Source organism: Macaca nemestrina, chromosome 10 (assembly GCF_043159975.1).
Source record: "Macaca nemestrina isolate mMacNem1 chromosome 10, mMacNem.hap1, whole genome shotgun sequence".
NCBI lineage: Eukaryota > Metazoa > Chordata > Mammalia > Primates > Cercopithecidae > Macaca > Macaca nemestrina.
This window is the reverse complement of record NC_092134.1, coordinates 84,225,919-84,368,037: the sequence shown is the minus strand read 5'-3', so window position 1 is coordinate 84,368,037 and position 142,119 is coordinate 84,225,919. Positions and strand designations below refer to the sequence as shown.

General features: G+C 46.6%; 4 protein-coding genes and 1 long non-coding RNA gene across 9 annotated transcripts; 1 reads left to right on the top strand and 4 right to left on the bottom strand.

Moving 5' to 3' along the window:
• Positions 1-10,899: 10,899 nt before the first annotated feature.
• On the bottom strand, positions 10,900-18,292 carry LOC105492885 (desert hedgehog signaling molecule). Its single transcript, XM_011760225.3, has 3 exons — positions 17,688-18,292; positions 14,587-14,848; positions 10,900-13,958 (listed from the first exon to the last, which is right to left on the bottom strand). The coding sequence occupies exons 1-3, from the start codon at positions 17,988-17,990 to the stop codon at positions 13,333-13,335; spliced, it is 1,191 nt and encodes a 396-aa protein (XP_011758527.1). The 5' UTR covers positions 17,991-18,292; the 3' UTR covers positions 10,900-13,332.
• Positions 18,293-20,559: 2,267 nt separating this feature from the next.
• LOC105492884 (limb development membrane protein 1 like) lies at positions 20,560-34,237 on the bottom strand. 4 transcript variants are annotated; one of them, XR_011609174.1, is made up of 18 exons: positions 33,333-33,813; positions 30,360-30,444; positions 29,326-29,359; positions 28,187-28,326; positions 27,889-27,992; positions 27,121-27,247; positions 26,528-26,596; positions 26,323-26,387; positions 25,904-25,976; positions 25,729-25,812; positions 25,556-25,632; positions 24,919-24,996; positions 24,697-24,770; positions 23,993-24,083; positions 23,824-23,890; positions 21,372-21,533; positions 20,983-21,156; positions 20,560-20,678 (listed from the first exon to the last, which is right to left on the bottom strand). XR_011609174.1 is itself a non-coding variant. In XM_011760222.2 (17 exons), exons 1-17 carry the CDS (start codon positions 33,937-33,939, stop codon positions 21,089-21,091), a joined length of 1,470 nt encoding a protein of 489 aa, XP_011758524.1. In that variant the 5' UTR covers positions 33,940-34,237; the 3' UTR covers positions 20,560-21,088. The 4 variants fall into 4 exon arrangements, 3 of the variants coding, with proteins under 3 accessions (XP_011758524.1, XP_011758523.1, XP_011758525.1); XM_011760222.2 differs by lacking the exon at positions 33,333-33,813 and adding an exon at positions 33,868-34,237 and having other exon boundaries at positions 20,560-21,156; XM_011760221.3 differs by having other exon boundaries at positions 20,560-21,156.
• Positions 34,238-51,268: 17,031 nt separating this feature from the next.
• Positions 51,269-54,934, bottom strand: LOC105492883 (tubulin alpha-1B chain). Its single transcript, XM_011760220.2, has 4 exons — positions 54,785-54,934; positions 52,993-53,215; positions 52,727-52,875; positions 51,269-52,425 (listed from the first exon to the last, which is right to left on the bottom strand). Exons 1-4 carry the CDS (start codon positions 54,785-54,787, stop codon positions 51,445-51,447), a joined length of 1,356 nt encoding a protein of 451 aa, XP_011758522.2. The 5' UTR covers positions 54,788-54,934; the 3' UTR covers positions 51,269-51,444.
• A 142-nt stretch (positions 54,935-55,076) lies between these two features.
• LOC139356769 (uncharacterized) lies at positions 55,077-89,851 on the top strand. Of its 2 annotated transcripts, none has more exons than XR_011609173.1 (3): positions 55,077-55,311; positions 61,435-61,532; positions 80,334-89,851. It is a non-coding gene; the product is annotated as an uncharacterized lncRNA (long non-coding RNA). The 2 variants fall into 2 exon arrangements; XR_011609172.1 differs by having other exon boundaries at positions 61,415-61,532.
• A 16,696-nt stretch (positions 89,852-106,547) lies between these two features.
• LOC105492882 (tubulin alpha-1A chain) lies at positions 106,548-110,983 on the bottom strand. The gene is made up of 4 exons (XM_011760218.2): positions 110,824-110,983; positions 108,331-108,553; positions 108,060-108,208; positions 106,548-107,743 (listed from the first exon to the last, which is right to left on the bottom strand). Exons 1-4 carry the CDS (start codon positions 110,824-110,826, stop codon positions 106,763-106,765), a joined length of 1,356 nt encoding a protein of 451 aa, XP_011758520.2. The 5' UTR covers positions 110,827-110,983; the 3' UTR covers positions 106,548-106,762.
• Positions 110,984-142,119: the final 31,136 nt, after the last annotated feature.

The window sequence follows — 142,119 nt, the reverse complement described above, 5'->3', positions numbered from 1 at the left end:
AATGCATGGTCTCTTGAGGCCTTAGGCTTTGAAACTCATTTAACACAAGTTCTGCCACATGTTAGTAGCCTAAGCAAATCACAATGCCATCCCAGATTCAAGGCATGGGGAAATAGACTCCATTTCTCCATGAGAGAAACTGCAAAATATTGTAGCTCTGTTTTTCAGTCTGCTACAGAGTAGATTGATTATGGCAAGAAGTCCAAGCTGGAGTTCTTCATTTACCAAGCCCCCAGGTTTCCACAGCTGTAGTTGAGACTTACAACTCCATCCTCACTACAAACATCACCCTGGAGCACTCAGATTGCACCTGCATGGGAGACAATGAGGCCATCTGTGACATCTGTCGTAGAAACCTTGATTTTGGGTACCTGACCTACAGTAACCTGAACTATCTGATATTGAATCTGTTGTTGTAGTCAGTTGAATATTAAGAACACATTTGGCTTTAGTAACAGAAAAACCAAGTTGCAATAGCTTAAACAAATAAGGATTTATTTTTCTGAAGTAACAAAGCTGGAGGTAAGCAGCATCAGTCCAGTTGCTCCATAATGCCAGGGCTGGTACCTGCAGTCCTCTTAACTCTTCCCTTATGCTTGTCACCTCATGACCACAAGATGAGTTCACCTTTAGGTATCATATCTAAGTTCCAAAAGAGGATCTAGTAATCATAAAGGCACTTATATTGAAAATGAGTATTTTAGCCAGGTGCGGAGGCTCACGTCTCTAATCCGAGCACTTTGGGAGGCCAAGGCAGGCGGATCATCTGAGGTCAGGAGTTCGAGACCAATCTGACCAACATGGTAAAACCCTGTCTCTACTAAAAAATTAGCCGGGCATGGTGGCGCACATCTGTAATCCCAGCTACTCGGGAGGCTGAGGCAGGAGAATTGCTTGAACCTAGGAGGCAGAGGTTGCAGTGAGCTGAGATCACGCCACTGGACTCCAGCCTGGACAACAAGAGCAAAACTCCATCTCAAAAAAAAAAAAAAAAAGAGAAGAGAAAAGAAAAGAAAATGGATATTTTCATATCAATATACAAGTTTGGGGCCAGAAGCAGTGGCTCACACCTGTAATCCCAGCACTTTGAGAGGCCAAAGTGAGCAGATCACTTCAGATCAGGAGTTCTAGACCAGCCTAGGCAAAACCCCGTCTCTACAAAAAATACAAAAATTAGCTGGGCGCGGTGGCTCACAACTGTAATCCCAGCACTTTGGGAGGCCGAGGCAGGCGGTTCACAAGGTCAGGAGATCGAGACCATCCTGGTTAACATGGTGAAACCCTGCCACTACTAAAAATACAAAAAAAAAAAAAAAAAATAGCCGGGTGTGGTGACGGGCGCCTATAGTCCCAGCTACTTGGGAGGCTGAGGCAGGAGAATGGTGTGAACCCAGGAGGCGGAGCTTGCAGTGAGCCATGATTTTGCCACTGCACTCCAGCCTGGGCAAACAGAGCAAGACTCCATCTCAAAAAAAAAAAAATACAAATTTGGCCGGTGCGGTGGCTCACGCCTGTAATCCCAGCACTTTGGGAGGCCAAGGTGGGTGGATCCCAAGGTCAGGAGATCGAGACCATCCTGGCCAACATGGTGAAACCCCGTCTCTACTAAAAATACAAAAAACTAGCTGGGTGTGGTGGCACATGCCTGAGAATCGCTTGAACCCAGGAGGTGGAGCTTGCAGTAAGCAGAGATTGCTCCACTGCACTCCAGCCTGGTGACAGAGTGAGACTCCATCTATAAATAAAATAAAATCCAAATTTGATTAGACGACTCCTCCAAGCTAAAACCTAATTAAATTAATTTATTCGACTAAAATGACTGCCTATGTCTCTAGAAAAATATCAAAATCCTTAACATAGTACAATGCCTAATAGTATTTGCAGAGGCTTAATAAATATTTGTGGAAGGGAGAGAGTCAGGTTTGGATCTGGGAGGAGTTGCCTTGTGCCTTCCTGTGTTGATTTGCCTTGTTTAAATCTCAGAGCATCTCTTCATTTCCAACTTCATGGAAGTACCTAATGGTAGCCTTTGTTAACTCAAGACCACACAGCTGGTGAATAGGAACCAAGTAGAATATATAGCCCTATTGTTTTTAACTGTAGAATCACAGTTAAGTGAGAAACAATCAGTTTAAAAGTGATAACCACTGGCATGATGTTTGATCCTCCCCAGACACCCCGCCAATAGTTTCTAGGCCTTGGTACAGTCTTTCAGAGATAAAGGAAATTCTCCTTCCATCTCAACAAAGAAGTCCCTTCATCTTTGGACAATTCTGAGTTATTGAAAATCAGGCAATTTAAAGACTACTCTATCCTAGTCAATTTATTGAAATATATAGAGAGTCAAAGAGGGCTGAGAGAGAGCGAGAAACCTATATTCTCCTTTCTGTGGTGGTCCCAAGGTGCTTTGGGCCAGCTGCTTCCAAGAGGAGAAGGTGGGTGACCTTGTCTTCAGCCTATTTAAGGAAGAGATCTGCAATATCTGTTCTCAAAGATTCTGCAAGATACTATAGACTAGCCAGGGACTAGAACAAGGATGGGATGTGTGTGGAGGAAATGGGATTAATCCCAGATCAAATGTTGGGTGGAATCCCAGCTGCTGCAGCTGCTGGGGGCTTAACCAGCTGTTCCCTGGGCAGCTGTAATGTTCACCCCAGGCCTGGTTCTTAGGATGACAGCTCTATCTCAGCTTGTGGCAGTCAGCTCCAAGCTAAGCCAAGGCTCTGCTAGATGGATGGCTGGAAAGCAAAAGAGAATAACAGAGAAGAAGTACCCAGTTCAAAGGACTTCTGTTTGGACATCATATGGTTTGAAATCAGACAACTGTGTTCTTAGGTTTTGCAGTCCCAAAGAGAGAAGTTAAGACACAGTTCAAGTTTCTGAGAGAAGCAAAGCCAGGGCTGGTGGTATCACCTTCAATTCTGTTCCATTGCTATCCTATCCTATCCTATCCTATCCTATCCTATCCTATCCTATCCTATCCTATCCTGCTCCAATTTCTCTACATGGCTCCCACCATCTGCTCCCACAACACACTCCGTGTGGGAGTGGGAGCATTTCCTTCTTGTAATTGAAACTAGAGCAAGGACATTCAAATGCTCAACCGAGGACCAATCTACATAGGGATAAGGGCTATCTAAAAAGTCCTATCCGTCCAGGTGTGGTGGCTCACGCCTGTAATCCCAACACTTTGGGAGGCTGAGGCGGGTGGATCACCTGAGGTCAGGAGTTCGAGACCAGTCTAACTAACATGGTGAAACTCTGTCTCTACTAAAAATACATAATTAGCCGGGCGTGATGATGCGTGCCTGTAATCCCAGCTACTTGGGAAGCTGAGGCAGGAGAATCGCTTGAACCCAGGAGGTAGAGGTTGCAGTGAGCCGAGATCACGCCATTGCACTCCAGCCTGGGCAACAAGGGCAAAAAAACTCCATTGAAAATAATAATAAATAAATAAATAAGTCCTATCCAATTGCTAGTCTCCCCTAATAGCCTAATAGCTGGGATTATAGGCACACACCACCACGCTCAGCTAATTTTTGTATTTTTTCAGTAGAGACAGGGTTTCACTATGTTGGCCAGGCTGGTCTCAAACTCCTGACCTCGTGACTCGTCTGCCTCAGCTTCCCAAAGTGTTGGGATTACAGGAATGAGCCATGGCACCCAGTCGTGTTTTTTTGTCTTTGTTTTTGTTGTTGTTGTTGTTGTTTTGTTTGTTTGTTTTGATACAGAGTTTCGCTCTTATTGCTCAGGTTGGAGTGCAATGGCATGATCTCGGCTCACTGCAAACTTTACCTCTGAGTTCAAGCAATTCTCCGCCTCAGCCTCCCGAATAGCTGGGATTACAGGCATGTGCCACCACGCCTGGCGAATTTTATACTTTTAGTACAGTCGGGGTTTCTCCATGTTGGTCAGGCTGGTCTTGTACTCCCTACCTCAGGTGATCCGCCCACCTCGGCCTCACAAAGTGCTGGGATTACAGGCGTGAGCCACCATGCCCAGCCTCAGTTTCCATTTTAAAATGCAAGTTTGATTATTCCTCTCAGCAGGATTTTTCCCTTGCTTCAAATATTACCATTACTTTTCATCTTTAGGACAATATTCAAAATCCTTAAAGCAAGCTGGGTGCACTAGATCACACCTGTAATCCCAGTGCTTTGGGAGGCCAAGGTGGGAGGATTGCTTGAGACCAATAATTCAAGACCAGCCTAGGCAACATAGTGAGACCCCATCTCTACAAAAAGAAAACAAAGTTAGTTCATGCCTGTAGTCCTAGCTACAAGTTACTCAGCAGGCTGAAGCAGGAGGATGGCTTGAGCTCAGGCATTCCAGGCTTCAGTGACCCATGGTGGCACCACTGCACTCCAGCCTGGGAAATACAAGACCCAGATCACATCACCCTCTAGCTATACTGAACTTGCTGATGCTCCTTTGATCTCCTCAGATTCATCTTACTCTTGCTCCCCAAATCCAACCTTTTGCACATGCCGTTCCCTCTTGGACAACTCACACTCATCTTTCAGGTCTCAGTCTAAGTGTCACTTGTTACCACATTCAACAACCTCTAACCATTTATGCCTGTCTTGCCAGATGAACTATAAGAGCCATGGGGAGAAGGGATTGTGTCCCTGTCTGCCTCTATTGTCCTATCTCCATCACACAGCACAATACTTGACACATAGTAAGTACTCATGAAATTTTAATGAACTGAAAATAACCTCCTCTCAGGGAGATGCTTATTTGTATACATCCACCAAGTCATATACAGAGACAACAACAATGACAATATGCTGATTGGCCACAAAATTCCTTGCAGGGAAATAGACCCTGACCACCTTCTTTCCCATGATAGCTGCCTCAGTCTTCCAACCAAAGAGGAAAGCTCCCTCCAATATTACAGAGACCACAAAAGCACAGTCAAAAATAAACATGTGGGCAAAGCCTGGTGGCTCACGCCTATAACCCCAACACTTTGGGAGGCCAAGGTGGGAGGATCACTTGAGCTCAGGAGTTTGAGACCAGCCTGGGCAACATAACAAGACCCCATCCCTTTTTTTTTTTTTTGAAATGGAGTTTCGCTCTTGTTGTCCAGGTTGGAGTGCATGACGCCATCTTGGCTCACTGCAACCTCCACCTCCCTGGTTCAAGCGATTCTCCTGCCTCAGCCTCCCGAGTAGCTGGGATTACAGGCATGCATCACCATGCCTGCTAATTTTGTATCTTTTTTTTTTTTTTTTTTGAGATGGAGTCTCGCTCTGTCGCCCAGGCTGGAGTGCCGTGGCGCGATCTCGGCTCACTGCAAGCTCCGCCTCCTGGGTTTACGCCATTCTCCTGCCTCAGCCTCCTGAGTAGCTGGGACTACAGGCGCCCGCCACCGCGCCCGGCTAATTTTTTGTATTTTTAGTAGAGACGGGGTTTCACCGTGGTCTTGATCTCCTGACCTTGTGATCCGCCCGCCTCGGCCTCCCAAAGTGCTGGGATTACAGGCGTGAGCCACCGCGCCCGGCCTGTATCTTTTTTTTTTTTTTTTTGAGACGGAGTCTCGCTCTGTCACCCAGGCTGGAGTGCAGTGGTGTGATCTCAGCTCACTGCAAGCTCCGCCTCCCGGGTTCACACCATTCTCCTGCCTCAGTCTCCAGAGTAGCTGGGACTACAGGCGCCCGCCACTACGCCCAGCTAATTTTTTTGTGTTTTTAGTATAGACGGGGTTTCTCCATGTTGGTAAGTCTGGTCTCAAACTCCCAGCTTCAGGTGATCTGCCTGCCTCGGCCTCCCAAAGTGTGGGGATTACAGGTGTGAGCCACCATGCCCAGGCCTTTTAAAAAAAATTAGAATAAAATAAACATGTAGGCTAGGTGCAGTGGCTCATGCCTGTAACCCCAGCACTTTGGGTGGCCAAGGTGGGAGAATTGCTTGAGGCCAGGAGTTTGAGACCAACCATAAACAACATAGTGAGACCCTGTCTCTACAACAAATACAAAAATTAGCCAGGTGCGGTGGCATGCACCTTTAGTCTTAGCTACTCAGACGGCTCAGGTGGAAGGATCATCTGAGCCTGGGAGGTCGAGGCTGCAGTGATCCATGATTGCGCCCCTGAACATAGTGAGACTCTTTCTCAACAAATAAATAGCTGGGTGCAGTGGCTCACAACTGTAATCCCAGCACTTTGGGAGTCTTAGGCAGGGTGACTGCTTGAGTCCAGGAATTCCAGACCAGCCTGGGTAACATAGTGAGACCTCATCTTTACCAAAAAATAAAAAAATAAGGCGGGAGGATCTCTTGAGCCTGAGAGGTTGAGGCTGCAATGAGCCGTGATCATGCCACCGCATTCCCACCTGGGTGAGAACCTGTCTCAAAATAAATACATAAATAAATAAATAATTTTTTCTTTCTTTATTTTATTTTATTTTATTTTATTTTATTTTATTTATTTTATTTTTTTTTTGAGACGGAGTCTTGCTCTGTAGCCCGGGCTGGAGTGCAGTGGCCGGATCTCAGCTCACTGCAAGCTCCGCCTCCCGGGTTTACGCCATTCTCCTGCCTCAGCCTCCGGAGTAGCTGGGACTACAGGCGCCCGCCACCTCGCCCGGCTAGTTTTTTGTATTTTTAGTAGAGACGGGGTTTCACGGTGTTAGCCAGGATGGTCTCGATCTCCTGACCTCGTGATCCGCCCGTCTCGGCCTCCCAAAGTGCTGGGATTACAGGCTTGAGCCACCGCGCCCGGCCTCTTTCTTTTTTTTTTAAAAAGGCTCGGCGAGGTGGCTCACACCTGTAATTCCAGCAGGTTGGGAGGCTGAGGCAGGCGGATTATTTGAAGTCAGGAGTTCCAAGACCAGCCTGGCCAACATGGTGAAATGCAGTCTCTACTAAAAATACAAAAAAAAATTAGCCGGGTGTGATGGCAGGAGCCTGTAATCCCATCTACTTAAGAGGTTGAGGTAGGAGAATCACTTGAACCCAGAAGGCTGAGGTTGCAGTGAGACTAGACCTTGCCACTGCACTCCAGCCTGGGTGACAGAGTGAGACTCCATCTCAAAAATAAATTAATAAATAATTAATTAAATTAAATAACCATGTGGAGTTTCTAGGTCAGAAATGCTCACTTTTCAGCCGGGTGCACGCCTGTAATCCCAGCACTTTGGGAGGCTGAGGCGGGCAGATGACGTGAGGTCAAGAGTTAGAGACCAGCCTGGCCAACATGGTAAAACCCCATCTCTACTAAAAGTACACAAATTAGCTGGACATGGTGGCAGATGCCTGTAGTCCCAGCTACTTGGGAGGCTGAGGTAGGAGAATCACTTGAACCTGGGAGGCGGAGGTTGCAGTGAGCTGAGATCATGCCATTGCACTCCAGCCTGGGTAACAAGAACGAAACTCCGTCCCAAAGGAAAAAAAAAGAAAGAAGGAAAGTAATGCTCATTTTCAAGGACAGCTGATTACTTCCACTAAGTAGAGACCCTGTCTCAGCACTAGCCTCTTTCTACCTCAAATATTTCTGGAAGCTTGAACTAGTTTGCTAGAGCTACCATAACAAAATACCACAGACTGGGTGGCTTAAATAACAGAAATTTATTTTCTCACCGTTCCAGAGGCTGGAAGTCCAAGATCAAGGTTCTAGCTGATGTGCCTTCTGGAGAGGGCTCTCTTCCTGTCTTGTAGACAGCCACCTTCTGTCTATGTCCTCACATAGTCTTTCCTCAGTGCATGTGGTAGAGCTAGTACCTGAGCACTCTGGTGTCTCTTCTTATAAGGGCACTGATCCTGTAGGATCAAGACCCTACCCTTATGACCTCATTTAACCTTAATTACTTCCTTAGAGTCCCCTTCTCCAAATACAGACACAGTAGGGGTTAAGGCTTCAATATATGAATTTGAGCTGGGGGGAGGATACACAAACATTCAGTCATAACAAAGTTCAATCTTCCCTCTCCTTCTCTAGTCCAAAAAGAGCTAAGGGTCTTCTTATGCTTTCTGTGTTGGCGTACCAGCCTGCCATAGATTCCTGCCAGAAACCTGTATCAGTATATGTATTTCCTTAACTGGATGGCTAGATAGCTTTAGGGAGCTATCTAGCTATTTAGTTAGGGAGCCAATGAAAATGAGAGAGAAATAACTGTCAGAAAGCTGGGAGGACTTTATAGTGACTCAGTGAAGGGAAGGAGAAAAGGTGAAAAACAGCTAAGGTCCAACAAGATGCGGCCCCATTCATCAAGGTGGTCTTATTTCTTTTTTTTAAAAAAAATTATTTATTTGTTTATTTATTTTGAGCTCTTGCTCTGACACCCAGGCTGTAGTGCAGTGGTGTGATCATAGCTCACTGCAACCTTGAACTCCTGGGCTCATGCGATCCTCCCATCTCAGCCCCCCAAATAGCTGGGACTACAGGCATGCATCACCACACCTGGCTAATTTTAAAAATTATTTTTTGTAGAGACAGGGTCTCACTATGTTGTCCAGCCTGATTTTTTTATTTTTATTTTTATTTATTATTTTTTGTTTAGATGGAATCTCACTCTGTCACCCAGGCTGGAGTATAGTGGTGCAATCTCAGCTCACTGCAACCTCTGCCTCCCAGGTTCAAGCAATTCTCCTGCCTCAGCCTCCCGTGTAGCTGGGATTACAGGCTCCCGCCACCATGCCTAGCTAATTTTGTACTTTTAGTAGAGACAGGTTTTGCCATGTTGGCCAGGCTTGTCTCAAACTTCTGACCTCAAGTGATCCGCCCACGTTGGCCTCCCAAAGTGCTGGGATTACACGCATGAGCCACCTGCACCTGGCCCAAGTCTTATTTCTTGTTACTCCCGCTTCATTTTGCCACTTACTGGCTGTGGTAACTTAGCCACATGACTTAAGCCTCTCTTTGTCTCAGTTTCCTCTTCTGCAACACCATCTCAGATTGTGATTGTGAGGATTAAATGAAAATGCAGGTAAAGTCCGGGTGTGGTGGCTCACGCCTTAATCCCAGTACTTTGGGAGGCCAGGCGGGTGGATCACCTGAGATCAGGAGTTTGAGACCAGCCTGGCCAACACAGCGAAATCCCGTCTCTACTAAAAATACAAAAAATTAGCCGGACATGGTGGCGGGCACCTGTAATCCCAGCTACTCAGGAGGCTGAGGCAGGAAAATCACTTGAACCCTGGAGGCAGAGGCTGCAGTGAGCCGAGATCATGCCACTGCACTCCAGCCTGGGCAATAAGAATGAAACTAGAAAGAAGGGAAGGGGAGGGGAGGGGAGGGGGAAAAGAAAATGCAGGTAAAATATCAGGGCAGGGCCTGGCATATCTTAAATTCTCAGTAACCATTAGCTACATATTGTTACACTTCCAGTCTTCTGCTCTAAATAAGTTGCACAGCTTCATCTCAGATTCTGAGTCCTTGCTCATGATGTTCCTTCTGCCTGGAATGCCCTTTCCAGTCTCCTCCGCCTACACATGCTTCAACATCTTAGTCAGGCCCTCCTTTCTCCTCAAGGCCTTCTCTGTACTAATATGGCATTTACCACCGGTTCAACTCATCCAAATTAAGTAACAATGTTAAATATTTTCTGTGTTTATGTCTACTTCCCCAGGGAAGAAGCTGTTTGTTAACCTTTTGTGTTTTTCAGTGGGGAATACAGGGCTACACTGCAGATGTTCAGTAAATCCTGCTTGAAGGAAGGAAAGAAGGAATAAAAGACTGGATTCTGGGCAGATAAACAAGTCACCTGAAACCTTTAGGCAGTGGTTCTCAACTCTGATTTCTCAATACGCAGACAGGTATTGCCAGGGTGATAACAAAATGCTTCATAAATTCTTAAAACAATATTACTTTTAATTATACTTCTTCAGAAAAGTAGTCTCAGGCACTACCTGGGACCCCATTATGTTTTCACCTCCTTGACTACTGAGCTCAAGGGTCACAAAGGTGAGGGACATGAAGAGTCAACTTCAATATGTAAAGAAATCTGGACTACTACAGAAATGCTGCTAGTATACCTCCAGCTTCTGAAAGTGCTGTGACACAACCCCAGAAAGTTTGCACGACTGATGCTTTTAGTGGAATGGTGAGGAAAGAAGCAATCGGAAGGCAGCAAAGTCAGTGAGAAGTGGCCAAAGAATAGAAAATATTTACTGAGTGCCTATTCCACATCCAGCACAATCCTTGTCAACCATCCTGTCACAGAGGTATCATTATCCCCAGATCTGGCTGACTTATAAGCTGAATCATCATTGACTATTTTGTTGATGGTAAAATGTGCTGCAATTGGGAGGTATTGCATGGCCAAGTGAATATGCCCACCTGCTACACCGAGATGCTGCTTGAAGGCAAGTCATGCATTTTTTTTTTTTTTTTGAGAGCTAGGAGGGGACTCAAAGGAATAAAGATAATGAAGGGAGGAAGTGCGGGTTGAGAGGTAAACCTCAAGCCTAGAAAATTACTTACAGAATGTAGTTTAAGGGAAACCAATGAGTTCTCCTTGTCCTGAAACATCTCCCTAGCTAACTTATTACAGTGCTAGGAATCATCACCATTATGATTTTATGGTTAAAGGTTAAAAGTGTAAGATATATGTATTACTGCTGGGCACAGGGGCTCACACCAGTAATTCCAGCACTTTGTGGGGCGAAGGCAGGAGCCTAGGAGTTCAAGACCAGCCTGGTCAATGTAACAAGACTCTGTCTCTACAAAAAATACAAACGTTAGCCAAGCATAGTAGCATGCACCTGTAGTCCAAGCTATTTGAGAGGCTGGGATGGGAGGATTGCTTGAGCCCAGGAGGTTGAAGCTGCAGGGAGCCAAGGTCGCACCACTGCACTCCAGCATGGGCGACAGAGCGAGATCCTGTCTGTTTAAAAATACATGTATATATATGCATTACCTGATTACCTGGGAAGGGCAGTAAAACCAAGGAGCCCATCAACATAGGAAAACTAATTCGTTTATCAGATTTGTCATCACCTGTGGTGACATGACAGGAAGGCATCAGATCTGATAAAAAGAGACAAGGGTAGGTTTAGAAAGTAGGAAAGGTCCACAGCTTGGGATGTGTTTCTGAGACACGGAAAAACAAAGGTGCAACAGACCCCCAGTGTGGGTTGAGGGCAGCAGTAGGTGGAAGGACACCAAAGGTAAACTTGGCCGGCTTCCAAATATTGCCTTTATCAAGCACTACCTGGAACACTATTATGCTTTCACTTCCTTGACAACTGAACTCAAGGGTCATGAGGGTGAGGGACATGAGGCAGCAACTTTGATATGTAAGGAAGTCTGGGCTATTACAGGTATACTAGTAGGGCATCTGCAGCTTCCACGAACCACAGAGCTAAACTAGGCAGGAGGGATATAAAAGTGCCATGGTTTGGAAGGACTTTCCCAAGGAGAAGCAGGTGGACTCCTTGATAGCTCCTGATATGCGTGGCTCAGCACTGGCAGCTTAACAAGGCCCACCCATCATCCCTCCCCTCCTGGGAGCAGGCTCCTTTGCGCAGGTCCAGTACACCCTTCCATGTCTGAGGCCTCTTTCCTTCCGTTTCAGAGAACCACATGCGTAGGCCTAGAATTATCTTGAAGGCCACCAGAGGGCGGTGTATAGCAGGGACCCTGTGCGGTGGGCGCGCACTTCTGCTGCTGACAAGGGCGAGCTCCAGGTGGTACCAACAATCCCCTATTGAGGTGAGGCAGGGAGGGGGACTATTTCCTCCTCCCTGCCTCACCTCCACCCAAGACACTTCCCTTCTGGAGCAGCCCAGCTTCCTCCTGAGCTTCCATTCCTAACTCAGGGACACCCGCCTGCCTGGATTCCAGGTGTCTACTACGTTGGAACCTAAAGGTTCCAAAAACACCCAGGCTAGGGAAGCACGGCTGGTGATAATGGGAGAGGGAAGAGGAGGCGCAGAAGACCAAGCCAGTAGAAACAACAATCAGGGCCAGCGATCAGGAGGGGAGCTCGGGTTGTAATGCTGATATGCCTTTGTTTAGGGAATCTACTTCCCCCACATACACCCAGGCCTAACCCATTCTCTCTCTCTGAGCAGCCCTTCCTAAGGAAATATTCCATCCCCTTACCGTGCTCCCCTTCCTTTTACAGGCCACGAGTATGTGAGGATTGCCAAGTTATTAGCCAGGTTTCCCATGGATCATCAGTTGGCCCAGTGGCATATCAGAAAAAACATCCACCCCATCCAGGCCCTGCCACCAGGGTAGGATGGGGACCAGGACTACTGGCTAATAATAGGGGACTAGATGTTTTGAGTATCAGTACTCATAAGGGCCTGAGCCCCTGCTGGAGCCCCTATAAACAGAGAAGGGGTGTGCACAGTCTTTCCCACCCCAGACAACCCTGGCCCCTTCAGCCGCAGAAGCAAAATGCTGATCCTCTCTGGGTGGGAGATGGAAACAGCAGCCTGGAAAAGGGTACGACTCTTGTGGGCTCTGTTGCTTATGGGTTGGGATGCCCCTTCTGAAGGGAGGAAAGGGGTCCCAAAGACCCTGCTGAGGAAGGAGGGGAAGCCGGAAGTAAGGTGTTAACTCAGGTTGGCCACCTTTCTCCCCCTCTCTGGAGGTGAATCACCCTCTGAATGGAGGTGTTTTCCAGTAAGCTCCTGGAAGCCCGCCTTGTAGGAAAATGTCAGATGTCAGACTGGCTGGCGGTGTCAGACAGTGTTAATGCCATGCCCCAGCCCCTCACCTTGGCAAGCTGGGCAAGGGAATCATTATATTACAATTTATAAATAAGAAATAAAATAAAATTATTGGGTGGGGCTGAGGCACTGGGGGAGAGGCTAAATAGTCCTCTTTTTTTTTTTTTTGAGACAGAGTCTTGCTCTGTCACCCAGGCTGTAGTGCAGTGGCGGGATCTCGACTCACTGCAAGCTCCGCCTCCCGGGTTCACGCCATTCTCCTGCCTCAGTCTCCCGAGTAGCTGGGACTACAGGCGCCCGCCACCACGCCTGGCTAACATTTTTTTCTTTTTTCTTTTTTTTTCTTTTCTTTTTTTTGTATTTTTAGTAGAGACGGGGTTTCATCGTGTTAGCCAGGATGGTCTGGATCTCCTGACCTCGTGATCTACCCGCCTCGGCCTCCCAAAGTGCTTAGAATTACAGGCGTGAGCCACTGCGCCCAGCCTAAATAGTCCTCTTTAAGGAGTGCGCACCATCAGCCCCACCTACCTAGGACCCGGGATCACCTCCTTTAAGTTCAAGGTTGCCCCTAAGCCAGGCATAGCCCCATTTTCTCCCTCCCCCTCCCTCTCCCTCCCTTCCAGTCGGCATCGTCTGCTGCCCACACCCCCACATCTCAGCCAGCAGGCCCTCGTTTGCTCGGGCGCTTCGAGGTTTCTATGCCTGGGACGCTCAGCCCAGCAGCTCCTCTGCCAACCGGTAGAGGAGCCGAGAGTACCAATGCATGCCAGTCGGCTGGACGGCCCCGCCAGGGAGCAGCGCCCCTAGGGCGTGCAGCAGTCGCAAGGGGGCAAAAGCGCGGTGCGCCCACTGGTGACTCTCCAGAACCGCGTAGCACGAGGCCAGGACATCGTTCACCAGCAGCGTCCCGTGCGCTGTGAGCGGCGCGAACACCCCCACGGCTTCCTCCCGCGCCACACGGGCCACGCGCGTTGGCCGAAGCGCGTCCCCTCCGGGCGCCAGCACCGAATCCCCAGCGCGTAGCCGGCGCGCGAACACCGGTGCAAAGTCGCCTGGCGAGGGCGCCGGCCCTCGAGCCGCAAACACCAGGTGCCAGGGTGTGAGCAACAGTTTGCGTGGGGGCCGCTCGGTCTCCACAGCCACAAATGAAGCCCGGCGCTGCAAGTCCCGGTCCAGGAAGAGCAGCACCGGCGTGGGCACCACCCGGCCTGACGCATCGGCAGCCAAAACCCAGTCTCCGCGGTGCAGTTCCCGTAGCCCCTTCCGCTCGCCGCTCCACAGGCGCACAGTTGCATTTCCCGGAAAGCAGCCGCCCGCCCGGACCGCCAGTGAGTTATCTGCAGGGAACAACCACAGGGAGGATTGAATCAAGACCAGTGGTTCCAGAATGATGGCACCGAGTCTCAAGGCCAGCGCAGACATCGCCAGTCCTGGACAACACAATTTCCCATTAACCTGACTGGCCCCAACCTGGGCAGAAAAGGAAGGGTGGTTTTCTTTCTTTTCTTTTCCTTTTTCTTCTCTTATTTTTTATTTATTTATTTATTTATTTTGAGATAGGGTCTCCCTCTGTCGCCCAGTAGATGGAGTGCAGTGGCAGCATCTCGGCTCACCGCAACTTCTACCTCCTGGGTTCAAGCGATTCTCCTGCCTCAGTCTCATGAGTAGCTGGGATTACAGGCATGCGCCACCACGCCCGACTAATTTTTGTATTTATAATACAGATGGGATTTCACCATGTTGGCCAGGCTGATCTCGAACTCCTGACCTCAAGTGATCCTCCCGCCTTGGCCTCCCAAAGTGCTGGGATTAGAGGCGTGAGGCACCGCCTCGGCCCCTGGACGGGTATTTTTCAACACTAAAGCCCGCTTGGTCTCCCCTAGGGTGGCAACAGGACTACTGCAGACTCAGTTTAACGGAGGGAGCCCCCTTTGGGCGGATTTTACCACCCTCCTCCTACTGTACCAGCTTTGACCGACACGTGGACGTGGTTGCGGGACTCGTAGTAGACCCAGTCGAAGCCGGCTTCCACTGCGAGGCGCGCCAGCAACCCATACTTGTTGCGGTCGCGGTCAGACGTGGTGATGTCCAAAGCACGGCCTTCGTAGTGGAGTGAATCCTGAGCGTGGTGGCCGTCCTCGTCCCAGCCCTCAGTCACTCTTAGGCGCACTCCTGGCCACATGTTCATCACCGCAATGGCCAACGCGTTCACCCGTTCCTTACAACGCTGGCGGGGAATAAAGGAGTCAGTCTCCCACCACCACCCTGGGGGCAAAAGGGACCTGGATAGGAGGGCTGATTCTTTGTTATTCCGGCCCCACTCCTCCCCCTCCCAGCTTTTGAGTGTCCTGGAGAAATGAGAATCTGAATAGATGGTAGTCGCCAATCTGCACTCCGTTCCCAGGGTGTCGTTGGAGAACTGTGGGGTCACCTCTGAGGTTGAGAGTGGATGCCCATACCTACCTCCTTCCCCATTTTTAATGCCCGTCCCTCACCCCTATTGGTTCTGGGACAGCGGCTTAACCTGGGAGAAGGCCAGAGTTGGGAGGGCGAATGGAAGCGTGGTCAGGGAGGGCCTGGTTGCTCCCGGGGAGCCCCTGTTTGAGCCTGGCCCCCGCCCCAGGCACCGGCTCTCCTCCCTCCGCCTGATTCATCTTTTGTTTCATTGCCTTCCCTGGCACCGGGCATCGCTTCCTTCCTTCCTTCCTCCTCCTCCTTTCGGCCCCTAGCATTAACCCCTTCGTGCTCCGGGTGACCCCCACAGAGGTGCCCAAGAGGAGCTGTGCGGGATCAAGTCTGCTGGAAAAAGGATTGGGGTGGCGGGGGTTGCGCGAAGTACAATGGCCATTCTCCGGGATGACTTAACCGAGCGAGAATCCTGAGCCCAGGCCGGGGACGCGCAGGGAGAAGCGGACTCAGCAGCTCCGGCCACAAAGGCGCTTTTCAGCCGCCCCGGCTCAGGGAGAGGAAAGGGCAGAAAGCCGCGCCCCCCATCCCTGCTCCGTCCGGCTAGGTCCCCTCCCCCCGCATGGCCAGTCTTCCCAGTTCCAGCTAAGGCTCTGCCAGTCCGGAGAGCCCCCATCTCTCCCATCTCTGCTCTAAATGCAGCCCAGAAGGGCGTGAGAATAGCACCTGACAATAACGGGATCTTTGCGCGGATCTGGGGAGCCCCCTGCAGGGTGAGAGTGGAGAAGAGGAAAAGAAGCTGCGGCTGTAAGCCTGCACCTGGGGGAGTGAGACCACAGTTATCTTGGCCGCTCCAGCCTGGGAGCGGGAGACCTTGGCGCGCACCATAGCAGGAACACCGCGGGAGGAGGCGCAGAGGGACAGCTTCCTTTTTTTCTTTCCCCTCCGACTTCTCACCTCGGACTTGGTTTCCTCCTAACAGAAGGACACTTTTCCCCCTCTCCTTCTCTAGTCGCCTCCACCTCCGCAGAGTTGGGGGGTGGGGGAAAAACAGGAAAAGTGGTAGCTCCTTCCAACTTTGTCGTTTCGTCCCCTAAGGAGGCCCCGAGGCCCTGACCTGCGGGGGCAGCAGCCCAGTGCAGAGCCAACTCAATGGAGGCCTTTTGCAGCCAGGGTGTGGGAGATAAGTAAGGCTGAGGGGGCTCCCAAGCCTGTCGGAGCCCCTCCTGAGCCTGTCCCTTGTTCTGCCCACTCTGCTGCAGGTGGCAACCAGAGAAAAGGGTCACAATGTTCCATGGCCAAGGAGGAAAGAAGAAATGCCCCTTTTCCAATCTCTGGGTAGGAGGAAGGCTTCAGGGCAGAAGCAAAAGGAATTCTTTCTCCCCTGGACAGGTTTTCCTAACAAAGTAACCTGGAAAACTATGGCAATTAATCAGAGGAAATCCGTACCCCTCCCTCTCCCCTCACCTCCCCACTCCATACACAATTAGGTGGTGTAATGGAAAGTATATAGGGCTCAGAATCAGGAGTCCTGAATTCTAGTCCCAGCCATGCCACTTTAAATTGTGAGAGTTTAAATTGCTTTTCCTCCTGGGGGAAGTCCAGCTCTCAGATGTAAAATGAGGGTGGCAGTCAGGGTGGGGAGGGTTGGAGGAATGTGATCTCCCAAGTTTTCTTTCAGTTCTAACATTCAAGATCACTGGCCAGGCTGGATGAAGTGGCTCACACCTGTAATCCCAGCACTTTGGGAGGCCGAGTCGAGAGGATCCCTTGAGCTCAGGAGTTCAAGACTAGCCTAGGCAACATGGCAAGACCTCATCTCTACAAAAAATAAAAAATAAATCACTGGCCAGAGGTGGTCCTTCTCTTCCAAGGCATTGCCCACCTCACTCTAGGCTGATTCAGTTCCAGTGCTCCAAAATGGTAGTTGAATTTATCTTAATTGTGTAATTCCAAGGAAAGCCCCTGAGATAGGCAGAGCTTGGAAGACTTAGGAGCCCTCTGATTCTCAGGTGGGCCCATCTGTTATTCTCACTGAGGATGACTTTTTACCCCAAAATTGTCATTTAGACCCTAGGATAGCCCTAGAATAGACCCTAGAATAGATGTGTCCTGGTTCTAGGACATGTTTCCCATGCCAAAAGCAATTTCTGCCCAGCCCCTCCTCAGGTACATCGTCTGGTGACCTGACCCTTGGCCACCCTGTCCCAGCCCTTTTCAGTCTCTTCTTTTCGGCCCACAGAGCTTTTCTACAATCAGGTCAGGAGCCAGGCTTCTGTCTGCTGCCTAGCCAGCTCCTGGCCCCCAGCTCACCCCAGCCCTTCCTGCCTAGCTGGGTGGCTGACCCCCGGTCCACGCCTCAGCCATTTCCCGTCTCGCCTGCCGCCATCCTCCTTTCCCCGCCCTCGCTGCCTCTCCCAGCTTCACTCTCACTAGTCAGTCCCTCCTCCCCTCCCCATCCCAGACTCTTCTAGTCAGGATCCCTCCTAACCACTCTGTCCAGTCAGTAAGGATCCCCCCCACCACCCGGGGCTGGTGACAAGGAAGATCTTTAAGGCTAAAGTCTCTGTAGGTGAAGCTGGACTCACCCTCCTGGGCTGCCACAGGAAAACGGAGGAGCTGGCAGTGCCCTGGCTCAGGTAGGGAGAGGCCCTCCTTACCTCGGTCATCAGACGGTCCGCACCACTGTTCTCCTCATCCTTGAAGATGATGTCGGGGTTGTAGTTGGGCACGAGGTCCCGGAAGCGCTCGGAGCCCCTTGCCACCTTCCCCTCGGCAGGCCCACTGGCGCCCAGGGTCCGCTCGGGCACGCCGGGCACAAATTGCTTGTAGAGTAGCGGCACGAGCTGCTTGCGCGCATAGCGGCGCCGGCCAACCGGCCCCCGGCCCGGCCCGCAGCTCTGGGCTGGCAGCGCCAGAAGTGCCAAGCAGCACAGGGGCAGCAGATTGGTCAGGAGAGCCATGGATACAGCGGACCTGGGCCAAGAGCGAGCGTTCCTGTCTTCACTAACTCTCCTGTCAGTTAGGCATCTCCACAGGCACCAGAGAGGGCAGCAGGCAGAGCTGCCCCCAGAGTGCCCTAGAGTTCTTGTGGCTTAGTGCACCTGGCTGCTGCTAGCTCTGCCCACGTGCCCCCGGGGGGGGGGGTCGTCTAGGACCTGCTACTGACGAACCATCATAGCAGGGAAGGGGGGTCGTGGGTGAGTGCCAGCCCAGCCCGTCTCTGCTGCAGGACTCTGGTGCTGCCAGAACGCCCGGACTCCGGACTCCGCCTTAAGTGGCCCCTGGCCCCGCCCTCCGCCCTTCTCCCAAGATCGTCCCACCCCCTCTCACCCGGGCGGGGGATCTAGCCGGTCACTGCTGGTCCATTTTGCGACTGAAGTGTGTCCCATCCTGGAAACCAGGCAAACACCTGCCTAGGAAATCCTTGTAGCTTTACAGTCCTTGGCTGCCTAAACATCCTTCTACCTCCAAGCCTAAACTTGGAACCATACCACCGTCCTCTGATACTCGAATTGGAATTTTTGCTCTCTCAAAGCCTACCCTGGCAGGCCATGCCCTCCGCTGTCATCCAGGAAGTATGGGTTCCAATTTCTGCCCAAGACCAGCCAAGCCCTTTGGGCAGACAACCAGAGCCTCCCTTCTCTGTGGTCCTCCCCAGATCTCCCCAACTTCCATCTCTCCTCACACTCAGCATTAAGCAGGACTGGGAGGTGAGGATACCAGGGGCCCATTTCTCTACTAACTTTACAATCTCCTTTGGAACTTCCCCAGAACCAGGGACAGAGCTTGGTACTTATTGTCTGGTTTAGGACTTCCAACTTTTTTCCCCTTCTCTTCTTTGCCAGGCATCTAATAGCTGCTGCTTTTCAAATGAATAACTTGTCGGTTGGAAGCTGCTGAAGGGCAGTGGACATTCAGAAGTCTTTGTAAGAGGTGAGGATCGCTTCCCTTAACCGTCCATCTAGGCACTTCTCCAGCTTTCTCCCTCTCTGGACTCCCCGGGCTCCATTTTCAGCCACTCAGATCTCATCTCAGAGGCACCACATCCAATTTCTTTTGTTCAGAAGTCATTTCTTCAAGAAGCCTTCCTTGATGTCCCAACACTGCCCACCTGTGTTCCCTCAAGAACCAGTACTTAACTGCAGTGGTAGAACAGTATTAGAATTATTTGGCACCTTACTAGACAAAGCAATCTTAAGCACACACATATTTATCATGTATCTCCAAGGTTAAGTGCCTACTCTACAGAAGGGTGCTCTGCAAGTATTTGTGGAATCTACACTTTGTGTTTCATACTCACTCTCCCCTAACCCCACTCTATGGCTAGTACTCATAGCAACTTAGCGTACATTAGAAAAAAACCAGGCCAGGCACAGTGGCTCACTCCTGTAATCCCAACACTTTGGGAGGCTGAGGCAAAGACTGCTTGAGGCCATGAGTTGAAGACCAACCTGGTCAACATAGTGAGACCCCATTTCAAAAAAAAAATTAATTAGTGGGGGATGGTGGTACATGCCTGTAGTCTTAGGTACTCAGGAGGCTGAGGAAGGAGGATCACTTGGGTCCAAGAGTTCAAGGTTGTAGTGATCTAAGATCATGCCACTGCACACTAATCTGGGTGACACAGTGAGCCCCCCCCCGCCAAAAAGATGGCTGGGTGTCGTGGCTCACCCCTGTAATCTCATCATTTTGGGAGGCCAAGGCAGGTGGATCGCTTGAGCTCAGGAGTTCAAGACCAGCCTAGGCAACATGGCAAAACCCCATCTCTACTAAAAATACAAAAATTAGCCAGGCATGGTAGCATGTGTTTGTTGTCCTAGCTATTCTGGAGGCCGAGCTGGAAGAATGGCTTGAGCCCAGAATGCGGAGGGTGCAGTGAGCTGAGACTATACCACTGCACTCCAGCCTGGGTGATAGAGCCAGATCTTGTCTCACAAGAGAAAAAAGAAAAGAAAAAAGCACCCCTTCCTCAAGATGCCTGACTTTTATGAGAAAACTATCATAGTAACTATCCATACAATGACTATGAGGTGAATGGTGTCCCTGGAACTTGTGCAATACACAATCTGTATAACTCTAAGTTTTGTGCTCTTACAACCAGCATAGCACATGGGCTCTTCAAGAAACTGATGGCCTCTAGTAAAAAGCTAGGTTCTTCTCTCAGGTAGGAAATGAAAATCCTTGTCAGCCAGCCACTTATTTTACTCTATATCCAATAGTTAAGCCAGGGAGGATAGGGCTGAAGGTGTGAGTGTACCCGGGGAGGTTATCCTACTCCTATGCCCATGTCCTAAGGCCATGGATATAAGGAGTCAGGGGACAAGCCAGCTTTAAGCAAGGCTGAGGATGGAGGAGTTTTCCACTGCCCAACTGCATGGCCTAACACCAGATCCAAGTCCCCAAAGGATGCTAGTAATATAGATGAAGGGGAAGGAAAAGGATGGTGGGCAGGACCCCTCTGCTTCTCTTACTGGGCAGACTCAGGACTGGTGGGAGCAAGGCTGTTCAAATACACACAGAGACAGGCGCTTTAAAAAAACAAAGCAAATCCTGGGATCAACTTTATTGCTGATGGGTGAAGCCTCCTCCTATCCCCTTAGTCTTTCAGGTGGTCCAAAGCCCCTCCAGGATAGCACAGTGCTTAGGCTCTGCTGGGCCAGAAGCAAGGGAAACAATCTATCTCCCAAGCCTGGCCTGGCCCAGTCCTTTCCCTGCCCCCACCCCACCCTATTGCACATCAAATCATGTAAACATGGCTATGGGCATGGCCCAGAACAGCAGTGAGGCAGATTGATGTGTAAACAGATTTGGGACCAGGGGCTAGACCCAGTCACCCAGCTCTACCCCATGCTGAGGCCACAGTTAAGTATGGAAAAGCAGGAGGTCCTGGTCCCAAACTCTGGCTCAGATTATGCAACAGTGCAGATGGCTCTGCTCCCCTCTGCCACCCACCCTCTCAGATTCCAGGTCCTGAGGTCCAGCTAGCCTTGGGCTTCCCTCCAGGCCTAGGCAGCAGATGGCAGTGTCCAGTTTTCTCCCTCCCACCCCCAGCTGGAGGTCACTGGTGCTGGGTCTTCCTAGATGCCCGGGGGAAACCAGAGACGGGCAGTGGCAGTCTGTCCAACCCTGGAGAAGAGGAGGAGATGGGCAGTCAAAAGCAGGTCAAAGGTCCAGTCCGTTAGGGACCAGACAACTAAGCCACAGAATGTGTGGATGAGGTATGTTACCCACAAAGCAGGAAGCACACCCTCTCCCCTGCTGGGGTGACAGGGTGACCCGTGATCCAGAGTGTCCTAGATAACTACCACCCCCCAACAGCCTGCACCCTCACTCCCTCTCACCGAAGGCCCGGATCAGCTCTGCCCGCACAGCTGCAGTGAAGGTCTTCACCAGACAGAGTGTAGTGAGGCCTGCAAAGGCTGCGTTGTAGAGGAACACAATGTAGAAATTGCCCAGCCAGTTGAAGCGTCCAAAGTCACCCAGCAGGTCAAAGCGAGTGAGCCCTGAAGTACAAAGGCCAGGATGAGAGGTGGGCTCTCCAGGCCCTTTTCTGCTACCAGTCCAACTTTGTGCTGCCTCCTGGTGGCCACATTTCAACACTGCAACTGATAGGTTGGCCTCTCCCAATTCTACTTGGCAAGCTGACTAGCAGTTCGGGACTGTTCAAAGTGTCAGCAGCTAGGCTTGCTTTAGCTTCGCTTCCAGAGTCTGGTATCTTCTCCTCCAGTGAGGGCATCCTCTGGCTACTGGTGTTCCCAGGAACTCCCAGGGCCTACTACTTGTTCCTGGGTCTGGAACAAGCAGTTCACCAAGTTTTTTTAGTAGACAGAACAGTGTGGTTGCTGAGCGCTCAGACTGATCAGGCTGCTTTGGTTCATATCCCAACTCCACCCCTAACTAGCTGTGTGATCTGGGGCAATTTCCTTAAATTTTCTGTGCCTCAGTTTCCTAAGAATTAAATGAGACAACACACATAAAGCACTGTCTCTGCCAGGCACTATTCTAACATTTACTGGGCTCCTCATAATACTATCATAAATCAAAAAACTCTGCTCCCCACCTGTAAATATTCTTACCTGCATCCAACCTAAAGGAACTAACTGGAAGACCCACAAGCCTACTGTCTTACAAATTCTCCTGGCATAAATACAAATGGTAGAGTGGAAATAATATAACGTTAAGAATTAAACAGAGCTGTTTTTTGTTTCGTTTAATTTGGTTTTGTCTTAAGACAGGGTCTTGCTCTGTTGCCCAGGTTGGAGTGCAGTTGCACAATCTTAGTTCACTGCAGCTTCAAACTCCTGGGCCCAAGCAATCCTCCTGCCTCCGTCTCACACATAGCTAGGACTATAGGTGTGCTAATTTAAAAAAAAAAAAAAAAACTTTTTTTTTGGGGGTAGAGATGGGGTCTCACTATGTTGCTCAAGCTGGTCTAGGACTCCTGGCCTCAAGTGCTCCTCCCACCTTGGCCTCCCAAAGTGCTGGGATTACAGGCGTGAACCACTGTGCCTGGATCACAGCTGATTTCTTTTTTTTTTGTTCTGAGACAGACTCTTGCTCTGTCACCCAGGCTGGAGTGCAGTGGTACCATCTTGGCTCGCTGCAACCTCCACCTCCCAAGCTCAAGCAATTCTCATTCATGCCTCAGCCACCTCCCAAGCTCAGCAATTCTCACGCCCCAGCTGGGATTACGGGCATGTGCCACCATACCTGGCTAATTTTTAAATTTTTCATAAAGATGGGGTTTCACCATGTTGGCTAGGCTGGTCTTAAACTCCTGGCCTCAAGCCGATCCGTCCACCTTGGCCTCCCAAAGTGTGGGATTACAGACGTGAGCCACCAGGCCTGGCCCCAGAACCGATTTAAATATGAAATCACATATAAAACACAGAGGGTGATGTGGTATTTAGGGGGAGGTAGGAGGGCGGTTGTTACCTCTGCAGCTCACATACTACCTTGGGGTCAACTAGTTACATTCTCAAACTTTTTTTTTTTTTTTTTGAGATGAAGATTCGCTCTTGTTGCCCAGGCTGGAGTGCATGGCACGAGCTCAGCTCACTGCAACCTTTGCCTCCTGGGTTCAAGTGATTCTCCTGCCTCAGCTTCCTGAGTAGCTGGGACTACAGGCATGCGCCACCACGCCTGGCTAATTTTGTATTTTTAGTAGAGACGGGGTTTCTCCATGTTGGTCAGGCTGGTCTCGAAATCCCAACCTCAGGTGATCCGTCCGCCTCGGCCTCCCAAAGTGCTGGGATTACAGGCATGAGTCACTGCGCCCAGCCACTCTTGAACTTTTTAACCAGTTAATTATAGATATAGCTCTTAAGGCAGGAGAAGGAATGAGTATATTATCTGACACCCCAGTGTAGAGAAAGCACTAGCCTGGGGTTCAGGAGACAAGGGTCCTAGACTGACTTGACCTTGCCTCAAACTAGCTGTATAATCTGGGTCAATCAGGTAGCTTCTCTGTTTATCATCTTTCAAACAGGAACATTTACTAGATTACTCACCCAGGAGAAAGATTTAGAAAAAAGTGTGCTCCCCAACCAAAAGTAGAAGTAAATGAGAGAGGCAGTAGCAAATGTAAAAAGTATGTACTTTGCAGCAACAGTACCCTGAAGCTCAGTGTAGGCACTTTACAGAGCCTCGCTTTCCTCATCTGTATAATGCGGATAATACCTACTCACGGGTTTGTTGTGGGAATTAGAGGAAGCATGTATATAAAGTGCCTGCTTTACATCAGTAAGTACTCAAAAAAATCCAATTCCTTTATTTCCTCCTTTCAATACTTACCTAGGGTTCGAGAGAAGACAGGAAGTGCTGAGCTTAGGACCAGGAGACAGACACAGTTCCCAATTATCTGGGTGGAAACAGGGAAAGGAGTGGTGAGGGTGGAAGAGCTGCAGGCACCTAGTGCCCATCCACACCCCACAGGAGGCTTCCCTTACTCCCTCCCAGCTACCTGCGTCATGGCGGTGTCATGCCATCTGGGCCGCAGGCTCCGGAAGAGTGGAGAGCTATAGAAGCCCACAACTGAGGACACCATTAGGTAACTGCCACTGCATTAAGGAAGAACTGGCTGGCTCCTAAGAATTAATAACTCATCTCAAAGGGAACAGAGCTCTCTCTCAGCCCACTTCTTATTTATTTATTTATTTATTTTTATTTATTTATTTTTGAGACAGGATCTCACTTTGTCACCCAGGCTGGAGTGCAGTGGTGCGATTTCAGCTCACTGCAGCCTTGACCTTCTGGGCTCAAGCGATCTTCCCACATCAGCCTCCCACATAACTGGGAATGCAAGCACGCACCACCACGCCCGGCTAAGTTTTTGTATTTTTTGTAGAGACCGGGTTTCACCATGTTGCTCAGGCTGGTCTTGAAATCCTAAGCTCAAGAAATCCACCCGCCTCAGCCTCCCAAAGTGCTAGGATTAGCACTGTGTGAGCCACTGCATCCGGCCTCTTTTTTATTTTCTTCTGATCAGATTCTACTGAACCACCAGCTCTCCTTTCAAAATTAAGTATTTTCCTTCTTTCTGAACCCGAGGTTGATGAAAACTTGTCCCATTTCCCATCAGTGTTGCTCAGAGTCCCAAAGGAGACAAAGTCCAAGAAGTGCTGTCTAGAGTCCCAGGAGACAGGTTTTTGTATTCCAGAAGGATACAAGATGAGTACAACCTGAACGATGGCACCAAAGGAGCCCAGCTTGGAGAAGGAGACCTGGCCTAAGGAGGCACCCTGAGGAGTGGGGCAGTGTCACTGTGAGCATTCCCCACCATCAGCACTACCCGGCACCCAGCCTTCCCACTGTCCTCAGCTTCTGCCTCCTCTCCCCAGCTGTTCTTAGGCCCTCCCCAAAGGATATGGTGGGAGGGCAGCCTGGTACCTGCATGCCTCGGGGCATGGCAGCCTCATCGATGAGCAGCTCCAGGATGTGGATGGCCACAATGAGCACAGACAGGCCCTGTGTGAGGCAAGCTCAGACTCCCATCCTACCCCAGACCACAGCTCGACCCAGAGCTAAAGGAATGGGCAGAGACTCTGGTCCAACATTTCCAGTTTCCAAGACTAGCTCCGCTTCCAATGAGCTGTATGGGACCTCATCAAAGCTGTTATTAGCAACAGAGTGCCTTTGAGGACATTATAAGATACATCTCCTCTAGGTGGATGGATTGCAAAAAGGATAAATAGGAAAAGGCATCTCTCTTCCTCCAACTGATAAGATGTATTCTTGAGTCCATAGGGGAATCGACTGCTTATTCTCATGCCAGGGCAAACCTGCACAACTACTCACTGGCCCTGTGTGACCCTGGGCAAGTCACTCAACTCTGTCTCTTCATCTACAAAATGAGGGTTGATGTGCTCAACATTTGTGTTCAGCACAGGCAGGACATAAAAGCAGGCACTCAGTGAGAAGCAACCACTATTACTGATGATAACCAGGTCCCCTCATCGCCTCCCCTCCCTGAGAAGGCCTCGAGTACTGAGGGTCTACTCCCCACCTCTAGGGCTGGTATACCCACCGTCAGCACCAGCAAGCACAGCATAGCCAGGGGGTAGCCCAGGTTCCGTTGCCAGGCTGAAGCCTTCCGCCGCTTCTCTGTGCAGGGATGGGAGGCTGTCAGCAAGCACCTGGAACCAGGGGCTAGTCTCCTTGGGGAAACCCAGGTATACCAAGCCCTACCAACCCACATACCCAGCAGGACCCTCTGTGTCTGCAGAGCCAGGAGCTGTCTGTGTAGCAGCTCCATGTCTAAAGGCAGCCAGCAGGAAGTAGGATCTGAGGGCAGAGAAGATGGTGTTGCTCCCAAGTTGGGCAGTCTCTGCCCAGGCCAAGCCCACCACCCCATCAGGGAAGAACTGCAACTCACTACAGATCCTGCGGGTCAGGGCTGCCTCCTCAAAGGCTGAGCAGTACAGCTGCTCCTCCAGGTCTTCCAGCAACTTGGGGCAGGGGAAAGGAAGAGACTAACTTTCAGAGGCTCCCTGACCCAAAGGCCCCAGGAGAACCCTGTTCTTCCCAGGGCTCCGTAGTCTCAGGCCTCCCCCAAACCCTCATTCGCCACCCTGTGGCCCGCAGCTTTGCTCAGTCCCTCCCAATTGCCCTGTATTCTGCCCTGCATGTCTGGTGACCAGCTCTGCATGATAGGGGTACAGGATACAGGAACCAACAAAGGCTGCAGCCCTCTGCAAGTTGTGCACTACACAACCATAGGGTTGTTTCATTGTTTGGTTCCAACTCTGCAGGAAGCTCACCCTGCAGGATCAAAGAGCAAGGAATACCACATACCCGGGGCTTGACCAGCAGCTTCCCAGTGACGGAGAACATGCGGGCGAGACCCAGTGGAGTACACACTGTGAGAACAAGAGCCAGTCACCTGCCAGACCCTGCTCTCCACCCCTTGCCTAACATGCCCCTCCATTCCCCCTCCTTCCAGCCTGGTTACTCTGGTCCAAGGACCCTACCCATTCCCTCCTAGACCCTGTACACTCACCCAGGAGTAGCAGAACCCCAAGGAAGGAGATGCATGAGTAGAGGTAGGGGAGATAGTACTCCCAGAAGTCTAAGGATAAAAAAAAAAGAGGATGTCAGCTCATCTCTTCTTGCTTACTGGAGGCTGACAGGCCTCAGAGTCTAGACAAGGGCACAGTCCCCACAGCTGTTAGGCAAGTAATACAAATGAAGAAAGCTGGCCAGCATCAGCAGAAGAGGGAATGGCAGGGCCTATAACAAACTGGAGATCCTAACCCCTAACTAAAGGGTATAACTGCTATTTGGCCTCCATCACCAGGGACTAATGTAGCCAGATCTTCTCCTTGTCAAGCAAAGTTAGATATCTAGATGTTAATATGAAACCTCCCAATTTAAAATGTTAGCAACTGAATAATACATATTTTAAAAACCATTGCATAGGCCAATGAAACATTTCTGCAGATTGGATTTGGCCAGATGTCTATCAGTTTGAAACTTCAGTCAAAGGGAGAAGGTGCCAACCTTTTCCACTTTAGTAGGTTATAGTCTTTCCAGGCAGGTGGACATGGGCCAAAAGCCATGTCCACACAGCCTGGAGGAAGCTGGGCCACTCACCATAGAGTGACTCTCTGCTGGCCTTGTTGTTATCCACAATGGCTGACGCCACCCACACCATACCTAGCACCAGCAGAGTGAGGAGCATCAACATCACCACTGTCTCATAGACCCGGCCCAGGACACCCTACGGAAGGAGGCAACAGGTGAAGGAGGTTAACATCGGGCAGTGTGGGGATGGAAAGACATCAGAGATGGTGGCCAGCCTGCGGGAACCAGAGAGGTCTGGATTCAGGAGATAAGAGAGAGGGTTTTCCTCTTATTCTGCTAAGTTGCTCTGTCTTCCCACTCCCCAGTCTAAGGTCACCCCACATACCAGGTGTTCTTCATTTGCATCTCCTTTTCCCAGACCCATTCCTTGTCGTTGTCTGCTCTGGGAGGCTGACCTCTGAGGTCTGCATCCCACAAGCTCTTTGCCCTCTAGTTTTGCATCCAACAGGAGAATGGAAGGTAGAAAAGAGGTGAGGGTATGTTTCCTGTGAGTCCTCCCACGTCTGCCACCATGGTTTTGGCAGTAATTATGACACAAAGACAACAGCTCCTCTCTGGGCAGCTTCACATCCCTGGTTTCAGCTATTAGTGGGTTCTAGAAACTATTTCCTCCCTTTGTCTCTACAGGCCTAAGGGTGGTAATGACTTCCTACTGTCACTAGAGCCTCAAACTTCCTTTAACTAAACCTCTGCAAATAGCCTCTTTATTAAAATCTCTTCAGTTGAACCATGTGTGTGGAATTCCGTTTCCTGCCTGCATACATATCCCCTACTTACCTTTCTGGAGCCAGCAAAGCCCTCGGACTCAGTGAAGAAATATGCAAAGGGCATGAGGAAGATGAGGGACAGGTTGGAGAAGAGAAAAACAAGGTTCCAGAGGCCTAGAGCAAAAAAGGAAAAGCAGAGATGGTCAGTAAAGGGAGGGGCAACCGACAGGAGACTGACCATTTGCAGGAGAAGCGGAGAGGGAAGGTGCGACACATGACTGATTGGCCCACGGCTGCCTGAGTCTGCCCGACTCTATCTGCTCTCTGCTCCCTATCCCCACCCCAAGCCACCTCTAGGAGCCACAAACCATGGATGAGGGAGCCGTTGAGCCACTGGATGTAGTAGTTCCGAGGCAAGGAGAGTAGCACCTCATTGCTGATGATGGAGAAGGGCAGGAGCAGGACAGCACCCAGGGCAATTGCCAGGGTAAAGGTGCACAGCTCGAGCCTGGGCAGAGAAGGGGAGAGTGTCCTTGCTTAGCTCAGCACTCACTACACTGTGCTGGAGAAGTTCCATTTGTCCTGAGGGCACCTGTGGCTTCCAGAACCAGCTGTAGCAATGACAGAGCTAAGGAAGGAGCCGTCCAGCTGGGGTTCTACCCACTGCCGGCTCGCTCTAGCCCTTTACCTCCAGGGAAGCCCCAGCTCATGGGATGGGCACAGCTTCGGGCATTCATGGGAAGCCCGTCACCTGCCATGTCACATACCCAGGCTGTCCCCAGGAATGTGGTCCTCCCATACATGCCTATAAGTTATGCCAGGTATGATGCCAAAGCTAGGGGGCCTGGCTTCTCTTCTTTGCTCAGGGATATGGATTTCTGAGCTTACCTCTTTTTGCCCAGATAAGCACAGGGTCATCCTATGTGGCTATGCCCTGCACAAAGGCATGAGGGCAAAGGAGGACAAGGGGAAACTGAAACCTAGCTTCATAGCCAAGGTCTATGCCCTGGGCTGCATACACTGAAGAGGGGCACTTCTATCTCGTTGGTCCATCAAGGGTGGAGGGCTACCTTCTGATCTACTAACTCAGAGGAGTCATCTCTCTCTCTTTCTCTGTATGTGCTAGTGAACATTGGCAGCCTGGAATATGCCCCTTCCTCAGGGGTTCCCATCTTCCCCACACCCTGCTCTTTTTCTATCAATCTGCATCCCCACTCTGGTCACTGGGAGGTGAAGCCAAGCTGGAGCCATTTCCGGTGACTCAGGCCCCAGTGGATGTTCCTGGCCATGAGGCTCCCACAAGCTCCTGGCCTAACCAGGAAGACAGGAACAGCAGCTTTTCTGAGCGTCCCCAGGGTGAGGTAAAGCCGGAAACCAGAAATGGGGTGGAAACAGAAACTCTCTCTTTACCGTGTGAGACTTCCCCCTTCTCCCTCCAGCTCTAGGCCTCCCTAGATCCCAGTTCCTAAAGACCACTGGTGTTAGGTGCTGAGGCAGGGACACTTACGCAATCTTGTTGACTGTGGCATCTGCATCATCCACTGTAAGAGACAGAGGCACGGGGAAGAGGCAGGACATCAGGGGGCAGCTCTGAGGCCGTAAGTATTACAATGTGCTCCCCGCCCCATCCCTGCCCCCTCAAAGAAGGCAGAGCTGAACAGAAGGCTCCAGGAGACCACACATTATGAACTCCATAGCCTATTCTCCAGCCATGGTGGCAGCTTAAAAATCAGTGGTCCCAGGTGAAGAGAATACGGGCCAGACTTTCCTATACTTCTTTCCTCCTCCCTAGATCTCTCCCATCGCAGGTTCCTCTTTATATGCTCAAAATATTAATATAATAAACAACTAGTCTGTGAGGTTGGTTACATCAGTGGCTGGGTCTAGGAAAGGGAAAAGAGAGGAGGGGGAAGGGAGATTCACAGAGAAGGTCCCCAAGGGAATTACTCTAGGGTAGCTGCCTTGTTGGGTGGGGACTCATCCTGAGCCATCCTGAGAGGAGGAAAGGCTGGGGCTAGAAACTGGGGCAAGTGTGCCCCCACCTCCAATTACACAATGTCTAGGGAAGGAAAGTTGCAATCTGAGCATACTCAGGCTCCCCATAAAGAGAAAGGCCACCATCACCAGGTGCCCCAGTCATCAGGGAGGTCTCTGGTCCTGGCTGTGGGAGCACTAGGAGAGGAGATGACACAGAGACTGTGCCCGTAATGACATTCACCCGGCAGTTGCTCACTTCAGGTTCACAAAGGACTTTCACATTAACCATCTCCTTTGGTCCACACAATGGAGTAGGTAGACATCACTATGCCCATTTTGTAGGATGAAACTGAAGATCAGAAATGTTATATGACTTGCCCAGAAGACACTTCCATCTAGCTGCCCTTGCCCCTGTCTGTGCAGAAAGGGAGGCTGAAGAGGCAAAGGCTCCAGAACAGCCCCACACAGCCACTGCTCCTTTCCCAGTGGGCGCCATAGGCCCATTCCCCTGAGGCTGGTCCATGGCAACTGGAACTCTGGCAGGAGGGAGGGAAATCACAGTACCTGTGGTGAACTCAGCAGGCTTCTTAAAGCGGGTCAGGAAGATGTGGCAGAGGATGTACAGTGTTGCAAACAGAAGTGTTGAGATCTGTAGCAGAATGTGAGCTGGGATGAGAAGCTCTAACCTTTAGCACATTCCACAGCCAAGGGCCTCTCTGTTAATTCCATGGCCATTACTTCCTTAAGATAAGGCTCCATACTTCCAGGGGTTCCATCTGGAAGTATGTTCTGTTCTGATCCCCCAGGTACTTCCTTCTAGTCAGAGCCCCAGGGACCTCGAAGAAGGGCCAGACAGGGGCTGCCCCATGCACCTGGGGAAACAGCACCATGCCCAGCCCTACAAGGACTTCACTGGGAGAAAATAGCTTCAGCCCAACTCTGGTTGGTAAATGGGCAAAGAAAACTCCTAGAAATGCACAAGCACACATATTTCAAACCAGTTACAGAACCAGAGGGAATTTACTTGGAGCACATTATTGGGAAGGGAAGCAGGTTTGAGGGGAGGAAGACGTCTGCATTGTCCTGGCACCCAATCACTACCCTACCCTCCTACCTCCACCCACACTGGTGCCTTGACCCAAAGTAGGTGTCATGTTTCTAGACGAAGTCACAACTTCTATTCCATGCTTATTCAGGGGCCTGAAAGATCAGGTCTGCTGGGCCAAACCAGAGCCTCATTTAATCCTCTACCCCTAACAGTGGGCTTTAGCTAGGGCCCAATATCTAGTGTTTCTAGAGCTGGCTAGACTGTCAAGTGACAGTGATGGCGGAACTCGGCCACGTTAATCTGCATATTCATTCCTACTCTATTCCAAGTGAGCTTCTACTGCCCAGAGGAGGAGCCATTGGCCAGCTTGGCTCTATAATCAAGAACAGAGAGTCTTGGCCAGGCACAGTGGCTCACGCCTGTAATCCCAGCACTTTGGGAGGCCAAGGCAGGTGAATCAATTGACATCAGGAGTTCGAGACCAGCCTGGCCAACATGGTGAAACCCTGTCTTTACTAAAAATACAAAAATTGGGCTGAGCGCGGTGGCTCACGCCTGTAATCCCAGTACTTTGGCAGGCCGAGGTAGGAGGATCATGAGGTCAGGAGTTCGAGACCAGCCTGACCAACACGGTGGAACCCCCCCGTCTCTACTAAAAATACAAAAATTAGCTGGGTGTGGCGGTACGTGCCTATAATCCCAGCTACTTAGGAGGCTGAGGCAGGAGAATCACTTGAATTCAGTGGAGGTTGCAGTGAGCCGTGATTGCACCACTGCACTCTAGCCTGGGTGACAGAGCAAGACTCCGTCTCAAAAACAAACAAACAAAAAAATTACAAAAATTGGCTGGGCGCAGTGGCTAATGCCTATAATCCCAGCACTTTTGGAGGCCAATGCGGGAGGATCACGTGGTCAAGAGATCGAGGCCATCCTGGCCAACATGGCGAAACCCCATCTCTACTAAAAATACAAAAATTAGCCAGGCGTGGTGGTATGCACCTGTAGTCTCAGCTACTCGAGAGGCTGAGGCAGGAGAATTGCTTGAACCCAGGAGGCAGAGGTTGCAGTGAGCCGAAATTGTGCCACTTTACTCCAGCCTGGTGACAGAGACTCAGTCTCAAAAAAAAAAAAAAAAAAAAAAAAAAAGCTGTGTGTGGTGGCAGGTGCCTGTAATCCCACCTACTCGGGAGGCTGAGGCACAAGAATCACTAGAACCTGGGAGGCGGAGGTTGCAGTGAGCAAAGATCACGTCACTGCACTCCAGCCTGGGCAACAGAGTGAGACTAGGTCTCACAAAAAAAAAAAAAAAAAAAAGGCCAGAGAGTATCAAGAAAAGAAGTTATTGTGTTTGAGATATGCCAAGAAGACAGGATCAGTCTCATGGGTCTTCCAGTCTCCAGAAAGGGCTGACCCCACAGGGAATACACATACAGCTACCTATACAAGGAGGGAAGAATCCACAGAGACGCAGGAGAGCCATCGATCCAGAACAAAGTCATAGCTTTTGACATTAGGGAAGCAGAATAGAAGGAGCCACTCAGATTGCAGCTGCAAGATTTTTATAGCCTGTGTTCTGCCCTGGGCTTGCATAATAGCCAGGAAGGTGGGAGGGCTCAAAAGGTCAGGCTGGAGTTCCACGCAGTTCCAAGAGGCTAGGTTGCGCTCCAGCCCCTGGATGAGAGCCAGGTGGGGGAGGCACCATAAATCTTCAGGCTACCCTTAGCCAGCACTGATGTTCTCAGCTCATGGGACTAAAGGATGGGGGAGACATCCAGGAGGCTGCTTCTGTCCAAGGTCTCATTCCTCCCTGTTCTCTAGGAATGTGAGCCTCCTGCCTGACACTGTCTCAAGACCTGGCTGTGCCTCTGCAATATGCCCAACCCACCATGTGGACTGTCCACCAAGAAACACACAAGGAACGCTTGCCGAAAGCAAACTTCTACTGGAGTTGCACACTCAGACTAATATACTTTCCTGTCCTCACAGATAAGAGCAGAGCTAATTATGTCCTGGCTCAATTTACCCTACCTCCAATAGGCTGCCCAGGGCTGGCTAGAGCCCAGCCTGAGAAAAATGAAGGGAATGACCCCCACACTGGGTTCCCCCACTTACTAACATTTCTTTCTGTTTTCCCAAACCATTCCCTTTCCATTTACTATTTGGAGATGAGGGTTGCTCTGGGGAGCTCTGGGGAAGGAAACAGAGGAGAAAGGAGAGAGGTGAGAATTCAAAGCAAGGCTGAAGAAGATATGACTCCCTAAGCTCCACTGCGTACCCCTACCCCAGAATTGAGGAGTCCACTTCTCTGCGGCAGATTCAGCTGTCGCTCTAAGTGGCAGGGATGGCCTAAGGAACAGCAGCCAGGTACCCTCTGAAGCCCTGGGAGGACGACTTACTGGGGAAACCCCGGAATGGCTGAGAGGCTGCGAACCCAGCCTTGCAGGGTTTCAAACAAACACTAATGAGAAAGAAGAAAGACGGGGGAATACCTGGATACTTGGTTGTTCCTCATCTCTACATATTAGGATCCACCCTAGTAAGACTCCTTTCTTCCAAAGCAGGAGATGACCCACCAAGTCCCCAGGTTCCTCCCGTCTGCCATCCCTACACCTCCCCTCTTTTCTGGAATCAAGCTCAGAGTGACGATTTCTCCCCTTCATCCAACGTCAGCTGGGTTTGCCCTCAATCCAGTTTGAGAAGCAAACCCATCCTTCCCCGATTATCAGACTAAGGCGGACTCCGCAGGCTCTCAGACGCGCTGGGTGAGGGGTGGGAGGGAGGGGCAGGGAGGGGCGTGTTGGGGAGGAACGGAAACGACGGCCTTTGTTTACCGCTCAGGGACCCAGCTGATCCCATCTAGGGGATCGCTAGCCGGGCACCCGCCCTTCTGCTAGGACGGAGGCCTCCGTCGCCCGCCGCTGGCCCAGGCATGGTTTGACGGCGCTCTGAGACCAGGTGGGCTCGGACGCCAACCTACCCTTCTCCCGCAACCCCCGCTTCTCCCTGCCGGGGCCCCGCACTCACAATGCACTCGCGGATCCTCTCGTGGAATAGCTGTTCTCGCACGGATAGCACTTCGCAGTCAGGTGCTTCCATACTCTGCTCAGCATGACTGGAGCTGGGGTGCCTCCGGGCCCGGGGAGGACAAGCGGGGAGGAAGCCGCCGCCGCCGAGCACCCGGACCCAGTCTAGGAGCCTTTCCTCGCAGCCTGCAACAGAAACTCGGGGCAGTCTGGGGCTCAGATACAGTCGTCCGGACGCCCCACCCTTAAAGGGGCAGGCACCACCCGCCTCGTTTTAAAGGGCTCTGTCCTTCCTTTGCTCCCTCCCCTTTAAGGTCGGGTCGCGCTCACGTTTCAACGCAAACACCCGCCACTAGGCTCGCTACGAGGAAGGGCCGCTGAGGTTCCATCTTTTTAAGAGATCTGGTGACGACACAAGGGGTGGGCGGGTTCCTTCCATGGGGAGGAACTCATTGGCTCCTAGAGAGCTGCCGCTCATCGCTGGAGGAGCGGTGATAGGTTCGCCCTGTGGAGGAGGTGAGATCTTTTGGGCCTACCGCTGCTGATTCTAATTGAGCAACTGTCTCTCTCATCTGGGAAAAGTGACGGTTCCTGGATTTTAGTGGCAGCTAAGATTTTAATTTGACCTTGGTTAAATGAACCATTTGAATCAGGCCAGCCAGGCAGGATGTGAGGGCACCCTAGGGGTTCTGAAAGGTACCTCTGCCCAGTAACCGATGTTCTGCAGTAGCATTTTCTGTGTGTTTGTGTTGGGGTGCCCCTCCCCACACCCCCACCCCGGTTTCCCGCCGCCAGGGGTTTTCACTCAATCATTTTTGTGGAAGGCCTAGTGTGTGCTGGAACAAATACTGAAAAATACTGGAGAGAGGACTACAGAAATACCCTGCAACTTTGTGAAGAAATGCCCACAAGGATCATTGAAGAGTGGGGCTGAGTTAAACATTAGCTAACCACTTACTATGTGCCATTCACTGTATAGTCGTTATCTCAGCCATGTTACCCAGGCTGATCTCGAACTCCTACCCTCAAAGTGCTGGGACTCCCAAAGTGCTCGGATTACAAGACGTGACCCACCCAGCCTATTATCTCATTTTAAACATCACTACAACCTTTCAGAGGAAGATGTTGTGATTCAACTTTATTTATTTATTTATTTATTTATTTATTTATTTATTTTTGAGATGGAGTTTCCCTCTTATTGCCCAGGCTGCAGTGCAATGGTGTGATTTCGGCTCACTGCAACCTCTGCCTCCCGGGTTCAAGCGATTCTCCTTCCTCAACCTCCCAAATAACTGGATTACAGGCATGCGCCACCACGCCGGCTAATTTTGTATTTTTAGTAGAGACGTGGTTTCTCCATGTTGGTCAGGCTGGTCTTGAACTCCCAACCTCAGTTGATGCGCCTGCCTTGGCATCCCAAAGTGTTGGGATTACAGGCGTGAGCCATCGCCTCCGGCCAAGATTTTGTGTGTGTGTGTGTGTGTGTGTATGTGTGTGTAGTTGAGTCTTGGAAGTAGACAGGATTTAGATGAAGGGAGTTTTTTTTTTAAAGTTATTTATTTTTGACACAGGGTCTCACTCTGTCGCCCAGACTGGTGTGCAGTGGTGCGATTACGGCTCACTGCAGCCTCCAACTCTCAGGCTCAAGTATTCTTCCCATCTCAGCCTCTTGAGCAGCTGGGATCACAGGCGGGCACCAGCACACTTAGCTGATTCTGCCATGTTGCTCAGACTGGTCTTGAACTCTGGACTCAAGCTGTCGGCCTGCCTTGACCTCCCAACATACAGGGATTATAGGCGTGAGCCAACAGCCCTGACCTCCTCTAAATTCTTAAAGCAACATCCAGCTGCATAGTTCAGTGGGCAGTTAAAAATTGGCCATGAGGCTGGGCGCGGTGGCTCACGCCTGTAAGCCCAGCACTTTGGGAGGCCGAGACAGGTGGATTACCTGAAGTCAGGTGGCAAGACCAGCTCGATCAGGGAGACCCTAATCCAGCGGCACTACAGGAAATAAAGACACACACACACAGAGAAACATAGAGGTGTGAAGTGGGAAATCAGGGGTCTCACAGCCTGGAGAGCTGAGAGCCCCCAAAAGAGATTTACCCATGTATTTATTAACAGCAAGTCAGTCATTAGCATTGTTTCTATAGATATTAGATTAACTAGAAGTATCCCTTATGGGAAACAAAGGGATGGGCCAAAATAAAGGGATGAGTTGGGCTAGTTATCTGCAGCAGGACCATGTTCTTAAGGCACAGATCACTCATGCTATTGTTTGTAATTTAAGAACGCCTTTAAGCGGTTTTCTGCCCTGGGTGGGCCAGATGTTCCTTGCCCTCATTCCACTTAACCCATAACCTTCCAGGGTGGGCGTTATGGCCATCATGAACGTGTCACAGTGCTGCAGAGATTTTGTTTATGGCCAGTTTTGGGGCCAGTTTATGGCCAGATTTTGGGGGGCCTGTTCCCAACAGTCAGGAGTTCAGGACCACCCTGGCCAACATGTGTGAAACCCCCTCTCTACTAAAAAATACAAAAATTAGCTGGGCATGGTGGTGGGCACCTGTAATCCCAGCTACTCAGGAGGCTGAGACAGGAGAATTGTTTGAACACGGGAGGAGGCTGCAGCGAGCTGAGATCTGCCATTGCACTCCCGCCTGGGCGACAAGATGGAAACTCCGTCTCAAAAAAGACTGGGTGTGGTGGCTCACGCCTGTGATCAAAGCACTTTGGGAGGCCGAGACTGGCGAATCACCTGAGGTCGGGAGTTCGAGACTAGCCTGACCAACATGGAGAAACTCGTCTCTACTAAAAATACAAAATTAGCTAGGCATGGTGGTGCATGACTGTAATCCCAGCTACTTGGGAGGCTGAAGCAGGAGAATCACTGGAACCCACGAATTGGAGGTTGCAGTGAGCTGAGATCATACCATTGCACTATAGCCTGGGCAACAAGAATGAAACTCTGTCTCTACAAAACAAAAAATTGGGCCGGGCGCGGTGGCTCAAGCCTGTAATCCCAGCACTTTGGGAGGCCGAGGCGGGCGGATCACAAGGTCAGGAGATCGAGACCACAGTGAAACCCCGTCTCTACTAAAAATACAAAAAAAAAAATTAGCCAGGCGCGGTGGCGGGCGCCTGTAGTCCCAGCTACTCAGGAGGCTGAGGCAGGAGAATGGCGGGAACCCGGGAGGCAGAGCTTGCAGTGAGCAGAGATCGCGCCACTGCACTCCAGCCTGGGCAACAGCGTGAGACTCCGTCTCAAAAAAAAAAAAAAAAAAAAAAATTGTCCATATATGCATTGTTTCATAATATTTGTCCTCTTGAGTTGTTGTTATTTAAATATTTTGTATTGTTTAACTTTACCTTCATTTATGTCTTTCCTCTTTTCCTCCTGTCTTCTCCTCTTCGAGAATTAGAAACACATATTTGGCCTTTTTTTTTTTTTGAGATGGAGTTTCGCTCTTGTTGCCCAGGCAGGAGTGCAATGGCGTGATCTTGGCTCACGGCAACCTCCGCCTCCCGGGTTCAAGCGATTCTCTTGCCTCAGCCTCCCAGAGTAGCTAGGATTACAGGCGAGCCACCACGACTGGCTAATTTTGTATTTTTAGTAGAGATGGGGTTTCTCCATGTTGGTCTGGCTGGTCTCCAACTCCTGACCTCAGGTGATCTGCCCGTCTCCGCCTCCCAAAGTGCTGTCATTACAGGCATGAGCCACCGCGCCAGGCCCATATTTGCCTTTTTTTTTTTTTTTTTTTGAGACACGGACTCTCGCTCTGTCGCCCAGGCTGGAGTGCAGTGGCGCGATCTCGGTTCACTGCAAACTCCGCCTCCCGGGTTTACGCCATTCTCCTGCCTCAGCCTCCCGAGTAGCTGGGACTACAGGTGCCCGCCACCAAGCCTGGCTAATTTTTTGTGTTTTTAGTACAGACGGGGTTTCACGGTGTTAGCCAGGATGGTCTCAATCTCCTGACCTTGTGATCTGCGCGCCTCGGCCTCCCAAAGTGTTGGGATTACAGGCGTGAGCAACCACGCCCGGCCATATTTGGCTTCTGATTGACCCCATTCTTTTCTTCCCCAAAACTTAACCCAGTGCAGTTCTTGTAGTAAACACTTAAACAGGGCCGGGCGCGGTGGTTCACATAGGTAATCCCAGTACTTCGGGAGGCTGAGGCAAGTGGATCGCCTGAGGTCGGCAGTTTGAGATCAGCCTGACCAACGTGGAGGAACCCCGTCTCTACTAAAAATACGTTATTAGACGGTCGTGGTGGTGCATGCCTGTAATCCCAGCTACTCGGGAGGCTGAGGCAGGAGAATCGCTTCAACCCAGGAGGCAAAGCTTGCCGTGAGCCAAGATCGTGCCGTTGCACTCCAACCTGGGAGCTAAACTCCCTCTCAAAAAAAAAAAAAAAAGACCAGCCTGGGTAACACATGACGACCCTATCTCTACAAAAAATTTATGAAATTAGCAAGACGTGGTGGCATGTCCCGGTAGTTCTAAGATACTCAGGAGGCTGAAGCAGGAGAATCACTTGAACGCAGGAAATCGAGGCTACAGTGAACTATCATGGCACCACTGCATTTCAGCCTGGGCGACAGAGTGAAACCCTGTTTTTATTTTGTAAAAAAAATGGCCGGGCGCGGTGGCTCAAGCCTGTAATCCCAGCACTTTGGGAGGCCGAGACGGGCGGATCACGAGGTCAGGAAATCGAGACCATCCTGGCTAACACGGTGAAACCCCGTCTCTACTAAAAATACAAAAAAAAATAAGCCGGGCAAGGTGGCGGGCGCCTGTAGTCCCAGCTGCTCGGGAGGCTGAGGCAGGAGAATTGCGCGAACCCGGGAGGCGGAGCTTGCAGTGAGCAGAGATCTGGCCACTGCACTCCAGCCTGGGCGACAGAGCCAGACTCCGTCTCAAAAAAAAAAATAAAAATAAAAAAATAAAAAAAAATTAGGCCGGGCGCGGTGGCTCAAGCCTGTAATCCCAGCACTTTGGGAGGCCGAGACGGGCGGATCACGAGGTCAGGAGTTCGAGACCATCCTGGCTAACACGGTGAAACCCCGTCTCTACTAAAAAATACAAAAAACTAGCCGGGCGAGGTGGCGGGCGCCTGTAGTCCCGGCTACTCGGGAGGCTGAGGCAGGAGAATGGAGTAAAAACCCGGGAGGCAGAGCTTGCAGTGAGCTGAGATCCGGCCACTGCACTCCAGCCTGGGCGACACAGCGAGACTCCGTCTCAAAAAAAAAAAAAAAAAAAAAAAAAAAATTAAAAAAAAATAAAAAAAAAAAAGGAAAGAAAAGAAAAGAAAGAAGAAAGAAAACTTCCTGCCTAATGTAAGACTACTTTCAGGGTGATAGGGTGATTTTGTTCCCAGGACTTTCTGGGTCTTTGGAAAGAGCTTATTTAGCTATTTAGCTAACTCTTTTTTTTTTTTTTTTCCTCTCTGTCACCTAGGCTAGAGTGCAGTGGCTCGATCTCTTGTAACCTCCACCACCCGGGTTCAAGCAATTCTCCTGCCTCAGCCTCCCGAGTAACTGGGATTACAGGTGCCCACCACCAGGCCCAGCTAATTTTTTTTTTTTTTTTTTTTTTTTTTTTTTTTTTGAGACGGAGTCTTGCTCTCTCTCCCAGGCTGGAGTGCAGTGGCGCGATCTCAGCTCACTGCAAGCTCCACCCCGCAGGTTCATGCCATTCTCCTGCCTCAGCCTCCCAAATAGCTGGGACTACAGGCGCCCACCACCACGCCCAGCTAATTTTTTGTATTTTCAGTAGAGATGGGGTTTCACCATGTTAGCCAGGATGGCCTCCATCTCCTGACCTTGTGATCCGCCCACCTCGACCTCCCAAAGTGCTGGGATTATAGGCATGAGCCACCACGCCCAGCCATGCCCAGCTAATTTTTGTATTTTTGGTACAGTCGGGGTTTCACCATGTTGGTCAGGCTGGTCTCCAACTCCTGACCTCAGGTAATCCACCTGCCTCAGCCTCCCAAGGTGCTGGGATTACAGGCATGAGCCACTGCACCCTGCCAGAGCTCATCTGACTCTGAACCATAACTTTTTTCTTTTCTCTGGTCAAAATAGGACAAATTTCTAGAAATTTTGGAATTTCCCTCTTGTCTAGAGTGCCAGGAAACCAGAAAACCAGGAATTTCCTAAGCAAGTCCTTCTTGCATCTGAGAACTTTTTGATGTTGTCGTTAGGAGTTAGGAGGAAGAATTTTAGAAACATGCTGGCCGGGTGCGGTGGCTCACACCTGTAATCCCAGCGCTTTGGAAGGCCCAGGTGGGTGGATCACCTGAGGTCGGGAGTTCAAGACCAGCCTCACCAAAATGGAGAAACCCTGTCTCCACTAAAAATACAAAATTCACCAGGTGTGGTGGCACATGCCTGTAATCCCAGTTACTTAGGAGGCTGAGGCAGGAGAATCACTTTAACCCTGCGGAGGAGGCGGAGGTTGCAGTGAGCCGAGATCATGCCATCGCACTCCTGCCTGGGCAACAAGAGTGAAACTCCATCTCAAAGAAAGAAAGAAAGAAAAGAAAAGAAACATGCTTTGAGGGATTCAGTTCTAATTCTTCCTCCGTACCTATCTGACCTCTCTAAAAATATTTGAGAGAAGAATTATAATGAAAGATTGGCTTGAGACAGCAGGAAAAAATTTGTGAAATTATAGACTCTGGGAATGGAGAGTTATATTAGAAGTTATCTGGCCGGGTGCGGTGGCTCACGCCTGTAATCCTAGCACTTTGGGAGGCCGAGGCAGGTGGATCACAAGGTCAGGAGATCGAGACCATCCTGGCTAACACGGTGAAACTCCATCTCTACTAAAAATACAAAAAAAAAAAAAAAAAATTAGCTGGTCGTGGTGGCGGGTGCCTATAGTCCCAGCTACTCAGGAGGCTGAGGCAGGAGAATGGCGTGAACCCAGGAGGCGGAGCTTGCAGTGAACCGAGATCACGCCACTGCACTCCAGCCTGGGCAACAGAGCGAGACTCCATCTCAAAAAAAAAAAAAAAAAGAAGTTATCAGGTCTACCTGTATGTGCTACATGACATAGACCAGGGGTCCTCAACTGCTGGGTGCAGACCATGGCCTGTTAGGAATCGGCCCACACTGCAGGAGGTGAGTGGTGGGCAAGCAAGCATTACCGCCTGAGCTCCACCTCCTGTGAGATCAGCAGCGGCATTAGATTCTCATAGTAGCTGTGAACTGTGGATATAGGTTGGGTGCTTCTTATGAGAATCTAATGCCAGATGATCTTAGGTGAAACAGTTTCATCCTGAAAGCACCCCTCACCACACACACCATTAATGGAAAAATTGTCTTCCACAAAACTGGCCCCTGGTACCAAAAAGATTGGGGACCACTGACTGCTGAATAGATGGCATACTGGTTCATTGTTGGTGCTGGCTAATTTTTAGAAAGTGAACTGCAGTCTTCTTGCCCATCATTTGCTGTGCCCTCTGGGGTTTTGAGGAATGAATCTACTGCCATTTCTAGACCACAGCCCTTCATTGGGTTTCTCTTTTCTAAGCTAACCATCCTCAGTTGTTGTGGGAAGTCAGGGACCCCAAACAGAGGGACCTGCTGAAGCTGTGACAGAAGAACATAAATTGTGAAGATTTCATGGACATTTATCACTTCCCCAATCAATACTCTTATAATTTCCTATGCCTGTCTTTAATCTCTTAATCCCGTCATCTTTGTAAACTGAAGATGTACTATGCCTAATACTCCTTACCACTCTCCTCACCCCTTGGAGAAAACTCCATTGTCTATGTTCCTCTTGAAGCCTAGACTGGATAAGAGATTACACAGGCCACATGCAGTGGCTCACACCCGTAATCTCAGCACTTTGGGAAGCCAAAGTGGGTGGATTGCCTCAGCTCAGGAGTTGGAGACCAGCCTGGCAACATGGCAAAACTCTGTCTCTACAAAAAATACAAAAATTAACTGGACATTGTAGCATGCCTGTAGTCCCAGCTACTTGGGAGACTGATTTGGGAGACTGAAGTGGGAGAATTGATTGAACCCAGGGGGCGGAGGCTGCAGTGAGCCCAGATTGTGCTACTGCATTCCAGCCTGGGAGCCTGGGCAACAGTGCAAGACTCTGTCTCAAAACAAAACAAAACAAAAGACAATAACAAAAAAATCAACAACAACAAAAAGATTACACCGGGTGAGCAGTGAAGAGGATGATGGGAATATTCACCTGCCTAGCTTTGAGCACTGTTATATAGAAGGAATATTAGGGTGACAACCTATCCTGTCAGCTGGGTCACAACCCAGCTCGTGGTACACATTGATTTGGTCATAGTGAGGCAGCAGAAGTTTCTACATGCCAGTATCATGAGATGCTAGGGCCAGAGAGGCTGAGGGATCTTTTTTTGGTTTGTTTTGAGACATCTTCTTGATGAAGAAGCTTTATTATTTTATTTTATTTTATTTTATTGAAATGGAGTCTCACTCCACACACAGGCTGGAGGGCAGTGACACGATCTCAGCTCACTACAGCCTCAACCTCCTGGGTTTAAGCAATTCTTCTGCTTCAGCCTCCTGAGGAGTTAGGACTGCAGGGTTATGCCACCGCTCCTGACTAATTTTTGTATTTTCAGTAGAAACAGGGTTTCACCATATTGACCAGGTTGGTCTCGAACTCCTGACCTCAAGTGATCCTCCCACCTCAACGTCCCAAAGTGCTGGGATTACAGAAGTGAGCCACTACGATGAAGAATCTTTAGAACACAGAAGAAACCTTCCTATCCACCTCCATTTTATGTCTCTATCCACCTTTTACTCTCTGCCTGAGGCCCCTTAGAGCTTTGGTCCTGGGCTTGGTCTGAAAGTGGGGAGGAAGTAGATGGATAGTCATCTCTAGCTTTCAGAGTTAAAAATGTTTTTTTGTTTGTTTTTTGTTCAGATTTTTTTTTTTTTTTTTTTTTTTTTTTGAGACAGGGTCTTGGGGTCTTGGTCTAGCATCTAGGCTGGAGTGCAAAGAAGCAATCTCAGCTCACTGCATCCTCAACCTCTCGGGCACAATTGATCCTCCCACCTCAGCCTCCCAGGCAGCTGGGACCAAAGGCATGCACCATCACACCAGGCTAATTTTTAATTTTTTTAAATATACTTTAAGTTCTAGGGTACATGTGCACAACGTGCAGGTTTGTTACATATGTATACATGTGCCATGTTGGTGTGTTGCACCCATTAACTCGTCATTTACATTAGGAATATCTCCTAATACTATCCCTCACCCCTTCCCCCACTCCTCAACAGGTCCCAGTGTGTGATGTTCCCCTTCCCGTGTCCAGATGTTCTCATTGCTCAATTCCCACCTACGAGTGAGAGCATGCCGTGTCTGATTTTCTTTTCTTGCGATAGTTTGCTAATTTTTAAATTTTTTTTAGAGACAGGATTTCACTAGTTGCCCAGGTTGGTCTCGAACTCCTGGTCTCAAGTGATCTTCCTTCCTTGGCCTCCCAAAGTGCTGGTACTACAAGTCTAAGCCATTATGCCTGGCCCATTTGACTAATCTTAAAAAACAAAGACAAACAAAACTGTGGAGCATTTACCTAATGTATTTATTTATTTATTTATTTATTTATTTAAATCTGGTAGAGGCTGGGCACAGTGACTCACACCTGTAATCCCAGCACTTTGGGAGGCCAAGGTGGGCAGATCACCTGAGGTCGGGGGTTCGAGACCAGCCTGACCAACATGGAGAAACCCCATCTCTACTAAAAATACAAAATTAGCTGGGCGTCGTGGCGCATGCCTGTAATGCTAGCTACTCGGAAGGCTGAGGCAGGAGAATTGCTTGAACCCGGGAGGCGGAGGTTGTGGTGAGCCAAGATCACGCCATTGCATTCTAGTCTGGGCAACAAGAGCAAAATTCCGTCTCAAAAAAAAAAAACAAAAAAAAGAGTCCGAAGCAGAAAAGGATTGCTTGAGCTCAGAATTTTGAGACCAGCTTGGACAACATGGTGAGACTCAATCTCTACAAAAAAATTTAAAAATTAGCCGGGGGTGATGGTGGGTGCCTGTAGTCCCAGCTACCCAAGAAGCTGAGCTGGGAGGATCCCTTGAGTCCAGGAGGTTAAGGCAGCAGTGAGCCGAGATCGAATCACTGCACTCCAGTCTGGACACAAGAGCTAGGCCCTGTCTCCAAAAAAACAAAAAACAAAAAAAAACTCTGGTAGGGAAGAAATATATGAATTAATCACACAAATATATATTTATAAAATATTACAAATGTGAGAAAGGTAGAGGTTCTATGAAAATATATACTAGAAAATATGGCCTATTCTGACCTAGTCTCCAAGTCCTTGAAGAAATGACTTCAGGGCCGGGCGCGGTGGCTCAAGCCTGTAATCCCAGCACTTTGGGAGGCCGAGACGGGCGGATCACAAGGTCAGGAGATGGAGACCATCCTGGCTAACACGGTGAAACCCCGTCTCTACTAAAAAATACAAAAATCTAGCCAGGCGAGGTGGCGGGCGCCTGTAGTCCCAGCTGCTCGGGAGGCTGAGGCAGGAGAATGGCGTAAACCCGGGAGGTGGAGCTTGCAGTGAGCTGAGATCCGGCCACTGCAGTCCAGCCTGGGCAACAGAGCAAGACTCCGTCTCAAAAAAAAAAAAAAAAAAAAAAAAAGAAAGAAATGACTTCATTGAAAGGAGAATATGCATTAACTGGACAAAAGTGTTGGGGGCTCTCGTGGCAATAGAAGGTACCACAGGCAGAGGAAAGTGTATGTTTAAAGGCTCAGGCATGAATGAGGTGATGAGCTTGATTCTGTCTAGTTGGGCATGATAACATACAGCAGGCTGTCAGTTGGGAGTGGGTGGGGTAAAGCATTTGGGCATTGGTTTTGGCTTATGAACCAGATAGCAGAGAGGTGGAAGCTAGCCTTAGCAACACAATGACATCAGTGTCTACATGATGATGCCCACATTGTCAGGTGGTTATTGACTTTGTATCAATATTGAGTTTAGATTAATGTGACAACATGCTCCTCTCTTACTGCATGTTGATCCTAAGGCGTTCTTTTTTTTTTTTTGAGACGGAGTCTCACTCTGTTGCCTAGGCTGGACTGTAGGAACACTAACTCAGCTCACTGCAACCCCCACCTCCCAGGTTCAAGCAATTCTCCGGCCTCAGCCTCCTGAGTAGCTGTGATTACAGGCACCTGCTACCATGCCTGGCTAATTTTTGTATTTTTAGTAGAGACGGGGTTTCACCATGTTGGCCAGGCTGGTCTCGAACTTCTGACTTCAAGTGATCCACCCTCCTTGGTCTCCCAAAGTGCTGAGATTATAGGCATTAGCCACCACGCCTGGCCCAAGGCCATGTTTTGTTTTGTTTTGTTTTGTTTTTTGAGATGGAGTTTCGCTCTTATTGCCCAGGCTGGAGTGCAATGGCGTGATCTGGGTTCACCGCAACTTCTGCCTCCCGGTTTCAAGCGATTCTCCTGTCTCAGCCTCCCAAGTAGCTGGGATTATAGGCACATGCCACCATGCCTGGCTAATTTTCGTATTTTTAGTAAAGGCAGGGTTTTACCATATTGGCCAGGCTGGTATTGAATTCCTGACCTCAGGTGATCCGCCCACCTCAGCCTCCTGAAGTGCTGGGATTACAGGCGTGAGCCACCATGCCTGGCCAAGGCCATGTTTTTATACGCATCCTACCTCAGGGAAGCACCCTAGGGGAAGGGGCTGAGGTCCAGAAACTCCTTGGGTGTGGTGTTTTCTGTAGCCTCCTGATTCACAGCGGCCTAGCATGAGGCCCAGCTGTCTCCAGTCATGGACAGAAGAAAAAGCGACAAGTGTGTGAATGCTAGGGATGGCAGGTCAGTCACTTCCGGCTTGTCATCTTTTTGGCACAGGTCCAAGATGACAAGGGCAGAGTTCACAAATCTGAGCTTGGCTCTCCTGGATGGAGAACTCCTTGTCAGTGGTGCCATCTGCAGGGCATTAAGGAATTTGCCAGGAGTTTGATGGGATTGGGAGGGGAATATGGCATCTCCAGATAAAATGCTCTTCCCTCCTCCCTTGCTCAAGCCTGTTAGTCTAAGCACATCCCTAAATCACAGCCCGGGTCCTTTGTAGGGCTGAAAGACTCATGTCCTAATGATCTTGTGGCAGGCAATATTTAAGGCTTCTAGTCCTACAAGGCAGGACACAAGGCTGTGGTATCTCTCCCCTTCTTCCCTACCAATTAAATCTGTCATCTCTAAAATGAGGCACTGGGCTTTTTTCATTTTATACAGTGAACTCATGGAGGGGATGAACAGTAGGTTGTGAAGGCATTTAAGCATTCTGGTGTTAAAAAAAGAAGGTGTCTATGTAGTTAAGATTAGTTATCGTTGTTATTGTCATCATCCTTTTCATCTCTAAGTAAACCCTTCTTGGGCTTTTAAAAATTTATATTCATTGACTGGGCATGGTGGCTCATCCCTGTAATCCCAGCACTTTGGGAGGCCGAGGCAGGCAGATCACCTGAGGTCAGGGATTCGAGACCAGTCTGGCCAACATGGTGAAACCCTGTCTGTACTAAAAATACAAAAAAATTAGCTGAGGCGTGGTGGTGGGCACCTATAATCCCAGCTACTTGGGAGGCTGAGGCAGGAGAATCACTTGAACCTGGGAGTTGGAGGATGCAGTGAGCCAAGATCTCACCACTGTACTCCAGACTGAATGTCAGAGTTAGACTTCATCTCTAAAAAAAGAAGAAGAAGAAAAAAGTTATACTTATTTTCTGAATAAATGGCCTATGCTTCTGTAGTAGCTCTGGAGAATGGCTGAGCAGACATGTCAAGACCTGGTATACACTGCCCCTCATCTCCCAACTTGGATGCACATCTCTAAGTTTACAGGTCCTTCCAAACTCCAAAGCCCTACTTGCTACCCCTTCTGAGAAAGGCAGAATGGAAATCTATAGTGTGAAAGGAAAAATAGTCCCAGAAGATTAAGGGGTCCTGATTAGTGACAGAACAAGAGGCTAACCAAATGTCTCTGTTCCCTAGGCTCCTCCCTGAGAGTTGATAAAGAAGCCTGGGTCCTGAAAGAGAGTGAGTGTTACAAAACCTTAGGGCTTAAAGTTTACATTGAGTAGAACAATAAAGAATCTGGCTGGCTGGGCACGGTGGCTCATGCCTGTAATCCCAGCACTTTGGGAGGCCGAGGAGGGTGGATCACGAGGTCAGGAGATCGAGACTATCCTAACTAACACAGTGAAACCCCATCTCTACTAAAAATACCAAGAATTAGCCGGGCGTGGTGGCGGGTACCTATAGTCCCAGCTACTTGGGAGGCTGAGGCAGGAGAATGGCGTGAACCCAGGAGGTGGAGGTTGCAGTGAGCCAAGATCGCATCACTGCACTCCAGCCCGGGCTACAGGGCACGACTGTCTAAAAACAAACAAACAAACAAACAAACAAACAAACAAAAACCAAAAAAAGAATCCGGCTTAAGAGAGAAATTACCATTATTTTTGGTTCCTATGGGCATTACCAGGTGCTGTACTTGCTGCCTGGTCAGAGGTATAGATAAGACGACTCCAGTGTCCCTTAAAGGGGCACTTTAAAGGAGGGCTTGATGACATGTCCTGTCTGCCTGAGCATTTCATTCTAGCCACCTCCTCCCCCATGGCCCACACATAATATATCATTTAATCCAAGGCCTTAACTTATAATTAATAGTATTCATCTTGGCCTGGTGTGGTGGCTCACCCTTGTAATCCCAGCAGTTTGGGAGGCCAAGGAGGGAGGATCATTTGAGGTCAGGAGTTTGAGACCAGCTTGGCCAACATGGTGAAACCCCGTCTGTACTAAAAATACAAAAATTAGCTGGGCATGGTAGTGCACGCCTGTAATCCCAGCTACTCGGGAGGCTGAGGCATGAGAATCCCTTGAACCCAGGAGGCGGAGGTTGCCAGTGAGCCAAGACTGAGCCACTGCACTTCAGCTTGGGCAATAGAACGAGACTCCATCTCAAGAAAAAAAAAAAAAAATAGTAGTCATCTTCATGTATAAAACAATTTTTTAATTTTTTTTTTCCTTTGAGATGGAGTTTCACTTTTGTCACCCAGGCTGCAGTGCAATGGCATGATCTTGGCTCACGCAACCTCTACCTCCCGGGTTCAAGCAATTCTCCTGTCTCAGCCTCCCAAGTAGCTGGGATTAGAGGTGCCCACCACCACGCCCAGATAATTTTTGTATTTTTAGTAGAGATGGGGTTTCACCATGTTGACCTGGTTGGTCTCAAACTGCTGACCTCAGGTGATCCGCCTGCTTCAGCCTCCCAAAGTGCTGGGATTACAGGAGTGAACCACCGTGCCCAGCTTAAAATTTTTTATTGTATATTTTTGAGAGTTTCACTCTGTCACCCAGGCTGGAGTGCAGTGGCATAATATCGGCTCACTGTCACCTCCACCTCCCATGTTCAAGTGATTCTCCTGCCTCAGCCCCTGGTGTAGCTGGGACTACAGGCACAGGCTACCATGCCCAGCTAATTTTGTATTTTTAGTAGAGTTGGGATTATGTTGGCCTCACTGGTCTCAATCTCCTGACCTCAGGTGATCCACTTACTTTGGGCTCCCAAAGTGATAGGATTACAGGCGTGAGCTGCCGTGCCCAGGCCTCTCAGTTCTTTTTTTTTTTTTTTTTTTTTTGAGACGGAGTCTTGCTCTGTCGCCCAGGCTGGGGTGCAGTGGCCAGATCTCAGCTCACTGCAAGCTCCACCTCCCGGGTTTACGCCATTCTCCTGCCTCAGCCTCCTGAGTAGCTGGGACTACAGGCGCCCGCCACCTCGCCCGGCTAGTTTTTTGTATTTTTTTTTAGTAGAGATGGGGGTTTCACTGTGTTAGCCAGGATGGTCTCGATCTCCTGACCTCGTGATCCACCCGTCTCGGCCTCCCAAAGTGCTGGGATTACAGGCTTGAGCCACCGCGCCCGGCCAGGCCTCTCAGTTCTTTAAAGGTGTCTGCTGCTGGGAGCACCCAGTGGCTCATGCCTGTAATCCCAGCACTTTGGGAGGCCAAGGTGGGCAGATCACGAGGTCAGGAGTTCGAGACCAGCCTGGCCAACATGGTGAAACCCCGTCTGTACTAAAAATACAAAAATTAGCCAGGTGAGGTGGTGGGCGCCTGTAGTCCCAGCTACTTGGGAGGCTGAGACAGGAGAATGGCATGAACCCGGTAGGCGGAGCTTGCAGTGAGCTGAGATTGTGCCACTGCACTCCAGCCTTGGCAACAGAGCGAGACTCCGTCTCAAAAATAAATAAATAAATACACAAAAATAAAAAATAAATAAAGGTGTCTGCTTTCCCTTGGAGCCTGTGATGGCTACATTTGTGTTGCTATGCTAGGCCTGCAGGCTCCCCACCAAAGCTTCTTCTCTGAATTGTTCATGCCAAATCAGATTATCTTTGGAGCTGAGAGCTACAGTCATCCCTTAGTATCCCTGGAGGATACCAAAATCCATGAATGCTCAAGTTCCTTATATAGAGAGCTCTAGTGTTTGCATGTAACCTGCACACATCTTCCTGTATACTTTAAGTCATTTCCAGATTACTTATAATACCTAATACAATGTGAATGCTATGTAAATAATTGTTATACTATATCATTTAGAGAATAAAGGGGACAAGTACATGTTCAGTTCAGACACAACTATCCATTTTTCCAAACATATATTTTGAGATAGGGTCTTTCTCTGGCACCCAGGCAGGAATGCAGCAGCACAATTACACTGGCTAATTTGTTTTGGTTTTTGTTTTGTAATGACAGGGTCTCCCTAGGTTGCCTAGGCTGGTCTCAAACTCCTGGGCTCAAGTGATCCTCCTGCCTTGACCAAAGTGCTGGTATTATAGGCATGAACCACCAGGGCCGGTTGCTTCCAAGTATTTTAAATCCAGTTAGTCAAATCTAGATATGGAAACCACAGATAGGGACGGCTGACATTTTGTAAATTTGTAGGATTTATGGGCTAAAAAAAAAAAAAACTGGGAAAATTGTAGACTTCCCTACTTTTTTTTTTTTTTTTTTGAGATGAAGTTTTGCTTTTGTTGCCCAGGCTGGAGTGCAATGGCGCAATCTTGGCTCACTGTAACCTCCTCCTCCCAGGTTCAAGCAATTCTCCTGCCTGTCTCCCGAGTAGCTGGGATTACAAGGGTGAGCCACCACGTCCAGCTAATTTTGTATTTTTAGTAGAGATGGGGTTTCTCCATGTTGGCCAGGCTGGTCTCAAACTCCTGACCTCAGGTAATCCGCCCGCCTCCGCCTCCCAAAGCGCTTGGATTACAGGTATGAACCACTGTGCCTGGCCTCTTCTCTGCTTTTTCAAAAAAGCCTCATGCATTCTTTCAGTCTTCTTGGTCTTTAGCAGCCATCAGGGTCTTTAGCAGCCACAATTTTCCTGTACTTTACGGATTTGAAATCTACATTTTCTCCTAGGTTAAATCCTCTATTTACATTCTCTGTGCCTACAAGTCTGTTACATGTAGCCAAAATATTTGAAAGGATGTAAACCATGCCAAATGCTATACGTTTTTATCCTAACCTTTACAAATGTTGCCACTTTATCCTCATGTAATGTAGTCCTCTTCCACCCATGCATATCGCTTATTGTTTAGCCTTCTTTCTTAGCATGACTTTTATTGACTACCATGAATTCTGGTCCTTTTTCCTATCACAATAGGGCTGGAAACTGTCTTTACTTCACCACCCTCAAACATTCCTACAGTCAGATGTTTTCCCAGGTCACTGCTTTTTCTTAAGACAGGGTCTGTCACTAAGGCTGGAGTGCAGTGGTACAATCACAGCTCACCACAGCCTCAACCTCGTCAGCCTCACAAGTAGCTGGGATTATAGGCACACACCACCACGCCCAAATTTTTGTATTTTCTTGTAGACGGGGTTTCATCATGTTGCCCAGGCTGGTCTTGAATGCCTGGGCTCAAGTAATCTACCTGCCTCATCCTCGTGCTGGGATTAGAGGCATGAGCCACCATGACCAGCCAAAGATCACTGTGAAATTTCTTACACTAACAAGGTTAGCAGGCCACTTTAAACAGCAGCAACTTAGCGGATATTCAAAACGTATACTTCCCATACATAACTCATTAGTAACTACCCAGTCATACTCTGAAGAGCTAAATGAGCTCTAGATTAGCAGAATGACTTTCATCAGTTTCCCCGCCCCCTACGCCAAGGGATGAGGTGGTAAACTAGTCTGAGAATTGAGGGCTTCTGCCTTTCTAGTCCCTTGAACTTCCTTTTCCCTAGAGGTGCCTGCACAGGAAGTAGGATCCCTGACATCACCAGCAAATTGCAGACTCTATACTCCAAATATAGATGAATCCAAAAACCAAGGCACTTTTAGAAAACACAGGAAACAAAGCTTTTGATGTTAATGACTTTACTTTGAGACACGATGGAAAAATATTATAGGTACACATGGAAAAGACATGATCACCAAGTGAAAACAATCTAACCAGAAAGCTTTAATGTCTGTCAGCTAAGCTGAAGCTGAAATCCTGGGAGCATGACATGCTGCAGCGCCAAAAGGAATGGATAATTAGTATTCCTCTCCTTCTTCCTCACCCTCTCCTTCAACAGAATCCACACCAACCTCCTCATAATCCTTCTCAAGGGCAGCCATGTCTTCACGGGCCTCTGAAAACTCGCCTTCCTCCATCCCCTCACCCACATACCAGTGAACAAAGGCACGCTTGGCATACATCAAGTCAAACTTGTGGTCCAGGCGAGCCCAGGCCTCAGCAATGGCTGTGGTGTTGCTCAGCATGCACACAGCTCTCTGTACCTTGGCCAGGTCTCCACCAGGCACCACAGTGGGAGGCTGGTAGTTGATGCCAACCTTGAAGCCAGTGGGGCACCAATCCACAAACTGGATGCTGCGCTTGGTCTTGATGGTGGCAATGGCAGCATTGACATCTTTGGGAACCACATCACCACGGTACAACAGGCAGCAAGCCATGTATTTACCATGGCGAGGGTCACATTTCACCATCTGGTTGGCTGGCTCAAAGCAAGCATTGGTGATCTCTGCTACAGAAAGCTGTTCATGGTAGGCTTTCTCAGCAGAGATGACAGGGGCGTATGTGGCCAGAGGGAAGTGGATGCGGGGGTAGGGCACCAGGTTGGTCTGGAATTCTGTCAGGTCAACATTCAGGGCTCCATCAAATCTCAGGGAAGCAGTGATGGAGGACACAATCTGGCTAATAAGGCGGTTAAGGTTAGTGTAGGTTGGGCGCTCAATATCGAGGTTTCTACGACAGATGTCATAGATGGCCTCATTGTCTACCATGAAGGCACAATCAGAGTGCTCCAGGGTGGTGTGGGTGGTGAGGATGGAGTTGTAGGGCTCAACTACAGCTGTGGAAACCTGGGGCGCTGGGTAAATGGAGAACTCCAGCTTGGACTTCTTGCCATAATCAACTGAGAGACGTTCCATGAGCAGGGAGGTGAACCCAGAACCAGTTCCCCCACCAAAGCTGTGGAAAACCAAGAAGCCCTGAAGACCGGTGCACTGGTCAGCCTGTAGGGAAATAAAAAAAATAATATTTTAATGCCAAGAAACATTCTCTTAGAATTTCTATTTAAAATTCTTAGATTATGAACCATCTCATTGACATAAGCATAAGGAAATGGGAAAACAAACATATCCACAAACTGTCCATAACCTAGGGGACTATCTGATTTAGAAGTCCAATGAACATAGTAAGCAGTCTATTCCACATTTTGGTAGGTGCTAAAGAATGAATGTTGTCAGTCACTCCACCCAACTTGCACTGGTACCATCTCGCCGCATTAAATGCATATTTATATATTGTGCTTACCAGCTTGCGAATTCGGTCCAACACAAGGTCAATGATCTCCTTGCCAATGGTGTAGTGCCCTCGGGCATAGTTATTGGCAGCATCTTCCTTGCCTGTGATGAGCTGCTCAGGGTGGAAGAGCTGGCGGTAGGTGCCAGTGCGAACTTCATCTGGAGGAGGAGGGAGAGAAGGATGGAGGGAGTGGGTGAGTGACCAGCGGAGCCCCCAGGACAGACCTCCTGTCCCAGCATCCTGGGATCTCACTTGGGTTACTGAAGTCAACTCACCAATGACCGTGGGTTCCAAGTCTACAAACACGGCCCGGGGCACATGCTTGCCAGCGCCCGTCTCACTGAAGAAGGTGTTGAAGGAATCATCTCCTCCCCCAATGGTCTTGTCACTTGGCATCTGACCATCGGGCTGGATGCCGTGTTCCAGGCAGTAGAGCTCCCAGCAGGCATTGCCAATCTGGACACCAGCCTGGCCAACGTGGATGGAGATGCACTCACGCTGTGGGAAGGAAAAAGATATCACAATTTAATCTATTGGTGGCTGTCAGGTGGAACAAAATACTCATGCAATCTTTATTTTTTTAGAGATAAAGTCTGTCACCCAGGCTTGAGTGCAGTGATGCCGTCTAGGCTCAAGGCAGCCTAAACCTCCTGGGCTTGAGTCATCCCCCGACCCCAGGCTCTGGAGCAGCTGGGACCACAGGCACAGGCCACTACGCCTGGCTAATTTTTTCATCTTTTTTTGTGGAGATGAGGTCTGGCTGTGTTACCTAGGCTACTCACGTAATCTTAAAACAAATTTCCTTTTTTAAAGCGACGTAAGACGTACTACTCTTCTGAGAACAGCTTATCGTCTACATTGCTTTTAATGACTGTTACCTTCCCATCCTAAACTGGGACGGCCTCCTTCCAGACCAATACAGCTCAGTCACAGCTTCCTCCTTTGGAGGACCAAGACAGGAAGGTAGGCATCCACCCAGCGCTCAGGCCCCAGAATACCACTTTAGACTAGGTGGCCACATTTCCGGGCAGCTCCTAGCACAGGAAGCACGTGGCCAGACCAGCGCAGAAGAAATGTCGGTCCGCAGGGACATGGGGCGGGGCTCTGCGGCACAGGATGAATGCGCAATTCAGGGCGCGCGCTCTCGCGCCCCCCGGCGGCGCTGCAGAGGCACGAAATGGCCACGTCTGCAAAGGCGCTGCCCAGGCCGCCCATCCTCCCTTGCCCGCCGGCGTCGGGCTGGGCCTAACACCTCCACAGCAGTCTGAGCGAAGTTGGGGATTATCGGCGGCCCAGATCTGGGTCAAGATCCGATTTCCGTTCCCTCAAAATCCCTCACTGCCACCACCTGCTCCCCTGAATTCCTAACGCAGCAGAGAGACAGGTGGCCTCTACAGACTGTTGTGGTCGAACTGTCCTAATTCACTGGTGTATAGCGGTACATTGACAGGGCCCTTCCCCACATTCCTCTTATTGCTTTCATTAAAAAAAGAAAACTCAGGTTAACAGGAGACACGCCCTGTAGCCCTAGTCGCGCCGCGACCCAGAGCGCATGCGCAGACTGCAGTGGCGGTTTCCCGCCCAGGAACGGCGTGAAGGTAACGGTCGCGCGTGCGCGCTTTTGTCTCCAGCTGCTTCCCACCCCCGCTTTTCGCGCTCAAGAGGAAGTGAAGGCTGGAAGATGTTAGAGTCCGCGCGCGCGCGCGTCCACCCAAAGCGGGGGAAGGGCATGCGCTGGAAAGGACTGCGGGGACTCGAGGGACCGCTCCCAGTAAAGAGTTACGCGCTGAAAGAGAGCTCCGGATACGGCCGAAGGCAGCCGGAGCCCCCTCATCCCTTCCAGAGTACGATAAGAAATCCTGGCGCCCCTCGACCTTTCCGGGCCCCAGCTATTTACACACACCGAGGTCTCACCACTCCCGCCCTGGCCTCTCGCCTTGTTTTCCGCCCTCCAAAAGGACGGCTCTGGAACCAGACCTCCCCGGCTGTATACAGGGTCCCCGCGCCCCGCCAGCTCGCTTTTCCCTGCTTCCCTGAAAGCAGCCGGGAGCCGCGCGGCTCACTCACCATAGTGGCTAGGGATTAGGAGGCGAAGGCGGAAGGAGCAGACACCGGGTCCCGGTTACCGTCCCCGACAAGCTAAGAGTCGAGGTAAGTAACGCACTGGGGCGGGACCGGCGCTGGAGCCTCTTAAGTAGCGGCTTTGGAGAGGGGGCGGGCACAGGCGGTGTCGCGGCCGCGGGCCCCTCCTTCGGCCCCGTGCGCCCACTGGGCGCCCGGCCTGGCCGCCGCAGAGGCGGGCTCCGGGCCCCGAGCCCCCTCCCTTCGCGCGGCCGCGGGGCGGGGTCCTCCGCGCCTGCGGGCCGCGCGCGCCAGTGCTGCAGTGTGCGGCGCATGGCTGCTAGGGCCTGGCGAGGGGCGGGCGCGAGTCGGAAAGACACCGACCAGGGAATGGGTGACGAGGCTTGACTTAATTCGGAGGAAGCCTAGGACTTGAGAGAGCCATACAATTTGAAAGACGAAGCACCGTGAAATGCAGAAAGTTGTGGTTCGGATAGCTCAGCTGATTAATTTCGTGTTGCCACAGTTTGTCAGTGAGTTTTGCCTTTTTATTTTCGCAGTTCCTTTTAAGGCAGTGCATTCTGTACTTACCTGATAATGTGAAAAACGCGAGCTTTAGAAAACCGAATAGGTGTATATGGTTTACTTTAATGACTTGTTCTCCAAAGTAAGAGTACCAAATGCTGAAAGCAAGTAGATATTCAGTCATTCGAAGAGTGCCCAAGCATTTAACATTGAAGCTGTTAAAAGGGCAAAGTAGGCCCCAATTTTAGATCTAAGCCATCGATTTTATGAAACAGTTCTAGGGGCTTTTTGAAAAGGAGATTTAAAAACACATTTCAGTGGTGGTAGCTGAGTTGAAGAAGTGAGGAAAGAATTGGATAGGGAGGAAATAAATTGACACTGAAGGATGTTAGGAAGTAGAGATTCCTTGTGCAACTTAAGAGTTTTGTAAATAAGACTGCTTGGCCTTGTGTCAAGATACATCAATTGGTTATAGCTTAGTGCTTGGAGGCCCACATTATAGGAGTAGACTAGGTCTCCCTCCGCCCCGCCCCTGGAAAATCTATTTCAAGACGATAAACCACATTGCTAATCCTTGGAAATGCAGAAGGTGTTTAGGTTTAAAATGTGGCTTTAAAATGGTCCTAGCCGAAACGTATTGATGTTACTATTCAGAATATCTGCCCAGTATAGGAGGAACAAAAAGGTTAAACCTAAAACACTAAAAATTCACAGTTCATATTCAGTTATTAGCCTATTAAAATTTGGTGCAGCCTTCATCCTTCGCACCGAATTTCAGACAAATAGCAAATTTATGTGGTTAATAAGTGTATGTTGTAAGGAGTTATATATGTGTATGTCTATATATGTGTGTCTCCAACCATCTGAACCTGACCTGCAGACCAAGAGGTTCTTGTTTATTTCTGATAGTTTTGGTAGTCTTGTTAAAGGCATTTGATTCAAAATCCAAATTTGCACTCATTTTTCCAACTGGGTAGAGGAGGCAGGAATATATTTGAATATTGTTCTCACTTATTTTGTTCCTCTTCTTATTCTTAAAAAAATTAAGCCTGTCAATTTTAGCAGTGAGGGATGGTATACTAATTTTAGTGACACTAATATTAATAAGTTCTGATAACCCACTATCATCGGACCACCCCCACTCTTATTCTTAAAACGAATCTGAAAATCATAAGCTTGCTTTAACGGGAAGAATGAATGTTAGGGAACCACCCTGCTGAACTCCATTTTGCTGTCGGCTCTGGATAAAGCTATTTTATCCAGAAAAGCTATCTCTGGGCAAATGATTTGAATAGTTTAGTAACCGCAATAGGTTTCTGCTAGAACCATTTTGAAGCCACCCTTTAACCCTAACCACTTTATGTATTTCCAAGGATTAGCGATGTAGTTTATGGTCTTGGGATAGATTTTTCTGGGGGAGGGGAGAACCTCCCTTCTAGCTCTCTGCAGATTATCAGAGCCACCACTTCAGGGATTTCCTCCCAGGGGCCTATATGTCTCCCCAGATACCTTCCTAAAACTATTAGCTTTTATCTGTGTATTCCCTGTTGTGAATGAGTAAGTATTTGAGGGCCTTTTTTTTTTTTTTTTTAGGTCTTGATTATACCTCAGGTTTCACAGAGTAATCAAACTAAAAGAGAACTTCTTTTTATTTCATTTTATTTTTTTGACCGAAACTCCATCTCCAAAAAAAAAAGGGGGGGGAATTGTTATGTGATATTGGGACATCTGAACATTTTGTTGTCATAGGAGTTTGTCCTTGCCAGCTTTTTTTTTTTTTTTTTTTTTTTGTTGTTGAGATGGAGTCTTGCTCTGTCACCCAAGCTGGAGTGCAGTGGCACACTGCGAACTCCGCCTCCCAGGTTCACGCCATTCTCCTGCCTCAGCCTCCCTAGTAGCTGGGACTACAGGCACCTGCCACCACGCCCGGCTAATTTTTTGTATTTTTAGTAGAGATGGGGTTTTGCCGTGTTAGCCAGGATGGTCTCGATCCCTTGACCTCATGATCCGCTGGGATTATGGGCATGAGCCACCGTGCCTGGTCCCTTGCTGGCATTATTAAACTGCTTCCTTAGCTGTAAACATCTTATGACCACGGGTTGTATCTGGTAAGGAATATGCTTTGCTAGTTTAAATTTGGAATTGATTTTGAAATTGTGTTACCCTAGCCCTTTTTTTTTTTTTTGAGACAGAGTTTTGTTTTTGTCGCCCAGGTGGGAGTGCAATGGCGCAATCTCGGCGCACGGCAACCTCTGCCTCCCGGGTTCAAGCGATTTTTCTGTCTCAGCCTCCCAAGTAGCAGACATTACAGGCACCTGCCACAACGCCCAGATTATTTTTGTATTTTTAGTAGAGAAGGGAGTTCACAATGTTAGCCAGACCAGTCTCGAACTCCTGACCTCAGGTGATCCGCCCGCCTCGGCCTCCCGAAGTGCTGGAATTAAAGGCGTGAGCCACCGTGCCTCGCCGTGTTACCCTAGCTCTTCTGTTCCTGTTTCCCTAACATAATACCTCCTCTACTCTTCTCCTCTACTTCTCTAATCTTAAGGAGAGATGAAGGGTGAAGGTCATTTTTTGTAACTTCTTCCTGCTGACAGTGGACATTGATCTTTGGGACAGGATTCTCTCCTAGGAATTTGCAGTTGGTGGCTGGGTGCCGTGGCTCACGCCTGTAATCCCAGCACTCTGGGAGGCCGAAGCAGGCGAATCACAAGGTCAGGAGGTCGAGACCATTCTGGCTAACACAGCGAAACCCCGTCTCGACTAAAAACATTAAAAAATTAGCTGGACAGGGTGGCGGGTGCCTGTAGTCCCAGCTACTCAGGAGGCTGAGGCAGGAGAATGGAGTGAACCCAGGAGGCGGAGCTTGCAGTGAGCCCAGATCAGGCCACTGCACACCACCCTGGCTAACACCATGAAACCCCATATCTACTAAAAATACAAAAAATTAACTGGGCATGGCGGCACGCACCTGTAGTCCCAGCTATTATGGAGCTGAGGCAGGAGACTCTCTTGAACCTGGGAGGCAGAGGTTGCAGTGAGCCGAGATCACGCCACTGCACTCAGCCTGTAAGACAGAGTGAGACTCTATCTCAAAAAAAAAAAAAAAAAGAATTTGCAGTTGGTTTCTAGGGAGCCACAGGAGGTCCGTGTTTGCATGATGTTCTGATGTTTTGTTTTTTTTTTTTGAGAGAGAGTTTCACTCTTGTTGCCCAGGCTGGAGTACAATGGCACAATTTCAGCTCACCACAACTTCTGCCTCCCAAATTCAAGCGATTCTCTGCCTCAGCCTCCTGAGTAGCTGAGATTACAGACATGCGCCACCACGCCCAGCTAATTTTGTATGTTTAGTAGAGACAGGCTTTCTCCATGTTGGTCAGGCTGGTCTCGAACTCCCGACCTCAGGTGATCCGCCCACCTTGGGCTCCCAAAGGGCTGGGTTTACAGGCATGAGTCACTGTGCCCTGCCTTTGTATTTTTTAGTAGAGACGGGGTTTCTCCATGTTGGTAAGGCTGGTCTCAAACTCCCGACCTCAGGTGATCCACCTGCCTCAGCCTCCCAAAGTGCTGGGATTACAAGGTGTGAGCCACCACACCTGGCCGATTCTTTTTTTTTTTTTTTTTTTTTGAGATGGAGTCTTGCTCTGTCGCCATGCTGGAGTGCAGTGGCAGCGATCTCAGCTCACTGCAACCTTTGCCTCCCGGTTCAAGCAATTCTCCCTTCTCAGCCTCCTGAGCAGCTGGCACTATAGGCACATGCCACCACGCCCAGCTAATTTTTGTATTTGTAGTAGAGACAGGGTTTCACCGTGTTGGCCAGGATGATCTCGTTCTCTTGACCTTGTGATCTGCACACCCTGCGATGTTCTGATGATTCAATGGGCATAGCCCTGCCCAGTACTGAAGAAGTAAAAATCTTTGGATGCCTGATCTGAGGGGCCTAAAGGCAATATGTCTTTATTTCCCAGGTCAGAAGTTGGTATGGATTGGAAGCCTTGTGCCAGCATCCTCTTTATGTTGGATTGTTGTAATCTAGTAGACACAAACTTCAAGAGGTTAAACAAGCAAGGGCAAAAGATTAGTAATAACAAGATAGTGATCAAAAGTCCTAGGAAGAGTAAAAACCAACTGATACTCAGAGGGTGCTTTTTTTTCCTTTTTCTGTTTTTTTTTTTTTTTTTCTTCCCAGATGGGGTCTTGCTATGTTGGCCAGGCTTGTCTGAACTCCTGGCCTCGAGCGATTCTCCAGCCTTGGCCCCCCAAAGTACTGAGATTATAGGCCTGAACTACCAAGCCTTGTCTAAACTCTACTTTTATAGTAGTCTTTTTTTTGTTTTGTTTTGTTTTTGAGACATTGTCTTACTCTGTAGCCTACGTTGGAGATGGAGAGCAGTGGTATGATCACAGCTCACTGCAGCCTTGACCTCCTGGCTGAAGCAATCCTCCTACCTCAGCCTCCCAAGTAGCTAGGACTACAGGTGCCCAGGAAATTTTTGTATTTTTGTAGAGGACAGCCATGTTTCCCAGATTGATCTCAAACTCTCCTTGCAGACATTATTAAGCTGCTTCCTGCCAGGCGTGGTGGCTCACACCTGTAATCCCAGCACTTTGGAGGCGGAGGCAGGTGAATCACCTGAGGTCAGGAGTTCAAGACCACCTTGGCTAGCATGGTGAAAACCCATCTCTACTAAAAATACAGTAATTAGTCGGGTGTGGCGGCGGGCTCCTGTAATCCCAGCTACTTGGGAGGCTGAGGCAGGAGAATCAATTGAGCCCTGGAGGTAGAGGTTGCAGTGAACTGAGATCGCGCTGTTGCACTCCAGCCTGGGTGACAAGAGTGAAACTCTGTCTCAAAAAAAACAAAAAAAACAAAAAACTGCTTCCTTAGCTGTAAACATCTTATGACCATGGATCGTGACTGGCAAGAAATGTACCTTGCTAGTTTTAAGATGGAATTGATTATTTTTTTTTTTTTTGAGATGGAGTCTGGCTCTGTCGCCTAGGCTGGAGTGCAGTGGCACAATCTCGGCTCACTGCAAGCTCCGCCTCCCGGATTTACGCCATTCTTCTGCCTCAAGGCGCCTGCCACCACACCCGGCTAATTTTTTGTATTTTTAGTAGAGATGGGGTTTCACTGTGTTAGCCAGGATGGTCTTGATCTCCTGACCTCGTGATCCGCCCACCTCAGCTTCTCAAAGTGCTGGGATTACAGGCGTGAGCCACTGCGCCTGGCCTGGCTCCCCTATACTTCTCTTTCCTTAACTTTTTTTTTTTTTTTTTGTCTGAAACAGGGTCTCTCTTGCTCTGTTGCCTAGGCTGGAGTGAGTGCATTGGTGGGAACTCAACTCACTGCAGCCTCCACCTCCGGAATTTAAGGGATCTTCCCATCTCAGCCTCTTGAGTGAATGCGACCATAGACGTGCCACCACACCTGGGTAGTTTTATATATATGGTTGTTTTTTTCTTTCTTTTTTTTGTAGAGATGGGGTTTTTCCACATTGCCCAGGCTGGTCTCAAACTCCTGGACCAATGTAATTTGCCTGCCTCAGCCTCGCAAAGTGCTGGGATTACAGGCATGAGCCACCACACCCAACTGTAACACATTTTTATGCCGGAAGAATATTGAATAATGATAAATTTATTTTGCCTCTTTTTCCTTTTCTTTCTTTATTTTTTCTTTTTTTTTTTGTTTTTTGTTTTTTGTTTTTTTTGTTTTTTTTGGTTTCTTTTTTGAGACAGAGCCTTGCTTTGTTGCACAGGCTGGAGTGCAGTGATAATCTCAGTTCACTGAAACCTCTGCCTTATGAGTTCAAGCAGTTCTTGTGGCTCAGCCTCCCAAGTACCTGGGATTACAGGCATGCGCCACAACACCTGGCTATTTTTTATATTTTTAGTAGAAACAGGGTTTTGCCATGTTGCCCTGGCTGGTCTCGAACTCCTGGCCTCAAGTGATTTGCCCGCCTTGGCTTCCCAAAGTGCTAGGATTATAGGCATGAGCCACCATGCCCAGTCTGCCTCCTCTTTATTACCTGACAGGAAAGTCTGACTTTTTTTTTAAATCCATACTTAACCTACATAGGTCTATTTGTTTTGTTTGTTTGTTTGAGACAGCGTCTCGCTCTATCTCCCAGGCTGGAGTGCAGCAGCATGATCTCGGCTCACTGTAGCCTCTGCCTCCCAGGTTTAAGTGATTCTCCTGCCTCAGCCTCGCGAGTAACTGCGACAACAGGTATGCGCCACCACGCCTTACTAATTTTACATCTATCTGTCTATCAATCAATCTATATATATATATATTTTTTTGAGACAGAGTTTCGCTCTTGTTGCCCAGGCTGGAGTGCAATGGCACGTAATCTCAGCTCACTGCAACCTCCACCTCCCAGGTTCAAGCGATTCTCCTGCCACAGTCTCCCGAGTAGCTGGGATTACAGGCGTGCGCCACCACGCCCAGCTAACTTTTTGTATTTGTATTTTTAGTAGAGACAGGGTTTCTCCATGTTGGTCAGGCTGGTCTCAAACTCCCAACCTCAGGTGATCCGCCCACCTTGGCCTCCCAAAGTGCTGAGATTAAAGGCATGAGCCACTGTGCCCAGCCTATTTTTTATATTTTTAGTAGAGATGGGGTTTCACCATATTGGCCAGGCTGGTCTCATACTCCTGACCTCGTGATCCGCCCGCCTTGGCCTCCCAAAGTGCTGGGAGTACAGGCGTGAATCACCGCCCCCAGCCTTTGTTTTTTTTTTTTTTTTTCTTTTTGAGACAGAGTCTTGCTCTGTCGCTCAGGCTGGAGTGCAGTGATGCCATCTCAGCTCACTGCAACCTCAGCCTGCCAGGTTCAAGTGATTCTCCCACCTCAGCCTCCCTAGTAGCTGGAATTACAGATGTGCGCCACCATCACCCAGCTAATTTTTGTAATTTAATAGAGTCGGGGTTTCAGAATGTTGGCCAGGCTGGTCTTGAACTCCTGACCTTAAGTGATCCACCCGCCTTGGCCTCAAAGTGCTGGGATTAATTATAGGCATGAGCTACCATGCTCGGCCTCTATTTATTATACATACCTATACGCACACACACACATGCACACACACACGAGTAAATAGTAGTTGTCTATGTCTGGAACATAAACACAGTCGTATTTACTGTCTTGACATTTTTTTTCCTCTCCCAAGACAGCGTCTCACTCTGTCGCCTAGGCTGGACTACAGTGGTATGATCATGGCTCACTGCAGCCTCCACCTCCCAGGCTCAAGTGATCCTCACACCTCAGCCTCCTCAGTAGCTGGGACTAGAGGCAGGGACCACTTTGCCTGGCTAATTTTTTATTTTTGTAGAGGTGGAGTCTCATTATGTTACCCAGGCTGGTCTTGAACTCCTGGGCTCAATCGATTCTCCCACCTTGGCCTCCCAAACTGCTGAGATTGCAGTACAGGCCACTGGGCCCAGTCTGTCTGCACATTTTAATTGATTATATAAGCCTTTCATTTGTTGTACTCTTTCAGGCCTGTAACTGTTTACTTTGAGTCTTTGGTGTAGTGGGAAACCCTGTGATGCAATTAGAGTTACTCTCGTTTTTTGCTACATAATATCATGGCCATTTGCTACTGTTCTAAGCAGTGGGTAACTGTTTTTGATAGTTTCCATAGTGTGGTTTAGACACAGAAGTTTACAAAATATTTTGTTCATGTCACTAGCTGTACAAGTAAAGTAACAAATGGCAACAATTTACCAAGTGTTAACTATTTATAAATACTTGACCTTCATTCTTATTTATCCCAGTGTTACAAATTTACATCTGCTTTTCCACAGATAGATGGTATTGGGGAAAGAAAATTGACTTTGGGATGGGTGCAGTGGCTCAGGCCTATAATCCCAGCACTCTGGGAGGCCGAGGCAGGTAGATCACTTGAGGCCAGTAGTAGATCAGCCTGGCCAACATGGCGAAACCCCGTCTACTAAAAATACAAAAATTAGTTGGCCCTGGTGGCACGTGCCTGTAATCCCAGCTACTTGGGAAGCCAAGGCATGAGAATCACTTGAACCCAGAAGGTGGAGGTTGCAGTGAGCAGAGATCATGCTATTGCACTCCAGCAGGGGTGACAGAGTGAGACTCTGTCTCAAACAAAAAAAAAAGGGAGGGGGGAAATAGAAAATTGACTTTGGTGGTGTCAGATAGGACTAGATTCAATTCTAGCTTTGTCAGTTAATAGTGGTATGACCTCAGACCCTTAATTATCTTTCTCGAGCTTCATTTATGGATGGGAATCAGTATCAACTTGGAATCACCTTTTTCTCATACATTCAGTCCCATTAGTTAATGTTGTCAATTTACTCTCAAAATATGGCCACCACTTTTTATCACACCACTCTTATTTCACAGCTCTTACAGAATCTGATATTACCTTGTTTGTACATTTATTTACTTGTTTAGAGTTTCTTCTTTTATGTAAACTCCATGTCTCTTTTTGCGGAAGTCAATCTTGATTGCCCTTTCAAAAACAGAGCAAGACTCTATCTCAAAAAAAAAAAAAAAAAAGCCTGGGCCAGGCGCAGTGGCTCATGCCTATAATCCTAGCACTTTGGGAGGCCAAGGCAGGCGGATCACCTGAGGTCAGGAGTTCAAGACCAGCCTGGCCAACATGCTGACATGCTGAAACCCCATCTCTCCTAAAGCTGCCGGGTATGATGGCAGGTGCCTGTAATCCCAGCTACTCAAGAGGCTGAAACTGGAGAATCACTTGAACCCAGGAGACAGTGGTTGCAGTGAGCTGAGATTGCACCACTGCACTCCAGCCTGGGCAGCTCAGTGAGACTCCGTCTCAAAAATAAATAAACAAACAAATAAAAGGAGTCTGAGAAAGAATGATCAAAGAGGAAGAACTGGGGGTTTTACAATCCAAGTAAAGAGTTTTGAGCAAGTACAGTGTCAAATGCTACAGGTTAAATAGGGTAAAGACTAGAAAGTGTCCATTGTATTAAATATATAGAAAACAATATGGTGTCTATTTTTATTTATTTATTTATTGGACAAGTATTTATTGAGAGCCTATCATGGCAGGTACTCTTTATAAGTGTTGGGTTGATATAACAGTGAATAGAATAAGTCTCGCTGGAGTGCTGAGAAGGGACATGCCTATTCCTGACCTTAGTGGGAAAGCTGCTAATTTCTCACTTTTAAGTATAATGTTAGCTGTAGGGATTTTGTAGATATTCTTGATCAAGTCGAGAAAATTATCCTCTGTCCTAGTTTACCAAGAGAGTTTATCATGAATGAGTGTTGGACTTTGTCAGATGCTGCTTCTGCATCTGTTGATACGATTATGTGATTTTTCTTTCTTTTTTCTTTTTTAAACAGTTTTGCTCTGTCACCCAGAATGGAGTGCAGTGGCGCCATCTTGGCTCACTGCAGCCTCCACCTTCCGGGTTCAAACAATTCTCGTGCCTCAGCCACTGGATTAGCTGGGATTACAGGTGCCCACCACCATGCCTGGCTAATTTTTTTGTATTTTTAGTAGAGACCTTGTTAGCCAGGATGATCTTGATCTCCTGAACTCTTGATCCACCTGCCTCAGCCTCCCAAAGTGCTGGGATTACAGGCGTGAGCCACCACGCCCGGCCTCCTTTACTTTTTTGACCTAGTTTCTCCTACAGATCTATAAAGAGTTGTTGGCAGCTCTGGATGCACTGCCTATGACTTAGCCCTGCTCTGCATGAAGCAGTTTAAAAAAAAGGGAGCTGTTGATTTTTTACTTTGTTCAGCTTTTACTTGTTGTTATCGTGGAGCAGTGACTTCCAAGCTTCTTTTATGCTGGACTGGCAACTGGATGTGTATATCTTTTCAAAGCAGTAACAAGAAGGTCAATGAGGCCAGAGTAGAGTAGTGAGTGAGGGGGAGAGTGTTATGAAATGAGATTGGAGAGGTAGCCAGGGTCTAGCTCATGTAATAGTGTTATTAGGCACGGAGAGATTTTGTGTTTTATTCTAAAAATGATGAGAAGCTATTAGATAGTTTTGAGCAAAGGTGTGACATGTTCTATTTTAGATTTTAAGAGCATTGCTCTGGCTTTTGTGAGAGTAAACCACAAGAGGTTAAGAGTGGAAGAAAGAAGACAAACTAGAAGGGAATGGGCAGTAATGCAAACAAGAGTTGATAGTGGCTTGAATCATGGTGATATTGTTGAGTTGGTAAGAAGTGGTGGAAATGTGAGTTGTTTTGTTTTGTTTTTGAGATGAAGTCTTGCTCTGTTGCCCAGGTTGGAGTGCAGTGGTGCGAGCTCGAGTCACTGCAATCTCCGCCTCCTGGGTTCAAGTGATTCTCCTGCCTCAGGCTCCCAAGTAGCTGGGACTATAGGCGTGTGCCACCCCGCCCAGCTAATTTTTTTTTTTTTTTTTTTGTATTTTTAGTAGATGTGAGGTTTCACCATGTTAGCCAGAACATTCTCGATCTCCTGACCTCGTGATCCGCCTGCCTTGGCCTCCCAAAGTGCTGGGATTATAGGCATGAGCCACCACGTCCGGCCCTTTGAGTGTATTTTGAAGATAGAACTGACAGGATTTATTAATGAGTTTTGGCTGTGAGAAAGAGAGGAGCCAATCATGACCCCTAGATTTTTGGTCTGAGCAATACTGGGGATACTAAAGGAGGTATAGAGAAATGGAAATAATCATAAATTCAGTTTTGGACATGTTAAGTTTGAGATACAGTGAGTTAAATCTAAGTAGAGGTGTTGATTAGGCAGTAATAGTTGGTTAAAAAGTGCAGAGGGGAGGTCATGTTGGAGATGAATTTAGAAGTCATCAGTATAGAAAGTGGATAAGATCACCTGGGGAACAGGTGAGATCCAACTGGGCATGGTGGCTCATGCCTATAATCCCAGCACTTTGGGAAGACTAGGTGGGCGGATCACAGTCAGGAGTTCAAGACAAGCCTGGCCAACATAATGAAACCCTGTCTCTACTAAAATTACAAAATGTAGCTGGGCATGGTGGCGTGCGCCTATAGTCCCAGCTACTCGGGAGGCTGAGGCAGGAGAATCGCTTGAACCCGGGAGGCAGAGGTTGTGGTGAGCTGAGACTGCACCACTGCACTCCAGCCTGGGCAACAGAGCGAGACTCTGTCTGAAATAAAAAGGAAGAGGTCCAAGGACTGAACTCCAGAGCACTCCAGCTTATAAAAATTAGAAAGAGGATCTAGTAGTGTAAAGTAAAAGGAGCAGATAGTGATGTTGGAAGATAATAATGGTCTGGGTGCAGTGGTTCACACCTATAATACCAGCACTTGGGGAGGCCAAGGTGGGAGGATTGCTTGAGCCCAGGAGTTGGAGACCAGCTGTGGCAACATAGGGAGATCCCTTCTTTACAACAAATACAAAAATTAGCCAGGCGTGGTGGTGTGCACCTGTAGTACCAGTTACTTGGGAGGCTGACGTAGGAGCCCATGAGATGAAGGTTACAGTAAGTCATGATCTTGCCACTGCATTCCAGCCTGGGTAACAGAGTGAGACTGTGTTTCCAAAAAAACAGAAGAAAGAAAATAATGAAGAGTTTGATATTCTGGAAACCAAATGAAGAAAGTGTTTCAAGCAGGAGCAGGTGATAACTATGCTTTCTGAACTGCTTTCTGGGAGGCTGGGTAACATGGGGTCTGAGAATCAGCTATTAGATTTCAGTGGTGACCTGGACAAGAGTGGCTTCAGTGGAGCAATAGAGATGAATTAAGGCCTTATTGGGGTAAGTTCAAGAGAGAATTCATGGCAAGGAAGTGGAGGAAGGAGAATTTAAAACCTTTTTTTGAGGATTTTTGCTTTAAGGGGTTAGAAAGAAGAGTAATAACCAGGAGAGCTGGATAGAGATGTTCAATAAAAGGAGGGGTTTTGTTTTGTTTTTGTTTCTAAGGTGGGAGCTATTTTAGCATATTTATTTGCTAATGAGAAAAAAAAACAAAAGGTAAAACCATGTGGTGAGGAAAAGGAGCAAAGCTTTAGAGTAGTGAAATGGGAAGGCGCCCAGTATACCATGGAGGGGTTCACCTTGGAAAGGAGCACAATGTTTATCTGCTGACACACAGGAGGAAGCCAGAATTCGAGGAGGGATTAATCGATTGGCAGTTAGATTTAGTGGTGGAACTTGTAGAATTTCTCTTCTGATTACTTCCTTTTTTCTCTTCCACTCCAGTGAACCAGGAAATAGGTAATTTCAGCCAGGGATGGTGGCATACAGTGATGCCTTTCAACAACTCGGGAGGCTGAGGCAGGAGGATCCTTTGTGCCTAGGAGTTTGAGTCCAGTCTGGGCAACATAGCAAAATCTCATCTTTTTTTTTTTTTTTTTTTTTTTTTTGGAGATGGAGTTTCACTCTTGTTGCCCAGGCTGAGTACCATGGCGTGATCTCGGCTCACTGCAACCTCCAGGTTCAAGTGATTCTCCTGCCTCAGCCTCCCGAGTAGCTGGGATTACAGGCATGTGCCACCATGCCTGGCTAATTTTGTATTTTTAGTAGAGATGGGGTTTCTCCATGTTGGTCAGGCTGATCTGGAACTCCCAACCTCAGGTGATCTGCCTGCCTCAGCGTCTGAAAGTGCTGGGATTACAGGTGTGAGCCACTGTGCCTGGCTGCAAAACCTCATCTTTAAAAAAGAAGAACAACAAAATAGGTTATCTCTCCTAATTCTCCCTCTTTTCCTTAGTAACAGAACCCTGATTTCGTTAGGATCAGGGTCCTCAGCTTCTGTTCCAACTGGTGGTGTCCATGTGACTAAGTTCTGGTGAAATGTTAGTGGAAGTTGTTTGGTGGGGCTTCTGAGAAAGTTTCTAAAACAGGATTGATAGGATTGATTGAGCTAGTATGTGTCATTGGCCCTTTCTTTTTTTTTTTTTTTCCTCTTTGCCTAGAACATGGACAAGATGGCTGGAGTCCTATGGAGTTCTAGTAATCTTCTTATGACAATAAAGCAACCTTATGCCATATGATATGCTGAGGATGGAGAAAGATAGAGTCTAGGTGCCTGATGACAACATGAAGCTGTCACACAAGCCCTGGATTGCCTCCCCCTGGCCTTTTTTTTTTTTTTTTTTTTTTTTTTTTTTGAGACGGAATCTCGCTCTGTCACCCAGGCTGGAGTGCAGTGGCCGGACCTCAGCTCACTGCAAGCTCCGCCTCCCGGGTTTACGCCATTCTCCTGCCTCAGCCTCCCGAGTAGCTGGGACTACAAGCGCCCGCCACCTCGCCCGGCTAGTTTTTTGTATTTTTTAGTAGAGACGGGGTTTCACCGTGTTAGCCAGGATGGTCTCGATCTCCTGACCTCGTGATCCGCCCGTCTCAGCCTCCCAAAGTGCTGGGATTACAGGCTTGAGCCACCGCGCCCGGCCCCCTGGACTTATTATGGGAGAAAATGAAACACTTTGTTTAAGCCACACTAATCTTTTTTCCTATTTTTCATTTTCTTTTGTTGAGTGTGTGTTTGTGTCTGTTATTTACAGCTGATTGTAATTCATAACTGATATGGTAGTGGGACTGTGTAAGTTTTGTCTTCTGATGCTTTTTTTTTTTTTCTTCTTTGGTGAAACAGGGACGGGGAGATCATTAACTAAATGTAAGGACTGGGGAAGGAGTGTGGGAGGTTTGTGGAGAGAGAATGTGTAAAATAGTTATCTCTGAATGGTAGAGTAAATTAAGTAGGGAGATGTAGTAGGTCATTCAGACATCTGTGGTTGTAAATATAAAATGAGATCAGTCATCTGGGTTGTATTTTTCTCTAGTCAGGTTTACCTGCTCAGGAGAATGTATAAACCTGATGGTGAATTGGGTTTAACCAGGATTTATATTTTGCTAAAGCTATTGTGTCACCATTTGTGAAATAGAAGAATATACTGTAGAGTCACTAAGAAGACAGTTGACTGAATGGATTTATAAAAACATGTAGCCGGGCGCGGTGGCTCATGCCTGTAATCCCAGCACTTTGGGAGGCCAAGGCGGGCAGATCATGAGGTCAGGAGATTGAGACCATCTTGGCTAACACGGTGAAACCCTGTCTCTACTAAAAATACAAAAACAAAAAAATTAGCCAGGTGTGGTGGCAGGCGCCTGTAGTCCCAGCTACTCGGGAGGCTGAGGCAGGAGAATGGCGTGAACCTGGGAGGCGGAGCTTGCAGTGAGCCGAGATCACGCCACTGCACTACAGCCTGGGTGACAGAGCGAGACTCGTCTCAAAAAATAAATAAATAAAATAAATAAAAATATATAAAAACATGTAATTGCTGGCCAGGCATGGTGGCTCATGCCTGTAATCCTAGCACTTTTGGAGGCTGAGGTGGTGGATTGCCTGAGCTCAGGAGTTCGAGACCAGCCTGGGCAACAAGGTGAAACCCCATCTCTACTGAAATACAAAAAATTATCCGGGCGTGGTGGCATGCGCCTTGAGTCCCAGCTACTTGGGAGGCTGAGGCAGGAGAATTTCTTGAACCTGGGAGGTGGAGATTGCAGTGAGCCAAGATCGTGCCACTGCACTCCAGCCTGGGCAACAGAGCGAGACTGTCTCAAAAAAACAAAAAACGTGTAGTTAATAAAACCAGTAGACTTGAAAGCAAAACTTACACATATTTTTTGAATAGGGGAAATTCCCATGGTTGAAACATTGAAGAGGTAAAAAGATACACAGACATACCTTACTTTATTGCACTTCACTTTACTGAACTTTAATTTTTTCTTTTGAGACAGTTTCGCTATTGTTGCCCAGGCTGGAGTACAGTGGTGTGATCTCGGCTCACTGCAACCTCCACCTCCTGGATTCAATCGATTCTCCTGCATCAGCCTCCCAAGTTGCTGGGACTACAGGTGCCTGCAACCACGCACAGCGAATTTTTGTATTTTTGGTAGAGACACTGTTTCAACCACATTGGCCAGGCTGGTCTCGGACTCCTGACCTCAAGTGATCCGCCTGCCTCGACCCCCCCAAAGTGCTGGGATTACAGGCTTAAGCCACCGCACCTGGCCTTTTTTTTTTTTTAAACAGAGTTTCGCTCTTGTTGCCCAGGCTGGAGTGCAGTGATGCAATCTTGGCTCACCACAACCTCCGACTCTGGTTCAAGGATTCTCCTGCCTCAGGTTCCCAAGTAGCTGGGATTATAGGCGTGAGCCACCGTGTCTGGCCCACTTTACTGAACTTCAGAGATGATGAGGGTTTTCTCTTTTATTTTTTTTTAAAAACGTATTGAAGGTTTATGGCAACCCTGCATCAAGCAAGTCTGTTAGCACCATTTTTCCAACAGCATTTGCTCACTTCATGTCTCTGTGTCACATTTTGGTAATTCTCATAATATATAAAACTTTTCATTACAGGCTAGGCGTGCTGGCTCACACCTGTAATCCCAGCACTTTGGGAGGCCAAGGCAGGTGGATCTCCTGAGGTCAGGAACTCAAGACCAGCCTGGCCAACATGGTGAAACCCCGTCTCTACTAAAAATACAAAATTAGCTGGGTGTGGTGACACAGGCCTATAATCCCAGCTACTCGGGAGTCTGAGGCAGGAGAATCGCTTGAACCCTGAAGGCAGAGGTTGCGGTGAGCCAAGATCACGCCATTGCACTCCAGCCTGGGAGACAAAGTGAGACTCTGTCTCAAAAAAAAAAAGCTTTTTTATTATTATTGTATTTTTTATGGTGATCTGTGATTAGTAATCTTTGATATTACTATTGTAATGGTTTTGGAGTGCTACAAATATAAGATCACATATGACAGTGACCTTAATATATAAATTTGTGTGTTGTGATTGTTCTACTGACCAGCCATTTCCCATCTACCTCTTCTTACACCTCCCTGTTCAATTAGACACAACAACATTGAAATCTGACCAATTAATAACCCTACAGTAGTCTCTGAGAGAGGCTAAAAGCTAAGCCTCTTGTGCTAAACAGCCAAATTGTGAATGCAAAGGAAAAATTCTCGAAGGAAATTAAAAGTGCTACTCCAGTGAACACATAAATGATAAGAAATAAATGATAATAAATGATAAGAAAGCTAAACAGGCTGAGTGTGGTGGCTCACGCCTGTAATCCCAACACTTTGGGATGCTGAGGCGGGTGGATCACCTGAGGTCAGGAGATCAAGACCAGCCTGGCCAACATGTTGAAACCCTGTCTCTACTGAAAATACAAAAATTAGGTGAGCGTGGTGGCGCACACTTGTAATCCCAGCCACTTGGGAAGCTGAGGCAAGAGAATCACTTGAACCCCGGAGGTGAAGGTTGCAGTGAGCTGAGTGTGCCACTGCACTCCAGCCTGGGTAACAAAGAGAGACTCTGTCTCAAAACAAAACAAAAAAAGCGAAACAGCCTTATTGCTGCTGATAGGGAGAAAGTTTCAGTAGTCTGGATAGAAGATCAAACTAGCTACAACATTCCCTTAAGCCAAAGCCTAATCCAGAGCAAGACCTCAGTTCTCCTCAATTCTATGAAGGCTGAGAAAGGTGAGGAAGCTGCAGAAGAATAGTTTGAATCTCGCAGAGGTTGGCTTGTGAAGTTTAAGGAAAGAAGCCATCTCTATAATGTAAAAGTGCAAAGCGAAGCAGTAAGTGCTGATGTAGAAGCTGCAGCAAGTGATCCAGAAGCTCTAGCTCAGATCATTGATGAAGATGGCTATACTAAACAACAGATTTTTGGCCAGGCACAGTGCCTAATGTCTAATCCCAGCACTTTGGGAGGCTGAGGTGAGAGCATTGCTTGAGGCTAGCCTGAGCAACATAGCAAGGCAATTTTTTAATCTTAACAAAAATAAAAAAATTAGCCAGGTGTGGTGGCATTTTCCTGTAGTCCTAGCTACCTGGCAGGCTGAGGTGAGTGGATTGCCTGAGCCCAGGGTTTTGAGACTGCAGTGAGCTGTGATCATGCCACTGCATTCCAGCCTGGGCAACAGAGCAAGACCCTGTCTCCAAAAGAAAACAAACAAAAAATGAGCAATAAAAAAGATTTTCGATGTAGACAAAACAACCTCACGTTGAAAGAAGATGTCATCTGTGACTTTCATAACTAGAAAGGAGAAGTCCGTGCCTACCTTCAAAGCTTCAAAGAACAGTCTGAATCTGTCGGGGGCTAATGCAGCTGGTGATTTTAAGTTGAAGCCAATGTTCAATTACCATTCCAAAAATCCCAGGACCCTAAAGTATCATGCTAAGTCTACTCTGCCCATGCTCTATAAAAGGAACAACAACACCTGGATGACAGCATACCTATTTACAACATGGTTTACTGAGTATTTTCAGCCTGTTGTTGAGACCTACTGTTCAGAAATAAAGATTCTTTTAAAATGTTACTTCTCATCGACAATGTGCCTGGTCACCCAGGAGCTCTGATGGCCACGTACAGGGAGGGAGATTAATGTTACTTTCATGACTGCTTAACACAGCATCCATTCTGTAGCCCTTGGATCTAAGAGTAATTTTTACTTTTTTTTTTTTTTTTTTTTTTTTGAGACAGATTCTTGCTCTGCCACTCAGGCTGGAGTGCAATGGTGCGATCTTGGCTCATTACAACCTCTGTCTCCCTGGTTCAAGCAATTATTCTGCCTTAGCCTCCCAAGCAGCTCGGATTACAGGCACCTGCCACCATGCCCGGCTAAGTTTTTGTATTTTTAGCAGAGATGGGGTTTCGCTATGTTGGCCAGGCTGGTCTCAAACTCCTGACCTCAGGTGATCCACCCGCCTCGGCCTCCCAAAGTGCTGGGATTACAGGCATGAGCCACTACGCTCATGTGGTGGTTTCTTGAGATGGAATCTACTCCTGGTGAAGATGTTTGAACATTATTGAAATAACAACAAAGGATTTTAAATATTTCTTTTTTTTTTCTTTTTCTTTTTTTTTTTTTTGAGACGGAGTCTTGCTCTGTCACCCAGGCTGGAGTGCAGTGGCCAGATCTCAGCTCACTGCAAGCTCCGCCTCCCGGGTTTACGCCATTCTCCTGCCTCAGCCTCCCGAGTAGCTGGGACTACAGGCGCCCGCCACCTCGCCCGGCTAGTTTTTTGTATTTTTTAGTAGAGACGGGGTTTCACCGTGTTAGCCAGGATGGTCTCAATCTCCTGACCTCGTGATCCTCCCATCTCGGCCTCCCAAAGTGCTGGGATTACAGGCTTGAGCCACCGCGCCCGGCCTTAAATATTTCATAAACTTAGTTGATAGAACAACAGCAGGGTTTGAGAGGATTGACTCCAATTTTGAAAGAAGTTCTACTGTGGGTAAAATGCTATCAAATAGCATCGCATGCTATAGAGAAATCTTTAATGAAAGGAAGTCAATCACTGCAGCAAACGTCACTGTTGTCTTTAAGAAACTGCAGGCCAGGCGCAGTGGCTGACGCCTGTAATCCTAGCACTTTGGGAGGCCAAGGCGGGTGGATCATCTGAGGTCAGGAGTTCGAGACCAGCCTGGCCAACATGGCGAAACCCCGCTTCTACTAAATACAAAAAATTAGCCGGCCATGGTAGCACATGCCTGTAATCCTAGCTACTTGGGAGGCTGAGGCAGAAGAATCACTTGAACCTGGGAGGCAGAGTTTGCAGTGAGCTGAGATTGCACCATTGCACTCTAGCCTAGGCAATAAGAGTGAAGTTCCATCTCAAAAAAAAAAAAAAAAAGAAAAGTTGCGACCGGGTGCACTGGCTTACACCTTTCAGCTACTTGGGAGGCTGAGACAGGAGAATCGCTTGAACCTGGGAGGCGGAGGTTGCAGTGAGCTGAGATCACACCATTGCACTCCAGCATGGGCGACAAGAGTGAGACTCCATCTCAAAAAAAATAAGAAAAAGAAAAAAAAATTGCTCCATCCACCTTAACCTTCAGCAATCACTACCCTGATCAGTTAGCAGCCATTAACATCAAGGCAAGATCCTCCACCAGCAAAAAGATTATAACTAGTTGAAGGCTCAGATGATCATTAGCATTTTTTAGCAATGAAGTTTTTTTTGTTGTTTTGTTTTTGAGACAGGGTCTTGCTTTGTCATCCAGGCTGGAATGCAGTGGGCCACAGGACAAGACTCCATCTCAAAAAAAAAAAAAAAAAAAAAGAAAAAGATGTATCTAGTGTGAACAAGAAATTGAATATTTTGGCCGGGCGCGGTGGCTCAAGCCTGTAATCCCAGCACTTTGGGAGGCCGAGACGGGCGGATCACGAGGCCAGGAGATCGAGAGACGATCCCGGCTAACACGGTGAAACCCCGTCTCTACTAAAAAAATACAAAAAAACTAGCCGGGCGAGGTGGCGGGCGCCTGTAGTCCCAGCTACTTGGGAGGCTGAGGCAGGAGAACGGCGTAAACCCGGGAGGCGGAGCTTGCAGTGAGCTGAGATCCGGCCACTGCACTCCAGCCTGGGTGACAGAGCAAGACTCCGTCTCAAAAAAAAAAAAAAAAAAAAAGAAATTGAATATTTTACTTTATTAGATTGTAATTAATTTAAAATTAAATAATACAAATATATACAAAAATTAGCTGGGTGTGATGGTGCACGCCTGTAGTCCCAGCTGCTTGGGAGGCTGAGGTGGGGGAACCGCTTGAACCCAGGAGGTGGAGGTTGCAGTGAGCCGAGATCAGGTCGCTGCACTGCAGCCTGGCAACAGAGCGAGACTCCGTCTCAAAAAAAAAAAAAAAAAAATTAAATAGCTGCATGTATTTAGTAGCTACCATGTTGCACAGATACTCAGGTCTCATCTAGATATCTGAGTATCTAAAATTTCTATGCAAAGAAGAAAGGAAGGCTCAATTTTCCTTGGATAAAATGAGAACTGGTGAAAAGGCGCTTTGAAAGGAATGAAAACAGTCGGACACAGTGGCTCATGCCTGTATTCCCAGCACTTTGGGAAGCTGAGGCAGGAGGATCACTTGAGCCCATGAAGTCGAGTCTGCGGTGAGCCAAGATTGGGCCACTGCACCCCAACCTGGGTGTCAGAGTGAGACCTTGTCTCAAAAAAATAAATAAATAAATAAAAGTAATGAAAACAAAGTGTCAATAATAACTAAGGATGGTTAAGGAGAAGGGTTTTTTTTTTATGTTGGTTTTTTGAGACAGAGTCTCGCTGTGTCACCCAGGCTGGAGTGCAATGGTGAGATCTTGGCTCACTGCAACCTCCACCTCCTGGGTGCAAGTGATTTTCCTGCCTCAGCCTCCCGTGTTGCCAGGACTACCGGCATGCGCCAGCACGCCTGGCTAATTTTTGTATTTTTTAGTAGAGACGGGGTTTCACCATGTTGTCCAGGCTGGTCTCGAACTCCTGATCTCAGGTGATCCAGCTGCGTCAGCCTCCCAAAGTGCTGGGATTGTAGGCTCGAGCCACCGCACCTGACCCTCTCTGTTTTTTTATATTTAATACTTTTCTTCCTCCTTCTATCCCTTCCTCTGTCCCCCCCTTCCTGCCATCCTTTCTTTCTTTTTGTTTCTTTCGTTTCTCTCCCCACTACCCACCCCGCTCTCTCTCTCTTTGTTTTAATACAGGGTCTCCCTTTGTCCCTCCAGGCTAGAGTACAGTGGTGTGACCATGGCTCACTGTAGCCTTGATCTCCTGCACTCAAGTGATGCTTCTGAGCAGCTAGGGCTACAAGTGTGCACCACCATGCCCTAATTATTATTACTATTTTTTGTAGAGCTAGGGGTCTTGCTATGTTGTCCAGGCTGGTCACAAATTCCTGGCCTCAGGCTACTGCCTTGGTCTCCCACAGTGCTGGAATTACAGGCATGAGGCATTGTGCCTGACCAACAGTTTTTTAAAAATCTATTTGCATTACTTTTAGAATTAATGTTTAAAAAGTCAATCTAAAGTAAAATGGTGAATTAAGACTCATGTAGGATATAGGAGTATTCATTTTTGCCCTTTACTTACCGGTTTTTATTTTTAAACACCTTTATGGATATTTAATTCAGATTACATAAAATTTACCCCTTTAGGCCGGGCACGATGGCTCACACCTGTAATCCCAGCACTTTGGAAGGCCAAGGTGGGCAGATCACAAGGTCAGGAGTTCAAGACCAGCCTGGCCAACATGGTGAAACCCCATATCTACTAAAAATTAAAAAAATTAGCTGGGTGTGGTGGCACATACCCATAATCCCAGCTACTCAGGAGGCTGAGGCAGGATAATTGCTTGAACCCAAGAGACGGAGGTTGCAGTGAGCCGCGATCGTGCCACTGCACTCCAGCCTGAGTGACAGAGCAAGACTTCATCTTGGGGAAGAAAAAAAAAAGAAAATTTACCCCTTTAAAGTGTACAGTTCAGTGGAGGGTTTGTGTTTTGTTTTTAATTTTTTTCTGTAACCCAGGACAGTGCTAAAGTTCAGTGGTTTTTTGTTTTGTTTTTTGTTTGTGTATTTGTGCTCTTGTTGCCCAGGCTGGAGTGCAATGGCGCAATCTTGGCTCACAGCAACCTCCACCTCCCAGGTTCAAGAGAATCTCCTGCCTCAGCCACCCAAGTAGCTGGGATTGCAGGCATGTGCCACAATGCCCAACTAATTTTTGTATTTTTAGTAGAGATGGGGTTTCACCATGTTGGCCAGGCTGGTCTCAAACTCTTGACCTCACGTAATCTGCCAACCTCGGCCTCCCAAAGTGCTGGGTTTATAAGCGTGAGCCACCACGCCCAGCCAAGTTCAGTGATTTTTAACACATTTATAGACTTGTGCAACCATCATCACACTCTAATTCCAGAACATTTTTTACCATCTCAAAAGAAACTCATTGCCCAGGCTGAAGTGCAGTGGAGTGATCTTAGCTCACTGCAACCTCCGCTTCCCAGTTCAAGTGATTATCGTACCTCAGCCTCCTGAGTAGCTGGGACTATAGGTGCGCACCACCTGCCCGGCTAATTTTTGTATTTTTGGTAGAGACAGTGTTTCCCCATGTTGGCCAGGCTGGTCTCGAACTCCTGGCCTAAGTTATCTGCCTGCCTCAGCCTCCCAAAGTGCTGGGATTACTGATGTGAGCCACCATGCCCAACCCTGAGATGGCTTTTAAGGGGCCTGAGATGGCTTCTGAGGGGCTTGAGATGGAGGGAGAGGGCCTACCTAAGTAGCTTCAGAATGAAAAGACCAAGCCAGGATTAGAGGGTTAGAAATTTCAGCCCCATCCCCCAAGACCTCCAGGGAGGGAAGTGGTGACTGGAGATTGAGTTTGATCACCAAAAGGTCAAGCCTTAATTATGCTTATGTAGTGAAAACTCTGGCCAGGCACGGTGACTCACACCTGTAGTACCAGTACTTTGGGAGGCCAAGGCAACAGATCACCTGAGGTCAGGAGTTCGAGACCAGCCTGGCCAACATGATGAAACCCCATCTCTACTAAAAATACAAAAATTAGCCGGGTGTGGTGTCAGGCACCTGTAATCCCAGCTACCCGGGAGGCTGAGGCAGGAGAATTGCTTGAACCTGGGAAGCAGAGGTTGCAGTGAGCTGAGATCTTCTCCCCGAGACTGGGGGACAAGAGCAAGACTTCGTCTCAAAAAAAAAAAAAAAAAAAAGAAAAAGAAAGCTCCAGGAAACCCCTTAAATATTAGGGTGTGGAAAGCTTCATAGTTGTTGAAAAAATTGGTGTTAGGAGGGTGCCAACCAGGAGAAGGCGTGGAAACTCCATAATTTCCTCTACCTTCTACCACCACCCAGGGCATACTTTTCTCTGTGCATCTCTTCCACTTAGCTGTTCCTGAGTTATATCCTTTACGCATTGCTAAATGTAAGTAAAGTGTTTTCCTATATTCTGTGAATTGTTCTAATGCATTATTGAACCTGAGGGAGGTTGGCGGGTATTCTTGAATTTATAACTGTTCGGTGGCAAACAGGGACTTGTGACTGGCACTTAAAGTGGGGCAATTTTAGGGAATTGAGCCAAGAGAATCGAATTTAATTGTTTGACACCCAATTTGTGTTAGAGAATTGGAGAATTGGTGTTTAGTGTCAGAAAAAAACCTTACAGAATAGTTATGTATGGTACAGTGCACTCTTGACATAGCTAACGTCATCTTAGAAAAATACTCCATTTTGTATTTATGTTTTTATTTTTATTTTTATTTATTTATTTATTTTTGAGACAGAATCTCACTCTGTCTCCCAGGCTGGAGTGCAATGGCGTGATCTCAGCTCACTGCAACCTCCACCTCCCGGATTCAAGCAATTCTCCTGCCTTAGCCTCTTGAACAGCGTGCCACATGCCTGGCTAATTTTTGTATTTTTAGTAGAGATGGGGTTTCACCATGTTGGTCAGGCTGATCTCAAACTCCTGAACTCGTGATCTGCCCGCCTCGGCCTCCCAAAGTCCTGGGATTACAGGTGTGAGCCATTGCACATGGCCATTCATTTTTTTATTTTTATTTTTTCGAGACAGAGTTTCACTTTTGTCACCCAGGCTGGAGTGCAATGGCGTGATCTTGGCTCACTGCAACCTCTGCCTCCCAGGTTCAAGCAATTCTGCCTCAGCCTCCTGAGTAGCTGGGATTATGGGTGCCCGCAAAGACGACTAGCTAATTTTTTTTTGTATTTTTAGTAAAGATGGGAGTTCACCATGTTGGCCAGGCTGGTCTCAAACTCCTGACCTCAGGTGATCCACGTCCTCAGCATTCCAAAGTGCTGGGATTATAGGCATGAACCACCACTCCCAGCCTCCATTTTATATTTCTTTTTTTTTTTTTTTTTGAGACGGAGTCTCGCTCTGTCACCCGGGCTGGAATGCATTGGCCGGATCTCAGCTCACTGCGAGCTCCGCCTGCCGGGTTTATGCCGTTCTCCTGCCTCAGCCTCCCGAGTAGCTGGGACTACAGGCGCCCGCCACCTCACCCGGCTAGTTTTTTGTATTTTTTAGTAGAGACGGGGTTTCACCATGTTAGCCAGGATGGTCTCAATCTCCTGACCTCGTGATCCGCCCATCTCGGCCTCCCAAAGTGCTGGGATTACAGGCTTGAGCCACTGCGTCTGGCCCATTTTATATTTCATAGGGCATTTTGTCAACAAGGATGAGATGCTTTGCTTAATAAACAAAGTTTTTTAAAAGATGCGTCCAGCCAGTTAAGGACACAAGCATGCTCTTCCACTATCAGTTCTCACTAGAGGATTCTGTGACTATAAAAGATGAGGCCAACCGGACCCGATGGCTCACGCCTGTAATCCCAGCACTTTGGGAGGCCAAGGCGGGCGGATCACCTGAGGTCAGGAGTTTGAGACCAGACTGGCCAACATGGTGAAACCCTGTCTCTACTAAAAATACAAAAAATTAGCCGGACATGGTGGCAAGTGCCTGTAATCTCAGCTACTCGGGAAGCTGAGGCAGGAGAATCGGTTGAACCAAGGAGACAGAGGTTACAGTGAGCCGAGATTGCGCCTCTGCACTCCAGCCTGGCAACAGAGTGAGATTCAGTCAAAATAAAATAAAATAAAATAAAATAAAATAGCCGGGCATGGGTGGCTTACGCCTGTAATCCCAACACTTTGGGAGGCTGAGACCGGTGGATCACCTGAGGTTAGGAGTTCGAGACCAACCTGGCCAACATGACAAAACCTGGTCTCTACTCAAAATCCAAAAAATTAGTCGGGCATGGCGGCGGGCACCCAGTAATCCCAGCAACTTGGGAGACTGAGGCAGGAGAATCGCTTGAACCCGGGAGGCAGAGGTTGCAGTGAGCCGAGATCGCGTCATTGCACTCCAACATGGGCAACGAGCAAAACTCCGTCTCAAAAAAAAAAAAAAAAGATGAGACCTTCAGCAGCTTGAAATGGTCATCTTAACTGACATTGTCTCGCGGTCAGTCACTGGTGATAAGAACTTGGCATCTGCCTCTGAAGGCTCTGCCACATCAAAGACTCTTCCTCGAAAGACTGACAGACCAACTGGCCCAAAACAGAACTCCTTTTCTTCTTTGCTCCCCCTGGACTGGTTATTTAACCCTTTCTCCTATCTCTTTCTCCTCTTGATGTTAAATGTTACTTTATCGTGGAATGTTTAACTTGTAACATTTATATATTGATTAATTTTACTATTATATATGGTTTACAATATTGACTGGTTTGTGTGCACACAGCTCTGACTACTGAGTGAACAGGAAGTACTGTTAGCCGTGGCAGGTATCCAGATCATCAGCAGCGAATCCATACAGGCCTGAAGCAACCTCAATTCTTACCTCCTCAGAAGAAAGAATTCTACTGAGGGGCATAAGGCAGAAGAAGAAACCGAGGCAAGTTTTAAAGCAGGAGTAAAAGTTTATTAAAAAGCTTTACACCAGGAACGAAAGGAAGGAAAGAACACTTGGAAGAGACCCAAGTGGGCAACTTGAAGGAGAAGTGCCCCATTTCACCTTGGACCTAGGATTTTTTATTTATTTATTTATTTATTTATTTATTTATTTATTTATTTATTGAGACAGGGTCTCACTCTGTCATCTAGACTGGACTGCAGTGGAGCGATCTCAGCTCACTGCAACCTCTGCCTCCCAGGCTCAAGCGATTCTCCTGCCTCAGTGTCACGAGTAGCTGGGATTACAGGGCACACACCACTACCACCTGGCTAATCTTTCTATTTTTATTTAATTTAATTTAATTTATTTATTTATTTTGAGATGGAGTCTCGCTCTGTTGCCCAGGCCGAGGTCCGGAGTTTGAGACCAACGTGTTAGCCAGGATGGTCTCGATCTCCTGACCTCGTGATCTGCCCGCCTCGGCCTCCCAAAGTGCTGGAATTAGACCTAATTTTTGTTTTTTTTTTTTTGGTTTTTTTTTTTGAGACAGAGTCTCACTCTGTCGCCCAGGCTGGAGTGCAGTGGCACGATGTTGGCTCACTGCAAGCTCCACCTCCCGGGTTCACACCATTCTTCTGCCTCAGTCTCCTGAGTAGCTGGGACTACAGGCACCTGCCACCATGCCCAGCTAATTTTTTGTATTTTTAGTAGAGACGGGGTTTCTCTACTAAAGCGATGGTGTTAGCCAGGTTGGTCTCCATCTCCTGACCTCGTGGTCCGCTCGCCTCTGCCTCCCAAAGTGCTGGGATTACAGGCGTGAGCCACTGCGCCCGGCCCTAATTTTTGTATTTTTAATAGAGATAGGGCTTTACCATATTGGCCAGGCTGGTATTGAACTCCTGACCTCAAATAATCCACCCTCCTCGGCCTCCCAAAGTGCTGGCATTACAGGCATGAGCCACTGCGCCCGGTCCAGACCTAAGATTTTATATGCTGGCCTACTTCTAGTGTTTCATGCCCCTTTCCCTTTTTTCTTCCCTTAGGGTGAGCTGCCCACATGCACGGTGGCCTACTAGCGCCTGGGAGGTGAGCATGCGCAGTGTGTTTACTGGAGTTGTAAACATACTTACCTGTGGTTTTCTTCCCTTTTCTGGTGGAATGCTCTGGAAGGTCATACGCCTCCATTTTGCCTCTTAATGTGCATGCTTGAGGCCACTCGCCCAGTTCCTTAGATCTTATGGAAGCTGCTGATTACCAATTTCAGGTGTTTATCTGTTGGGAAACTGCCTCTCCCTGGTACTGGCTGTGACCAATTATTTTAGATAGGTAGTGTGACAACTGCCTGACCATTGGTCACCTGACATTCCTGGTGGGTGCAGGGAGCCCTCTCCTGCCCTGCTCATGCCTGACTAGCTACCTACTGTAACAGTACTGAGGAGATTGCCTCCTTGGGAACTCCATGTAGCTCCTGGCTTTTGTGATCGCAATAGCATAAATAAAAACCTGACACTGTGGAAACACACAAACATGCAAGGACCTGCTTATCTCTAACCTTGCACCACTCACTGAGGCAGGAGAATAGGGCCTAGAGGCAGGGAACCTAAGGACTTCGTAGAACTGAATCAAATGAAAACACTTCAGCTATGACAAAAAATATCCTCTTCATTTACATAGGGTGTATACCAAGTAACCAATGGGAACCTCTAGAGAGTTACTTAAACCCCAGAAAATTCTTTTTTATTTATTTATTTTTTGTTGTTGTTGGTTTTTGAGACAGTCTCGCTCTGACTCCTAGGCTGGAGTGCAATGGCGCCATGTCATCTCACTGCACCCTCCGCCTCCTGGGTTCAAGAGATTCTCCTGCCTCAGCCTCCTGAGTAACTGGGGTTACAGGTGCCTGCCACAGGCCATGCCTGGCTAATTTTTGTATTTTTCAGTAGAGACAGGGTTTCTCTGTGTTGGTGAGTTTGGCCTTGAATTCCCGACCTCAGGTGATCCGCCCGCCTTGACCTCCCAAAGTGCTGGGATTACAGGTGTGAGCCACCACACCCTAAACCCCAGAAAATTCTGTAACTGACCTCTTGAGCCCGTGTTCGGCCTGCTCCCACCCTGTGGAGTGTACTTTCATTTTCAACAAATCTCTGCTTTTGTTGCTTCATTCTTTCCTTACTTTGTACATTTTGTCCAATTCTTTGTTCAAGATGCCAAGGACCTGGACACCCTCCACTGGTAACATCATGACATGTATGCAAAAATTGTCTGCAAAATTTACATATAAACGATTAGAATTTAAGAGTTCCCAAAACCCATTTTAGACAGGGTTTCACCATGTTGGCCAGGCTAGTCTCAAACTCCTGACCTCAGGTGATCTGCCCACCTTGGCCTCCCAAAGTGCTGGAATTACAGGTGTGAGCCACCATACCTGGCAGGGAACTTCATTATTTAAAGGAGAAAGAGCAAGCAGGAGGGGGAAAAAGGTAGGCAGGGTAGGTAGTGAAGCAAATGGTTATATTCTTGTGAGGCTCTGATTAGCCTCAGTAAATTGACATTTTACATATGAAAAGGGAGTAGAAGAAATGAGGCTATGACACAGGATTGTGAAATTACAGCTATCTGGCAACAAAAGGAATGCAGTAATTCAGCTCTCAAGCTTAACTTCCCTTTGGCATAGTGAGTTTGGGGTCCCAAGATTCTATTTTCTTTCACACTAACACCAACAACAATAACAACAACAAAAGAACAAGACATCTGCAAGAAAATAGTGTCTTTATTGAGAGATATTATGATTAATATATTGAGAGATATATCACATGTAGTATTTGGAAGTATCAGATTACAAAGATACTAATTCTACTTAAATTGCCTTATAAATTCAGTGCACTGGGAAGGTGGAGTAGACATACTTCCCAAATTCCTGCCACTAAATACAACTAAAAACCCTGGACATTGTATATAAAACAAACATAAGAAGACTGAAAGAAAAGCCGGGCATGATGGTTCACACCTGTAATCCCAGCACTTTTTTTTTTTTTTTTTTTTTTCTGAGATGGAGTCTTGCTCTGTCACCCAGGCTGGAGTGCAATGGCCGGATCTCAGCTCACTGCAAGCTCCACCTCCCGGGTTCACGCCATTCTCCTGCCTCAGCCTCCGGAGTAGCTAGGACTACAGGCGTCCGCCACCACGCCCGGCTAGTTTTTTGTATTTTTTTTAGTAGAGACGGGGTTTCACCATGTTAGCCAGGATGGTCTCGATCTCCTGATCTCGTGATCTGCCCGTCTCGGCCTCCCAAAGTGCTGGGATTACAGGCTTGAGCCACCACGCCCGGCCAATCCCAGCACTTTGAAAGACTGAGGCAGGTGGATCTCTTGAGGTAAGTAGTTAAAAGACCAGCCTGGCCAATATGGTGAAACCCCATCTCTACTAAAAATACAAAAATTAGCCATACGTGGTGGCGTGTGCCTGTAATTCCAGCTACTCAGGAGGCTGAGGCAGAAGAATTGCTTAAACCCAGGAGGTGGAGGTTGCAATGAGCCAAGATCGCACCACTGCACTCCAGCCTGGGCAACAGAGTGAGACTCTGTCTCTAAAAGAAAAAAGAAGAAGACTGAAAGATGGAGAGAAGGCAGCAGACAAGCTAAGGATCTTGGGGATCCAAGGAACAACACGGTGATGAGTTTCCTAGGTTTTCTTTCTACCTTACGTCTGGAAGCCTTGGAACTGAAGAAGCTGACAATCCAAAAATGCCAAAGGGTGAGACAAAAAACGAAAACCTGCTCACTAGCCAAAGAACCAGGAAAGGTACAATCTAGCAAGACAGCAAACTTTATATAGCAACTCCTGTACTCCAGCCAAGTGCTACAGAAAGAACTGTGACCCCACCCCTACCTATATCACCAAGACTTGAGTAGGGAGCCTAGACTTCCACCCTCGCTAGGCTATAACAAGGTGCTCCAAAGGACAGTCTTTTCAACAAATGGTGCTGGGACAACTGGATATTCACATGCAAAGGAATGTAGTTGGACTCTGCTGTGTGAATAGTGTCCCCCTATCCAACATTGAGTGTCCACTTACAACCTCAGAATATGGCCCTCTTTAGACATAGAATATTTGCAAATGTAGTTAGTTAAGATGGGGAAATACTGGATTAGAGTGGGCCCTAAATCTAACGACCGTCCTTATAAGAAGGCCGTGTGAAGACATAGACACATAGCGAGAATGCCTGGTAACAACACAGGCAGAAATTGTAGTGGTGTTTACAAGGTAAGTAAGGAATGCCAAGGATTGTCAGCACCAGCAGAAGCTAGAAGAGAGGCATGGGACGGATTCTCCCTCAGAACCTCCAGAAGGAACCAAACTTGCCAAAGCCTTGATTTCAGACTTCTAGCCTACAGAACTATGAGGCAGTACATTTCTTTTGTTTTAAGCCACTCAATTTGTGGTTTAAAAGCAGCTCTAAGAAACTAATAGAGACTCCTACCTCACACCATACACAAAAATTAAAATGGATCAAAGACCTAAATATATGAGCTAAAACTATAAAACTCAGAAGAAAGCAGAGATAAATTTTTATTATTTTTGATTAGGCAATGCTTTTTTAGATATGACACCACAAGCACAAGCAACAAAAGAAAAAACATGGTAAGTCAAACTTTTTTTTTTTAGACGGATTTTCGCTCTTGTTGCCCAGGCTGAAGTGCAGTGGTGCGATCTCAGCTCACTGCAACCTCCACCTCCTGGGTTTAAGCAATTCTGCTGCCTCAGCCTCCCGAGTAGCTGAGATTATAGGCATGCACCACCGTGCCCAGCTAATTTTTTTTTTTTTTTCGAAACAGAGTCTCGCTTTTTCACCCAGGCTGGAGTGCAATGGCATGATCTCAGCTCCCTGCAACCTCTGTCCCCTGGGTTCAAGTGATTGTCCTGCCTCAGCCTCCTGAGTAGCTGGGACTACAGATGCATGCCACCATGCCCAGCTAATTTTAAATTTTTTTGTAGATATGGGGTCTTGCTATGTTGCCCAGGCTGGTCTCAAACTCCTGGGCTCAAGTAATCCTACCACCTTGGCCTCACAAAGTGCTGGGATTACAGGTGGGAGCCACCAGGCATGGCCACAATATGCTTAAAATTACATTATTTAACACTACATATGTATATATCTCCACACATATACTATATATGTGTATTTATATATACACATATATATCCTGGGCTAAAGAGGTCCTCCCACCTCAGCCTCCTGAGTAGCTGGGAAGACAGGCAAAGCTACTTTTTTTCTTACGTTTTGTAGAAATATGGTCTCAGCTGGTCTTCAACTCCTGGCCTCAAGTGATCCTCCTGCCTCAGCTTTTACCCTATTTAAACTTAACTTGAAGAGTTTTAGATATCAACTTAAAAATGACTGGATTTACATAGTTTAATTTTTTTTTTTTTTTTTAGGTGATAAGCAAAAATGTAAAGAACACTGATACAGAGAAATGGTCACATAGGCCGGGCGTGGTGGCCTATGCCTGTAATCCCAGCACTTTGGGAGGCCAAGGTGGGTGGATCATTTGTGGTCAGGAGTTTGAGACCAGCCTGGCTAACATGGTGAAACCCTGTCTCTACTAAAAGTACAAAAATTAGCCAGGCATGGTGGCAGGCACTTACAGGTGCCAGCTACTTGGGAGGCTGAGGCAGGAGAATTGCTTTTTTTTTTTTGAGACGGAGTCTTGCTCAGTCGCCCAGGCTGGAGTGCAGTGGCGTGATCTCGGCTCACTGCAAGATCTGCCTCCCGGGTTCACGCCATTCTCCTGCCTCAGCCTCCCGGGTAGCTGGGACTACAGGCGCCTGCCACCGTGCCCAGCTAATTTTTTGCATTTTTAATAGAGACAGGGTTTCACCATGTTAGCCAGGATGGTCTCGATCTCCTGACCTCGTCATCCACCCGCCTTGGCCTCCCAAAGTGCTGGGATTACAGACGTGAGCCACCACGCCAGGCCGAGAATTGCTTTAACCCGGGAGGCAGAGGTTGCAGTGAGCCAAGGTTGAGCTACTGCACTGCAGCTTGGGCCACAGAGTGAGACTCCATCTAAAGAAAAAAAAAAAAGAGAAATGGTCACATAATCCAATTCCATAAGAAAATATGTACACTCGGCCTGGCGCAGTGCCTCATACCTGTAATCCCAGCACTATGGGAGGCCGAGGCGGGTGGATCACGAGGTCAGGAGATAGAGACCATCCTGGCTAACACAGTGAAACCCCGTCTCTACTAAAAATACAAAAAAAAAAAAATAGTCAGATGTGGTGGTGGGCACCTGTAGTCCCAACTACTCGGGAGGCTGAGGCAAGAGAATAGCATGAACTTGGGAGGTGGAACTTGCAGTGAGCCGAGATAGCGCTACTGCACTCCAGCCTGGGCGACAGAGTGAAACTCCATCTCAAAAAAAAAAAAAAGAAAAAAAGAAAATAAAATATGTACACTCATCTAGTCTCATGACTTTAAATATCCGTATACTGGTAACTCCCAAATTTATATCTTCTACCCAGGCCTATTGTCTGAAACACGTATCCAGATGCCTACTCTACATCTCCGATTGGATGCCTAATAGGCATCCTAAATTTATCATGTCCAAAACAGAACTCTTGAACTCCACACCACTCCACACACACATACAAACTGGTCCTTTCTTCTCCCAGGATTCTCCATCTGAGTAAATGTAACCTTTATTCACCTGGTTGCTTAGCCCAAAGACCTCTGAGTTATCCTTGACTTCTCTCTGTCACTCTCCCGCTCTGATATTTATCATCTAACGCATGAGCAAAACCTGTCAGCTCTACTTAACAAAACATAACCTGAGTGTCTGGCATCTTTCTCTCAGACACTAAAATAATCTACTTCTTACTGCTCTCCCTGTTCTATTCTTGCTGTCTCTTTTTAAAAGTGATCCTTTTTTTTTTTCGAGACTGGAATTTTGCTCTTGTTGCCCAGGTTGGAGTGCAATGGCGCAATCTCCAACTCACTGCAGCCTCTGCCTCCTGGGTTCAAGTGATTCTCCTGCCTCAGCCTTCTGAGTAACTGAGATTACAGGTGCATGCCACCATGCCTGGCTTATTTTTGTGTGTGTGTTTTTTTTTTTTTTGAGACGAAGTCTCACTCTGTTGCCCAAGCTGGAGTGCAGTGGCGCAATCTCGGCTCACTGCAACCTACACCTCCTGGGTTCAAGTGATTCTCCAGCCTCAGCCTCCCAAGTAGCTGGGACTACAGGCACGCACCACCATGCCCAGCTAATTTTTGTATTTTTAGTAGAGACAGGGTTTCACCATATTGCCCAGGCTGGTTTTGAACTCCTGACCTCAAGTGACCTGCCCGCCTTGGCCTCCCAAAGTGCTGGGATTACAGGCATGAGCCACCACGCCTGGCCTAGAAGTAAATCTTAATGACGTTGAGTTAGGCAAAGGCTTCTTAGATATGACACCAAAAGCATACGTAACAAAAGAAAAAACAGATATATTTGACTTCATCACAATTAAAAACTTCTTTGCTTCAAAGGACACACTATCAAGAAAGTAAAAAGACAGCCCACAAAATGGAAGAAAATATTTGCAAATCATGTATCTGTAGTGTTATATATTGGTTTTCATCCATGGTTCTTGGCTCATAACTTCCATATCCATTGTTACAGTCTTTTGTTAGAATGTTGGGTATGTTGGGCCTCAGGGGAGGCCTCTGAACTTCTGCTTCTGCCCTCCGTTCATGCTCATCTTCCCTGACATTTTTTCTTTCTTTCTTTCTTTTTTTAAGATAGAGTCTCACTCTGTCATCCAGACTGGAGGGCAATGTTGTGATCTCGGCTCACTGCAACCTCTGGCTCCTGGATTCAAGCAATTATCCTGCCTCAGCCTCCTGAGTAGCTGGGATTACAGGTGCGTGCCACCACCCCTGGCTAATTTTGTGTGTATGTTTTTATTAGAGATGGGGGTTTCACTGTGTTGGCCAGGCTGGTCTCGAACTCCTGGCCTCAGGTGATCTGCCCACCTCAGTCTCCCAAAGTGCTGGGGTTACAGGTGTGAGCCACCAGGTCCAGCCAAATCTTTCCCCATCTTTCTGATTGTGGGTCTTTTTTTTTTTTTTTTTTTTTTGAGACGGAGTCTTGCTCTGTCGCCCAGGCTGGAGCGCAGTGGCCAGATCTCAGCTCATTGCAAGCTCCGCCTCCTGGGTTTACGCCATTCTCCTGCCTCAGCCTCCCGAGTAGCTGGGACTACAGGTGCCCGCCACCTCGCCCAGCTAGTTTTTTGTATTTTTTTTTTTTTTGGTAGAGACGGGGTTTCACCGTGTTAGCCAGGATGGTCTCGATCTCCTGACCTCGTGATCCGCCCGTCTCGGCCTCCCAAAGTGCTGGGATTACAGGCTTGAGCCACCGCGCCCGGCCTGATTGTGGGTCTTAATACCCTTCCATGAGAGGGTCCCACCCTATAACCTGGGAGAAGCAATGCTGGTATCTTTAAGCTTCTGTAAAAACCCAAGACGACAGGGCTCAGTGAGCTTCCAGACAGCTGAACACATGGAGGCTACCGGAGGGTGGTGGGCCCAGGGAGGGCATGGAAGCTCCATACCCCTTCGCCCATATCTTATCCTACCTACCCTCTTCATTGGTATCCTTTGCAATATATTTTATAATAAACTGGTAAATGTGTCTCCCTCAGTGTTGTGAACTGCTCCAACAAACTAATCGAACCCAAAGAAGGGGTCGTGGGAGCCTCAACTTGAAGCCAGTGAGTCAGAAGTTCTGGAGGCTGAACTTGTGACTGGTGTGTGTGGGGTTGGAGTTGGGGGGTAGGGCGGTCTTGGGGACTGAACCCTCAACCTGTGGAATCTGACACTATCTCTTGAGTGATAGTATAGGAACTGAGGACACCCAGCTAGTATCTGCTACTTGGTGTGGGGAAATCCTCCACACATTTGGTCACAGAAGTCATCTTCTGTTTGATGATTGTTGTGGTTTGAGAGTAGAAAAACAGTTTGAAGAGAATTTTTCTCTATACATATATAAGATACTTGTATCTAAAACTTATAAAGAACTCTTACATCTCAATAATAAAAAGACAAATAATGAAATTTTAGGCTGGGTGCAGTGGTTCACGTCTCTAATCCTAGCACTTGGGAGGCTGAGGCAGGAAGATCACTTGAGCCCAGGAGTTTGAGGCCATCCAGGGCAACACAGTGAGACCCCATCTCTTTTTATTTGCTTGTTTTGGAGACAGAGTCTCACTCTGTCACCCAGGCTGGAGTGCAGTGGTGCAATCTCAGCTCACTGCAACCTGCAACTTCCCCATCCTGGGCTCAAGTAATTCTCGTGCCTCAGCCTCCCGAGTAGCTGGGATTACTGGTGCATACGGCCACACCCAGCTAATTTATGTCTTTTATTTTTATTTATTTATTTATTTATTTTTTATTATTTTTTTGAGACGGAGTCTTGCTCTGTTGCCCAGGCTGGAGTGCAGTGGCGGGAGCTCAGCTCACTGCAAGCTCCGCCTCCTGGGTTTATGCCATTCTCCTGCCTCAGCCTCCCGAGTAGCTGGGACTACAGGCGCCCGCCACCTTGCCTGGCTAGTTTTTTGTATTTTTTAGTAGAGACGGGGTTTCACCGTGTTAGCCAGGATGGTCTCGATCTTCTGACCTCGTGATCTGCCCATCTCGGCCTCCCAAAGTGCTGGGATTACAGGCTTGAGCCACCGCACCCGGCCGATTTTTGTATTTTAGTAGATACTGAAGTTTCACCATATTGGCTAGGCTGGTCTCAAACTGACCTCAAGTGATCTGCCCGCCTCGGGCTCTCAAAATTCTGGGATTACAGACATGAGGCACCATGCCCGGCCAAGATCCCATCTCTATTTAAAACATAAAATAAAAATTTAAAATGGGCAAAGGATCTAAATATAGACTTCTCCAAAGAAGATACACAAATGACCAATAAGCACGAGTAGATACTCAGGTCTTTAGCCATCAGAAAATGCAAATCAAAACCCCAGTGAGATACCACTTCACACCCACTAGGATGGCTATAATAAAAGACGACAGAAAATAACAAGTCTTAGTGAGGATGTGGAAAAATTGGACCTTCTTACACTACTAGTAGGAATGTAAATGATATAACCACTTGGAAAAATAGCTTGGCAGTTCCATGAAATATTAAACAGCTATAGTAAGACCCAGCAATTCCACTTCTAGGTATATACTCAAGATAAATGAAAACATATGACTGCACAAAAACGTGTACACAAAAATTAACAGCAATATTATTCATAATAGCTAAAAAATATAAACAGTCCATCAATTAATAAAATGTATATGTATATAATGGAATATTATTTGGCAATAAAAAGAAGTATTGGCCAGGCGCGGTGGCTCACACCTGTAATCCCAACACTTTGGGAGGCAGAGGCGGGCGGATCACAAGGTCAGGAGTTTGAGACCAGCCTGGCCAATATGGTGAAAGCCTGTCTCTATTAAAAATTCAGAAATTAGATTGCCATGGTTGTGCATGCCCTGTAGTCCAGCTACTCAGGAGGCTGAGGCAGAAGAATCGCTTGAACCCGGAAGGCGGAGGTTGCAGTGAGCCAAGATCCCGCCACTGCCCTCCAGCCTGAGTGACAGAGCAAGACTCCATCCTGCCCCGCCCCCGCCCCCCCAAAAAAGAAATGAAGTACTGATACATTCTACAACATAGATGAACCTTGAAAACATTGTGCTCGGCCTGACACAGTGGCCCCTATGATCCTAGCACTTTGGGAGGCCGAGGCAGGCGGATCACCTGAGGTCAGTAGTTCTAGACCAGCCTGGCCAATGTGGTGAAACTCCATCTCTACGAAAAATACAAAAATTAGCCGGGCATAGTGGCGCGTGCCTGTAAATTCCAGCTACTTGGGAGGCTGAGGTTGGAGAATTGCTTGAAGCTGAGTGGCAGAGGTTGCAGTGAGTTGAGATCGTGCAATTGCACTTCACCCTGGGTGACAAAGCGAGATTCTGTCTCAAAAATAAATAAATAAAAATAAAAAATAAAACTGTGTTAAGATAAAGAAGCCCTATATTACATGATTCTATTTGTATAAAATGTATGGAATAAGCAAATTCATAGGGACAGAAAGAGGATTACTATGTTTGCCATGAGCTAGTGCAAGGAGATAATGGGGAGTGACTGCTAATGAGTGCAGAGTTTGAGCTTTTGATGAATGATGAAATTAAATTCTGGAATTAGATAGTGAAAAGACAAATATAAAATTTTAAAAGGACAGATATTGCACAAGCTGATGAATATACTAAAAACTTTATACACTAAAGGGTGAATTTTATGGTGTGTATATTATATGGCATGTGTATCAACTAAGAATACAAAGAGATTGCTATATTCTAAAATTTCATGCCCTGGTGGTGTTCTTCATAACAATTTAGATCATTGAAATGGAAATATTTCCAAAATAGATGTACTTGAATGGATTAGGAAAAGAAGAAAGAAGCCAGTTATGAATGCCTGCGTATTGTATGCTTCCTTCTACATGAAATGTCTGGAATAGGGAAATACATAGAGACAGAAACTAGATTAGTGGTTGCCTAGAGATAGTGGTTGCCTAGGTTACAGAGTTTTTTAGGGGGTGATGAAAATGTTCTAAAATTGTGGTGATCACACTCCTCTGAATATACTAAAAGCCATTGAATTGTATACTTTTTTAAAACTTTTTTTTAACTTTTTTATTTTTATTTTTTTTGAGATGGAGTTTCTGTCACCCAGGCTGGAGTGCAGTGGTGTGATCTCAGCTCATTGCAACCTGCACCTCCCGGATTCAAGCGATTCTTCCACCTCAGGCTCCCAAGTAGCTGGGACTAAGGAGTGTGCCACCATGCCTGGCCAATACTCTTAATATTTGATAAAGATCCTATTAGACATCTCTCTAAGCATATATACATATATAATGTCACAGCCTAATCTAGAAACTAGTTTCTAGATGAAAGTCACAGTCTTTTTGTAATGTAATATCAGAAGTGACATTGCATCTTTGCTCAGATGGTGCTTGAAATTCTCTTCCTGGAGATTTCTTTAAAAGTTGAATCTTGGCCTGGCGCGGTGGCTCAAGCCTGTAATCCCAGCACTTTGGGAGGCTGAGACGGGCGGATCACGAGGTCAGGAGATCGAGACCATCCTGGCTAACACGGTGAAACCCCGTCTCTACTAAAAAAAAAAATACAAAAAACTAGCCGGGCGAGGTGGCGGGCACCTGTAGTCCCAGCTACTCGGGAGGCTGAGGCAGGAGAATGGCGTAAACCCAGGAGGCGGAGCTTGCAGTGAGCTGAGATCCGGCCACTGCACTCCAGCCTGGGCGACAGAGCGAGACTCCGTCTCAAAAAAAAAAAAAAAAAAAAAAAAAAAAATTTTTTTTTTTTTTTTTTTTGTTAGAGAGACTGAGTCTTGATATGTTGTGCAGGCTGGTCTCAAACTCCTGGCCTCAAGCGATACTCCTGCCTCAGTCTCCCAAAATGGTGATATTATGGGCTTGTGCTACTATCCATGGCAAGTATCATTTTCCTTTACTGCTGTTTCCTACCTCCTTACTCCATTCACCAGATGGAAGCCTGCCCTATGTCTCAGGTTTTTTTTGGTTTTGTTTTTTGTGTTTTTTTTGAGACAGGGTCTTGCTCTGTCGTCTAGGCTGGAGTGCAGTGATATGATCATGGCTCACTGCAGCCTTGCACTCCTGAGCTCAAGGGATCCTCCTGCCTTGGCCATCTGAGTAGCTAGGACTGCAGGGCTGTGCCACCACACCCAGCTAATTTAAAAAAAAATTGTTTTGACTGGGCACATTGGCTCACAGCTGTCATACCAGCACTTTGGGAGGCCAAGGCAGGTGAATCACTTGAGGCCAGGAGTTTGAGACTAGCTTGGCCAACATGGTGAAACCCCATTTCTACTAAAATAAAATTAAAGGCCAGGCTCGGTGACTTAACGCCTGTAATCCCAGCACTTTGGGAGACTAAGGTGGGTGGATCACGAGGTCAAGAGATCGAAACCATCCTGGCCAACATGGTGAAACACCATCTCTACTAAAGATACAAAAATTAGCTGGGCATGCTGGCATGCGCCTGTAGTCCCAGCTATTTGGGAGGCTGAGCCAGGAGAATCACTTGAACCCAGCAGGCGGAGGTTGATGTGAGCCAAGATCGCACCACTGCACTCCAGCCTGGCGGCAGAGGCTGTCTTAAAAAAACAAAAAACAATTAAAAAAAAATTTTTTTTTGAGACAAGGCCTCCCAAAGTGCTGGGATTACAGGCATGAGCCACTGCACCCAGTCTCAGTCAATTTTTTTTTTTTTTTTTTTTTTTTGAGACAGAGTTTTGCTCTTATTGCCCAGGCTGGAGTGTAATGGCATGATCTCGGCTCACAGCAACCTCTGCCTCCCAGGTTCAAGTGATTCTCCTTCCTCAGCCTCCTGAGTAGCAGGATTACAGGCATGTGCCACCACGCCTGGCTAATTTTGTATTTTTAGTAGAGGCAGGGTTTCTCCATGGTAGTCAGGCGGGTCTCAAACTCCCGACCTCAGGTGATCCGCCTGCCTTTGCCTCCCAAAGTGCTGGGACTACAGGCATGAGCGACCATGCCTGGCCGCCTCAGTCAATTTTGATCCACTCTACCAGCTATGTTCTAACTCAGCTGCAAATCACAGTCACTTCCACAATGGCTGCACCATTTATGGTGAGTGAGTCCATCCACTTGGTTCGCGTACGAAACTATATCTTGACCAAATATAGAACTTTGGATCTACTTTTGTTCACTTTTCTTTATATAATTTTTGTATGTATATTTTCAGATGTTCATATGTATATATTTAAGTGAAAACTTTTGGCCTACTTCTCAAATCTACCGACTTTCTTCAGAGCAGTGGAAAGATGGTCCAATAAATTATCTGATTTTTTATCTTAGGCATCCATTTCCATTATATTTCTATAAAGCATATAATCTTTCACTTAATTGCCAAATTCAAAGCTACACCCTGTTTACATATAATTCTTTTTTTTTTTTTTTTTTGGAGGCAGAGTCTCGCTGTGTTGCCCAGGCTAGAGTGCAGTGGTGCAATCTTGGCTCACTGCAGCCTCCATCTCCCCAGTTCAAGAGATTTTCCTGCCTCAAGCTCCCATGTAGCTGGGACTACAGGCATGTGTCACCACACCCAGCTAATTTTTGTATTTTCAGTAAAAACAGGGTTTCACTATCTTGACCAGGCTGGTGTTGAACTCCTGACCTCATGATCCACCCATGATCCACACTTGGCCTGCCAAAGTGCTGGGATTACAGGCGTGAGCCACTGTGCCGGGCTAATTTACATATAATCTTAAATATAGTACTGATAATTATACAAAACACACTGAAGCCAGGCACAGTGGCTCACATCTATAATCCCTGCACTTTGGGAGGCCAAGGCAGGAGGACCACTTGAGTCCAAGAATTTGAGACCAGCCTGAGCAATATAGCTAGACCCTATCTCTACAAAGTTTTTTTTTTTTTTTTAATTAGCCAGGTGTGGGTGTGTGCACCTGTAGTCCTAGCTACTCAGTGGGCTGAAGTAGGAGCATTGCTTAAGTCCCAAATTTGAAGTTACATTGAGCGATGATTTTGCCACTGCAGCCCAGCCTGGGCAAGAGAGCAAGAAGACCTTGTCTCTAAAAAAATTAAAATAAATGTAAAAAAAAACTGAAACAAATACATTTATGAGGGATTTCCTAAATAATTTTTATTATTTCATTTATTTAGGTTAGTGGTTATAATTGTTTTGGATAATCTCATGAAAACAGTATACAGTAGGCCGGGCGCAGTGGCTCAGGCCTGCATTCCCAGCACTTTGGGAGGCCAAGGTGGGGGGATCATGAGGTCAGGAGATCAAGACCATCCTGGCTAACACGGTGAAACCCCATCTCTGTTAAAAAATACAAAAAAATAGTGGGGCGTGGTGGCGGGTGTCTGTAGTCCCAGTTACTGGAGAATGGCGTGAACCTGGGAGGCGGAGCTTGCAGTGAGCCAAGGTAGAGCCACTGCACTCCAGCCTGGGCGCAAAGCAAGACTCCGTCTAAAAAAAAAAGAAAAAAAAAGAAAACGGTATACAATATTCTCTCTCTAGATGTGCATATAAGCCCTGTTTCAGTTTTCTATTGCTGTACAACCAACCACCCAAAACTGATTGAATTAAAACCGTCATTTATTATTTCTCATGATTCCATGTGGTATGTCATCTGGTTCACTCATGCAGGTGTGCTGAGCTGGGAGTCCAGCTGGGTCTGGAGTGTCCAAGATGATTTCACTCACATATGTGAGGCCTTTGTGCTGGCTGTTGGATGGGGTGGGGTGGTTCTTTTTCACACGTCCTCTCTCTTTCTCTTCACATAGTCTCTCATCCATTGTTACTCTAGCTCAAGTTTCTTTTTTTTTTTTTTTTTTTTTTTTTGAGACGGAGTCTCGCTGTGTCGCCCAGGCTGGAGTACAGTGGCCAGATCTCAGCTCACCGCAAGCCCCACCTCCCGGGTTTACGCCATTCTCCTGCCTCAGCCTCCCGAGTAGCTGGGACTAAAGGCGCCCGCCACCTCGCCCGGCTAGTTTTTTGTATTTTTTAGTAGAGACGGGGTTTCACCGTGTTAGCCAGGATGGTCTCGATCTCCTGACGTCGTGATCCGCCCGTCTCGGCCTCCCAAAGTGCTGGGATTACAGGCTTGAGCCACCGCGCCCGGCCCCTAGCTCAAGTTTCTTAAATGGTGGCTTTCTTTTAAACAGGCTGGGCTTGATGCTCACTCCTGTAATCTCAGCAGTTTGGGAGGCCAAGGCAGAGGATCACTTGAGGCCAGGAGTTTGAAACCAGCCTGATTAACATAGTGAGATGCTATCTCTCTGTGTATATATATAAAAAACAATAACAACACCACAACTGCCAGGTTTCTTAAGTGCTTGACCTGGGTCTAGCACAGCTTCACTTTTGCACATTCTATTTGTCAAAGTCATCACAAGCCAGCTAGGGTTTAAGGAAAGGGGAACAGATTCCATCTCTCTATGGGAGAATAAGCCTATACCTACAGGGATGAAAGGAATGGTTAGGAGCTATCTTTGGAGAAAACTTATCGTGAACATATACACACAGAATTTTGCATACAGCTTTAGGATAGTTCCCAAACCATGAGAGCTATCTATGAAGTACCTGTGCTTTTCTGAGCCCTGAGTTAAGAACCCCTGTTTTAAACTATAAAGCAATTGTGGTTTATCCCAGGAATGCAAGGTTGGTTTCATATTCAAGAGAAAAAAGGAGAAAACCCATATAATCATTTTAATAGATGCACACAGAAAAATAATTTGACAAAATCTAACATCCATTTACCAAAAACAAACCAACCAACCTCTCAGCAAACCAGGAAACTAGAGAACTTCCTCCATCTGATAGAGTGTCTGTGAAAACTGACAGCTAACATCATACTTAATGGTAAAGGATATCTGCTCTCATCACCTCTAGTAATTAAGAATGAACTGCTGCTTTAGATACTCGAAATTCTATTTCTGAATTAAGTTGGATAATCAAAGGCCTACTTGCCTGGAGTGCACTATATAGGCTTCTGGTGGAATAACTTTTTTTTATGGGATATACTCTGGTACCTTCCACAGTCTGTATTGAATACTAGTATAATGGCTCAAGCCTGTAATCCCAGCACTTTGGGAGGCTGAGACGGGCGGATCACAAGGTCAGGAGATCGAGACCATCCTGGCTAACACGGTGAAACCCCGTCTCTACTAAAAAATACAAAAAGCTAGCCGGGCGAGGTGGCGGGCGCCTGTAGTCCCAGCTACTCGGGAGGCTGAGGCAGGAGAATGGTGTGAACCCGGGAGGCGGAGCTTGCAGTGAGCTGAGATCCGGCCACTGCACTCCAGCCCGGGTGACAGAGCGAGACTCTGTCTCAAAAAAAAAAAAAAAAAAAAAACTAGTATAAAACTTAGCCCTATACACTGCTGTTCAGAGTGAAACTGTATCATCAAATATAACCTGGTGCTGTTTTATGATAGTCTCAAAATCAATCAACCAATTAGTCAATAATTTTAAAAAGTTTAAAAAGAATCTGGCAGCACATTGGAAGGATAATCACTATTATCAAGTTTTTTTGTTTTTTTGTTTTTTTGTTTTTGAGACAGAGTCTTGCTCTGTCACTCAGGCTGGTGTGCAATGACGCGATCTGGGCTCACTGCAACCTTGGCCACCCGGGTTCAAGCAATTCTAGTGCCTCAGCCTCCCAAGTAGCTGGGACTACAGGTGCACACCACCACACCCAGCTAATTTTTTTTTTTTTTTTTGAGATGGAGTCTTGCTCTGTCACCCAGGCTGGAGTGCAATGGTGTGATCTCAGCTCACTGCAACCTCCACCTCCCAGGTTCAAGCGATTCTCCTGTCTCAGCCTCCTGAGTAACTGGAATTACAGGTGTGTGCCACCATGCTTGGCTAATTTTTGTATCTTTAGTAGAGATGGGGGCTTCACCATGTTGGCCAGGCTGTTCTCGAACTCCTGACCTCAGGTGATCCACCTGCCTCGGCCTCCAGACGTGAGCCACAGCACCTGCCCTATTTTTTTTTTTTTTTTTTTTTTTGAGATGGAGCCTTGCTCTGTCGCCAGGCTGGAGTGCAGTGTCACGATCTTGGTTCACTGCAACTTCTACCTCCTGAATTCAAGCGATTCTCCTGCCTCGGCTTCCTGAATAGCTGGGACGACAGGCGCACACCACCTCGCTCAGCTAATTTTTGTATTTTTAGTAGAGACGGGGTCTCACCATGTTGTCCAGGATGGTCTCAATCTCTTGCCTCCTCAGCCTCCCAAAGTGTTGGGATTACAGGCGTGAGCCACCACACCTGGCCTAATTTTTTTTTTTAATAGAGTTGGGGTCTTCCTATGTTGCCCAGGCTGGTCTTGAACTTCTAGCCTCAAGCGTTCCACCCACTTCAACCTCCCAAAGTGCTGGGATTACAGGCGTGAGCCACCATGCCCAACCCCAAGTTTTTTATATTAGACATGCAATGAGCATTCAATATTAGGAAATCTTTTAAAATAACTCATTATAATATGTTGAGGGGAAAAGTCATATGTTAATCTCCAAATATTGCTGAAAAGACATTCAATGAAATTCAACATCTGTTCTGATTAAAAATTTTAATAATATAGAAATAATGTAAATATTCTCGTATTGAGATACTTTCCATATATTGAGAAAAAATATTTATTTATATATTTGTTTAGAGACAGGGTCTTGCTCTGTTGCCCAGGCTGGAGTGCAGTAGTGCAATCATGGCTCACTGCAGCCTCAACCTCCCAGGCTCAAGCGATCCTCCCACTTCAACCTCCCAAAGTGATGGGATTATAGGCTCACACCTGTAATCCCACGTCTGGCCCAGAAAAAATTTATAAAACATGGATCTCAAGGGCAAAAACTACATTCCAATTAAAGGTATAATAAAGGATAGGATGGGCACCATAGCCAGCATTATTTGTTGTTGTATTTTTGAATATGAAGGAAATAATGTACACATGAGAAATAAAACTTACAATGGTCTTAGGATAAAATAATTTTTGCAGTTAATTTTTTTACATTTTAATTATTCCACTGTTCTTTTTTTTTTTTTTTTTCTTTTTTTTTTTTTTGAGACGGAGTCTGGCTCTGTCACCCAGGCTGGAGTGCAGTGGCGCTATCTCGGCTCACTGCAAGCTCCGCCTCCCGGGTTTACGCCATTCTCCTGCCTCAGCCTCCCGAGTAGCTGGGACTACAGGCGCCCGCCACCTCGCCCGGCTAGTTTTTTGTATTTTTTAGTAGAGACGGGGTTTCACCGTGTTAGCCAGGATGGTCTCGATCTCCTGACCTCGTGATCCGCCCGTCTCGGCCTCCCAAAGTGCTGGGATTACAGGCTTGAGCCACCGCGCCCGGCCTTTTTTTTTTCTTTTCTTGAGATGGAACCTTGCTTTGTTGCCCAGGCTGGATTGCAGTGGTACAACCTCGGCTCACTGCAACCTCTGCCTCCCAGGTTCCAGTGATTCTCCTGCTTCAGCCTCCAGAGTAACTGGGATTACAGGCACGCACCACTACGCCCAGCTAATTTTTGTATTTCTTTTTTCTTTTTTGAGACAGAGTTTCACTCTTGTTGCCTAGGCTGGAGTGCAGTAGTGTGATCTCGGCTCACTGCAACTTCTGCCTCCCAGGTTCAAGCTATTCTTCTGTCTCAGTCTCCCGAGTAGTTGGGATTACAGGCACCCACCACCATGCCTGACTAATTTTTTCTGTATTTTTAGTAGAAATGGAGTTTCACCATATTGTCCAGGCTGGTCTCGAACTCCTGACCTCAGGTCATTCACCCACCTCAGCCTCCCAAAATGCTGGGATTATAGGCGTGAGCCACCATGTCTGACCAATTTCAGTATTCTTATATCTTCATGGATTAAATGGTGGGATAAAAATGTTTTAACATTGGCCGGTCATGGTGCCTCACACCTGTAATCCTAGCACTTTGGGAGGCTAAGACAGGCAAATTGCTTGAGCCCAGGAGTTCGAGAACAGCCTGGGAAACATGGTGACGCCCTGTCTCTACAAGAAACAACAATAACAACAATAACAACAAATTAGCTGGGAGTGGTGGCATGATCCTGTAGTCCCAGCTACTTGGGAGGATGAAATGGGAGGATCACCTGAGCCTGGGAAGTCTGCAGTCAACTGAAATAGCACCACTGCACTCTAGCCTAAGCAACAGAATGAGACTCTGTCTCAAAAAAATATATAAAAATAAAGTGTTTTGGCCGGATATGGTAGCTCACCTCTATAATCCCATTTCTTTGGGAGATCAAGGCGGGTGGATCACCTGAGGTCAGGAGTTTGAGACCAGCCTTGCCAACATGGTGAAACCCCATCTCTACTAAAAATACAAAAATTAGCTGGGCGTGGTGGTGGGCACCTGTAATCCCAGCTACTCAGTAGGCTGAGGCAGGAGAATCACTTGAACCCGGGAGGCAGAGGTTGCAGTGAGCTGAGATTGTGCCATTGTACTCCAGCCTGGGCGACAATAGCAAAACTCTGTCTCAAAAAAAAAAAAAAAAAAAAGTGTTTTAATATTAATAATCCAATTTAAAAATGGACAGAGAACTTGAAAAGGCATTTCTCCAAAGAAGATATACAAATGGCTAATAAGCAAACAAAAAGATGGTCAACATTACTAATCATTAGGGAAATGCAAATTAAAACTACAACCACTTCATATTAGAATGGCTTCTATTAAAAAAATAAATAAATAAATAATAAACCTGAGGAACATAGCAAGACCCTGTCTCTACAAAAAATGCAAAACTTAGCCTAGTGTGGTGGCATGCTTGGAGTCCAAACTACTCAGGAGGCTGAGGCAGGAGGATCACTTGAGCCCTGCAGTTAGAGGTTACAGTCAGCTATGATCTCACCACTGCACTCCAGCCTGGGTAACAGAGTGAGACTTCATTTCTTTCTTTTTTTTTTTTTTTGAGACGGAGTCTTGCTCTGTCGCCCAGGCTGGAGTGCAGTGGCCGGATCTCAGCTCACTGCAAGCTCCGCCTCCTGGGTCTACGCCATTCTTCTGCCTCAGCCTCCCGAGTAGCTGGGACTACAGGCGCCCACCACCTCGCCCGGCTAGTTTTTTGTATTTGTTTAGTAGAGACGGGGTTTCACCGTGTTAGCCAGGCTGGTCTCGATCTCCTGACCTTGTGATCCGCCCATCTCGGCCTCCCAAAGTGCTGGGATTACAGGCTTGAGCCACCGCGCCCGGCCGAGACTTCATTTCTTAAGAAAACCACACACACACTCAGAAAATAAAATCTAGCAATTCTACTTCTGTGTACATACGCAAAAGAACTGAAAACAGGATCTGGAAGAGATCATTGTATACCCATATTCATAGCAGCATTATTCACAAAAGTCAAAAGGTGGAAGCAATTCAAGTGTCCATGGATGAATGAATGAGTAAAAAAACACACAATATAATATTATTCAGCTTTAAATAGGAAGTAAGTTCTGACACATACTACAACATGGATGAACTTCGAGGACATTGTGCTAAGTGAAATAAGCCAGTCACAAAAAGTACAAATACTCTATGATTCTACTTATGTAAGGTACCTAGAATAGTGAAATTCATAGAGACAAAGTAGAATGGTGTTTGCCAGGGGCTGTGGAGAGGGAGAATGATAAGTTGTTTGACAGGTATAGAGTTTAAGTTTTGTAAGATGAAAGAATTCTGGAGATTGGTTGCACAACAAGTGAATATATTTAGCAATACTGAACTGCACACTTCAAGAATTGTTAGGGTGGCTGGTGCACTTGCTCACGCCTGTAATCCAACATTTTGGGAGACTGAGGTGGGAGGATCACTTGAGCTCAGGAGATGGAGACCAGCCTAGACAACATGGCAAAACTCTGTCTCTACAAAAATACAAAAATTAGCCAGGCATGGTGGCTCATAGATCTGTGGTCCCGGCTACTCTGGAAGCTGAGGCAGGAGGATTGCTTGAACCTGGGAGGCAGAAGTTGCAGTGAGCCAGATCATGCCACTGCAGCCTGGGCAACAGAGTAAGACCCTGTCTCAAAAAAAAAAAAAGAAAGAAAGAAAGAGAGAATTCTCCTTTCTGTAGTTAAGACACCAACCTGATATTTGGTTAAATATTTGTTTCATTTTGTTTTCCATTTTTAAGGATTTTTTTCCACCTTAATTCTGTCTTGTGTAACACGGTTACGTTTCTATAGTTAAATGATACCACAAATGCATCAGAAGAAGTGCAGTTAGATCATGTTGTCTCCCCATTGGCAATCATTTTTCTTAGTACTTGATTTATGCTTCCATTGTTTGTTTCTACAATTGTGGTAAGATATGTATATAATAGGCCGGGCGTGGTGGCTCACACCTGTCATCCTAGCATTTTGGAGGTTGAGGCAGGAGGATCGCTTGAGTCCAGGAGTTGGAGACGAGCCTGGGCAACATAGTGAGACCCTGCCTCTACAAAATATACAAAAACATTAGCTGGGCATGGTGGCGTGGTCCCAGCTACTTGGGAGGCTGAGGTGGATCACTTGAGCCTGAGGTTGCAGTGAGCTGAGATCATGCCACCGCACTCCAACCTGGGTGACAGAGTGAGACCCTGTCTCAAAAAAAAAAAAAAAAAAAAAAAAAAAAAATATATATATATATATATATATATATAAAATAACAGTTCCCATTATAACATTTTTTTTTTTTTTTTTTTTTTTTTGAGACGGAGTCTTGCTCTGTTGCCGGGGCTGGAGTGCAGTGGCCGGATCTTGGCTCACTGCAAGCTCCGCCTCCCGGGTTCACGCCATTCTCCTGCCTCAGCCTCCCTAGTAGCTGGGACCACAGCAAGCTCCGCCTCCCGGGTTCACGCCATTCTCCTGCCTCAGCCTCCCAAGTAGCTGGGACCACAGGCGCCCGCCACCTCGCCCAGCTAGTTTTTTTTTTTTTTTTTGTATTTTTTAGTAGAGACGGGGTTTCACCGTGTTAGCCAGGATGGTCTCGATCTCCTGACCTCGTGATCCACCCGTCTCGGCCTCCCAAAGTGCTGGGATTACAGGCTTGAGCCACCGCGCCCGGCCCATTTTTTTTTTTTTTAAAGACGGAGTCTTGCTCTGTCACCCAGGCTGAAGTGCAGTGGCCCGATCTTGGCTCATTGCAGCCTCCGCCTCCGGAGTTCAAGTGATTCTCCTGCCTCAGCCTCCCAAGTCCTGGGACTTCAGGCACTCGCCACCACACCTGGCTTATTTATTTATTTATTTATTTATTTATTTATTTATTTATTTATTTATTTTAGTAGAGACAGGGTTTCACCATATTGGCCAGGCTGGTCTCAAACTCCTGACCTTGTGATCCCTCCACCTTGGCCTCCCAAAGTGCTGGGATTACAGGCATGAGCCACCATGCCTGGCTTAACAATATTTTTTAGAATCAGTCGTCAGTGTCTCACTATGTTGCCCAGTCTGGAGTGCAGTAGCTATTCACAGGCACAATTAAAGCACATTACAGCCTCAAAATCCTGGTCTTAAGTGGGACTCAAGCAATCATCCTGCTGGAGTAGCTGATAATACAGTCTGGCACCATCACACCTGGCAGCATTTTAGCAATTTTTTTTTTTTTAATTGAGACAGAGTCTCCCTCTGTCACCCAGGCTGGAGTGTAGTGGCATGATCTCGGCTCACTACAAGCTCTGCCTCCCGGGTTCACGCCATTCTCCTGCCTCAGCCTCCCCAGTAGCTGGGACTACAGGCGCCCGCCACCACGCCCAGCTAATTTTTTTGTATTTTTAGTAGAGAAGGGGTTTCGCCATGTTAGCCAGGATGATCTCGATCTCCTGACCTCATGATCCGCCTGCCTCGGCCTCCCAGAGTGCTGGGATTACAGGCATGAGCCACCGCGCCCGGCCCATTTTAACAATTTTTAAGTGTATAATTCAGTAGCAGCACAAAGTACATTTGGATTGTTGTGCAAGCGTCACTATTAGCTATCTCCAGAACTTTTTCATTATCCCAAATTAAAACTCTGTAACCATTAAACAATTATTATCTGCTGGGCTTGGTGGCTCATGCCTGTAATCTCAGCACTTTGGGAGGCCAAGGTGGGCAGATCGCCTGAGGTCAGGAGTTTGAGACCAGCCTGGGCAACATAGCAAAACCTCTCTCTAGTAAAGATACAAAAATTAGCTAGGCGTGGTGGCAGGCGCCTGTAATCCCAGCTACTCTGGAGGCTGAGGCAGGAGAATTGCTTGAACCCAGGAGATGAAGTTTGCAGTAAGCCAAGCTCATGCCACTGCACTCCAGCCTGGGTGACAGTGCAGGACTCCATCTTAAACAACAATAACAACAAACCATAACTCTTTATTACCTCCTTCCTCCTTGCCTCTGGTAATCACTATTCTGCTTTTTGTCTATGAATTCGACTCATCTAGGTATGTCATATAAGTGGAATCATACAATATTTATCCTTTTGTTTCTGACATTTCATTTAGCATAATGTTTTCAAGGTTCATTTATGTTGTATATGTGTCAGGATTTAATTCTTTTTAAAAGCTGAACAATATTCCATTGTAAATATACACCATATTTGGTTTATTCATTTGTCCATTGATAGGGCTGTTTCTACATTTTGGCTACTGTGAATAATGCTACTATGAACATGGGTGTACAAATATTTATTTGAGTCTCTGCTTTCAGTTCTTTGGGATATATATGTAGAAGTGGAATTGCTGGATCATATGGTCATTCTATGTTTTATTTTTTGAGGAACTACCATACTGTTTTTCTTTGGAGGGGAAGACAAAGTTTCAATATTTTGCCCAGGCTGGGCTTGAACTCTTGATCCTCCTGCCTCAGCTCTGTGAGTAGCTAAGACCACAGCGACATGCCACCATACTCCATATTTTGTGTTTTCTTTTTTTTAATTTTTTCTTTGAATTGAGACGGAGTCTCCCTATGTTGCCCAGGCTGGTCTTGAACTACTGAGCACAGGGGATCTGTCTGCTTCAGCCTCCCAAAGTGCTGGGATTATAGGTGTGAGCCACCTTGCCTGGTGCATATATTTCCTTTTTCTTTTTTCTTTCTTTTTTTTTTTTTTTTGAGGCAGAGTCTTGCTCTGTCACCCAGGCTGGAGTGCAGTGGTGCGATCTCGGCTCACTGCAAGCTCCGCCTCCCGGGTTCACACCATTCTCCTGCCTCAGCCTCCTGAGTAGCTGGGACTACAGGCGCCCACCACCATGCTCTGCTAATTTGTATTTTTAGTAGAGACAGGGTTTCACAGTGTTAGCCAGGATGGTCCCGATCTCCTGACCTCATGATCCGCCCGCCTCGGCCTCCCAAAGTGCTGGGATTACAGGCATGAGCCACGGTGCCCTGTCCAGTCTCAGGTATTTCTTCATAGCAACGTGAAAATGAACTAATACATATCCCAGAACCAGAAAATGTGAGAGTAGGAAAACAATTTACTGTCCTTGGGAGCAGATAGACTTTTGGTCAGTCGGACTAGAGCAGAGCTCTATTGTTGGACAAATCCTAAGTTCAAAACATTTTATGTGTTGGCGCTGATGCATGCAATTGCACTATTAGTGTTTTATTATTTGACGTTATTGGCCCATATTAACTTGGAGAATTAACTTTCAGATATTTAATTAACACATTAGAGTGAATAAATGTATCAGGCTTTTCCAACAAGACATTCAGCCTAATATAGGTTTGGAAAGAAGGTAAAGAACTAAGTCTAGCATAGGGCTGCTTGCTTGGAGAGTAGATTTGTTTTGGAAACCCTGGGCAGAGGAGGCATAATGGCGGTAGACACATACCAAGGAGCAGAGGGCACAAGAAAAGGTGATGCATTTGGAATATTCACCATTTTATGTTAGTTATATAAGATCCAGCAGCCAACCAGATTTTGGTTATGTGTTACCAACTTTCAACTCTAAAAAGTACTGGCAGTTTAAATAACTTTATTATAATAATGAGGTAAAAACTTAAGAATAGTATGAGCCGGGAACAGTGGTTCACACCTGTAATCCCAGCACTTTGGGAGGCCGAGGCGAGCGGATCACTGGAAGTCAGGAGTTTGAGACCAGCCTGACCATCATGGTGAAACCCAGTCTCCACTAAAAATACAAAAATTAGATGTGGTGGTGGATGCCTATAATCCCAGCTACTTGGGAGGCTGAGGCAGGAGAAGCTCTTGAACCCAGGAGATGGAGGTTGCAGTGAGCCCAGATCACACCACTGCACTCCAGCCTGGGCAACAGAGCAAGACTCCATCTCACAAAAAAAAAAAAAAAAAAAAAAGTACGTGATGCTCTGTGATGGTAATCTTTAGATATACATTTTATGTTTCACAAATAAAAGTTTTAAATTCCTAAGATACTTTAAAACACAAACGTCACGTCATAGGATATGTATAAACCACAGGCAACACTTATTCTTTATTCTCAATGCACTAAATAAAATTTCAGACACCCAGATAGAAAACACAGGACTGAATTCATTTAAGACAGGGAATACTTTATTCAAAACCTATCACAGAAATGGACAGCTTGGGTCTGTAACAAAGCATTCATGTTTTAGAGCATAGGTCAGTAATTGTATATAAGAGCATACACTGCTACATACAAATTAACTGAGCAGACCACAACTTTTCAACGTTTAAAACAGAATAAGCTTCCCTGTAAAAGCAGCACCTTTGTGACATTTTAACTTTAGTATTCCTCTCCTTCTTCCTCACCCTCTCCTTCAACAGAATCCACACCAACCTCCTCATAATCCTTCTCAAGGGCAGCCATGTCTTCACGGGCCTCTGAAAACTCGCCTTCCTCCATCCCCTCACCCACATACCAGTGAACAAAGGCACGCTTGGCATACATCAGGTCAAACTTGTGGTCCAGGCGAGCCCAGGCCTCAGCAATGGCTGTGGTGTTGCTCAGCATGCACACAGCTCTCTGAACCTTGGCCAGGTCTCCACCAGGCACCACAGTGGGAGGCTGGTAGTTGATGCCAACCTTGAAGCCAGTGGGGCACCAATCCACAAACTGGATGGTACGCTTGGTCTTGATGGTGGCAATGGCAGCATTGACATCTTTGGGAACCACATCACCACGGTACAACAGGCAGCAAGCCATGTATTTACCATGGCGAGGGTCACATTTCACCATCTGGTTGGCTGGCTCAAAGCAAGCATTGGTGATCTCTGCTACAGAAAGCTGTTCATGGTAGGCTTTCTCAGCAGAGATGACAGGGGCGTATGTGGCCAGAGGGAAGTGGATGCGGGGGTAGGGCACCAGGTTGGTCTGGAATTCTGTCAGGTCAACATTCAGGGCTCCATCAAATCTCAGGGAAGCAGTGATGGAGGACACAATTTGACCTATTAACCTATTCAGGTTAGTATAGGTTGGACGCTCAATATCAAGGTTTCTACGACAGATGTCATAGATGGCCTCATTGTCTACCATGAAGGCACAATCAGAGTGCTCCAGGGTGGTGTGGGTGGTGAGGATGGAGTTGTAGGGCTCAACTACAGCTGTGGAAACCTGGGGCGCTGGGTAAATGGAGAACTCCAGCTTGGACTTCTTGCCATAATCAACTGAGAGACGTTCCATGAGCAGGGAAGTGAACCCAGAACCAGTTCCCCCACCAAAGCTGTGGAAAACCAAGAAGCCCTGAAGACCGGTGCACTGGTCAGCCTATTACAAAAGAGAGAAACAGAGGAAAGGTTAAGTTTTTGTTCTTTGTAGTACAATCATAGGAAATATATTTTCACTTTTCATACATCTCCCAGGATTTAGATCTTATTTTGACAAATGCTTTTTAAAAAATTCTCATTAACATTTACAAAATGATACCAAATAGTTCATTTTAACTGATAAAAACCCCACAAGAACGACTCATTCCACTCTTTATTAAAATAACAGTTCAATTCTGTTTGAAAAAAAAAAAAGCAGTATTTCAAATGTGTTCTTTAGGCTCATTAATTTACTTTATTCTTGAAAAGAAACATACCAGCTTACGAATTCGGTCCAACACAAGGTCAATGATCTCCTTGCCAATGGTGTAGTGCCCTCGGGCATAGTTATTGGCAGCATCTTCCTTGCCTGTGATGAGCTGCTCAGGGTGGAAGAGCTGGCGGTAGGTGCCAGTGCGAACTTCATCTGGAGAAGGAGGGAGAGAAGGATGGAGGGAGTGGGTGAGTGGGTGACTAGCGGAGCCCCCCAGGACAGACCGCCTGTCCCAGCATCCTGGGATCTCACTTGGGTTACTGAAGTCAACTCACCAATGACCGTGGGTTCCAAGTCTACAAACACGGCCCGGGGCACATGCTTGCCAGCGCCCGTCTCACTGAAGAAGGTGTTGAAGGAATCATCTCCTCCCCCAATGGTCTTGTCACTTGGCATCTGACCATCGGGCTGGATGCCGTGTTCCAGGCAGTAGAGCTCCCAGCAGGCATTGCCAATCTGGACACCAGCCTGGCCAACATGGATGGAGATGCACTCACGCTGTGGGAAGGAAAAGTGAAAAAATTGTAAAATTAAGGCGTATTAGCATTTCAAACTTTTAGTAAACTTTTAAAAATATTTCTAATGATATACAGATATTTTTCAAAATTATTTGAGGTCACATCCCTAGCACGATACAAAGATTAAGGAAAATGACCTGCTGCAAATGCTGCATATGGGTGTGGTCTGAATAATGATGTCGCCTTGGCCCTGTTCAGCACATGGTACCAGCCCATTGTGCCTACTACCATGCTTGAATAGAAGACTTTTCATATTTAAAAAGTATTCAGTATTCAAAGCACAAATTTTGTAAAATGAAGTAAATTCAATTATGACATAATTGGGATTAATTTTACTGCTTTCTTCCCTTTTAAATAAAGAAGAAAGTTTCTTCTGAATAGGACTGACTTGATATTATAACATGGACATCTGTACTGCAGCTGAGGCAAGAAGCCACACCCTTCTGCAGTCTGTCTGCAGAATCCATCAATACAAGGGGTTTAGACAAGGTCTGCTTCTGCCTTCTGCATTGCTGCATTGCTGTATTTGCTGTGCCTGGTGCTAGCCTGTACTGTCTGCTACATTATTTAACAGAGCAAGCTCTATTTCCAGCAACTGCCTACATGATCTCATTGTGCTGTTTTGCCAGTTTTCCTCCTCTGACCCCGCCCGGGACCATGTGCCTGAATTGAAATGAATTAATGAAGATGCACTAGAACAAAAGACAACGGGATGCGGAGTATAATTCTTCTTTGTCTGTAGCAATTTCATTCCTTTTTTTTTAAAAAAAAGGTTTTTCCAGATCTTCTCCACTGTAAAAGCTGAAAAATTATCCGTATCTTAAAACACACACACACACACACACACACACACACACACACACACACACACACACACACACACACACACAGGTTCCTAAGTTAGAAACAAGCATCACATGAAAAGGTACCAAACAAAGAATAAAAGCCCAGTGGAACGATAGTGAAATATTTATTTAAAACAACAAAATAGTATTTTAATCCTGAGATTCTCTACCCACCACATAATATTCATATTCTTTGCATCCAATAGAGGTTTTCTTCTCTGTGGTCTTTAGGGCTACCACTTTCATTGTCTATTCGCTGATGTGGTGGGGGCGGGGCGGAGGGGGGCGGCGGGGAAGGGCGTTTCCCTGGTCCTGACCATCAGGGTACCCTGGGGCTCACAAAGTGGGCTTTCTCCCTCGCTGAACGAGCAGCGCGCGCGCGTGCACACACACACACACACACACACACACACACGACCATCAGGGTACCCTGGGGCACACACACGACCATCAGGGTACCCTGGGGCTCACAAAGTAGGCTTTCTCCCTCGCTGAACGAGCAGCACGCACACACACACACACACACACACACACACACACACACACACACACCAGTCGGTCAGGGCAGGGCGTCCCCAGACCAGACATTAAAGAGTTTGTCAAGTGAATTGTGATTTTGCTCAAGAGAAAAAAAAAAGGTCATCTTAATTATAATAGCGAAGAAAACCCTTTTGGAGCCTACAGTTCCGCAATGATGAAAAGTTTTTTTTAAGTCAGCTCCTGACTGAGGAGGTTTAGTGAGGGCGAACCCCGCCCAGTGGCTCCAACGCCATAGAAGCCAGAAACAAACAACCCCGCCCCTGCGCCGCCCTGACACCCGCTGCCGGGGGCTCCAGTAGAAACTCACCATGTTTCCCCGGGAATGTGTGGTTATCTTTCCAAAATGCCAACGACCGCGAGGGGTCTTCCCACGCTAACCCCAGGCTGCGCTTTGTTCCCGTTCCCCCTCCCACATCCCCCAGCTCGCCCAACGCCCCCGCTCTTTTTGGGTGCCTCCTCCTCTCCCGGTCCCCAGAGAACGAGGCGAGACAGAAAGGGGCCCCTCGGCGTCTGCGAAACCGTGCGCACTACACTGGACCCAGCCGGGACGCCCGAGACCCCTCGGTCGCGGCAGACGGGCTGCCCGCGACCCCGAAAGGCTGTAGGACAACACAGGCGCCCAGGCGCCGCCTTTGTTCCTCCCCAGCGCTCTGCAGCGCCCTGGGCGCAGTCCTGGCCGGGTTCCTGCACCCGCACTGCGGCGGCGGCGGAGCTGGAGGATTTGGGGTAAAGCTAAACCTCACAAAACACACCACCACCCTCGCCCAGAGAGCTTACGAAAGAAAAGAGCTTAAAGATTTTCCAAGTAGAGCCTGGGGGCGCTGACTCCACCCAACGGCCACAAAGAGCCAAAGCCGATTCTCACCATGGTTGCTGCTTCGCGACTGCAGAGCAGATGGCGGAGACAAGGAGGAGAAGGTTGTTGCTTCTTACAGCGCGACTCTTAGGCGGTCGATGTAAGAGAACCTGCGGCACATGGGCGGATGCGGCTCCATATATACAACTCGGTCACCATGGGGATGGGCCGGGGCCTGTTCCTGTTGGTCCAGACCCCCAATCTGCCCAGAGAAGCCAGGACAGGAGACTGGTGATTGGTGCAAACGACGTGGGATGAGGTAATCTCTCCCCCACCCCTTTTTCTCTAGCATCCGTAGACTGTTTGCATCCTTTAGACAAAGAGACCGTGCAGAAGCATTCTGCCGAGCATCCATTATGGGGTGGGGTCGGGGAGGGGCGGAAGAAGAAAGGGGACTGGGGTTGGAAGACTTTATGTTGCTTAAACCTCAAAATGCAGTTAAAATTATCTATGTGAGGTTTTTTCCCCATACCCTTAATAACAGATTTATGTTCAGATTAAATATTTAAAGGAAAATTACTGCCAGCCCCTCCCTCGCAGTATATTAAACTCGACTACATTTTGTTAGGGTTCAATATCTCTAATTGCTTTAAAAATAAAGTGGGAGAGAAAATGGGCGTAATGCTCAAAACGGTCTGGGTAATTGTGATTTTTTTTAATTTAAAAAAAAGATTTAGTCATACAGTCATTCAAAATGGTTTCTCAGGTTCAACTAACTTATTTTCAGAGCTTCTTTTGCAGGCACACGCACACTCGAATAGCTAAATAAAACTGGAAGATGGAAATAATAACCATACTAAATAAAGAAGCGAACAAATAGTTCTAACATGGCAATAATCAACAGCAAGTGCACGTAGAGTAGTTATAATAGTTTACTAGAGGTATTCCTTTATGAGAAGTCTATGTAACACATTTTGTGTGGTGCATTGTCCTTTGGAATGAATCATCTTTCCTGATATAAAATTGGGAAAATACAAGGAGAAATAATTGAGCTCAGAAGTTAGTACTACATGTGTGCAGTTACATATCTGCACTGGACTTTTGTCTGGAAAGTAACAAGCAAAATAATAGTAATAACCAAGACACCAAATTAAAAAGAAGAAGAGAATAATATAATGTAAAAAGAAGACTATTTTGCAATGTTGCCTCCATCTACAGACAACTGTGAAACATCAGCTCAATAACTGCATTTCCTTTTTATGCAGTTCTTATGTCAATTTGGTAAATATCCTCCTGCGAGTGGGCTTCTGACTGTGGGAATTTTAGCCAGCCTCACACCCTTGCTATTCAACTAGAGACTCTGGTGGTTGCTCAGTTGCCCCTTGGGACAAAAAGGCTTTGCTTTCACCCCTAGGAAATAAATTGGAGTAACATTGTCTTGCTATTTAGAAAGGCTCCATTCTCAGCAACGATGGGCTATGCAGAGTGAGTCACTGGATTTCGTACCACTGGATGTTGGTGATGAAATTTCAGAGGTAAGTAAGTTTGGCCACTAAAGTTGGAAATTTATTTTTTACAAATAATTTTTCCTTTTGGTTTTCAGCGGCAGATTTTCAGGGTGGGCAGCAACTACTCACACAGCACTCTGCGGAGCCCATTCATTCCTGCCAGGCTGGCAGGCGGAGCAGGGCGTGGGAGGGAGGGACTTGAGAATACAGCTGCTGCAGGTTGTGGTGTGACAATGGCGACCACGAATTTTTCTAGCTTTACTTGTTCAATTTTGCTTCAGTAATATTTTCTGGAAAATAAATAATATCCAAAATGCAAAAATCATTTTATCTACTTGTTACATATTTCCTAGGAAAAAATAATATTCAACATCATCTTATCTCCACCTCTTTAGCAAAAAAAAAAAAAAAAAAAAAAAACAAAGAAAGCATATTTCAGAAGAGACAGGAGGATTAGGTATTTGAATGCTTCTTTCAGAACCCAGAAATATATTTAACAAAAATAAGAATTAAATGGCATAAGGAAGCCTAAGGATTAATAAGTAGCTCATTCAAAATACTTTCACAATTTTAATCATAAAATATATCAGACACTATTGGACCATAGCAACATGTACAAGTCTTTTTGGAATGAGAAGCAGAGCTTTGAATATTATTTTCTTTACAATATAAAAAGATTAATTGAGAAATATGTTATTTACCCAATAGTCTCATTTCTTTATGCAATTTCCCAAGATTAAATAAAAGAGAGGAGTGTTCACGTGGTTGATTCTTTGTAATTCTATCTCAGAGCCATTCTGTTCCTTATGTAAATGAGGGTTATTCCTTCTGCTTGGGCATATATAACAAGACCTAGGTCAGAAATAGACTATTTGAGCACTGATAATCTCAAATATATAAACAAAAGATCAGGGGATATAACTAATCTATAATTTTTGTTCCTTATTATCTGATTTAATAGCACACAAACTGTGGAAAGCAAAACTATTTTTCTTTACTAGTTCACCTCTTATTTTTATTGCCATTTTAAAAAACTTGACATCAATATACATGTACAAATATTCTGCTAATGGATTCATTCTTGTACACAGTAAGATTAGCATAAAACATTCTTCTTTCATAGTATTTATAGAATTTTAATCATTTATTTACATGTCTACATTTCTCCTCCATTAAAATGTAAGTCCTAGTTCCTGCCAAAGTGCCTAACTACAGTAGATGTTATACACCACGTTTGTTCAGTTAAATGAATAGCTCTCTGTGCAGTTTCCTTCCTTCCTTCCTTCCTTCCTTCCTTCCTTCCTTCCTTCCTTCCTTCCTTCCTTCCTTCCTTCCTTCCTTCTTTCTTTCTCTCTCTCTCTCTTTCTTTCTTTCTTTTTTTTGAGATGGAGTCTCGTTCTGTCGCCCAGGCTGGAGTGCAGTGGCACGATCTCGGCTCACTGCAACCTCCGCTTCCCAAATTCAAGTGATTCTCCTGCCTCAACCTCCTGAGTAGCTGGGATTACAGGTGCTGGCCACCATGCCCGGCTAATTTTTGTGTTTTTCGTAGAGATGGGGTTTCGCCATGTTGGCCAGTCTGGTCTTGAATTCCTGACTTCAGGTTATCCACCTGCCTCAGCCTCCTAAAGTGCTGGGATTATAGGTGTGAGCCACGGTGCCCAGCCTTTGCAGATTTTCATTACCTATTATCATGCTTAGTAATGTAAAGATATTAGCCAGAGCGGTGGTTTACTCCTGTAATCCCAGCACTTTGGGAGGCCAAGGTGGGTGGACCACCTGAGGTTTAGGAGTTTGAGACCAGCCTGGAAAACATGGTGAAACCCTGTCTCTATCAAAAATATAAAAATTAGCTCGGGTGCAGTGGCTCACGCCTGTAATCCCAGCACTTTAGGAGGCTGAGGCAGCGGATTATTTGAGGTCAGGAGTTCAAGACCAGCCTGGCCAACATGGTGAAACCCCACCTCTACTAAAACAAAACAAAACAAAACACCAGCCAGGTGTGGTGGCTCGTGCCTGTAATCCCAGCTGTTGTGGAGGCTGAGGCATAAGAATCACTTGAACTTGGGAGGCGGAGGTTGCAGTGAACTGAGATCATACCACTGCACTCCAGCCTGAGTGATAGAATGAGACTCTGTCTTAAAAAAGAAGATATTTAATTAAGTATTTTACCATTTATAATCAGCAAGCATTTACTGCCAACCCAAGACCATCCTAGGTGGTAAAGAGTTCAGAGGTAATAGCATGGTCTCTTTTCTCTAGAATCTTCCAATTTATTGGAATAATTGAGACACGTACATTCCTATAGGTTTGAGAATGACATGAATGTGTGTGTGTTTGGAGAGGGACCATGCAATAGATCCCAGTAGAGAGGATCTATTTCATGACTCCATGTATCATAACTTATGAGGGAAACAAGAATTGTCGAACACTTTTTTTTTTTTACATCTTCACCTCCTATTCATCCCTAAATCCATTTCAAACTGGATTCTGCTCCTATCACTCCTTTAAACTAAATTGCCTCCATGTTTGTTTTTTGTTTGTTTGTTTGTTTTTGAGATGGAGTCTCGCTCAAGTGCAGTGTCGTGATATGGGCTCACTGCAGCCTCTGCCTCCTGGGTTCAAATGATTCTCCTGCCTCAGCCTCTCAAGTAGCGGGGATTACAGGTGCCCACCACCATGCCCAGCTAATTTTTGTATTTTTAGTAGAGACAGGGTTACCCCGTGTTGACCAGGCTGGTCTCGAACTCCTGGCCTCAAGTGACCAATTTGCCTCAGCCTCCCAAAGTGCTGAGATTACAGGCGTGAGCCACCATGCCTGGTCTATCTTAGTTGTTAAATCCACTGGACACATTGTAGTTCTTGTTGACCTGTGACAGGCTTTGTCACAGTTGACTATTATCTCCTTCAAGACACTTTCTTCCCTTAGCCTCAAAAACTCTACATTTTCTGGGTTTCTCTCCTACATTTTTGTTTCCAGTCAGTCTCTGCTGGATCGTCCTCCTTTCCCTAATCTTCAAATGTTGGAATTCCTCAAGCTTCAGTTCTAGACCTTTTCCTCATTTTATTCTATGTGGTCTCATACATTTTTAGTGGATGGCAAGTGCATTCATTCCCAAGGCTTCAAATCCTTCCTATATGCCGATGACTTCTTTTATTTATTTATTTACTTTTAATTTTTTTTTAGAGACAGGGTCTTGCTATATTGCCTAGGCTGGTCTCAAACTCCTGGCCTCACGTGATCCTCCTACCTCAGCCTCCCCACCCAGTAGCTGGGATTACAGGTAGGAGCCACTGTGCCTGGTGCTGATGACTTCCTTTTTTTTTTTTTGAGATGGAGTTTCACTCTTGTCACCCAGGCTGGAGTGCAATAGCATGATCTCGGCTCACTGCAACTCTGCCTCCCAGGTTCAAGCGACTCTTCTGCCTCAGCCTCCGGAGTAGCTGGGATTACAGGCGCCACCACCACGCCCAGTTAATTTTTGTATTTTTAGTAGAGACTGGGTTTCACCATGCTGGCCAGACTGGTCTTGAATTCCTGACCTCAAGTGATCCACCTGCTTTTGCCTCCCAAGGTACTGGGATTACAGGTGTGAGCCACCTTGCCCGGCCTGATGACTTCCTGATATCTCTTCCTAGCCTCAGATCATATAGTCAATTTCCAGTCTCTGTCTTGTTTCCTCAGGTATCTCAAATTGAACTAATGTTTATTTATTTATTTATTTTTTTTTTTTTTTATTTAGAGACAGAGTCTTGCTGTTGCCCAGGCTGGAGTGCAATGGTGCTATCTTGGCTCATTGCAACCTCTGCCTCCTGGGTTCAAGTGATTCTCCTGCCTCAGCTTCCCGAGTAGCTGGGATTACAGGCACATACTGCCATGCCTGGCTAATTTTTTGTATTTTAGTAGAAATGGGGTTTCGCCGTGTTGTCCAGGCTGGTCTCGAGCTGCTGAACTCAGGCAATCCACCCACCTTGGCCTCCCAAAGTGTTAGGATTACAGGCGTGAGACTGTATATGTTTATAATGGAAGATTTTATTAGAAATGGTGGCTCTTGAATAGAATGGGAGTGGAATAAGTACTCTAAATAGGAAAAATAACACTAGGAAAGATACAGTATAATAATGAACTGTTGCCTGGATAAAGGAGGACAAAGAAATTGGCTTGATTAAGGCATTCGAGGGTGGGTAAGTGATGTGTTATATAGGGAGGGTGGAACTAGTTAATAAAATGTCTTGAATTTCAGTCTGAAGGAGTTTGGGATTAAGTCCATACACAGTATGAAGCCTTTATACATACATATATATACATATATGTGTGTATATATATGTATATATGTATATATATGCCTCCCAGCACTTTGGGAGGCCAAGGCATGAGGCTTGCTTGAGCCCAGGAGTTCGAGACCAGTCTGGGCAACATAGAGAGACCCCATTTCAACAAAAAATTTTAAAAATTAGCTGGGTAAGGTGGCATGCACCTGTGGTTCTAGGTACTTGAGAGGCTGAGGCAGGAAGATTGCTTGACCCTGGGAGGTCAAGGCTGCAATGAGCTGTGATGATTGTGCCACTGCATTCCAGCTTGGGCAACAGAGTGAGAGAGACCCTGTCACCAGGTAAAAAAACAAAACAAAACAAAACAAAACAAAACAAAAAAAACAGTGAAAAATTTATGAAGGGAACAGCATTTTCATAAAATTAATGTGACTGGTTTTTGGAGTAGGAAAAGAGACTGGAGAAAGAGACCAATACTGTTATTGCAATAATCTAAGCAGAAAGTCTCAGGCCATCATAAGGGATAGAAAGGGGTAAGAGAAGACATCATTCGAAGGAAGAATCCTTGTGGTGATTGGTTGGACATGTGGTAAAAAGGAAGGAGTCAAAATCAACCCTTAAAGTGTTTTTGTTCTTTTTTCTTTTTTTAGAGGCGGGGCCCAGGCTGGAGAGCAGTGGCATAATCATAGTTCACAGCAGTCTCAAACTTCTGGGTTCAAGTGATCCTCCTACCTCAGCCTCCTGTGTAGCTGGGACTACAGGCCCACACCACCACACTTGGTTTTTTTTGTAGAGAAGGGATCTCACTTCTCTTGCTCAGGCTGGTCTCAAACTCTTGGCCTCAAGCAGTGCTCCTACCCGTCTCTGAAAGTGCTGGGATCACAGGCGTGAGCCACTGTGCCCTGCCTAACCCTTAAAGTTTTTAGCCTGGAAGACTCAGAGAATGAAATGGTAGTGGTGCTGTTAACAGAATAGGGAAGTTGAGAAGGGATGCAAGTCTAAGCAGAAAATGCATTTGTGTGTGTGCGAGGCAGAGGGTGTTGAGGGCAGGAAACTTCAGTCGATGTGATCTAACAAGCTGAATGTTACACCATTTAGGTGATAAAGGAATTGAGGGCAGAAGTCTTAGAGGCTGCTGGGAATCTGAGATTGGGACTGCTTAGGGAAAGGTCAGGACTGAAGGGGATGGAGATGTGTATTTGGCGTCTAATGACAACAGCATGGTTATAAAGCTGGTGGTATAGTATGAGAACAGAATTCTCCAACTGTAACCCATAATTTCAAGTTATGTCACTGAATGGGAACAAGATAGATTTGGGGACTTTTAGGGATATTTAGCAGGCTGACTTACCAGGTTTGCAAACAGATTTAATAAATTAAAAACGGGGTCGTGCATGGTGGCTCACGCCTGTAATCCCAGCACTTTGGAGGTCAAGGTGAGTAGATCATTTGAGGTCAGGAGTTTGAAACCAGCCTGGTCAACATGGTGAAACCCTGTCTCTACTAAAAATACAAACATTAGCCAGGCGTGGTGGCAAGTGCCTGTAATCCCAGCTACTCGAGAGGCTGAGGCAGGAGGATTGCTTGAACCCGAGAGGCGGAGCTTGCAGTGAGCCAAGATCACGCTACTGCACTCCAGCATGGGTGACAGAGCAAGACTCTGTCTCAAAAAAAAAAAAAAAAAAAAAAAAAAAAATTAGGCCGGGCGCGGTGGCTCAAGCCTGTAATCCCAGCACTTTGGGAGGCCGAGACGGGTGGATCACGAGGTCAGGAGATCGAGACCATCCTGGCTAACACGGTGAAACCCCATCTCTACTAAAGAATACAAAAAACTAGCCGGGCGAGGTGGTGGGCGCCTGTAGTCCCAGCTACTCAGGAGGCTGAGGCAGGAGAATGGCGTAAACCCGGAGGTGGAGCTTGCAGTGAGCTGAGATCCGGCCACTGCACCCCAGCCTGGGCGACAGAGCAAGACTCCGTCTCAAAAAAAAAAAAAAAAAAAAATTATTAAAAACAATAAGCTGGGTGAGGTGGCTCATGCCTATAATCTCAGCACTTTGGGAGGCTGAGTCAAAAGGATCACTTGAGCCCAGGAGTTCAAGAACAACCTGGGCAACATATCAAGACCCCCATCTCCACCAAAAAGAAAGAAATTAACTGGGCGTGGTGGCGCACACCTGTTGTCCCAGCTACTTAGGAGGCTGAGGTGGAGGATCGCTTGAGCCCAGGAGGTCTAGGTTGCCGTGAGCTGTGATGGTGCCACTGCACTCCAGCCTGGGTGACAGAGCGAGATCTTGTCTCAAAAAAAAAATTAATAATAATAATAATAGGCCGGGCGCGGTGGCTCAAGCCTGTAATCCCAGCACTTTGGGAGGCCGAGGCGGGCGGATCACAAGGTCAGGAGATCGAGACCACAGTGAAACCCCGTCTCTACTAAAAATACAAAAAATTAGCCGGGCGCGGTGGCGGGCGCCTGTAGTCCCAGCTACTCAGGAGGCTGAGGCAGGAGAATGGCGTGAACCCGGGAGGCGGAGCTTGCAGCTTGCAGTGAGCCGAGATCGCGCCACTGCACTCCAGCCTGGGCAACAGCGTGAGACTCCGTCTCAAAAAAATAAATAAATAAATAAATAAATAAATGATAATAATAATAATAATAGGCCAGGCGCCATGGCTCACGCCTGTAATCCCAGCACTTTGGGAGGCCGAGACAGGTGGATTGCCTGAGCTCAGGAGTTTGAGACCAACCTGGGCAACAAGGTGAAATCCCATCTCTACTAAAATATAAAAAAGTCGCCGGGCTCGGTGGCTCAAGCCTGTAATCCCAGCACTTTGGGAGGCCGAGGCGGGTGGATCACGAGGTCAGGAGATCGAGACTATCCTGGCTAACATGGTGAAACCCCGTCTCTACCAAAAATACAAAAAACTAGCCGGGCGTGGTGGCGGGCGCCTGTAGTCTCAGCTACTTGGGAGGCTGAGGCGGGAGAATGGCGTGAACCCGGGAGGCGGAGCTTGCAGTGAGCCGAGATCACGCCACTGCACTCCAGCCTGGGAGACACAGCGAGACTCCGTCTCAAAAAAAAAAAAAGGTAGCCGGGCATGGCTGCGTGCGCCTGTAGTCCCAGCTACTCAGGAGGCTGAGGCAGGAGAATCACTTGAACCCAGGAGGTGGAGGTTGTAGTAAGCCAATATCGCACCACTGCACTCCAGCATGGGTGACAGAGCGAGACTCCGTCTCCAAGAAAATATAATAATAATAAACAATAATAAAAATAAAAACAGTAAAGAACTGCCAGAGAAAGAAGTGTCAGAAGAGGAAACAAAGAAAGAGGCTGTAAAGCAGAACACGTTGATGTCACAGAAACAAAGGAAGGAGTGAGTGTCAAGAGAGTGCTGAGTAATACCAAATACTGCAGAGGAGTCGTTAAATAAGGACAGAAGAGTGCTCATTGGATTTAGTGACAAGGAAATCAGTATAAAGCAAGGGCTTGGCATAAAAGACAAAAAAAAAAAAAAAAAAAAAAAATGTTTCCTGCCCCAGAGGTGCTCAAGGTGCAAGGAAAGAAACTGTTATTACAGTGTGACGAGTGCTGTGAGATAGAGTTCAGCCTAGGAGCTGCCACACGGACACAGAGACGAAGCTGGTGGTCCAGTTTTCCATGTGCTGTTAGTTCACATTTCCTAACCTAACTTCCCTGTGGTATCACCTGTCTCACGCCACATCTCTGCCTCTGCATCTTTTATGAAATAAGCATACCTGTCCATGGCACACTGCCTTCTTGGTGCGTGTTGGAGTGTAAATGGGTATATTCAAGCAACCAAGTTTCCCTTAAATTCTCTCGCTAAACACACTTCGAACTCTAAACATAAACAATGGAATGGACATGATTATAATGATACACGGAATTTAAGTTTATCTTCATTTTAGGGTTTAGTATGGATCAATATACTGAATGAACTGGCTGTTACTACGTAGGGCTATCCAGACAAAGACTATCCATTGAATTTACCTTGGCCAAATTCCAACGCTAACAATTTAGGTAAGAATATGGTTCCACATCTAGAATTCAGAATTTTATTTAAAGCTTAACATTCTTTTTCTCAGGATCTGGTCAACAATGCAGTATTACTAAATAATAGTTTTTTACTGGATAACTATGGTAAGAATTATCTGTGGTCATTCTGGTAACTGAGTTTTATCTATTTGGGGAAGGATTTTTGTGTGTATAGCAGAGATAAATATTAATGAATTTCTATTCCAGAAGTAAGACTTACAAAATAACACAATAAATACCTGGACCCTGTAATATTAAAAAGAAAAAACAACTCTGGCATTGGAATACAATGCTTTGAAGTAACTCATTAATGTTCATTTATTTACTGGAGCCGTCTTTTTTTTATGTGTCAGAGTCTCACTTGTTGCCCAGGCTGGAGTGCAGTGGTATGATCACGGCTCACTGCAGCGTTGACCTCCTGGGCTCAAGCCATCCTCACACCTCAGCCTCTGAGTAGGTGGGACTACAGGCGCACACCACCATGCCTAGCTAATTTTTGTATTCTTTGTAGAAATAGGGTTTCTCCATGTTGCCCAGGCTGGCCTCGAACACCTGGGCTCAAGCAATCAGCCGGCCTCAGCCTCCCAAAGTGCTGGGATTTCAGGCAGGAGCCACCACGCCCGGCCTCTGGACCACTCTTTTAAACAAAATATTTATGTCCTGAGATACACTTTTTAATTTGTAATTTTGCTCTGGTACATTGGAGTGGTAATTTAGCCACGCCTACTGATGAAATCTGACATTTGAGGAAAGGGGACAAAATTTGAAGAGGCTAAAAGGCATCTGGAGAAGACAAGAAAGAGAAGGAAACAGAGAAGACAATAGAGTATGTCAGTTTTCATGAAGCACAATTTACAATTCGGTTGCATTTTACACCTACTCACAAGAATGCACATTGAACCACCTCTGTCCCGCCCCCTTCCTTCTCCAAAGCAGATGGAAATGAGGTGGCCGACTGGGAAGGTTGCCATGGTGCACTGGCTACAGGGATTCAATTGTAATCAAAAGAGGCTCCAGAGTCCCTTCCCCCAACCTTCCAAATGTGGGTTTCCCTCTTTTCTCTCAAATCCCTGTCTCAATTCCATGCTGTAGATAAACCAAAATGAGAATGATTTACTAGTGAACAAAAAACCATTTAGTGCCTCCAAAAGTTTACAGATGCATTTGTCTTGTCAGAATCAAAACACTGAGGAATTAGAACTGATCCATTTTAGATACAGCTTGTCACACACAAGTCAGAATTTACTTTTTTTTTTGAGATGGAGTCTCGCTCTGTCGCCCAGGCTGGATTGCAGTGGCCAGATCTCAGCCCACTGCAAGCTCTGCCTCCTGGGTTTATGCCATTCTCCTGCCTCAGTCTCCTGAGTAGGTGGGACTACAAGTGCCAGCCACCTCGCCCGGCTAGTTTTGTTTTTTTTCTTTTTTGTATTTTTTAGTAGAGACGGGGGTTTCACCAGGATAGCCAGGATGGTCTCGATTTCCTGACCTCGTGATCTGCCCGTCTCGGCCTCCCAAAGTGCTGGGATTACAGGCTTGAGCCACCGTGCCCGGCCCAGAATTCACTTTTAAAATGTCTTATACAATACACCTCCATCTTTGAGACTTATATTTCATACTGATTTTATCCCCAGATAACCTGCAGATATCTCAAATTCAGTATATCTAAATGGAATTTGTTATTTTTCTCCATCACTCTCCTCAGTATTTTATATTCTCAATGATCCTGTGTTCTTAGTATTAGTTCATTGTCACCATCTTTCTGGTCTACGAAGCTAGATTAAAGTGATAACGTCGGCCAGGCGCAGTGGCTCATGCTTGTAATCCCAGCACTTTGGGAGGCCGAGGTGGGTGGATCACTTGAGGTCAGGTATTCAAGACCAGCCTGGCCAACATGGTGAAACCCCCATTCTACAAAAAAATACAAAAATTAGCTCGGTGTGGTGGCTCACACCTATAATCTCAGCTATTAGGGAGGCTGAGGCACGAGAATCACTTCAACCTGGGTGGTAGAGGTTGCTATGACCCGAGATCGCACCACTGCACTCCAGCCTGGGTGACAGAGTAAGACTCTGTCTCAAAATATATATATATATATACACATATATAAAAAAATAATAAATAATCATAATAACCTCATATAACACTGTGTTCCAGGCACTATTCTAAGTACCTTAATCCATTTAAGTTAATCCTAACTGATCACTAAATTCTGTCAATTACAATTCAAAATTGTTTTAGTAAACATATGCAGAATGAACAATTGAGGAGCCTTCTGAAGCTTTACCAGTCTTTTTTTTTTTTTTTTTTTGGAGATGGAGTCTCACTCTGTCGCCCAGACTGGAGTGCAATGGTACGATCTCAGCTCACTGCAACCTCTGCCTCCCAGGTGCAAGTGGTTCTCCTGCCTCAGCCTTTGGAGTAGCTGGGAATACAGGTGTGCACTACCACACCAAGCTAATTTCTGTATTTCTAGTAGAGACGGGGTTTTACCATATTGGCCAGGCTGGTCTCAAACTCCTGACCTGAGGTGATCCACCCACCTCGGCCTCCCAAAGTGCTGGAATTACAGGCATGAGCCACCGTGCCCGGACTTGACCAGTCTTATTAGCCAAAGGGCCTAGATCAAGGGGAGGACGTGGCAGAATATTTAGGTCGGGCTTTGAACCTCCCTCTTCAAGTGTTACAAGCATAAATCTAAGACCAAAATAGAAGATATCCCCCTGTAATATGTTGGAATGATCATGTACACCAGTGTTTCCTAAATGTGCTGAAGTAATTGGGGTGCTAGTTAAAATATGGATTCCCAGTTTCTCCACCAGAGAGTCTGATTCAGTAGGTCCAATTCAGTAAATAATACTCTCCTAGAATTAATAATGTATCATATCTGAGCTAAACAATTTTAGTATGTTTGATGTGGTTCAGCTATTTCTAAATTCTGATATCCCCTCGATACATTTACTGAGAATTACTTTATTTATGGTTGTTAACCCTAAAGACACAACTCCTAGTGAAGCCTAGCCTCAAAGAGCATTTTAAGAAACATCTCTCCATATTCCCTTTTTAAAATATTTTCTTTTTTTTTTTTTTTAAACTTATCTGGAGATATGCTGGATCCTCCTTCCTTTAGATTTAGAAATTGATTATGCACAGGCAAAAGAGAAGTTAGAAAAAGCTGCATTTTTCTTCATCTGCCTAGCCTAAAAGATCATTTAGGAAACATTTCTCCATTTCCCTGTGGATGTAAACTTTGATTATACATGTGTAGAAGAGAAAGGGTTAGAGAACACTGTGGATTTTTTCCTTCATCTGCTTATGCGAACAGCAATCTGTTATTCTAGTACTGTCTACAGATTATAAGAGATGTAGAGGTTCACTCAAGATAGCATAGCCTGAAATAAGTCCCTTACATGGCAAGACTATTTATGGATTTAGTATATTTTAATAAATAAGCCCACTATTAATCTTTTTAAAATGATTTCAGTATTTTTAGACTTGTAAGAGCGACTTCACTCTCACCCCCATGTTACTAAGCAACGTATTATACAGTTGCTAGGAGACAGACTAGCAAGGTTGGGGGTATTTCAAATTTCCGTTGTCACCTTGCCTATCACATGACTATAGCCTAGAGAGTTTTACAGCTTTAGAGAAAAGAGAAAAAAGTTAATGGCACATAGAAAAGAAGGAAAGAGAGATGAGGGTGAGGAATAAAGGAATAGAATAAGGAAAATTGCAAGGTATCTGAGAAGAGTCTCTGAACTTGGCAGGGAAAGTCTATTATGCAATTTCCTTGAATGAGTCATGGAAAAACCTTAAATTGCCAGTGCTGTATTTCATATTCGGTATGCTTCTACCTTTTCTAAAAACAAATTAGAGAAAAAGCTTGGAGAAGAAGATCTTTCAGATAGTTTTTCTGAATACTTTCAGAAGAGTGGAAATCAATTATAACTCTTACAGAAAACAGGCATTTACAAATTAGTTTTTCAAAGTCACACATAATTTAAAATCCCCAAGTCAGATAAACAAGCTTATTTCCTTCTGTTTCTCCCTCAAAATAGTAAAAAAATGACAGAGGAAGGTTAGAATACAAGTGTTCTTAGACAAACCGAGAAGCAAGATGGTCATATAGGCTCTTGGGCAGTATGTGTTTCTGCACACAATTTAAAACGTTTAATACAAAGGGGAGAGAGAAGAAGGCTTTGTGCTCTATCTCAAGGACTGTGTATCTGAAATAAGAAACCAGGCTCCAGGTCTCATTGTGTGTATGTGAAAGGTTGAGTCTTTGTGTCATTGTGTCGCCATGGTATTTACTGTTGCTAGCAACCAGGAAGCTCCCTAGTGATTGTCACTAGGTCCTCCGTGCCTCTGTCTGCCTGAAACCTTAGTCAGTGCCAGAAACACCAGAGACAAAAATCGTTGCAAAAAATCCAGCGCACGTCATCCCCAATGGTTTTACAGCAAACGGTTCATCTTGTGTTCAGTGAAAATCTGTGTAAAATGGAGGCTTCACACAGAGCCCATCTTCAGTTTCCTCTTCATGAATGCCAGTCTTTCCGTGCAGAGTGGACGTTGTGATGGTTTAATTAAAATAAGATTTATATCCTAGCGTCATCAGCTTTAACCAATAAAATAATAAATAAATAAATCAGACAGCCGGGCACAGTGGCTCACACCTGTAATCCTAGCACTTTGGGAGGCTGAGGCAGGTGGATCACCTGAGGTCAGGAGTTTGAGACCAGCCTAACATGGAAAAACCCCATATCTACTAAAAATACAAAATTAGCCAGGCATGGTGGAACATGCCTGTAATCCCAGCTACTCGGGAGGCGGGGGCAGGAGAATCACTTGAACCCGGGAGGCAGAGGTTGCAGTGAGCTGAGATCACGCCATTGCACTCCAGCCTGGGCAACAAGAGCAAAACTCCGTCGCAAAATTAAATAAGTAAATAAATAAATAATTAAAATAATTAAAATGAAATAAATCAGATGAAGAGCAGAGAAAAGAAAGATTTCACCAGTATTAGGTGACTTCTAGTTCTAAGGCATCAACACTTGCTGACAACTTGAGATCACCTTTGTGTTCACAGATCCATGGTACAAATGATGGTACTATTTCCACAGAAGAGTCTAGAATATTCTAATTAAAGATCCACATCAGTGTCATCGCCAGAAATGACTGACATCATCTCTCAAAACTCAATTTTTTGGGTCTTACATGAACCCCAAATCAATACAACTTACTTATGCCATCCTGTACAAATGCAGACTTTGTTTTGTTTCCTGTGTGTTTTCTACCCAGAGGTAGATAGTTACAGCTCTGAAATAGAAAAGAATTGCAAATCTGAGCTGAAATTTAAAAAAGATTAATGTTGAGATGACATAAATATGTACTTCTATCAGGTACCTATACCCCAAAAAAGTATCTGAAGAGATATTTACTTATATATGTATTGAGACTCTGTTGCCCAGGCTAGAGTATAGTGGCACAATCAGGGCTCACTGCAGCCTCAACTTCCCGGGCTCCAGTGATCCTCCCACCTCAACACCCCTGAGGAGCTGGGACTACAGGCACACACCACCATGCCCAGCAAATTTCTTGTATTTTTAGTAGAATTGGGGTTTCACCATGTTGCCCAGGCTAGTCTTAAACTCCTGACCTCAAGTGATCCTCCTCCCTCAGCCTCCCAAAGTGCTGGGGTTACAGGTGTGAGCCACCACGTCCAGCTGAGATATTTATTATTGTGATTACAGCATCTAATGAAGGCTATAAGTAATACAGGAGTTAAGAAAAAAATCACTTAGGCAGATAGTTAGGGTATGGGTGTACCGCAGGGTATATACCCCAGACCTAGCCGCTTCATAAGTACTGTATATTTATTATGTAATTTAATCATTTATTTTATCCTCAAAATAATTCTAGGAGGTAGATACAGTTATATTCACTATTTTTCTCAGTTGAGGAAGCTGAGGTTTAAATTTAAATAGTATGGCCAGGTGTAGTGGCTCACGCCTGTAATCCCAGAACTTTGAGAGGCCAAGGTGGGCGGATCATCTGAGGTCAGGAGTTGAAGACCAGCCTGACCACATGGAGAAACCCCATCTCTACTAAAAATACAAAATTAGCTGGGCAAGGTGGCGCATGCCTGTAATCACAGCTACTCTGGAGGCTGAGGCAGAAGAATTGCTTGAACCCAGGAGACAGGAGGCAGATCGTGCCATTGCACTCCAGCCTGGGCAACAAGAGCAAAACTCTGTCTCTAAATAAATAAATTAATTAAATAGTATATCCAAGCAAGATCTCTTATAACTGATAAGTAACAAAATGAAAATTCAAACCTAGGTCTATCTGGCTTTAGTGTTTGACTCTCAACCATTATTTAATTAATTAATTAATTAATGTATTTTTGAGATGGAGTCTCACTCTATAATACAGGCTAGAGTGCAATGGTGCAATTTTGGCTCACTGCAACCTCTGCCTCTCTGATTCAAGTGATTCTTCTGCCTCAACTTCTGGAGTAGCTGGGACTACAGACTCATGCCACCATGTCCAGTTAATTTTGTATTTTTAGTAGAGACAGGGTTGCACCACGTTGGTTTTGCACACCTGACCTCAAGTGGTCCACCCACCTCAGCCTCCCAAAGTGCTGGGATTATAGGCGTGAGCCACTGAGCCTGGCCTGTTATTATTATTTGTTTTAAATAAACCTCTCAACATCCCTTAACCATTATTTTACATATTGTGTGTAACAGAGAAAGCTTTCTACATGGAATTAAATGTGCAGTACAGTATTGTGTCAGGTGAGGAGCACAGACCCTAGAGTCCCTCTGTCCCCTTACAGGATAAAGGTGACTCAGAATGCCTGTTTACTCTGGGGCTGGGCCTTCCCACAGGGCCCTACCTGGATGATCATCTAGAACTAACAATTCCCCAGCCTTGGATTTCCTCAACTCTAGGTGCTTCAATCTGGAAGACCTCCATGGGGTCTTTAGATGGATAGTTCCCACTGGGCTCTGTGATGCCAGTCCAGTCAACCTGACAGTTCTTTTTCAGTGTGAGGCAAAGACTTGTCCCTAGAGCCTTCCTGCATTCATCTGATCTTCTCCCCTCCTTTTCTTATCTAGTAAGAGCAGGAGATCCATTTTAGGGACCATGTGTGGCCTGAATTCTAATTTAGAAAATAATGTGTTTAGAAGAACTGTCTAGGGAACTGCAGCATTTCACATTCTTCAAGGCATGGTTCAGTGCCTTGGAGCCATATTGTCTCAACATGTTCATTTCAGAAGAAAATCTTAGTTTTCCCTTTGCATAATCAAAAAATCCATTGAATTGGTATTCTTAGAACAAAGAAACATTTAATACATATATATATTTTTCCATTTAAAAATGTATTTCTTCTTACATACACACTGAGCACAAAACATGAAACAGTCACATGCAGGTGGTGTCCTGGCGCCTGCCTGGAAGACTCCTGAGAACCAAGTGTATACACCCGTTCCCAATTTGGTGTTCAGTGACATCACATTGGTGGCCTGAAATGGGCCATGACAGAAACATTTACATCATGGAAATTGGCAAATGCTACAAATCAAGTCTTTTTCCTTTCTTTCTCTCTCAGTGCCAGTTAACATTTTACCAGAAGGCCTAGTGCAGTGGCTCACGCCTATAATCCCAGCACTTTGGCAAGCCAAGGAGGGCAGACTGGCTGAGGTCAGGAGTTAGAGACCAGTCTGGCCAACATGGTGAAACCCCGTCTCTACTAAAAATACAAGAAAAAAAAATAGCCAGGCATGGTTGTGCAAGCTTGTAATCCCAGCTACTCGGGAAGCTGAGTCAGGGGAATTGCTTGAACCAGGGATGTAGAGGTTGCAGTAAGCCAAGATCGCACCACTGCACTCCAGCCTGGGCGACAGAGCAAGACTCCATCTCAAAATAAATAAATAAAATAAATAAACATTTTACCAGAAAACCACCAGGAGAGGAGTTCTTAAAGAGCAATGTGCCTGTAATCCCAGCTCCTCTGGAGGCTGAGATGGGAGGATCGCTTGAGCCCAGGAAGTTGAGGCTGCAGTGAGCCATGATCGTGCCATGGCATTCCAGCCTTGGCAAGACAGAGAGATCTGTCTCAAAATAAATAAATAAATAATAAAAGCAACATGTCATCAGTGTAACTTCAGTGAAGCATAGTTCATCCTTGTGTCACCTGGCATCATCTTGCTGGACTTCTCAAATCATATAAATGAAAGAAGTCATTTGCTCAGTGATGTGTGCTAATACAACTTTCGTTAAATGGGGGAGTATTGCAAGCGCCCTCAAACACAAGACTTGCTAGAAATTATGTTCACCATCTAACACAGGGCAGGCTATAGTAGGGTTGGATATATCCAGATTGCCTACAAAAAAAAGGCACAAAGCAGGTTGCGGGAATAGCACCGTTTTCTCATTACAGTGTTTGTAGTTAGCTTTTCAATTCTGAGATGATTACCTAAAGGATCTTTATTGAAATCTGTAGATGATTGGTTTAGTTACAACATGTGAGAAGCCTTACGATCTGACTTTAAATGGTAATTATTAGAAAAATAGGATTTAAAAATCTTGACTTGTATTGCTAAATGAACTGAGAACATCTATAGTAATAACTAACATTTTTAAAGTTATGACTATGTGCCGGGCTGTGTTCTAGGTATTACATTTGTATTAACTCATTTATTCTTCACCACAACTTTCAGGGATAGATATTATAATTAATCCCATTTTACAGATGACAAAATTGAGGTACAAAAAATTTAAGTAATTTGCCAAATGTCACCAAGTAAATAAAGCCAGAGTTCAAACACAAGCAGCATAAATTTGAATCCTTCTAATCCTAATTAAGGACTTCTGGTATTATTTTTTATGCTAAATATAGATTTAAACTCACATTTAGATTTTTCTAGTGATTTTTTAAAACAGATCATATACTGTCCACTAGTTCAGTGTTTTTCCAAATTTGTTGACCATTGATCTATTGTTAAAAGTATATTTTGCCTTCATATTATATCCATAATGAAATAAAACTTACTCTTGTTATACACAATGAACTCTAATTTAAAAATTCTATTATATTTCACTTTTTAAAAGTTGGTCACAACTCACTAAGAGAAAAGAAAGAAGAAAACAAAAAAAAAGAAAGAAAGAAAGGAAGGAAGGAAGGAATGAAAGGAAAGAAAGAAAAGAAAAGAAAAGAGAAAAGAAAAGAGGCCGGGTGCAGTAGCTCAAGCCTGTAATCCCAGCACTTTGGGAGGCCGAGACGGGCGGATCACGAGGTCAGGAGATGGAGACCATCCTGGCTAACACGGTGAAACCCCGTCTCTACTAAAAAAAATACAAAAAACTAGCCGGGTGAGGTGGCGGGCGCCTGTAGTTCCAGCTACTGGGGAGGCTGAGGCAGGAGAATGGCGTAAACCCGGGAGGCGGAGCCTGCAGTGAGCTGAGATCCAAAGAGAGAGGAAGAAGGAAGGAAGGAAGGAAGGAAGGAAGGAAGGAAGGAAGGAGGGAAGGAGGGAAGGAGGGAAGGAGGGAAGGAGGGAAGGGAGGGAAGGGAGGGAAGGGAGGGAAGGGAGGGAAGGGAGGGAGGGAGGGAAACTCATGCCTGTAATCCCAGCACTTTGTGAGGCTGAGGCAGGAGTTCGAGGCAAGCCTGACCAACATGGTGAGACCCCATCTCTACTAAAAAACAAACAAACAAAAAAACACAAAAAACATTAGCCAGATGCCTCAGCCTCCCAAAGTGCTGGAATTACAGGCATGAGCCACCACGTCTGCCCTAGATTTTATTTTTGTTTTTAATTTTTAAATTATTATTTATCATTATTGTATTTATTTATTTATTTATTTGAGACAGAGTTTTGCTCTTGTTGCCCAGGCTGGAGTGCAATGGCGGGATCTCCGGCTCACCACAATCTCCGCCTCCTGGGTTCAAGCGATTCTCTTGCTTCAGCCTCCCGAGTAGCTGGGATTACAGGCGAGCCACCACACCTGGCTAATTTTGTATTTTTAGTAGAGATGGGGTTTCTCCATGTTGGTCAGGCTGGTCTCAAACTCCCGACCTGAGGTGATCCGCCCACCTCGGTCTCCCAAAGTGCTGGGATTACAGGCGTGAGCCACCGTGCCTGGCTATTATTATTATTATTATTATTATTATTATTATTATTTGAGACAGGGTCTTACTCTCTTGCCCAGGCTGGAGGCTAGTGGCAAGATTTTGGCTCACTGTAACCTCTGCTTCCTAGGCTTAAGCAATTCTCCTGCCTCAGCCTCCTGGGTAGGCTGGTATTACAGATGTGCACTGCCACACCCAGCTAATTTTTGTATTTTTAGTAGAGACGAGGTTTCACCATGTTGGCCAGGCTGGTATCGAACTCCTGATCTCAAGTGACCCACCTGCCTTGGCATCCCAAAGTGTTAGGATTACAGGCAAGAGCCACCGTGCCTGGCTATTATTATTATTTTTTAACTTTTATTTTAAGTTCAGGGGTACGTGTGCAGGATGTCCAGGTTTGTTGCATAGGTAAACATGTGTCATGAGGGTTTGTTGTACAGATGAGTTCATCACCCAGATATTAAGCCTAGTATCCATTAGTTATTTTTCATGATCGTCTCCCTCCTCCCACCCTCCACCCTCCAGTAGGCCCCAGTGTGTATGGTTCCCCTCTATGTGTCCATGTGTTCTTATCTTTTAGCTCCCACTTAAAAGTGAGAACACAGAATGAGATTTGGGCGGGGACAAATATCCAAACTATATCAACAACTGACCCAGTTTATTCAACAGGACAATGGCATGGGGGTTTTAAAAAAGGGAAGAGGAATGGCTTTAGATTAAAAGACAAGAGGCCGGGCTTGATGGCTCACACCTGTAATCCCAGCACTTTGGGCGGCCAAGGGGGGCAAACCACTTGAGGTCAGGAGTTTGAGACCAGCCTGAGCAACATGGTGAAACCTAGTCTCTACTAAAAATGCAAAAATTGGCTGGGCTGTGGTGGGGCCCACCTGTAGTCCCAGCTGCTCAGGAGGCTGAGGCAGGAGAATCACTTGAACCCGGGAGGCAGAAGTTGCAGTGAGCCAAGATCATGCCATTGCACTCCAGCCTGAGTGACACAGTGAGATTCTGTTTGAAAATAAATAGGCCGGGAGCGGTGGCTCATGCCTGTAATCCCAGCACTTTGGGAGGCCAAGGCAGGTGGATCACGAGGTCAGGAGATCGAGACCATCTTGGCTAACATGGTGAAACCCCATCTCTACTAAAAGTACAAAAACTTAGCCGGGCATGGTGGCGGTCGCCTGTAGTCTCAGCTACTCGGGAGGCTGAGGCAGGAGAAAAGCGTGAACCCGGGAGGCAGAGCTTGCAGTGAGCCGAGATCACGCCACTGCACTCCAGCCTGGGCGACAGAGCGAGACTCTGTCTCAAAAAAAAAAAAAAAAGCGTTCTCCTCATTTGGATACTTTTTCAAACAAAACAATTATAAAATAATTTATTTTGAGGTAATCAGGGAAATTTGAATATGGAGCACGAAATTGTTAATTTATTAGGTATGACAATTATATTCAGGTTATGTAAGAAAATGTCCATATTTGTAGGCGATAGGTACTCAAGAATGTAGGGTGTAATGATATGAAGTCTGATTCAAAACAATAATAATAATAATAATAATAATAATAATAATAATAATGAGACACGTTATATTATTTCTCTCTACTTTTGAATGTGTTTGAAAGTATTAATAAAGTTTGAGGCTGGGCACGGTGGCTCATGCCTGTAATCCCAGTACTTTGGGAGGCTGAGGCGAGTGGACTCCTTTGAGTCCAGGAGTTCAAGACCAGCCTGGGCAAAATGGTGAAATCCTGTCTCTACAAAAAAATACAAAAACTAGCTGGGTGTGATGGTGCATGCCTGTAATCCCAACTTCTTGGGATGGTGACGTTGGAGCATCGTTTGAGCCTGGGAGACAGAGGTTGCAGTGAGCCAAGATCGCACCATTGTGCCCCAGCTTGGGCAACAGAGCAAGATCCTGTCTCAAAAATAAATAAATAAATAAATAAATTAATTAATTAATTAATTTTTTAAAAATTGGGGGCCAGTGTGGTGGCTCATGCCTGTAATCCCAGCACTTTGGGAGGCCGAGGTGGGCAGATCACCTGAGATCAGGATTTCGAGACCAGCTTGGCCAACATGGTGAAACCCCATCTCTACTAAAAATACAAAAAAAAACAAAAACAAAAAACATTAGCCAGGCATGATGGTGCATACCTGTAATCCCAGATACTTGGAAGACTAAGGCAGGAGAATCACTTGAACCCCGCAGGCAGAGGTTGAAGTGAGCCGAGATCTCACTATTGCACTCAAGCCACAGTGAGATTCTGTCTCAAAAGAAGGGAAGGGGAGGGGAGGGGAGGGGAGGGGAGGGGAGAAGAAAAGATTAAGACTGGGTGAGATGGCTCACATCTGTAATCCCAGCACTTTGGGAGGCCGAGGTGGTGGATCACCTGAGGTCAGGAGTTCGAGACCAGCCTGACCAACATGATGAAACCCCATCTCTACTTTTAAAAATACAAAAAATTAGCTGGGCATGGTGGCGAGCGCCTGTAATCCCAGCTACTCGGGAGGCTGAGACAGGAGAATCACATGAACCCAGGAGGCGGCGGTTGCAGTGAGCCGAGATCGCGCAACTGCACTCCAGCCTGGGCAACAAAAGCGGAATTCCGTCTAAAAAAAAAAAAATTTTTTTAAAACAAGTTGCAGAAGACATACAACAAGACTCCTTTTTTTTTTTTTTTTTTTTTTTTTTTTTTTTTTTTTTTAGACAGAGTCTCTCTCTGTCGCCCAGGCTAGAGTGCAGTGGCGCGATCTCGGCTCCCTGCACGCTCCACCTCCCGGGTTCACGCCATTCTCCTGCCTCAGCCTCCTGAGTAGCTAGGATTACAGGTGCCCGCCGCCACGCCCGGCTAATGTTTCGTATTTTTAGTAGAGACAGGGTCTCACCGTGTTAGCAAAGATGATCTCAATCTCCTGACCTCGTGATCCGCCTGCCTCGGCCTTCCAAAGTGCTGGGATTACAGGCGTGAGCCACCGCGCCCAGTTGCAAGACTCCATTTTTGCAGACTCCACCGCCAATGTTGTGGATACCGTGATGCACTACCCCGATCCCCCTTTACTAAGGGACTTGTTGTCCCTGCTACTGGAGAGTTGTTGGCAGATGCCCGCAGCTGTCGGCCCCTGCAGAGACTTCCTCAGCTTCAGGGAGCTGTAATCAAGTTAAAATGAGGTCATTAGAGTGGGCCTCGATCCACTATGACTGGTGTCCTCATAAAGAGGAAAGTTGAACAGAGATACAGACCTGCACAGAAGGCAGACAGACACAGGAGGAAGGTGGCCACGGAAAAGCCACAGAGAGAGGCCTGGAACAGATCCTTCCCTCACGGCACTCGGAACAAACCAGTCCTGCTAACACCTTGCTTTTGGACTTCTAGGCTCCAGGACTGAGACAATAAATTTCTGTTGTTTAAGGCACACAGTTTGTGGTACTTTGTTCTAGCAGCCATATCAAACTAATACAGATGGCAAGCAAAACTAAACACTTTGTCCAATCATGCACACAAATGTACCAAAACCATCAAGAAAAGCAAGAGAATAAGCACTGATTCTTCCGCGTGGGAGGAAAGGGCTACTGTCTGGGTGGGAGCATGGGGAGCTCCATCAAGAGTCCTGCATCACAATGTGGTTCCCGATGCTTCAGTTCTTGAGGGGGTGGGAAGTTCATGGATATTGGTCCTGTAATTATGATTTTAAATTTTTACATTATTTATATTCATATGTATATTTAGAGACAGGGTTTCTTTCTGTTGCCCAGCAGGAGTGCGGTGGCACAGTTATGGCTCACTGCAGCCTTTGACATCCTGGGCTCAAGAACTCCTCTAGCCTCAGCCTCCCAAAGTGCTGAGATTACAGATGTGAGCCACCATGCCTGGCTTATAATTTTTTTTAAATGTAGAAAACTCATCTGAATTGTGGGAATATGCACAAAGTTCTCTTGCAGAGTTTGGCATTACGAGAGAGGGGAAGTATAGACAAACATGAGAATCTATTTCCTTTTACAGGGACCAGAGTTCAGAAGGGGGACTATTTGGTGGTATTCATATCTAGTCCTTCTGGGCCTCCTTCATGGCCCATGGGATGTAAGAGGCAAAAATTCGTACTTCAATATTGAATGCCCCAGGAAACGAGTTGCTCATATGAACTCAATGATGAATCAGCTGAAGTAACTCATTTATGTAATTTTGAGAATGGATTCAGCTGATTTCTTTAATTCCAACACTGACTGCGGTAGAAAATAAATGTGCTTGACCTCATTCTACAGCTTGCTGGAAAATAGGATTAATGTTTACCTCAGAACAGTCATATGAGGCCTGATGTTTCAGATATTTTTGATGAGTGGTGTTTAAGAAATCCAACCTGTTTGGACTGCAATCAAGGTTAACTATTTTCTTGTTTGGCTAAATAGGGACTCTATTTTGCCGGGTTTTTTGTTTGTTTGGTTGGATTTTTTGAGGGGTTTTTTTGTTTGTTTTTTTGTTTTTGAGTTTTGCTCTGTCGCCCAGGCTGGAGTGCAGTGGCATTATCTCAGCTCACTGGAGCCTTGACCTCCCGGGCTCAAGGGATCCTCCCACCTTTGCCTCCAAGGTAGCTGGGACTATAGGCTCATGCCACCACATCTGGCTAATTTTTTTTTTTTTGAGACGGAGTCTCACTCTGTCGCCCAGGCTGGAGTGCAGTAGTGCCATCTTGGCTCACTGCAACCTCCACCTCTGGGGTTCAAGCAATTCTCTGCCTCAGCCTCCCGAATAGCTGGGATTACAGGCGCCTGCCACCAGGCCTGGCTAATTTTTTTGTATTTTTTAGTAGAGACGGGGTTTCACCATCTTGGCCAGGCTGGTCTTGAACTACTGACCTCGTGATTAACCCGACTCAGCCTCCCAAAGTGCTGGGATTACAGGTGTGAGCCACCTCGCTTGGCCTAATTTTTGTATTTTTAGTAGAGACAGGGTTTTGCCATGTTGTCCAGGCTGGTCTCGAACTCCTGGGCTCAAGCGATCCGCCCACCTCAGTCTCCCAAAGTGCTGAGATTACAGGCATGAGCCACCACGACTAGCCTTGTTCTTCTTTTAGTGCTGGTCTTGTGCCTGGTACTCCCCCAGGGGCCAACATCCTGGCCCTCTCATCTTTTGGGGATAGTTATTAGAGTTCCTGAAGCCATGTTCAGGCAGGTCACTGCCCCCACCCCTTGAGGGATGCTGTTCCGGGGAGGGTATGCCTTCCCTGCTGCTCAAAGTATCAACCCTTCCTTGCTCAGCTAACACTTTCTATACAGGAGGATTACTTAGGGCTGGGCAGCTTCAAAAGGCGATTAGCATAAAGTGGGAAAGCAGTCCAGTTTCAGAACCTGGCAGCTAAAGGGACTGTAACTCAAATTACACATCTAAATGTTGGAAGTCAGAAACAATGAAAGGGAGCAATTGCTTAGTGGACATTTTAAAACTATACTCCTAAAGCGGCAACCCTGTCTGTCTTTTTTAACCCAAAGTAAAGGACATGGTTAAAAAGCTCTTCTCGGAAAGCAGGTGGGATTGAAGAGATTTATTTATGACTTACTGGAAGCACAAAGAGAAGCTTTTATTGTTGATAGCTAGGCTGGGTAAGTGCCAGGAGACACATCCCAGGGGAGCTGTGCTGCCAAGCAGTGACACACAGAGAGCTGACCCAGTCCTTTTTTATGCTGACTGCTTGCTAAGAAATGACAGCAGAGGACCGCATGGAAACACCCAGTGTGGTTTAGAACAATTATGGAGACTTTAGAGTGATCCTGATTCTAAGGAACAATTTGAAAGGAAATAGAGAAGCAGTATATTCATCAGCTTTGTGCGGAAGTATTGTTCAATTTGTTTAGGGAAACTGCCTTGAAATCACTCTGCATGGCCATACATTCAGTGTTATCATCCTCCTTGTTTTTTTGCAACTATAGATTTAAATTCAAGCTTTCAGCAAATGGCTACCAGAGACCTCCAGGTTAAAAAATGTAAGAAGCACATTATTGTAACCAATGTATTTAGACTTGGGAAGATTTTTCAGATTCTGAGCTGAAAGTCAGAGGGAGAGAGGGACAGGGTATGCATACACGGGGGAGAGAAGGAAAAGAGGGGGAAAGAGTGATTTTTGAGGGAAATAGTAACCTAAAGCCCAGAACAATGCATAGATTTTGTTAGACTCAACAGAGTCATGAAATGCCAGTGTGGAAAGAGCTTGAGAGATGGCATCCCTGTCCCTCACTGATCATCCTACTGACAAGGAACTTTAGACCAGAAAGTGGAGCGACCAGGCCAAAGAAGCAGAGCCAGGTGGTGGCGGAACCACGCTGGAAGCCAGGTAAGCTCATTCTTCTCATGACACCCCTGGCCTCCGTGATCTCACCTCGCATCCCACCTGGTCTAATGACTGTGGCCCTTTGTCCTTAGTCCTTCACTTTCAGAGGCTGTGGACAAAGGGCCCATAAAGCAGGTAGGATTGCAATTTGCGCAAATGCCTTCTAGCCTCCAGGTCTTGTATCTTCACATCCTAAGACAATAAATCAATTCCATTTTCCAAAAAGCTCTTATTTTTTAGTCTTTCATTTGGAAAATATAATATTTAAATGTAACAGGGGAGAAATATTCCCATAGAATTTCTTTTCAGAACAATTCACATTCTACAACTTTTTTTTTTTTTGAGATGGAGTCTTATTCAGCCGCCCAGGCTGGAGTGCGGTGGTGCGATCTCGGCTCACTGCAACCACCGTCACCTGGGTTCAAGCGATTCTCCCGTCTCAGCCTCCTGAGTAGCTGGGATTACAGGCACCCACTATCATGCCCGGCTAATTTTTTGTATTTTAATAGACATGGGGTTTCACCATGCTGGCCAAGCTTGTCTTGAACTTCTGACCTCAGGTGATTCGCCCACTTTGGCCTCCTAGAGTGCTAGGATTACAGGTGTGAGCCAACGTGCCTGGACTCTACAATCTTTTTTTTTTTTTTTTTTTTTTCCTGAGACGGAGTCTCGCTTTGTCGCCCAGGCTGGAGTGCAGTGGCCGGATCTCAGCTCACTGCAAGCTCCGCCTCCCGGGTTTACGCCATTCTCCTGCCTCAGCCTCCCGAGTAGCTGGGACTACAGGCGCCCACCACCGCGCCCGGCTAGTTTTTTTTTGTATTTTTAGTAGAGACGGGGTTTCACCATATTAGCCAGGATGGTCTCGATCTCCTGACCTCGTGATCCGCCCGTCTCGGCCTCCCAAAGTGCTAGGATTACAGGCTTGAGCCACCGCGCCCGGCCTACAATCTTTTGTGTTGGTGTAGATCCCACATACCTCCCATGGCCATGCAGGTAGTGTCAGCTTCTGCAGTCTCATATTCCTCCCTGACAACAATAATTTGTTTTCTCCATAGAAACTTGAGCAATAAGGATTTTGCCAGGATGCAGTCCAGGGACCACATGGGACTCAAAGCTTTAGCTCTTCCAGATAAGCTGGTTGATGACGGTTAGTTTGTAGAGTAGGGGGAGGGACAAGCGTGGTGATTGGTAGAATATAAAATATAATAATAGTGTACATCTAGAGTATGGCCTTGGGTCTTTAATTACCTTCTTCTCTCCTTTATTTTTGTCTTGTACTCTGCTAGACATCTTGTTGCCTCAACTACCAATAGGCCAGTACAGTAATTTATGTTTGTTTTTTTGAGGTACGTGCATTCAAAAACAGAAAACTACATAAAAGAGGATTTTTGGTTGTTTTGAGACAGGGTTTTGCTCTGTCACTCAGGCTGGAGTGCAGTGATGCAGTCATAGCTCACTGTAACCTCAGACTCCTGAGTATCTAGGATTGCAGATAGGAGGACTGATCCTCCAGTCTCAGCCTCCAGAGTATCTAGGATTGCAGGCGTGGGCCACTATACTTGGTTAATTATTTTTATTTTTATTTTTTGTAGAGATGGGGTTTCACTACATTGCCCAGGCTGACCTCAAACTCCTGGCTTCAAGTCATCCTTCTGCCTCATATTTTGCTTTCTAATGCTCATTCCTGGTGTCTTTATGAAGTGAGAGAGACAATCCTCTTGATTCCTCACCTGGGCTCCAGGAGGCAGGTGAAGACATGGGGGCAATGGTGAGATGCTCCTCAAAAATTGGGAAGTAAAATTGTCCTAATAAACATTTAAAAATTATTATTGTTGACTGGGCGTGGTGGCTCACGCCTGTAATCCCAGCTCTTTGGGAGGCCGAGACAGCCGGATCACGAGGTCAGGAGATTGAGACCATCCTGGCTAACATGGTGAAACCCTGTCTCTACTAAAAATACAAAAAATTAGCCGGGCGTGGTGGTGGGTGCCTGTAGTCCCAGCTACTTGGGAGGCTGAGGCAGGGGAATGGCGTGAACCCAGGAGGCGGAGCTTGCAGTGAGCCGAGATTGCGCCACTGCACTCCAACCTGGGCAACAGAGCAAGAATCTGTCTTAAAAAAGAAAGAAACAGAGAGAGAGAGAGAGAGAGAGAGAGAGAGAAATAAATAAATAAATAAATAAATAAATAAATAAATAAGGAACTAAGACATAGAGAAGTTAAACCATTTGCCCAGTGCCACATAGTTAGCAAGTAGGAGAGCCAGAATTTGAGCATAGTCTGATTCCAGAACGTATGATCTTAAAGAAGTATAAATTGGCCAGGCAAGGTGGCTCATGCCTGTAATCCCAGCACTTTGGGAGGCTGAGGTGGGCAGATCACCTGAGGTTGGGAGTTTGTGACCATCCTGACCAACATGGAGAAACCCCGTCTCTACTAAAAATACAAAATTAGCCAGGCGTGGTGGCACATGCCTGTAATCCTAGCTACTCTGGAGGCTGAGGCAGGAGAATCGCTCAAACCCGTGAGGCGGAGGTTGTGGTGAGCCGAGATCACGCCATTGCACTCCAGCCTGGGCAACAAGAGCGAAACTCCGTCTCAAAAAAAAAAAAAAAAGAAGTATAAATTATGGTTCCTGCACTCAACAAATTTATAATCTAGTTGAGGGAAATGTGACTAACACACATGAAAGCAACAGTAGATTATGTAAAATGAGCATATATAATTAAGTGCTAAATTGAATGCTTCAGAAGTTCAGAGGGCACAGGAAGGCGTGGACCAGGCAAGCAGCCTTTCATGAGGAATAACCTTGAAGTTGAGCCTTAAATGGTCCCTGAGATGTGCATAGGGAACGCACTGCTGCAGGTGAGGTGATGGCAAAAGCATTACAAGCAGGAGTGAGCAAGACTTTATCCTGCAGGATGGAGCAGCCAGCCTGACCACAGCGGGGTGGAGCTGATGGGAAGGGATGGACCAACTAGGAAGGCTTTTAAAGCAAGACAGAGTTTAGGCTGAGAGAGACTCATAAAGGGCCCTCCATCAATAAAGCAAAATTATAACCGATGTTTAAGGAAGACATGCTTGGCAGGAGGATCTATCTTTCTTATTAAAATTGTAGATGACAGCCAGGTGCGGTGGCTCACGCCTGTAATCCCAGCACTTTGGGAGGCCGTGGTGGGCAGATCACGAGGTCAGGAGCTCGAGACCAGCCTGGCCAATATGGTGAAACCCCGTCTCTACTAAAAATACAAAAATTAGCCAGGCGTGGTGGCACGCGCCTGTAGTCTCAGCTACTCGGGAGGCTGAGGCAGCAGAATTACTGGAACCCGGGAGGCAGAGGTTGCAGTGAGCCAAGATCACACCACTGCACTGCACTCCAGCCTGGATGACGCAGCAAGAATCTGTCTCCAAAAAAACAAAAAAAAATTGTAGATGACACAAAGCTTGAAAAAACATGAAATGATTCTAAATTGTTATCTCAAATTAACTGCTGATTTTGTTTGATCTTTAGGCTTTATTTCACATTAGCAAGTTCTGCCAAATCTTCCTCCTTAATATTTTTCCAATTTGTTTCTTTCTCTACATTTCCCTTGCCATTACTTCAGTTCAGCCACCATCCTAAGGGTGAGGGGAGGTGCCAGAGAAACCTTCCTGGAAGAGATGACATTTTTCCAGAGTCCTGAATATTTAGCAAGAATTAGCCAGGTACCAAGGGAAGGGCTTGAGGGGGGAATGGAAGTGAGGAGACGGGAAAAAGAAGAAGGGAAGGATCAAATAATGGGCAGAAGAAAGCAAAAGCAAACAAACAAAATAAAATACAGACTTTGATGCTGGAATAAGGATAATTAAATGTGGCATTAACTTAGTGACAAGGGTCACTGGTGGGTGATGCAGACCCAAAGAATCCAGACTAGAAGACTGATGACGCCTTGCTATGTGGTATCAAAACATTTGGTCGAAATGTCACTTCTTGTACCCTGGATGGCAGACCACTCCCAGTGAAGTGGAAAGTAAAAGGCCCTTGAAGAGGTGACATGCAATCAGGGCCCTGAACACACAGGTTCAATGGAAGGGACCATCTTGGCAAAGGCACAGAGTCTGGTGGTGCGGGGAGGAAAATCCTGACTTGCAGGGTTGAGCTCTGGGCAGATTGAACTCTTGATGGCGGTGCAGAGAGCAGGGAAATGGACCCAAGTAGGGAGAACTAAGTTAGGGAGAGGGCCCAGCTGAAGACTACTCACCTGCTTTAGAGAAATGTTGGCAAATGGGGAAGTGAATTTTTTATTTTTACTTTGAGACAGTGTCTTTCGTTCTGTTGACCAGGCTGGAGGGTAGTGGTGCAATCTCAGCTCACTGCAGCCTCAACTTTCCAGGCTCAAGCCATCTTCCCACCTCAGCCTCTGAGTAGCTGGGTCTACAGGTGTGCGCCACCCTGCCTGGTTAATTTTTGTGTTTTTTGTAGAGATGGGGTTTCACCACATTGTCTAAGCTAGTCTTGAACTCCTGAGCTTGAGTGATCCACCTGCCTCCACCTCCCAAAATGCTGGGATTACAGGTGTGAGCCACTGTACCTGGCCAAAATTTGTAATTCTCTTTCAAAATCCAGTAAGAAGTGAGCACTAGATTTTTAAATAGCTTTGTTGAGGTAAAAATCACATACTATAGCGATTCACCTATTGCAAGTATACAATTCAACTATTTTTAGTATATTCAGAGAGTTTCACAGCCATCATCACAATCAATTTCATCACTCCCAAAAGAAATCCTGTACCCATTTCTATTCCTTCCTCCTAGCTCCTGGTAATTACTGATCTACTTCTGTCACTAAGGACTTTCCTGTTTTGGACATTTTATATAAATGGAATCATACAATATGTGATCTTTTGTGACTGACTTCTCTAATAACTACTAGATTTTGCAAGTCCATAATTTTGTTATTAAATAACCAGTGGTTAAACTACACATTTGCAAATATATTAGTAGGAAATAATAGTAAATATTTGGAAAACAGTGAGGCAGGATGCTAGTATAAGAATAAAGACTCCAGGCTGGCCCGGTGGCTCAAGCCTGTAATCCCAGCACTTTGGGAGGCT

Excerpts from the sequence above, each read along its gene's own strand:
- LOC105492883 (XM_011760220.2), bottom strand. Across the intron at positions 52,876-52,992 it reads CTTGGAACCCACGGTCATTG|ATGAAGTTCGCACTGGCACC; the intron begins GTGAGTTGACTT and ends CTCCTCCTCCAG. Across the intron at positions 52,426-52,726 it reads TGGACCGAATTCGCAAGCTG|GCTGACCAGTGCACCGGTCT; the intron begins GTAAGCACAATA and ends ATTTCCCTACAG.
- LOC105492885 (XM_011760225.3), bottom strand. The coding sequence starts at position 17,990 with ATGGCTCTCCTGACCAATCTGCTGCCCCTGTGCTGCTTGGCACTTCTG. Across the intron at positions 14,849-17,687 it reads CGGACCGTCTGATGACCGAG|CGTTGTAAGGAACGGGTGAA; the intron begins GTAAGGAGGGCC and ends ATTCCCCGCCAG. Across the intron at positions 13,959-14,586 it reads CCACGTGTCGGTCAAAGCTG|ATAACTCACTGGCGGTCCGG; the intron begins GTACAGTAGGAG and ends TGTTCCCTGCAG.
- LOC105492882 (XM_011760218.2), bottom strand. Across the intron at positions 108,209-108,330 it reads CTTGGAACCCACGGTCATTG|ATGAAGTTCGCACTGGCACC; the intron begins GTGAGTTGACTT and ends CTCCTTCTCCAG. Across the intron at positions 107,744-108,059 it reads TGGACCGAATTCGTAAGCTG|GCTGACCAGTGCACCGGTCT; the intron begins GTATGTTTCTTT and ends CTTTTGTAATAG.
- LOC105492884 (XM_011760221.3), bottom strand. The coding sequence starts at position 33,503 with ATGAAGGGGAGAAATCGTCACTCTGAGCTTGATTCCAGAAAAGAGGGG. Across the intron at positions 30,445-33,332 it reads AGGAACAACCAAGTATCCAG|ATCTCAACACTTCTGTTTGC; the intron begins GTATTCCCCCGT and ends ATTCTGCTACAG. Across the intron at positions 28,327-29,325 it reads GCCACAGTCAACAAGATTGC|GCTCGAGCTGTGCACCTTTA; the intron begins GTAAGTGTCCCT and ends TTCTCTGCCCAG.